The sequence below is a fragment of the Nycticebus coucang genome, chromosome 4 (assembly GCF_027406575.1).
Source record: "Nycticebus coucang isolate mNycCou1 chromosome 4, mNycCou1.pri, whole genome shotgun sequence".
NCBI classification, from domain to species: domain Eukaryota; kingdom Metazoa; phylum Chordata; class Mammalia; order Primates; family Lorisidae; genus Nycticebus; species Nycticebus coucang.
The window spans coordinates 145,259,484-145,402,800 of NC_069783.1; the positions used below are offsets into that span (position 1 = coordinate 145,259,484).

At 45.3% G+C, this 143,317-nt stretch overlaps 4 protein-coding genes across 9 annotated transcripts; 1 reads left to right on the plus strand and 3 right to left on the minus strand.

The window, feature by feature from the left end:
- Nucleotides 1-5,607: 5,607 nt before the first annotated feature.
- HPS4 (HPS4 biogenesis of lysosomal organelles complex 3 subunit 2) lies at nt 5,608-43,984 on the minus strand. Of its 2 annotated transcripts, XM_053589790.1 has the most exons (16): nt 43,886-43,984; nt 42,854-43,111; nt 41,529-42,029; nt 39,347-39,437; nt 37,122-37,265; nt 34,079-34,105; nt 31,635-31,742; nt 31,081-31,197; nt 30,269-30,363; nt 28,171-28,243; nt 26,183-26,219; nt 25,394-25,490; nt 23,883-24,801; nt 11,743-11,875; nt 11,168-11,276; nt 5,608-8,613 (listed from the first exon to the last, which is right to left on the minus strand). In XM_053589790.1, exons 3-16 carry the CDS (start codon nt 41,567-41,569, stop codon nt 8,442-8,444), a joined length of 2,163 nt encoding a protein of 720 aa, XP_053445765.1. In that variant the 5' UTR covers nt 41,570-42,029; nt 42,854-43,111; nt 43,886-43,984; the 3' UTR covers nt 5,608-8,441. The 2 variants fall into 2 exon arrangements, with proteins under 2 accessions (XP_053445765.1, XP_053445766.1); XM_053589791.1 differs by lacking the exons at nt 34,079-34,105; nt 42,854-43,111 and having other exon boundaries at nt 43,794-43,916.
- SRRD (SRR1 domain containing) lies at nt 43,915-58,800 on the plus strand. The gene is made up of 7 exons (XM_053589796.1): nt 43,915-44,173; nt 46,392-46,432; nt 48,057-48,313; nt 48,403-48,501; nt 57,134-57,288; nt 57,773-57,818; nt 58,467-58,800. Exons 1-7 carry the CDS (start codon nt 44,007-44,009, stop codon nt 58,680-58,682), a joined length of 981 nt encoding a protein of 326 aa, XP_053445771.1. The 5' UTR covers nt 43,915-44,006; the 3' UTR covers nt 58,683-58,800.
- A 157-nt stretch (nt 58,801-58,957) lies between these two features.
- Nucleotides 58,958-77,920, minus strand: TFIP11 (tuftelin interacting protein 11). The gene is made up of 13 exons (XM_053589789.1): nt 77,838-77,920; nt 75,040-75,257; nt 72,184-72,337; nt 71,423-71,579; nt 70,273-70,400; nt 68,178-68,330; nt 64,991-65,518; nt 64,760-64,866; nt 63,910-64,078; nt 62,500-62,743; nt 61,887-62,029; nt 61,264-61,429; nt 58,958-59,395 (listed from the first exon to the last, which is right to left on the minus strand). The coding sequence occupies exons 2-13, from the start codon at nt 75,246-75,248 to the stop codon at nt 59,040-59,042; spliced, it is 2,514 nt and encodes an 837-aa protein (XP_053445764.1). The 5' UTR covers nt 75,249-75,257; nt 77,838-77,920; the 3' UTR covers nt 58,958-59,039.
- An 11,284-nt stretch (nt 77,921-89,204) lies between these two features.
- TPST2 (tyrosylprotein sulfotransferase 2) lies at nt 89,205-142,349 on the minus strand. 5 transcript variants are annotated; one of them, XM_053588478.1, is made up of 7 exons: nt 141,569-142,028; nt 107,468-107,539; nt 101,352-102,281; nt 97,943-98,141; nt 95,561-95,611; nt 91,678-91,726; nt 89,589-89,712 (listed from the first exon to the last, which is right to left on the minus strand). In XM_053588478.1, exons 1-6 carry the CDS (start codon nt 141,751-141,753, stop codon nt 91,685-91,687), a joined length of 1,479 nt encoding a protein of 492 aa, XP_053444453.1. In that variant the 5' UTR covers nt 141,754-142,028; the 3' UTR covers nt 89,589-89,712; nt 91,678-91,684. The 5 variants fall into 5 exon arrangements, with proteins under 5 accessions (XP_053444455.1, XP_053444454.1, XP_053444452.1 ...); XM_053588480.1 differs by lacking the exons at nt 91,678-91,726; nt 141,569-142,028 and adding an exon at nt 142,331-142,349 and having other exon boundaries at nt 89,205-89,712; XM_053588479.1 differs by lacking the exons at nt 91,678-91,726; nt 141,569-142,028 and adding an exon at nt 142,057-142,168 and having other exon boundaries at nt 89,205-89,712.
- Between the last annotated feature and the right edge of the window lie 968 nt (nt 142,350-143,317).

Sequence of the window (143,317 nt, forward strand, 5' to 3'; positions counted from 1 at the left end):
GTCTCTAGAGGGCAGTTTTTAACCTCCTCTTGCCAACACTACCCTGAAGAGCATCTTGTAAGACCCTAACATCTGCTGTGCCTAGTCCTTCAGTGTCCTGGATCTGACCCAGCCCCCAGTGCTCAGGCTGGGCCCAAAATCCAGACTTGACCAATCAGAGCCTCCCAATCTCCTGGCCGCTCAGACTGGGTCAGAGCTGGACACATAATCCAAGTGCTTTTGCTGGGACCATTGGGAAAGAGAGACTAATTTCCATGGGGTGGGGGTCTAGTGGAAAGAAAACCTGTGTGTGAACTCACAGAGGCCCCCCAGCCCGTGGGGATCATGTGAGTCCTGAGTAGAGCTCTGCCTGAAGCCATCTCCACCTCTGGACTTTTCAGTTAAAGGAATCAATAAACATAAACACCCTGTTTATTCTTAAGCCAAGTTTGAGTTGTGGTTTCTATCCCTTGCCACCAAAAAGTCCTAATCTACTCTGTGAACTTCAAGTAAGCCTGAAGTTAAGACACTGTTATGTCAAGTTCTGAGTGCATGGGAGGTGCTCCATGCACGTTTTAAAAACGTAAATAGGGGTAGCAAAGGCTAAGTACAAACTGCTGCTTGTGAGGACCATCACACCAGCTGCCAGCTACCTTCCATAACGCTTACCTCCCCGGCTGAATCTTGTTAACCAGATGTAAACACAGGGAATAGGACAGAATAAGGCAACATATTTTAGAATTGCTGACAGATGGCAATGAATACTCAAGCAGATTGTAGCATTAGGAGGCAGGAGGCAGCACACACAGGGACTGGTTCACTTTCCGCCTCCTTCCCAGACACACACATTGGTTCTAACTTCTGGTTCCCTGCTCTTGTGTCTCCCCACCTCCCCGGCGCAAGCCACCCCTGAGTTCAAGGTGAGAGTGCTTACTGCCTAGAGACACTGTGTACTCTGCGAGATTCATTCCCATATATTAGTATACTACCTAGTCGGTACTTGCAGCCAAACTGTTTCAGGGATGGCTATACACCTTTAACACAAGAGAAAACTGAGGCTCAGAGCAGGCAGGTGACCTGAAAAAGTCATGTGGCCAGGGCGAGCTGGAACTGGAAGCCACATATCCAGGCTCGCAGCTCAGCACATCACCTGAGGTCTGGACACAAACTCAGGCCTCCCTCTCCCTGGAATGTAGAGGCTCCCTTTAGGAGGCTGGTTGCCTTCTCAGGACACACACATGGAACCCCATTTTCTGAGGCCCCACAATAGGCCAAGCCCTCACATACATTACCTTCTCTCCATTTTAAAGAAGATACTGAGGTTCAAAGAAATAAAGCTCCAATTTCCACAGCTGTAAGTTACAGAGGTGCGATTTGAGCCCAGCTCTGACACCAAAAGCCCGCATCTTCCTGACACTGTCACAGCAACCAGCTGGGCCTGGGTGGGGAGGAAGGACGTCCACGGTGCTATTTTAGCAGTAAGAAGATGGCCTCTCTCATCCTCCCCCTGGCCATCGGGCCTTTCTAGATCCAGCAGCCAGGGCATCAAGCTTTCTCTTCGGGGTGCCTGGCTCAGTGCACGAGCACCCGAGTGTGCAGGAGCAACCACAGACAGCCTCTTGGCTCCCAACAGTGTTCAAAATCACTCTGGCCTTTACTCTCAAGAGAAGTACAGCTGATGTCAGGTTTGGACATTTCCATCCTGAATAAGCAAAGGAGGTGTCCTTTTTTTTTTCACCTTCAAGTCCTTAGATCCTTCACCTTAACCTTCCCAAACTCAACAAATATGTTGAAAAAAGACCCAGAGCATTTACTTCCTAAGTTAGGATGCTGCTTGTGGGTCTTCCACTCTCCACTCTGCCTTCCCTAGTATTGAAACACAGGCCCAGGAGCAGTCAGAATCAAGAAACAAAGCAGGGGACAGGTGCTTTCCCCTGCCGTCTCCCCTTTTGCTAGGAGAAACAGCAGTTTCAGAGATGCGGACAGGTGTTTGCATGTGTGCTAGACAGGCAGTGAGTACATGCCATGATTGCACACAGCTCGGGTGGCATGGTTTCATGTCATTCCCTCTGTGAACCGTCTCCCTTGGCTGTCTTCTCCATCTGAAGGCGGTGCAGTGTCCAAAAGTAGGCACAGCCCCCTCCACCCACAAGCGCAGTCTCCTAAGGACGAATTCCTCAAATATGTCCACTGCCCAGCCATCTCCCTGCTTCAAGCCACGGCCCCCTCCCACCTGGACAGCCACATATTTCTATCCCCCACTCAGGAGCTACCCACCATTCCAATAAGAACCCTGCTTAGAGCTCCCCTTTGCTCCCTCTCTCCCCATGCCTTGGCAACCTCACAACCCCCTTTGTGGTCTGGCCTCATCCCTGCCCTCTCCCTACCAGCGCTCTGTGGCACTGCACTATTGAGAGGAAGCTTGGAATCACAAAGACAACGTCAAGTTTGCAGGTGGGTGTATTGGTTTCCCTGGGCTAATGTAACAAATTACTACAAAACTAGGGGCTTAAAACAACAGGAATTCATTGCCTCATAGTTTTGGAAGCCAGAAGTCCAAAATCAGTCTCCCCAGACTTAATTCCATGTGTTGACAGGCTCACACTCTCCTCTAGGGCAAAATCCATTCCTTTCCTTTTCACGTGGTCACATCACTCCCACCTGAGCCTTCATCTTCACACAGCCCTCTCCTCTGTGTGACAACCTCCCTCTGCCCCTCTCTCATAGGCATACTTGTGATAGCATTCAGGTCCTACCTAGACAATCCAGGATAATCGCTCCAGCTCTAGATTCTTAACTTGGTCACATCTGTAGAAACTTTCTTGTATAAGGTAACATTCACAGGTTCCAGAGATTGGGACCTGGCGTCTTTGTGGGCCACAAATCAGCCCACTGCACACAGCCTTGGCATCATAGCACTGTGTGCGGCTACTAACCTGCTCATGGCAGGATGGGGGTTAGGAGTGCAGCAACTGGAGAGGATGGGAAGAGCACCTTGGTTACACTAGGAAGGATGGCACGGGAGACATCAGAAAGGGCCGGATCTCCCCTTGCTACCACTGTCTGTAGCTGTCCCTATGGAGGTGACAAGAGCCAATATGCCTTGCCACTTCCCTCCAGGAGAGGAGGCAGTGTGATTAGGCCCTAGAGAACACAAGTCCTTTCCCAGTGGGAATCCGATTGCCACTGTCAATCACTCATGGGAACTTCATCCTTAGCAGTTTGCAGGTGGTAGATGGCTGGCAGGGACTGATCCAAATTAGAACCTTTCACTTCCTCTATCTGCTGTGTTTTCTGCTGTGACAAATCAGTAGGGATGGATCATGGATCATTGACAATGGCACTCTGAGCGTCAACTGTGAACCTAGGGCAGGCGGACTGTCCAGCAAACGCTGCCTTCCCTGCGGAAATATGGCCAAAGGAGGGCGTGTCCAGCAGGACAATACCACCATAGCCACCTTGACCTACGCTCTGGGGGTGACTCCTGTGCAGAGTCTAATTTTGAGGGTATGGGCCTAGAGTTATGGCATAAGTCATATCCTGAGAGTCTCCTGAACCTCTAAAATACCAGAGTCGTAAGACTGCTGAGCTCTTTTCTAGCAGCCTCTGGGCCACAGTCAACAAGCTTTGGAGGTGACAGCTGCAGTGGCTGGCTTCTTAAGAGCTGCAGCTGCAGCCACGGTACAGAATCTCTAATGAATTTTTTCTTAGAGCATTTAACAGAGGAGTAGGACAACATACATTCCCTCTAGCATGAGGGAGGATCCTCTTTCATTTTTGCCCAGCCAACCAGAGACAGGAGAGACCCCAGGGAGAGATGAAAAAGGGGGGGGGGGGTGACACAGGCTTGGTATGTTGGACCAGCCACACTGAAGCTGGCGCTAATTGAAGCAGCAAGATACAGCCTGTCACCCTCCCAGGCAAACCACCCTGAGCATGAGCCCTCACCCAGCTACACTGAAGCCAGAGAAGGAAAAGAGAGATTTGTCCAGGTTAAAAAAAGAAAGGGGGGTGGGGGAGCTATTTATTTTTAGTTCTTGGAAACTTGGTTCAAGAAAAAGATACCAACATCTCAAGCAACTGGAGAAAGAAGAACACTTCAACCCCAAATGCAGCAGAAGAAAAGAAATAACCAAAATCAGAGCAGAATTAAATGAAATTGAAAACAAAAGAATGATACAACAGATCAATAAATCCAAAAGCTGGTTTTTTGAAAAGATCAATAAAATAGATAAACCTTTGGCCAACCTAACCAGGAAAAAAAGAGTAAAATCTCTAATTTCATCAATCAGAAATGGTGAAGATGAAATAACAACAGACCCCTCAGAAATTCAAAAAATCCTTAACGAATACTACAAGAAACTCCACTCTCACAAATATGAAAATTTGAAAGAAATCGACCAATACCTGGAAGCACGCCACCTACCAAGACTTAGCCAGAACGAAGTGGAAATGTTGAACAGGCCTATATCAAGTTCTGAAATAGCATCAACTATACAAAATCTCCCTAAAAAGAAAAGCCCAGGACCAGATGGCTTTACGTCAGAATTCTACCAAACCTTTAAAGAAGAACTAGTACCGATATTACTAAACCTCTTCCAAAATATAGAAAAAGAAGGAATATTACCCAGCACATTCTACGAAGCAAACATCACCTTGTTCCCCAAACCAGGGAAAGACCCAAAAAGAAAAGAAAATTATAGACCAATATCACTAATGAATATAGATGCTAAAATACGCAATAAGATCCTAACAAACAGAATCCAGCAACACATCAAAAAAATTATACACCATGACCAAGTCGGATTTATCCCAGGGTCTCAAGGCTGGTTCAATATACGTAAATCTATAAATGTAATTCAACACATAAACAAACTTAAAAATAAAGACCATATGATTCTTTCAGTTGATGCAGAAAAAGCTTTTGATAATATCCAGCATTCCTTCATGATCAGAGCACTTAAGAAAATTGGTATAGAAGGGACATTTCTTAAACTAATAGAGGCCATCTACAGCAAACCCACAGCCAATATCGTATTGAATGGAGTTAAATTGAAATCATTTCCACTTACATCAGGAACCAGGCAAGGTTGCCCATTGTCTCCATTACTCTTTAACATTTTAATGGAAGTTTTAGCCATTGCAATTAGGGAAGAAAAGGCGATCAAGGGTATCCACATAGGGTCAGAAGAGATCAAACTTTCACTCTTCGCAGATGATATGATCGTATATCTGGAAAACACTAGGGATTCTACTACAAAAATTTCAGAAGTGATCAAGGAATACAGCAATGTCTCAGGCTACAAAATCAACACCCATAAATCTGTAGCCTTTATATATACCAACAATAACCAAGCCGAACAAACAGTCAAGGACTCTATTCCTTTCACAGTAGTGCCAAAGATGAAATATTTGGGAGTATACCTAACAAAGGACGTGAAAGATCTCTACAAAGAGAACTATGGGGCGGCGCCTGTGGCTCAGTGAGTAGGGCGCCGGTCCCATATGCCGGAGGTGGCGGGTTCAAACCCAGCCCCGGCCAAAAACCACAAAAAAAAAAAAAAAAAAAAAGAGAACTATGAAACTCTAAGGAAAGAAATAGCCAAAGATGTTAACAGATGGAAAAACATACCATGCTCATGGCTGGGAAGAATCAACATTGTTAAAATGTCCATACTGGGGAAGCAGAAAGAGAGATGGAGGGAGGTGGGTGGGGCCTTAGTGTGTGTCACACTTTATGGGGGCAAGACATGATTGCAAGAGGGACTTTACCTAACAATTGCAACCAGTGTAACTGGCTTATTGTACCCTCAATGAATCCCCAACAATAAAAAAAAAAAAAAAAATGTCCCTACTACCCAAAGCAATATATAATTTTAATGCAATTCCTATCAAAGCTCCATTGTCATACTTTAAAGATCTTGAAAAAAATAATACTTCGTTTTATGTGGAATCAGAAAAAAACCTCAAATAGTCAAAACATTACTGAGCAATCAAAACAAAGCAGGAGGAATTACGCTACCAGACCTGAGACTGTACTATAAATCCATAGTGATCAAAACAGCATGGTACTGGCACAAAAGCAGAGAAATATATGTCTGGAACAGAATAGAGAACCAAGAGATGGATCCAGCTACTTACCATTATTTGATCTTTGACAAGCCAATTAAAAACATTCAGTGGGGAAAAGATTCCCTATTTAAGAAATGGTGCTAGGTAAACTGGCTGGCAACCTGTAGAAGATTGAAACTGGACCCATACCTTTCACCATTAACTAAGATAGACTCTCACTGGATAAAAGATTTAAACTTAAGACATGAAACTATAAAAATACTTGAAGAAAGTGCAGGGAAAACTCTTGAAGGAATCGGCCTGGGTGAATATTTTATGAGGAGGACTCCCCAGGCAATTGAAGCAGTATCAAAAATACACTACTAGGACCTGATCAAACTAAAAAGCTTCTGCATGGCCAAGAACATAGTGAGTAAAGCAAGCAGACAGCCCTCAGAATGGGAGAAAATATTTGCAGGTTATACCTCCAATAAAGGTCTAATAACCAGAATCCACAGAGAACTCAAACGTATTTGTTAATAGAAATACACGTGATCCCATCTCAGGGTGGACAAGGGACTTGAAGAGAAACTTCTCCAAAGAAGACCGACGCACAATCTATAAACACATGAAAAAAGCTCATCATCCTTAATCATCAGAGAAATGCAAATCAAAACTACTCTGAGATATCACCTAACCCCAGTAAGAGTAGCCCACATAACAAAATCCCGAAACCAGAGATGTTGGCATGGATGTGGAGGAAAGGGCACACTTCTACACTGCTGGTGGGAATGCACACTAATACGTTCCTTCTGGAAGGATGTTTGGAGACCTTAGAGATCTAAAAATAGACCTGCCACTCAATCCTATAATTCCTTTACTAGGTTTATACCAGAAGACCAAAAGTCACAATATAACAAAGACATCTGTACCAGAATGTTTATTGCAGCCCAATTCATAATCGCTAAGTCATGGAAGAAGCCCAAGTGCCCATCGACCCACGAATGGACTAGCAAATTGTGGTACATGTATACCATGGAATACTATGCATCCTTAAAGAAAGATGGAGACTTTACCTCTTTCATGTTTACATGGATGGAGCTGGAACTTATTCTTCTTAGCAAAGTATCTCAGGAATGGAAGAAAAGGTATCCAATGTACTCAGCCCTACTATGAAGCTAAATTATAGCTTTCACATGAAGGCTATAACCCAACTATAGCACAAGACTATGAGGAAAGGGCCAAGGAAGGGGAAGGGAGGGGGGAGGTTTTGGTGGAGGGAGGGTAATGGGTGGGGCCACATCTATGGTGCATCTTAGAATGGGTACAGGCGATTGCACTAATGTACACAGCTATGATTTAACAATAAAAAAAAAAAGAAAAAAGAGAAAGATACCATGCCACAAGCATCAGACATCAGTTCACTGACACTATTAACATCTCAGTTCTCAAATGGAATCTCAGGTACTTCCAGTTCTATGATGTAATAGAACTGAGGTTTTGAGCAGCACATCAGTCCAAACACACACAAATGAGTGGCTTCAGTCCCCTCTGAGAAGCACAGTTCAGCTCTTACCCAAACACACCTGTAAGCTCCTGTTTGGGGACACATACTCAAGAGAAACCAGCTGCACAGCCCTCTTCTAAGCAAAGGCAACCCAGCTTGGTTCTGTTGCTCTGAATTCTCAAGTCGCAGGCTCCCCAGGGCTTTTATAAAGTAGTCTCTAAAGCCTGAACTCCCTCCTGCATTATCAAGACTTGCCCCACCTGCAGGTATTCCAAAGCTAGGCCCCTAGATTGAGTTTAGTTCCAGGAGTATCCAGACAAAGCAGATTCAGAGAGCCAATGCTTCCCTCTGTCAATCTCCAGGTCTCCCAGCAGAGCGCAGCAGAGAAAACCCACCTGAGAAGGGCGTCAGTTCCACCTGCTGACAGACCTGGGTCCTCAAATAGGCAGTCAAAGCTGCCTACCCATTCACTGAGTTGAGCAAACACTCGGGACAGTCAGGTTTTAGAAGAAAAACATCACCTGTAATTTTGTGGCACCAGTTCTAGCTGGGATGGAAATGCCAAAGACCTCAGGCTTAGTATGACAGGGAAGTTAACTGTCCCTGTACCTCTCTGTATAGGGAGCCAGCACGTCCTGGCCCCAACACAGCCAACGTGATGGCATTCTTTTCAAGTGTTCTGTGTCTGTGACCAGAAGAGCCACATCCCTACAAATGCATCCAGTCTGCAAAAGGAGCAACAAAAACTCGAGTATCATTAAGTTCCTAAGAAGGTGAATATTCCAAGCAAAATAAAATAGAAGAAACTTTTCTGTTAAAAAAAAAAAAAAAGGTTCAGTTTCCTTCACTGGTATTCTTTTTTAGTCACCTCCTGGGATAGTGAACATCGTACTGTGGGTGCAGTTCAAAGTAAGTTCACCCCATGCTTTAGCAGCTTCTGCTTGGCTTTGCTGGCAAGGCTGAAGGCGCTGTCCTGAGGACTTGGGAAGCCGGAGCTCCGTGCTGCAGGCCCGAGCTGCTGGAAATAGGTTTCCTGGGCGGGGTTGCAACAGGCGTACACAGCAGTGGAGGCATTCCTGCCAGAGGGAGAAGAAGGCAACAGTCCGACAGTGCTGCTACACATCTGAGACCACACAGAAAACGCTGTGAAGGCTCCAGCACAGTGGCCCCAGCCACCACGTGCCACAGTGCAGCTGTCACGGCCTGGCATTCAGGTTACTCACTGGAGTTTCAGGCTTCAGTGCTAATAACCATCTTTCCCTCCTTTCAACTCACTACATGCTGGGACAGTCCACAGCTGAACTGTCTATGGTAGCTGCAGCCACAGCAACTGAAGTTATAATTCTACCAAAGGAACTGCTGGGCACCTGCCTAGCTGATGTGGCAGGAGCTAAGGAACGTACTCTCCAGACAGTCTCTGCTTACCCTTCTCATGGCCTCTGTGGGCTGGCGTGGCCCCACTCGGCAGACCCTGAGGCTCAGAGAGGGAGGCTGAGGCTGCCACGGCTCTCTTTGAGCAAGGAGTCTAATCTGCTGTCCACATCAGACAGATGGATGCGGGTAGTAGGGTAATAAGAGTGGGTCTGAGATGAAACAACAGGAAGCCTGTGAACACAGAAATAGAGGGCAAGGGAGGACCCGCCTGGAGGAACTGACTCCAGAGCCAGGTGACTACCTGGTTTCTAGATCTGCCTATCTTGAACTAGTGGGCCTCAGTTTCCCCAAATCTAAGAAAAGAAGGTGGAATCAGGGTCTGCTAAAGCTCCCCTCCCTCAAATCTCTTTCCATGTCAGAAGAAGGTGATCCTCCTTCAGCTGCCCCTTCTAGGCCTCGAGGGCTTGGGGGGCCACCTAGCTTAAGTGTCATCTACCACCCACTAGAACAACAGGAACAGCTCCTCTCCCTGGGGCAGCACAGTAGCCAGGTAGGTGTGAGCACAGACCTGGGACACACATTCCAGGGTGCTAATCCCAGCCCTGCTACTTCCTAGCTGTGTGCCCTGAGCTTAATTACGGAGCCTGAGTCCCAGCTTTCTCACCTGTACAATAGATACAACAGTATTTGCCTTCATTGAGGTTTTTTTTTTCCTTAAAAGAGATTGAATAACAAAAAAGAGAGAAATATATATAGATATAAATTGCTTAGTACCTAGTGAGCGGTTAAGAAACGGTAGCTATTGTTCTATTACTATTATTAAAATAATGGCTTAACAAATGCCTTGAGCTATGCATCCCAAACTAAAACTCTCTCAGCTCCAAGGGAGGTGACATACTGCAGGGCCACAAGGTGGCTGGTAGAGCAGATGCTGACATTTTACTTGTTTCCACCTCCCACAAAACAGACACATGCACACACATACCCAACACATCCAGCTCCCAAACCAAAGATTCTAGATGCAAATCACATCTACGTTGCCAGCCTGGGGAAGCTCAGAATTAAACCCAGAGAAGACACATTTATGACAGAAAGATGTATTGAAATATTGGCTGGAGATGGCACTGAGCAGCAGATACCAGGCAGTTAAATGTGGCAGGTGACAGGGGATTAGAACCACCATAATCACCCACTGAGGTTCCTGTGCGCATCTGTGCCCCTCCCACTCAGCATGCTGCCCCCTCACATTGAAACATGTTGGGAAGGATTTTAAGAGTCAGAAAGATGTGGTCCAAATCCTGGCCCTGCATGTAATGAGAATGTAACCCCGGAACACATCTTATTTGTATTTCAATTTCCTCCTCTATAAAATGAAGACTAAAAAAATACACTTGACCAGGCTTCCAAGAACTAAATGGACTAATACATATAGGCAGTCCCTTTTTGACCCTCCAAAGGCCTTATTTTCTTTGGTTTCTGGTTTCATACGAGAAGCATGTAGAGAGCAAAAAAAACCAGAATTTGGTTGGTTAAATACTGTAAATTACAGTCTGAAGATGTTCAGGACATGCAATAATGTGAAAAAAGCAACTAGAAAATAGGACATCCGTATGATCCTATTTTTCTAGAATATTAAAGTAATTAGCATAAAAATACTATTAATATTTTATATGCAAAAAAATCAAAACCAAAACCAAAACCAACAAAACCTGGAATAACATACACCAAAATGTTAAACGTCATTATTTCTTGGGTGTGTGACAGCCAGGGGCAGCGGAAGGGGAGGAAAATATTTTACTTTATTGTTCTCTAAGCAGCTGAATGATTTTATAATCAGCATGTTTTTTTCTTTCTTTTTCTTTTTTTTAATTTTCCCCAGCCTTACAAGAATAATCAGCATGTTTTACTTGTTTTAATTAGAAAGTCAACAGTGTTTTCAACACCATTTCTGGCCAGGTGAGAGAGCCTCCTTTCTCGGTAATGAACATAGCCCACAACGGCAAGAACCCTGAAGTCCAACCCTTGCTCTGTTGGACCCTGAGCATCCAAAGCAGGAAGGGACCCAGGCAGTCCATGACCTATGAATGCGTGAGAGTGGATGAGGGCAGCATTAGGACAGACAGAGGAAGGCTTTAAATAGAGTAACTAGGATGTCTGTCATCCAGTGAGGAAGCCTGGACCCCCAGAAGGTGGCTCCTATGAGCAGAACTGCCTGTACGGAGAACAAGCTGTAAGAGCTACGCAGGGAAGGCTCACCTGACGGTCATTTCATACAGCGAGGGCAGCTGGGCAAACTCCGAATGCATCAGGCTGATGGCCTGGAGGAAGCGGCGATCCTGCGGGGTGGCCACCTTTGGCAGGTTCCCTTCCAGAAGAGGACACAGAAGTTGCGAGGAGCAGACCACTCCCCTCCAACCTCCCCAAGTCCAGGACTGAACATAGGGGCTGAGCATGGCTCTAGGCCAAAAGTGTGCAAACCCAGGGCCCAGAAACAAAGGCCACCATGCAAGAGAGCAGACCCCTGGTCCCCAAGGACAAGCAGCACTCAGTTTCTGAGCAGGGATCTCAACATTCTGAAGCAGACTTTATCACAGATATTTGGACATGTGTAAGTTACTCTTAAAACGTTGAGAAAACACCAAAGACAAATGAGCAAAGAAGCCTTTGCCAAGTGAATTCTACACTCAGTGGGAGCCTTGACTGCAGTTTAGACTGCTCTGCTCAGCCACATCACCATGGTGCTGGGGCCTCAGCACCCCTCCGCACTCATCTACAGGACCTGGCGCCTTGGCTGGACCCTTCCCACCTCTGCACCTGAGCCTGCTCCTTACCCGTCAGCACACTCTGGATGCGGTCATAGTGCGCGAAGTTGTAGGTGCTGCTGGTGGAGGCGACCTCATCTCTGGGAAGAGTCTCTTTCAGGTGGACTTCCAGCCCATTCAGGGACGCCAGGCTGCTGTGGTACTGCAAAAGGGCCAGGGGTAAGTCATGATGGGCTTGCAGGACTAAGCTCAGCAGGCCTCCTGAGGGCTTTCTGCTGGACCGAGGACTTAGTTAAGAAATAATCATCCAAAAATATCTTACTGCCTACTTGCTTTAGTAAAATAGACTCTGACCAGCACTTTTGTCTGTTTTTAGAGATGTGCTAACTTCCACCCTTATGTTTTATTGTTTTTTTACATTAAGGAGTATATTGTAGGAAAATTTAAAAATAGAAATGAGCAAAATCAATTTTTAAAAGAAGAAAAAAGCAAAGAAAAATCACCCACCTCACCATCCAATAACAGGCTCTGCCACCATACCCTAGATGCATGCCCTAACCCAAACTGTATGTTGAAACAATACAGATGGCTGGGACCACCCCTAGTGGTTCTCCCCCAGGCCTGGGTACAGGAGTCCCCCAGGGATGTCATAAGTTAACTTCTCTCCCATGCATCTAGAATGGTCTGGGCTATGCACCGTTCTTGGGAGGACTGGGAAATATCAAAAATTTCTGTACTTGGTGGTTCAGAGAAGGGGTCCAGGTGAGGAAGATGCCAAGGACATAAGGCTCCAGTACCTGCATTTTTAAAAATCTCCCAGGAAATGAGTAATACATAAATACAGCTGAAAACACTAGACTCTACCATTTTGTTGTAATCCCATTTTTATAAAATAAAAATGTAATCAAACCATAAAGAATGAATTACAGTTTTTAACCAAATGATTACAGCATGAACTACTTTTTGCATCCCTAAATCTTCTACATCATTCTTTAATGTGTGAGTACTAATCTTCAAGCTCCATTTAGGGCTAAGTACACCAGTCCCATCCTGACAGGTTCAGTCTACAACAGGATCACCTGGGCCTGCTTAAGCCACAAGAAGACCATTGTTCCCAAGCATCCGATGGCTCCCAGGTGGCCACGTCCCTGGCCCAGACTTCTCCCAGCCAAATGTCTAGGGGCAAGTTACTGAATTTTCTGTGCCTTTTCTTTCTTTTTTTTTTTTTTTTTTCTATCTGCGAATGGGACTACTACAGGATTGCTGAGTGGATTTAAATAACACATACAGAAGCTCTTTGTAAATGCTAAAGTGCCACCCTAAGGCAGGGCATTTTTTCAGAGTCAAGAAACTGAAAATAATCATAAATAATCATTAATAAAGAAGTAGATACATTCATAATGTGAGATTCATAAAATAAAAATCAAGAAAACTGCAAAGAGCAGTGGTGTCTAATGAGCACGGTAACTAGTCGGTGGACTACTTTTCAGCAGCTGTGTAAGAAAGTAGAGATGTGAATAGTGCTTCTGAGGTGAAGGTCACGAAGCCTAAGTGATATCTCTGCTAGTAAACTGGGGCTCTGTTAGTTTTCCTACTTGAAAATCTCAGCCATGAGCCTGAAGCCGAGAGGTCTGACTACTGCCTTTATTATACACGCTCGTCTTTGCATCCCCAAGCGCTGATAGAGCACCTGCCTCCTAGAAGGTGCTCAACAAACTTCTACCGAGTGAACGACTGAATGAGCACACCAGCCAAGCACTTTCCACCGAGAGGCGAGCTGGTTTAAACTGAGGGTACAGGGTTAAGTAAAGAGATGTGTGCTCAGGACAGACAATCACAGTAACTCCTGTTCAAATCTCTGAGACAGCCTAACCCAGACTGATGTCAATAGATGCTAAGTGTGTTTGAACAGATATGAGTGTATGCGCATGCACATGCCTGCACACACATGCACACATAAGCATTCACCAAGAAGTCAAACCATGGCCTGGCTGAACCTGGTCTCAAGCTGGTGCCCAGAGGAAGGGACAATGGGAACAGGGAGTGAACCATGCTAACATCTGCTCACCTATAGGCTCTGAGTTCCACTTTCAAAATCATCTGCCTAACTTGCAGTCAAGATAAAATCACTTCACTATAAACACACAGTTAATCATAAGATATTATGTCCCATGACACATGGGCAATTTTTTACTTGATAATCAAATGCTTTCTTATATACCAGGTGTCAGCAAACTATGGGCTGTAGGCTAAAGTCCAACTTGTTGCCTATTTTTGTATAGCCTGAGAGTTCAGAATTGTTTTTACATTTTTATATGATTAGGGGAAATAGTAAAAAGAACAATATTGTGATGTGTGAAAATTATATGAAGTTCCGAGGGTGGAGCAAGATGGCAGCCGAGTAACAGCTTCCTTGCATCTGGGCACCGTGAGTCTGGGGATATAGGACTCCAGGCATCTCTGGCTGGTGGGATCTGCCTATCATCACCCCTGAGAGGATACAGGAAGTCAGCGAGAGACTTCTGGACCCCAAGAGGAGGACTAAAACAGTGGAAAACCGGCAAGTGGTCGCATGTGTTCAATCCGCCTAAACCCGCCCGCAACTGTAAGTTCAATAGCAGCGAGACTGCAAACCAGAAAGGCCTTACCTGTGAACTGTTTTGGTGTCTTTGGACTTGGCACTCAGCTGAACTGCCTTGGGGAGAGCCTGAGCGGGAGTACGGAGAACTTTGGCTTTTGTCTAGGGCCCCAGTCTGAGCCGCTGAGCCAGACGGAGCTAATAGAGTTTGGCTCTGGGTCACAGGCAGACATTGTGAGCGATCTGCCCTGGCAAGCTCCGCCCTCAGGGTCGCAGAGCTGGAATTGGGTGGGAGCTGGTAACCCAGCGACCAAGTAGCCTAAGGGCGGGGTCTGAGCCGCCTTGCAGCCCTAACCCTCGGGGGCAGAGGGAGACCAGTTTTGACACACAGGGTAAGTGGATAGCCACTTCAGCAGTGATTCCAGCAACAAGCACCTCCCTGAGAAAGCTTCTGCTCAGTACGTGAACAAGTTCAAAGTGCCTTTTAAGTGGGCTGAAGAGAGATTTAGGGTGTCTACCTGCTGGGGTTCGAGAAACTAGCAGCCTCCAGTCGTATCAGAACTGTGATTAACATCTCATACCCCAGAAGACCACGTGTTGCCCAGACAATATTCAATTCCATATACATACTGCTTTATTTTTGGTTGCGTGTGTGTTTTTTTTTTTTTTTCTTTTTTTGTTTTGTTTTGTTTTTTTGTTTTTTTGTTTGTTTGGTTTTTTTTTTTTTGGTTTGGTTGTTTTTTTTGTTTATTTTGACGTTCTAGATTGTTGTTTTGTTTTTTAAGTTCAACCTTTTCCATACAGATCCTTTTTCTTTCTCAATTTTTCTAGTTTAATTATAATTTCCCATTGCTGCCTATTTCAATAATCAGAACTTATTTTTGTTAGTGTTTCTACCACTATTATTTGGTTTTTCCAGCCAATTTTATCCCGTAAAGTTTTCTGTTTGCTTGTTTTGGTTTGATTTATAGCATTTTTGTCTTTCCTCTCTACTTGGTGGAGGTGGGGTACTGTGTCTGATCAGGTTAGCAAAGAGCTGCTGACCTCAAGGGAACCACCCCACTTGGCACCCCCAGAAGGTGTTTCTTTTTTTTTTTTTTTAAGGTTGTATCAAAGTACCCTACTGTACACCTATATTGCTCTGTCTCCCTCTTTCTGTGCCTCTCTTCTTTTTGTCAATATTCCTTTCACCCAACCACTATCCTTTCTCTATTTTTCTTTTTTTTCATTTTTTTTTTTTTTTCTTATCACTCGGTCCTCATTTCTTTCATCGCTTTTTTGCTCTTAAACCTTCTCACCCTTCTGGTCCTGTAACCCTTAGTCCACAGGCACAAGAACTTAAAGAGCAAGAGGAATTGAAAGGAAAATTAGGGCAAGTAAACAGATAAAAGAAATCACCCATGAGGAAGAATCAGCAGAAAACTCCAGGCAACATGAAGAACCAGTCCAGAACTACCCCGCCAAGGGACCATGAGGTAGCTACTGCAGAGGATTCCACCTATACAGAAATGTTAGGAATGACAGAAAGGGAATTTAGAATACACATGTTGAAAACAATGAAGGAAATGATGGAAACAATGAAGGAAACTGTTAATAAAGTGGAAAATAACCAAAAGGAAATTCAAAAACAGAATCAAATAAGAGATGAACGATATGAAGAATATAAAAAGGATATAGCAGAGCTGAAGGAAATGAAACAGTCAATCAGGGAACTTAAAGATGCAATGGAAAGTATCAGCAACAGGTTAGACCATGCAGAAGAAAGAATTTCAGAGGTAGAAGACAAAGTTTTTGAGATAACTCAGATAGTAAAAGAGGCAGAAAAGAAGAGAGAGAAAGCAGAACGTTCACTGTCAGAATTATGGGACTTTATGAAGCGTTCCAACATACGAGTTATAGGAATTCCAGAAGGGGAAGAAGAATGCCCCAGAGGAATGGAAGCCATACTAGAGAATATTATAAAAGAAAATTTCCCAAATATCACCAAAGATTCTGACACACTGCTTTCAGAGGGATATCGGACCCCAGGTCGCCTCAACTCTAACCGAGCTTCTCCAAGACACATTGTGATGAACCTGTCCAAAGTCAAGACCAAAGAAAAGATTCTGCAAGCTGCCAGGAGTAAGCGCCAGTTGACCTACAGGGGCAAATCCATCAGATTGACCGCAGACTTCTCTAATGAAACTTTCCAAGCAAGAAGACAATGGTCATCTACCTTTAATCTACTTAAACAGAACAATTTTCAGCCCAGAATTCTGTACCCTGCTAAGCTAAGCTTCAAAATTGACGGAGAAATCAAATCATTTACGGATATACAAACATTGAGGAAATTCGCCACAACAAGACCAGCTCTACAGGAAATACTTCAACCTGTTCTGCACACTGACCACCACAATGGATCAGCAGCAAAGTAAGAACTCAGAAATTAAAGGACAGAACCTAACCTCCACACTGATGCAAAAGATAAAACTAAGCAATGGACTCTCACAAAATAAGACGAATAGAATACTACCACACTTGTCAATTATCTCAATAAATGTTAATGGCTTGAATTCTCCACTGAAGAGACATAGATTGGTTGACTGGATTAAAAAACACAAGCCATCCATTTGCTGTCTGCAAGAAACACACCTGACTTCAAAAGACAAATTAAAGCTCCGAGTCAAGGGTTGGAAGACAATTTTTCAGGCAAATGGAATTCAGAAGAAAAGAGGAGTTGCAATCTTATTTTCAGACACATGTGGATTTAAAGCAACTAAAGTCAAAAAAGACAAAGATGGTCACTTTATATTGGTCAAGGGAAAAATACAACAAGAAGACATTTCAATTCTAAATATTTATGCACCCAATTTAAATGCTCCCAGATTCTTGAAGCAGACCTTACTCAGTCTGAGCAATATGATATCTGATAATACCATCATAACAGGGGACTTTAACACTCCTCTTACAGAGCTGGACAGATCCTCTAAACAGAAATTAAACAAGGATATAAGAGACTTAAATGAGACTCTAGAACAACTGTGCTTGATAGACGCATATAGAACACTCCACCCCAAAGATAAAGAATATACATTCTTCTCATCACCCCATGGAACATTCTCCAAAATTGATCATATCCTGGGACACAAAACAAATATCAACAGAATCAAAAGAATTGAAATTTTACCTTGTATCTTCTCAGACCATAAGGCACTAAAGGTGGAACTCAACTCTAACAAAAATGCTCGACCCCACCCAAAGGCATGGAAACTAAACAATCTTCTGTTGAATAACAGATGGGTGCAGGAAGAAATAAAACAGGAAATCATTAACTTTCTTGAGCATAACAACAATGAAGACACAAGCTACCAAAACCTGTGGGATACTGCAAAAGCAGTTTTGAGAGGAAAATTCATCGCTTTAGATGCCTACATTCGAAAAACTGAAAGAGAGCACATCAACAATCTCACAAGAGATCTTATGGAATTGGAAAAAGAAGAACCATCTAAGCCTAAACTCAGTAGAAGAAAAGAAATATCCAAAATCAAATCAGAGATCAATGAAATTGAAAACAAAAGAATCATTCAGAAAATTAATGAAACAAGGAGTTGGTTTTTTGAAAAAATAAATAAAATAGATAAACCATTGGCCAGACTAACGAGGAATAGAAAAGTAAAATCTCTAGTAACCTCAATCAGAAATGATAAAGGGGAAATAACAACTGATCCCACAGAGATACAAGAGATCATCTCTGAATACTACCAGAAACTCTATGCCCAGAAATTTGACAATGTGAAAGAAATGGATCAATATTTGGAATCACACCCTCTCCCTAGACTCAGCCAGGAAGAAATAGAGCTCCTGAACAGACCAATTTCAAGCACTGAGATCAAAGAAACAATAAAAAAGCTTCCAACCAAAAAATGCCCTGGTCCAGATGGCTTCACTCCAGAATTCTATCAAACCTTCAAGGAAGAGCTTATTCCTGTACTGCAGAAATTATTCCAAAAAATTGAGGAAGAAGGAATCTTCCCCAACACATTCTATGAAGCAAACATCACCCTGATACCAAAACCAGGAAAAGACCCAAACAAAAAGGAGAATTTCAGACCAATCTCACTCATGAACATAGACGCAAAAATTCTCAACAAAATCCTAGCCAATAGATTACAGCTTATCATCAAAAAAGTCATTCATCATGATCAAGTAGGCTTCATCCCAGGGATGCAAGGCTGGTTTAACATACGCAAGTCTATAAACGTTATCCACCATATTAACAGAGGCAAAAATAAAGATCACATGATCCTCTCAATAGATGCAGAAAAAGCATTTGATAAAATCCAGCATCCTTTTCTAATTAGAACTCTGAAGAGTATAGGCATAGGTGGCACATTTCTAAAACTGATTGAAGCTATCTATGACAAACCCACAGCCAATATTTTACTGGATGGAGTAAAACTGAAAGCTTTTCCTCTTAGAACTGGAACCAGACAAGGTTGTCCTCTGTCACCTTTACTATTCAACATAGTGCTGGAAGTTCTAGCCAATACAATTAGGCAAGACAAGGAAATAAAGGGAATCCAAATGGGAGCAGAGGAGGTCAAACTCTCCCTCTTTGCTGACGACATGATCTTATACTTAGAGAACTCCAAAGACTCAACCACAAGACTCCTAGAAGTCATCAAAAAATACAGTCATGTTTCAGGATATAAAATCAATGTCCACAAGTCAGTAGCCTTTGTGTACACCAATAACAGTCAAGATGAGAAGCTAATTAAGGACACAACTCCCTTCACCATAGTCTCAAAGAAAATCAAATACCTAGGAATATACCTAACGAAGGAGGTGAAGGACCTGTATAAAGAAAACTATGAAATCCTCAGAAAGGAAATAGCAGAGGATATTAACAAATGGAAGAACATACCATGCTCATGGATGGGAAGAATCAACATTGTTAAAATGTCCATACTTCCCAAAGCAATCTACCTATTCAATGCCATTCCTATCAAAATACCAACATCATACTTTCAAGATTTGGAAAAAATGATTCTGCGTTTTGTATGGAACTGGAAAAAACCCCGTATAGCTAAGGCAGTTCTCTGTAATAAAAATAAAGCTGGGGGCACCAGCATACCAGATTTTAGTCTGTACTACAAAGCCATAGTGCTCAAGACAGCATGGTACTGGCACAAAAACAGAGACATAGACACTTGGAATCGAATGGAAAACCAAGAAATGAAACTAACATCTTACAACCACCTAATCTTTGATAAACCAAACAAGAACTTACCTTGGGGGAAAGACTCCCTATTCAATAAATGGTGTTGGGAGAACTGGATGTCTACATGTAAAAGACTGAAACTGGACCCACACCTTTCCCCACTCACAAAAATTGATTCAAGATGGATAAAGGACTTAAACTTAAGGCATGAAACAATAAAAACCCTCCAAGAAAGCATAGGAAAAACACTGGAAGATATTGGCCTGGGGAAAGACTTCATGAAGAAGACTGCCATGGCAATTACAACAACAACAAAAATAAACAAATGGGACTTCATTAAACTGAAAAGCTTCTGTACAGCTAAGGAGACAATAACCAAAGCAAAGAGACAACCTACACAATGGGAAAGGATATTTGCATATTTCCAATCAGACAAAAGCTTGATAACTAGGATCTATAGAGAACTCAAATTAATCCACATGAAAAAAGCCAACAATCCCTTATATCAATGGGCAAGAGACATGAATAGAACTTTCTCTAAAGACGACAGACAAATGGCTAACAAACACATGAAAAAATGTTCATCATCTCTATATATTAGAGAAATGCAAATCAAAACAACCCTGAGATATCATCTAACCCCAGTGAGAATGGCCCACATCACAAAATCTCAAAACTGCAGATGCTGGCGTGGATGTGGAGAGAAGGGAACACTTTTACACTGCTGGTGGGACTGCAAACTAGTACAACCTTTCTGGAAGGAAGTATGGAGAATCCTCAAAGCACTCAAGCTAGACCTCCCATTTGATCCTGCAATCCCATTACTGGGCATCTACCCAGAAGGAAAGAAATCCTTTTATCATAAAGACACTTGTACTAGACTGTTTATTGCAGCTCAATTTACAGTCGCCAAAATGTGGAAACAGCCTAAATGCCCACCAACCCAGGAATGGATTAACAAGCTGTGGTATATGTATACCATGGAATACTATTCAGCCATTAAAAAAAATGGAGACTTTACATCCTTCGTATTAACCTGGATGGACGTGGAAGATATTATTCTTAGTAAAGCATCACAAGAATGGAGAAGCATGAATCCTATGTACTCAATTTTGATATGAGGACAATTAATGACAATTATGGTTATGGGAGGGGAGACAGAAAGGGGGAAGGAGGGAGGTGGGTGGGGCCTTGGTGTGTGTCACACTTTATGGGGGTAAGACATGATTGCAAGAGGGACTTTACCTAACAATTGCAATCAGTATAACCTGGCTTATTGTACCCTCAATGAATCCCCAACAATAAAAAAAAAAAAAAAAAAAGAAAATTATATGAAGTTCCAACTTCTATGTCCATAAATAATATATTATCAGAATACAACCACCCCATTTATTTACATACTCTTTACAGCAGAGTTGAATAACTGAGCAAAGATAAAAATACACCTCTGTAGTTTGACCACCCACGGGACTGTAACAAACTTGTCTATAGGCTCAGTGCCCATAGCACCAAGCCAGTGGTTACAGCGCCAGCCACATACACTGAGGGTGGTGGGCTCAAACCCAGCCCAGGCCAGCTAAACAACTATGTCAACTGCAACAAAAAATAGCCAGGCATTGTGGCAGGCACCTGTAGTTCCAACTGCTTGGGAGGCTGAGGCAAGAGAATCACTTAAGCCCGAGTTTGAGGTTGCTGTGAGCTGTGACACCATAGCACTCTACCAAGAGCAACATAGTGTGACTCTGTCTCAAAAAAAAAAACAACAAAACCAAACTGGTCTATATACAGAGGTGGTCAATATAAGGAACTAGGCCAACGGTACTGATAGGTACTTCAGGTGCATAGCTGGTCTATGACAATCAGGTCAACTTAAGGAGGTTGTCAATGTAGGGAGGTGGTCAATATGGAGGTTCTACTGCATTTGCATAAAAGTTTGCCAGCCCCTGAGATACACTAGTACAGAATGTGATCCTTAAAACAGCTCTAGGAGACACAGACAACGGGCGAATTCCTGGATCTTCTGACTTCTAGACCACGCAAAGGCAAACAGCTTGAATGTCAGCATCTACTATTACATGCAGAAGCTGCAATGCATGGAGCATGCATTCACTCAGAGACCATTTCCTAATGGGGGGGGTGTCTTACTGTGAAGTGTTTTATAATAACACTCTCATGCTAACTTCATGTCTCATCTGCTCTACACAGACAGCTCAGTGTCCTATCGTAGCAATGAATAATTGATCTGATCACTTTATTTGAAGGTCAATGAGATTATCTTGGGTTTTGAGCAGGAAACCATCAGTGGCTCTATGCTGCCCCCTGGTGTGTACCTGGATTGGTTCAGGAGGCTGATCAAAGTTGGTTACCCCCTACTGTCTTTAGAAAAGACTAGGTTTTCTTCTCCCGTAAAACTGCATTCTGGCTGGGTACAGTGGCTTGTGACTGTAATCCCAGCATTTTGAGAGGTCAAGGTGGGAGGATCACTTGAGATCAGAAGTTTGAGACCAGCCTGACAATATAGTAAGATCTTGTCTCTACAAAAATAATAATAATAATAAATTAGCCAGTTGTGGTAGCACACACTTATCATCCTAGCTACCTAGAAGATAGGAGGATTCACTGAGCTCAGGAGTTCAAAGCTGTAGTGAAGTATGATCACTCCACTGCGCTCTGGCCTGGGTTAGAGTGAGACCCTGTCTCAAAAATAAATAAAAAGAAAGAAAGGAAGAAACTCTGCATTCTATTTCCTAACCAGCATCAAACACTACTGTACATGAAAGCCCGTGGAAGCTGTTGTCAAAACAACATGGATGGGCTGTGACAAACCAAGAGATATGTCCAACACATCGAGAGCCATTGAAGGCAGGACACTTACCTTCTTTCTTCACCTTCCCACCTATCATAGTGGGACAGAACAGTTGGGGGACAGAGAGCTGGGGCAGGGGAGAAGAAACAAGCAAGAATTCTGGACGCACCAGTTACATGGTCTTTTGATCTAAAGGAGGCTGTTTTCTTACTGGTAAAATGGGAGTTACAATGGCTACCTCCCAGAACTGTTGTAAGGCTTGGCTAAAATAACAGATATAAAGTATTTAGCAGAATACATCTCTTCAAAGAGAAGCCTGTGCTATTTTTTTCTTCCTGGGGGGAAGATAAAAAGAAAGGTATTATATCCATTTTACTGCATCCAAACACTGAGCCTTCAAAATAACCTTTCTAAGGCTTGGCACTGTATAGAACAGACCAAGAAAACCAAGGCATCGCCAGGAAGATGAGATGTGCAAAGCTGCAATCATAACTTCCTATGTTGCTATAAAGGGGGTGGGTAAAGTCATTCACAGCTATGGCAAAAGGGGACACAGGAAGCCAACAAGCCACAGGTCAGTGGTGTGGGGTCTGTGGAAAGGGGACAGCCAGCCGGACTGCTCTGGAGAGCAGCAGTGGCTTGCTAGGAGCTCGTGCAGAGAAAGGAGCTCGGCAGTCTTCCCTCCTCCTCTGTGTTCCAAGGTGACTTGCTCATTTATGGAGGGTCACAAGCCCTGCATGCTAATGAGATAAGCTTAGAATAATATAGATATAAGAATAAAACCAAGGTAAGCCCCAGGACACCATTTGCCCTGCAGCAATTTCAACCTGCTGTTCTTCCAGCTACCACTTTCCCTGCCTACTAAAGCAAGGCTGTTGCCGCAGCAACCAAATCTCCAGCATGGGCCATGGCCCCAGGAGGGTCAGTTACTGCTCTAAGCAGGGAAGGGGCTGGAATGGTTTAACAGCTAGTCAGGATTTCAGATGGCCCAGACTTTCTGGAAAGGAGCTTTGGCTCGGGAACAATGCTAGGGCTACAGAGGGAAACCTGGGGTTTCTGGGGAACTCCCAACCTAGGCTGTCACACACTACGGAGAACTGTACAGAACTAGAGCTGCCCGGGCTAGGGAATGAGGCCACAAGCAGGGGTGGCACACGATGGCCACACTTGAGGTCTTTTCCTTCATTATTTCACTGCATCTGAACTGGACAGCCTGTCACCACCCCCAGATTACTGATGAGGAATCAGAGGCTCAGAGGGACACGGGCTTACGGACAAGATCACACCGCTAGAGACCAACAGGCAGAACTCCAACTTAGGTCCTCCCTCCCTCCAACGCCTGCATGCTGAGAAACTACGAGCAGCAGCAGAAGCAGCCCAACACTTGCCAGGCTCCTGCATACCCACCACTGTGCTGTGCACCTGACTCACTCTCACTCCCCCCACAAAAGCCCAAGGAGGTGGGTACCACCATCACCCCTGCTGTATAAAAAAGGAAATTGTGCCCAGGGTCACACAGCTGAAGACAGAGTCCTCATCTGTGCCCCTGTGCATTGGTGCCGTGAGGGAGGCACAGGAGGTCAGGAGAGGCTGCACAAGGGCAGAGAGGCTCTGAGGACACTCACCACCTCCTCTATGGCTGCACCATCTCCCAGCAGCAGATCCTCAGCCAGCAGGGACAGCACCAGCCCTTTAACACTGTGAGTGTAGAGGTTCATCCGCACAAGTCCCACACGGGACCCTGAGGAGGTTCTCCTGGAGTCCAATCTGTCTGCGGAGGGGCCAGTACCCCGACAGTTTGCCAAGCCTGCACTGCTCTCCAGACCAGGAGCTGCATGCCCCCCACAAGCCCCATCCACACGCTGATCTATGTTTTGTTCTCCTGCAGGAAGCTTACTTCCTCTCTGCCCTGGGTCTAAGTGAGGCAGTGACAAGGATCTGCTAGTCCTTCTGCAGAAAAGGTCTTCTCTGGGACCAGAGGCTTGGCTGCTGTTTCCACGAAGATCTTTGCACAGTTCTGGGGCTCCATTCTGGGTTAGCATCTCAGGAACGGAGGGAGAGAGCAGGGTGCTTGCAGATGTATCCTCAGGCAGCACGGGTTCTGAGTTGCTTGAGCCACTGACAGATTCTTTGTGGCAAGAATGGCTGCCTTCTGGGACACACACAACTGGAAAAGCAAAACAATCTGAAGATAGTCCCACTTCCTGAGCTTCTGGGATGTGGATTTCAGACAGATCCAGCTCCTGATGAGGAAAGCCCAGTTCCTTCACCAGGGAGCAGCTAGGGCCAGGACCCTGGCCCCTGGCAGAGTTGTGCAATTCATTGGGCCCAAGGCTCTCCAGATCACGTACAAACAAGTGTTCATTCTCCCTCTGGCCACTCGGCCAAGCTTCATCAGGGGACATAGGCTGCAGGGTGGTCGCCAACATCCAGGCCACAGATTCTACATGCCCGGTGGCATTTTCTTCCAGGGCAAATGTGCTTCCAGCCTTCGGAGGGTGCTGGGCTGAGCTGTCCTGGAGCCTTGCTGGAGATGCAGGAGAGCTAGTGAACAAGACAGACATGAGAATGGGGCACAGCAATGGAGGGCGGGGCCTGCGCCCTTCCACACATCCATGTCAAGAGGTTCCCTGAGACCAGAGAGGCTAAGATGCCAGGAGTCAAATCACAGAGTAAAAATAAGGCACTTTCTGGCCCTTGGAGCTTCACATAGTGAGTAACACAAAGATCACCTACTGGAAATGGCAGAGCCTGCTATTTGAGAGTTGCCCACATTTGAAAGGTCTACCATGAGGCAGGCCCTATACCAAATGAAATACCATAGGTACATAGACTCATGAACTCATGGACGAGGTATTACTGAGTTCATTTTATAGATAAAAAAAATTGAGGCTCAGGCAGGGACTGCAATTGCCCAAGGTCACACAGCTGTTAACTAAGAGATCTAGGATATGAAACCCACTCTTGCCTCACTACACCACACTGTCTCTTATCAATGTACTCAAGTTCCAGATGTTCACTTATAAGACAGAGCGTGGAGAGATGCAATTAAGGAATGATGGTCTATTCCCATGAACCACGTGAGGGAGTCTCTCTGGTGTGTTCAAGATTGGCCCCTATGAATTTGTTCCCTTACCTAGTCCTCTGTTCCACTGGAAACTCACGGAGACTGATGGATTCCTCTTTTGTCACAAAAACAGGGATAATATGGACATTCGGGGGCAATGCTGCTCCTGGAATTGCAAAGCAACATGGAGAGGGGCCCCTGCTGAGCCAGAGCAGACAGAGTGGCACTAGCTGCTCTTGGGGTGATGCATCCACCCCCACCCCAGCTCGGGGAGCACCACTGTGAATGCATTCCTCAGCCAGTACACAAGCCACAGAACTGCAGCCCTAACTCCTGTGACCAGCAAGGACGTAGCCCCTGCAGGAAACATGTCTCCCAACTGTGAGAAAGGGGGATGTTTGGTGGAAGAAAGTTTAGTGGCACTTTAAAAAAAAAAAAAAAAAAGATGTAAGGTAGAAAAAAGCACTCAACTGACGAACAGACCTGCCCCAACTTAGGCTTCAGAACAAAACAAAATGACTCTCCTGAGGACCTCTCCACATCCTGCAAGAGGTCTTTCTGGCAGTTGCTACCCTCTCCCAATCATGATCCCCTGGCATTTATCTGAACAATCTTACAATGCTGAGTAAGGAGGACCTAAAAGCTGAGATTTGAAAGGCGTGTCTAAAACCACAAGCTTTACAATCAGGGTGCTGCTAGGTAACTCCATTCTTAAAGCTCTACCACAGCCATTTTCCTAGTCTTATGGGCAGAGAAAAAAAGCCAATGGAACTGGTTGGCCTTTCACATGACTTGTACAGGGACAGGTAGCATAAAAAAGCACCATTCTCAAGATGAAAAAGTGCCAACGCAACTTACCAGGCTCCTGTGGGGCATCCCCTCCTGTAGGCAGTCTCTGAAAACAAACACAGAGAAGCTGGCACCGGGCACCACATTCTCCTCTTGACCCAACCATCAGGAATGCACTGTGCCATCTGCTCATAAAACTTAGCCAGGTCCAGAACACTTGTCCCAACCACATGCTAAGAGCCACACAGATGGAAAAGAAGCTCCCCCAGGCTGCTCGCTCCTCCCAAGCTGGGAGGAGGCAAGGGCCCAGGCCCACACAGGCTGTAAGGCAGCAGCTCCACCCAAACTCATGTTGAGCTTTATGTTCTGATTGTCTCAGCCTCTCCCCTCCGGGAATACAAGCAATGATCCATTTTTTTACACCTTTGGGAAGCTCATATTCTAGAACAGAGACACAATTGCCATGGGCCCCAGATAGAGCTCACATGAATTCCATTCAAACAAAAATTGAAAATCCTAAAACTCTTACTATAAAGGATTGACTTCAACAGAGTGCTACACCAGGTATCCCTTATTTATTCTGGTTCATAATCAAGGACAGAAACCTGGGGATGTTCTCAAAAAATAAATAAACAAAATCTTTCATCCCAACCCAAAGGTTATAAAAGGATCCACCAAAACAAAGCAAAAACCAGACAAAAACTCTTCTGGCCAAAATGACTTTCACTCTTAAGAAACAATATGGGTTGCTTTCTTTTTTGGTAATTTTTTAAAATCATGTTTCATGTTACTAAGCCACACCTAGGCTTGAAATAAAAATTCTTTAAAGAAATATATATAATTCCTCATCCCTAGGCTAATAGTATCAGTATTGGGCATCTTTCTTTATGCATTCTTTTATACTCCTGAGACCACATCATGTCAAATTCTATGTTTATGCTTAAAATAAAAACAGACGATTCCTGTAAGAAAACACCTTTGGCCATTTTAAATGGTTGACTTAAATTTTATAATTTTATGAAGGTGAAAGTGGTCTGAGTAAATTTGTCATTCCCCTGCCTTATACCAGTGGCCAGTAGACGTCTGTAAAGGGGGAGATAACATCTTTTCTGCCTTCATATGATCTCTAGACCCAACTACTCAATTCTGAAAGCAGCCTAACTTGTAGGCAGATGGCCCACGGGCTAGTCTGCCAACCCCTAGCTTAGACATTTCAGTTTTATGTCATTTGTCACTTTCATAAAGCCTGTTGTGATAAAGTTTTGAGTATGAATCTTTATCAGCAATTAGATTATTTCCTTAGTATAGATTCTGATAAGCTGACTTATAAGGAAAAAATAAAGAGTATCCTTAATACTCCCATTATTAAACTGTTTACCAGAAAGGCTGTTCAGACTGACACCCCTACCAACAGTGAGTAGAGAGCCTGAATAGAGCCACCACCATTGTGAGTGTCTGCTGATTTCACAAGTGTAAAAAGAGAGCCTTATGACACTTTGGGAACCATAGCATCATATAAAAAAAATACACAAAAGAAAAAAAAGGACTGCAAGAGAACAGTCAGATGCTGGAGTGATTATCTCTGCCTCGTCCAACTCCAGATGTGGGTAATTTTATTCTTGAAGAGCACGTATGCCTTTTTTCTTCATTATAAAAATAATTAAATAAATACAAAATGAAAGTTTTTAAAAGTTTCTGTTTTCCTAAGTCTTACTAAAATAAAAACACTTTATAGTCTGTCTCTGAAAAATGTAGTATCTCTTTGACACAAAGGCTGTCCTTTCGAGAAGTTAAATTCTCAGATATCTATTTGGATTGAAGAAAAACCAACTCTCCACACGCAGCATGCAGAGGCAAACATTTTCTTTCAGCCTCACCAGTGGGCTTCATTCCCAAGGAAAGCCACGTGAAGGACTTGGGGTCTTAAAATAAGACTAAGTGACACAAGTGCCCCCTGGCCACCACTCCTCATCATTCCTGCCTGCGGATCGGTCTTGGTTACAGTGACCAGGGCTCTGGGTAAAGCATTCCAGCCAGGAGGATGGGCTTCCCAATACCTGGATCTGAGGTGCAGTTCGGTGAAGCAGGACCTTAGCAGTGAGAGAGGGCGGCAGCTGGGTGCTGACAATCCTAGGAGGTCACACATAGGAACAAAAACATCATGAGAAGAAATACACTGAAGGTGCCTAACAGCCCATGTGGACAAGAACCTGTGGAATGAGGCTGGTGGAAGTTTCAACTGGTAAAACCCTTATGAGGAAATCTCTGGAAGTTCCTACCAGCATTTACAATGTCCAGACCACCTGGTGAGGCCTTGGTGTGTGCCATACCTTTTGGAAACAAGACACTATTGCAAGAGGGACTTTGCCTAATAAAAGCAAACAGTGTAATCTGGTTTACTGTACCCTTAATGAATCCTCAACAATAAAAAAAGATAATAAAATAAAATGTCCAGACCCTTTAATTCAGCTTATAACAAGATGTATGCAAAATAATTTTCATTATAGGGAAAATGGTAAAAACATTAGGAAAAAAATGAGTAAACAACTGAAATGGCCATCAACAAGAAAGGAGATAAGTAAATCACGGCACAGCCAAAACACCAAAAAGTGTGGGGCCTTCCTTAGAATGAGTGGACCAATATGGACTGGTAAAGAAATCTCTACACACTAAGTCAAAGAACTACATGACAGGGGCGGCACCTGTGGCTCAGTGAGTAGGGTGCAAGCCCCATACACCGAGGGTGGCAGTTTCAAACCCGGCCATGGCCAAACTGCAACAAAAAAATAGCCAGGCGTTGTGGCAGGTGCCTGCAGTCCCAGCTGCTCGGGAGGCTGAGGCAAGAGAATCACCTAACCCCAGGAGTTGGAGATTGCTATGAGCTGTGATACCATGGCAGTCTTCCGAGGGTAATAAAGTGAGACTCTGTCTCAGAAAAAAAAAAAGAAAGAAAGAAAGAAAAAAAGAACTACTCGACAGTACGTAGACAGTAAAAATAAAATCAGTATATGCATATACATCAAGTGGGTGAAACACACAGACAGCACGATGGAAGGAAGGAGGCGCACCAAACTGCTCATGATTAGGACAGGCTGAGAGGGCAGAGAGCAGAGACTTTGAAATTGTGCTCCGTGTGTTTCTCTATTAGTTGGCTTTTTTTACATTGACAATGTGTTCATGGATTGGCTGTATAATTTAAATACATAAATAAATATACAGTAAGAAAAGGGAACAAAAAGCTATGTCACCAGAGAGCTTAGAAGCCCCACAGCTGACTCAGAACCATCATGATGAGAATAGCACGAAAGGAAGAGGGTGTCTGTCTGTCTCTCTGTCTCTCTCTCTCACACACACACACACAGGACTCTGTTCCCTCCTTCCACATCTGTCATCTCACTTCGTTTGCCACAAGGGATCGCTATTTCCCAGAAAAATAAATTGAGACTTAGCAACTTGTCCAAGGGCACACGGCTGGCAAGAAGAGAAGCCAGGACAGGAAGCTCCTCCAGTGGCACAGTCATCTGGTTGACAGGAAGCTCTATGCACAACACTATGTCCCTGTCTGCCCTGGGCTGTGAGAGCAAACCCTCCACGAGGAGAGAGGCCTTGGAAGATGAGTGGCTCTCAGGCACTCAGGCTCATGAAGAGGCCCTCCAACTGCGTGAAGAAGGCTGGCCCTCTCAGAGCCCAACCAAGACGTGGACCCAGACAAGAGCCTGCAGAAGCCTGAGTAAAAGCCCCTCACACTGCTTTGCTGAGCTGGGCCACAGCAAGCCCAGAGGCCTGAGCAGCAGGAGGAAGGCCACAGCAGGCCCCTTCTGTACCCCTGACTTACAACACTGGCTGCTGACGACACTGAAGGCTTTACATTAGCATTTTGTAGCATGAACTAGTACAGCATGCCCCATACAAAGAGTAAACACGGACCCCTTTTATATTCCTAACTCTTTCCTCAACAAAACAATTTCTACCTTCCCAGCTTTGCTCAAAGACAGGTGTATATCCTAAATCCAATCTATACTACCTGATACTTGCCAAACAAGACCACTTGGAACTTGCCAGAAACTGAGCTCCCCACCACGACCTGGAGGTAGCTGACGGTCAGCTCTGCGCCAGGGGGATGGGACTGGAGGAGAGGGGTCTGGCGTTACTCACAGTCCTTTGTAGAGGATGCAGCCAGCGAGAACGTGAGGTGAGCGCTGGCAGGTCTGCAGAATGAGGGCTGCCTTCAGCAACAACAGGGGCTCCACCTGTTCGAACAAGCGGCATGCCTCCCATCAGCATGCTTGCGATCAGAAAGGGACAGAAGGAAGGGAGGGCAGTACCACAGATGGACAAGCTATAGCTCAAAGCCTAGAAAAGGGAGAATGTGTCACACAGTAAAATCTGTGTCATGCACTGGGTCTATTCTACCTCACTATACCCAGAACTGCTGACACCAAAAAATGCTAAATTGTTGCTCCTTTTCCTGAATATTTATTTGGTGTCATGTTAGGTACTGCCTTAGTTTATCATCCAAACAGTTCTAGAAGGCAGGTATTATGACATCATTTTATGAATAAGGGAAGTGAGGCTCTAAGCCAGTGGTTCTCAACCTTCCTAATGCCGTGACCCTTTAATACAGTTCATGTTGTGGTGACCCCCAACCATAAAATTATTTTCGTTGCTACTTCATAACTGTAATTTTGCTACTGTTATGAATCGTAATGTAAATATCTGATATGCAGGATGTATTTTCATTGTTACAAAGGGGTTGCGACCCACAGGCTGAGAACCGCTGCTCTAAGTGATGAGCTGTCTTGTCCAAGTGCACCAAGTGCACACAGTTACTGACTGAATGCAGGGCTTAACCACGACCTTGCCTGAGATATGACAGTCTACTCATTTCTCCAGAAATAGTTCATTTAAGGAATAGTAAAAAGCTCTATTTTTATGCATGAAACAAATAAGAAGGATGAGAATGTTACTTTAGTTTGGTCCAAGTTCCAAAGGAAGTTGAATATCTTATGCAGATCACTGGTGTTTTTCAGAATTTGTTCAATGAAGGTATCCCACTCCGTGCTCAGTTCTTCCCGAGAATAGTTCTAAAATACAAACAGCCGGAGGTCAATGTCTGACATTTTGAGGGACAGATGTTTTGGCAAGAATCCCAACTACCATGAAAACCGTTCCTCAGGAGGCCAATTTTGACCTTCTTTCACACATGAACACCCGCCTTCCCACTCTGATAACCCACCCTGTCACAGATCCGGGGAATCTTCTGGGCAAGGATGGAAAGTTGGATTAATATTTGTGAATTATATGAATAGAAGTTAAGGGTCTTTCTAGCTATCCCCAGGTGAAGAGGAGAGGGGATCAACATTGGGAATGAATGGGACTTAAGGAACTGGGGACCAAGGCATATGAGAGGGGTTTCAAGGGCCCTTGACATTATTCCTGGACACGATGTGTTTATGTAAAGTCTGACAGACCCCAGAGAAAGTGTGTTCTGGGAATGAGATGCTCAACATGATACTCATACCTTGTAAGCCAGAGAAACAGGTCCATTGTAAAAATTAAAGAATCCAATCAGCTGATCCAGAAACTGCTTGCAGCTGATATCAGGGAGCTCTACAGCACAGCCCAGCACCTATACAAAGGGAAACCAGGAAGACAGGCATTTTCTTTTTCTTTGAGTCCACACCCAGAATCCTGGCATCCAGGGCTCTCTATTGCCAGATCTTACTGGTTTGATCTTCTATAGCCCAAGTCCACACCCTCCCCTCCAGCCAAGCTGGTCTCCACAGAGAACAAGTACTTTTTGTAACTCTGTTCTTGTTGTCCAACCTGAAATGCCCTCATTTACCCAGGTCTTCCCCATACACTTAATTGCCTCACAGATTCCAGCACCTCTGTGATACCTGTACTGGAAAGACTAGCCAAGGCTGGCCTCTATTCTCACCTGAGTATTGTTAGGATTAGTATTTAGACATCAGAAATTTAATTGAGTTTCATTACACACACTGGACAGGACTCAAACTGTTACACAAATGGCCATCTCGTCTCCCCAGATGGACGACGTGCTCTGAGAGCAGAAACTGACTGCGTCATCACAGTCCCAGATCTCCAAATGCGGAGTGTAATGCTGAGTTCTACAGAAGATAACATACTTGCTGAGTTAGAAAGTCATCAGTCACATGTTTAAGGAGCCTGAAAGTTTATATTCTTTGACTCAGTAATTTTACCTCTAGGAATATGTCCCAAAAGAATCACTAATAAACTCGACAGAAAACAAATAAACTAAAAAAAAAAAAAACTTCCCCTGAATGTAAGCTACAGTAGGGCAAGGATCTTTGTTTTGTTCACTAATGTATTCCCAGAGCTTGCAATAATCTGGCACATAAGAAGTGCTTTTTTCTTCCCCAAGTAATCTATACACGGCATGCAATTACAATCATAAACCCAGCAGCTTTTCTTTAGAAACCAACAAACTGGGCTCAGCGCCCATAGCACAGTGGTTACGGCGCTGTGCCGAGGCTGGCAGGTTTGAACCCGGCCCAGGCCAGTTAAACAACAATGACAACTGCAACAAAAAAAAATAGCCAGGTGTTGCAACGGGCGCCTGTAGTCCCAGCTACTTGGGAGGCTGAGGCAAGAGAATCTCTAAAGCCCAAGAGTTTGAGGTTGCTGTGAGCTGTGACATCACAGGACTCTACTGAGGGCAACATAGTGAGACTCTAACTCAAAAAAAAAAAGACAAACTGATTTGACAGTGGAAATGCAAACAACCTAAAATAGCCAAATCAGGCCAGGCAAGATGGCTCTTGCCTATAATCCTAGCACTCTATTAGGCAGAGGCAGGTGGACCGCCTAAGCTCAGAAGTTTGAGACCAGCCTGAGCTAGAGCAAAATCTTATCTCTACAAAAAATTGAGGCAAGAGGATCACGTAAGCCCAGGAGTTCAAAGCTGTGGTGAAGTACAGTCATGCCACTGCACTTCAATCCAACCTAAAGAGTGAGACTCTGTCTCTAAAAATAAAATAAAGAGGCTAGGAGCAGTGGCTCAGGCCTGTAATCCTAGCACTCTGGGAGGCCGAGGCGGGTGGATTGCCTGAGCTTAGGAGTTCAAAACCAGCCTGAGCAAGAGTGAGACCCTGTCTCTAAAAATACCTGAGTGTTGTGGAGGGCACCTGTAGTCCCAGCTACTTGGGAGGCTGAGGCAAGAAGATCACTTGAACCCAAGAATTGGAGGTTGCTGTGAGCTGTGACGCCATAACACTCTACCAAGGGTGACAAAGTGAAACTTTGTCTCCAAAATAAATAAATAAATAAATAAATAAATAAAATAGCCAAAGCTATTTTGAAAAAGAATAAGATTGGAGGTTTTATACTATCTGGTTTCAAGACATATTATAAAGCTGTAGAAATTGGGACAGTGTGGTACTCACATAGAATCTTCAAATAGACCAGTAGAAGAGCCCAGAAATAGACCCACACTTAAATGGTCATTTATTTGATCTTTGGCAAAGGAGCCAAAGGGATCAGTAGGGAAAGATTTTTTAACAATTAGGCTGGAACAACTGGATACCCATACTGAAAAATATGACCCTTAACTTCTATTCACGTCATTCACAAACATTACTCCAAGATGGATTATAAACCTAATTTTTTTTTTTTTTTTTTTTTGTAGAGACAGAATTTCACTTTATTGCCCTCCGTAGAGTGCCGTGGTATCACACAGCTCACAGCAAGCTCCAACTCCTGGGCTTAGGCGATCCTCCTGCCTCAGCCTCCCAAGCAGCTGGGACTACAGGTGCCCGCCACAACGCCCGGCTATTTTTTTGTTGCAGTTTGGCCGGGGCTGGGTTTGAACCCGCCACCCTCGGCATATGGGGCCAGCGCCCTGCTCACTGAGCCACAGGCGCCGCCCTATAAAAAAGGCAAAACTATAAAAATCTCACCAAGAAAAAAAAAAATGGAGACTACCTTCTCCAATGCAGTAGGCAGTAGTTTCTTAGACAGGATCCAGAAGGCAGTAACCATAAAAGATAAAATTGAAAAATTAGATGTCGTTAAAATTTAAAACTTCTGCTCATCAAAAGACATCATTAAGAAAATCAATGGACATGCCAAAAACTGGGAGAAAATATTTTAAAAATATGTATCTGACAAAAAACTGGTAACTGGGATAAATAAACAACTACAACTCAAGAAAAAAAAGAAACTCAATTTAAAAAGTAGGTAAAGCTTTGAATAGACCCTTGACAAAGGAAGATACACAAATGGCCATTAAACGCACGAAAAGGCCTCAATATAGTTAGTCATCTGAGAAATGCAAATGGAAATCACAAGTAACAAAAAAAAAATAAGAAAAGAAAATCACAATAACACACCCCTATACATCCTGCAGAATGGCTAAAATCAAACAGACTGACAATATCAATGGTCATGAGGGTGCAAAATAACTGGAATTCTCATCCACTGGTGGTGGGAATACGAAATGGTACGACCACTTGGGGAAAAGGTCTAGCTAGCAATGTCCTAAAAAAATCAAAAACACACCAACTGTATGACCCGGCAATTCCACGCCTGGGTATTTACCCAGGAGAACTGAAAACATAAATGTAGCAGACCATACAGCTCAAGGAAAGGAGAAGGGAGAGTTAAGCTCGGAACATTCTGTGATAAGAAGAAACACCGGTAACGGTAATATAACACCTTGGTGATAAGGGCGTGGGGAAGGGATTCAGCAGACCAGAACGTCAGTGATTGACAGTCTCTCTACCCCTGTGGTGTAAATAGCCATGGGATTAGGTCTGTAAGTAGCTGCAGGAAAGGTGAGTCGGGGAGCCTGCATGCTATTCTTTCACAGACCAGCTCGCTCTGACTCCTTCACTTCTCCTGCTCCCAGGGCATCTCTCTACGAAGACTGCTAAAATTTATTCTCCTATTAAGACTGCTCCTCTCCCTCTAAGACTATTTCTCTCTCTCTCCCTTCTGCTAAGGTGAATAGCCCTCAGGCACCTAAGGGTAATTGTTCCCGAGGGAGATAATGCAGCAGTCCCATCAGGACAGCAGATAAGCTGGGGCCCTGACACATAAATCCACAAATAGACTCATAGGAGAATATTCCTTGCAATCTCATTCTTAATGCCCCAAAACAGACACAGTTCAGGTGTCCATCAAAAGGAGAATGAATAAACTATGACATATTTAGACAATGGAATACTGTTTGATAATAAGATGGAATGAGTACCAATACATGCAACAACTTGAATGAATATTACAAATGTTAAGTGGTAAGACACAAAAGCCTGTAAAAAGGAGTGTCCAATCTTTTATTTGTCTGCCATGCATTGGGAGAATAAGGGTTGTCTTGGCCCACAGGTTAAGTATGTATGCACACCAACACTAATGCAAGCTGATTAGCAAAAAAAAGGTTTGTGTATGCTCTTTGTGATATTTGACACCACAAATAGGCAAAGAAAGTCCTCACAAAAGCAGCACTTGGCCCACAGGCGGCAGGTTAGACACCCCTTCAAGTATAAAGCATATAATCTAACATGTATTATTCTACTCATGGGATGTTCTAGAACATCTACAGCAAAAAATTAAGAGCAATAATTGCCTAGAAAGAGGGGAAGAAATGACTAGGCAAAAATGTGGGAGCTTACTGGAGTGATGATAACATTCTGTATCTTAACAGGGATTGACGTACAGGTGTACCATTTGTCCTAATGCATCAAATGGTACATCAAGGTTCGTGTATTTCACTAAATGTAAAATTTCCCTCAAAAGACAAAAAGAACCACAAGCCAAAACTGACCCTAATGACAGACATGATGAAGTATTTGGGGGTGGGGGAGGAGTACACTATGTACAATACAACATGTGTGACTTTAAAAAGCATAAAAAACATCTGGACTGATGAGAGGATAAAGGGATGGATAAATAGATACATGATAAAGCAAGTATAACTAATGGAATGCTAATAAGAATCATGGAGGTATGTAAGTATTCACTGTGAAATTCTTTCAACTGTTCAATATGTTATAAAATTTTTGTAATAAAATGTTGGGAATAATACCTACAAAGTTGAACATACCACCCCACATTTAAGCATCATTTCACCTTAGAAAGCCTTAAAATAAGTGTAGGCAAGGGAAAATAGAACTTTAGATAATATGATACCACTAAATGTAAAGGAAATGTTTTTTGGCCAGGCATGGTGGCTCATGCCTGTAATTCTAGCACTCTGGGAAGCCAAAGTGAGTGGATTGCTTGAGCTCAGGAGTTCAAGACCAGCCTGAGCCAGAGTGAAACCCCATCTCTTAAAAAAAAGAAACTGGCAGGCACCTGTAGTCCCAGCTGTTTGGGAGACTGAGGCAAGAGAATCACTTCAGCCCAAGAGTTTGAGGTTGCTGTGAGCTGTGACGCCATGGCACTCTACTGAGGGAGACAAAGTGAGACTCTGTCTCAAAAAATAAATAAATAAGAAAATAAAAAAGGAATAGTTTTTATTCTTATTTTTTAAAAAACAGGTTCTTAAACTTAATATATATCCATCAATGTCTTTGAGGGGTCACTTCGCAGTAAGTATAGGGAGTATAAAAAAGAAGAGATGAAGATAAAAAATTATGATATGGAGTACACAGAATTTTCACAGGTTGGCCTAAGTCTTTCAAAACAAAACAAAACAGGGTGGCGCCTGTGGCTAAAAGGTATAGGGCACAGGCCCCATATGCCAGAGGTGGCAGGTTCAAACCCAGCCCTAGCCAAAAACTGCAAAAAAAAAAAAAACCCAAAACACCAAAAAGGAGAAAGCAGCCCATGTGTGATACAGGCTACGTTAGAACTGTTTTGAACAGCACTCAATTATCACAGGCACTGGCAGAGTGTCACAGGAAATGTGGACAACTACTGAAAACAGTACAAGGATAGCAGAATCTAAATTCGAGATCCAAAGAGTATAACTTTCTAAAGTTTATCATCACAACACTTCAGCACTGATTTTGTCTGTTCAACTTACCCAAAGGTAATCTCCGTCGACCTCTACGGCAAACTTAAGTTTCCGCAGACGAATGAGAGTGGGAGGAGAGCCAGAAATGTCAGAAACACAGCGGACAACTCCAGCAATCTGTCCACAAAGCAACTCCTGTTGATCAAGCAGGGTCTGTGGGAAAGGAGCACATTCCAGACATCAGACTGAAATTCTTGAACTCTTGCATCATTTCTTAGAGCAAACTAAAGCCTACAGGCTAAATCCAGACATAGAGAATACCCACAGTGAACACATGAGCCAACTGCACAGAACTGTATTTTGTTCCTAAGATTATAGCCACTTGCTTGATCAGAAACATAAACCTTTCATTCCTATTCAAATCCATTGCTTGGAGTGGCCAGAGTGGCCCAGATTAATCCCAATTTTCCAACTCAGCATGTAATCACATGAGTATTAATATACAGAATCTCCTAATCGATCTTAGCCTTAACTAAACCAGGTGGGACAGCCAGACATTATGTAATGCAAGCAAAAACATACACACCACATATTGAAGAATGTTCAATGCCTCAAAGAACTGAACATGAACCTAATCAAGGCTCTAGATCTTATTATGAATTTAAAGGAAATACAATGGATGAGGACATGAAATGATACCACGTGCGGAAGTAGTCAGCCAAATCCAGAGGGTGGGACATTCTAAAATTCTCCTGCACAAATTACCTGGTTCCTTCAATAATTCACTGGCATGGGGGGAGATAAAAAGGATAAGCAGGTAAATAAAGATGTTACTAAAAAAGATGAAAAATATAAAATAATCAAATAACATATGTGAATGCTATTTGGATCCTGATTAGGATAAACAAAGAAAGAGATAGAAGGATAGAAGAATGAGCAGACAGATGAATGGAAGGAAGACAGGACATACTAAGTAACATCTAAGATACCAAGGAAAAATTTAGGGTTTTTTTCATTTGTATTTTGTCTTCAGAGACAGTGTATCCCCCTGTTGCCCAGGCTAGAATGCAGTGGCATAATCAAAGTTCACTGTAACCTCAAACTCCTGGACTTGAGCAATCCTCCTGAGTAGTTAGAACTACAGATCTGGCTGTTGCTCAGGCTGGTCTCAAATTCATGGCCTTAACAGAGAGAGGGAAGGAGAGAGAGAAGTGGGGCCTTGGTGTGTGCCACACCTTCTGGGGGCAAGACATAATTGCAAGAGGGACTTTACAAATGCAATCAGTGTAACCTGGCTTATTGTACCCTCAGTGAATCCTCAACAATAAAAAAAAAAATTCATGGCCTTAAGTAATCCTCCCACCTTGGCCTCCCAAAGTACTGGGGTAACAGGCATGAGCCTGTGGTGACACCAGGCTCAACATGGAAAAATTTAAATATTTTTAAGTCTGAATATCTCATGATATTAAGGAACTATTGTTACTCATTATTACAACTTTCTTTATGTTATTTATTTATTTATTTATTTATTTTTGAGACAGAGTCAAGACTGTGAGCTAGAGTATGGTGGCTTCATCACAGCTCACTGTAACCTTTAACTCTTGGACTCAAGTGATCCTCCTAGCTCAGCCTCCTGAGTAACTGGACCTACAGGTATGCACCATCATGCCCTGCTAATTTTTCTATTATTTTTATAGAGATAGGGGTCTTGCTATGTTACTCAGGCCAGTCTCAAACTTCTAGCTTCAAGTGATCCTCCCAGCCCAGTCTCCCAAAATGCTGGGATTATAAGAGTGATCTATCATGCCACATTGCTAGATGTGGTAATGTTTAAAATAATGTCCTTTTCAGTTAGAGATGTTACTTGACACTGGCAAGATGACACAACATCTAGAATTTGCCCCAGTGGGGGAAAAAAGGAAAGAGGAAGTTAGGATAGGTCATATAATAATGGTGAAATGTATACAGCTTTTGAAGCTAGATACTCTCCTCTCTACTTTTGCATGTTTGAATAAAAGCTTTTAAAAATGAGCTGATCAAAAAAATTGGGGGCAGAGAGAGACAAAAAACCACAATGGAAACAGAAAGCTAGGGATGATGGAAGTATTGAGCTACCTAGGAACTTTAAGACCAGAACAATACAAAATAATACAACTAGGAATAAGACAGTAGAAATGTCAAATGCCTGGACTGGCAGAGAACTGTCCTAATCTAAAACCTATACTTCTGAAATGTTACCAGTTAGAAGCAACAGGATGGATCCCCATTGAACAACAAAATGCTGTGTGGCTTACCTGGGAAGGATAAAAATAACAAATGCCAGCTCTTGTTGGATCACCTTCTTCCTTTACCTTGGAACCATCATAAAGAAAAAAATAATTCCACCTGGCAAGAGAACAGAATGGAGCCATGTTTCCTTATATCCAGTGATCATGGCATTTTAAACACAGGTTCCAATTTCCCAGCCTGAACAGGGCTCATTACTGTGTATAAAAGCCGTCTGGTGGCCCCAGAGGAGAAAGAACCCCAATAGCTACAAATAGATACCACCATTCCACAAGTGCAGGAGAGTCAAACTAAAAATATGCTTCTATCCAGCTGTCAGACCATCTGCTAGAAAAGACATGAGTAGCAAGAGGAAAAACGAGCGCCCACAATGACTGCTCTTACTTTAAACACTGAACTTTAACTATACAACCACATGGCCTGATAATGTTCTTTTAAGGCTCTGATAACAAAATAAGTTAGGAGTGTCTTCAATTCACTCTGCACAACTGCTGACCCCAAAGACCTCCAGAAATAACCTTTCTACCAGTAATTCATATATTCACTCAACAAACATTTTCTGAGGGCCTACAGCGTGCTCTAAGTTTGCTATGTGAATAAGTGATTTCACACAGGGCAATGAGTCTATAAATGGGGGAAAACAGGAGCCTATGAGGGTTTATAGAGAAACACTGAACTCTCTACCAGTCTAAACCTCATCAGGTATCACTCAAGCATGCTTGTTCATCAACCTTCTCCTGATTCCATAAGCCCAAAGAAATCTTTCTTCCGAATTTCCGTAACCTTCTGATTATCCCTGAAGATTCTTACAGACTGCTCTGCAGTATAATTATAATTTCTTTTCTTTTTTTTAATTTTTTTTTTGTTCCAGTTGTCATTTCTGTTTAGCTGACCCAGGCCAGGTTCGAACCCTCCATCCTGGGTGTATGTGGCCAGCACCCACCCAGCTATGGGTGCTGCCCTAATTATAATTTTTTTTTTTTTTTTTTTGAGACATAGTCTCAGTTTGTGGCCCTCGGTAGAGTGCTGTAGCATCACAGTTCACAGCAACTTCCAGCTCTTGGGCTTAGGCAATTCTCTTGCCTCAGCCTCCTGAGTACCTGGGACTACAGGCACCCACCACAATGCCCGGCTATTTTTTGGTTGCAGTTTGGCAGGGGCTGGGTTTGAACCTACCACCCTCGGTATATGGGGCCGGTACCCTACCCAGTGAGCCACAGGAACCACCCCTAATTATAATTTCTTAATGTTATGATGATCTCCTAAGATCACAAAGCAAACTCCTCAAAGGCTGGGCCTTGGTTTTACTTCTGAATCTCCAAAATTCCATTAATGAAGCTGTAGCACAAGGAAAAATGTGACCATTTTGTCACCTGTGCACTTTTCCTCTGGATCTATGCCTTCTCCAGCCTCTCTCCCTGGCTTCCACTTCATCTTCCTGACAACAAGCATCAGCTCTATCCAGACACAGTCCACTTTCCCAGAGATCTAGAGGCAGAGGTACAAATGGCTGCCAGACAAGTCCAGATCGAAAAGCCTCGAAAGTTTCATAGCTAACTCAGAAACTTGACACTGGCTCTGTCTCTCCCTTTCCCTACCCTCTCTGAGTTCAAGCACCCCTGCTCATACAGGAACACAAAAGGAAACTTGGGTGTTTTTTTGAACTGCTCCATCTTTTTTACTTCCACATATATAACTGATCACTAAAAGCTGCAAATTCTAGTTAAACCATGCCTTTCACTTTCAACTCCCTAATTAATGTTTCCTGAACCGAATTATGAGAAAGGATTAATCCCTTTCAAGTTGAGAAAGGAACTGAGTTTCAGGCAAACACTGAGTAATACCCTTCAATAGCCATCTAGCCAAACCTCTTCTCCTGGTATAACTCTCAAAAGTAACCATTCCTTGTCTCTCCAACATGAACACTATACTGCCCACATTATTATCAGAGCTGGCTGCTTGTACCGGATGTGGCTATCTTTTCTACAATCTACCAGCAATGCCAGACTTATTCAAACACTATAAGAGGCTTTCAAGGTTAAAATAGATTGGTTTTGGAAAAAAACAGCTCACATGTTTAACTTGGCTGCTTAATAAAAGCAAAATAATCTGGGTGGAAATCTGCAATTAACCCAAAAGATCCATCCAGTAGCCTAGTGAGAGCTAAACCACAGCAGGCCTGGAACTCACCAAGAGGCTAACTTTGTCTCTACGGAGGTGGAGGTGGCCATTTACTTGGCAGCCGTCCTCATTCTCTTCTTTTGGTTTTACTTTTTCAGTATCACTTCTTTGTCCCCAGCTGTGGCTGTTACTCTTTCTTCACAATCCAGTGAATCCAGACATGGTAGGTTCATGTGTTATCACAATTGCCACTTGCTTTGTTTTCATTTAGCATGAAAGTGTCACTTCCCTTCCTTGTAGGCTCTTCAGTTTCATGAATATCTCTACATCTCTTACAACTCTGAGAGAGAATATAATAAAGTGGGAGAATCCTAGCAGAAAGGTCAAATCTACTAGTCTGGAGCCATGAGAGTCAGCTTGACAGAAAGATGTCTCCGAGAAGGCCCAATGGGGTAGACAAATGTGGAGGCGGTATTTTGAAGAAATTTTTAGCTTGTCCAGTTCAAAGCCATTCTGAGGGTTCTTTTTAAAAGTTTTGGAGCTTCCAATTCAAACATCAGTGCCTTGAATCTGAAACAAACACAAGAAATAGCTATTTCAAAAACCCGTGAAAGAGCATGTGACCCAGCAGGGTTAAACAAATGGTACATTTAAAAGGAACTTTCTATAAGGGTGACAACGATGTTTCAAAACAAAGAAGGGAACAACAAAATTTTTTTTTAAATAAAAAAGTAAAGGGCTTGGCACCCATAGCTCAGTGGTTAAGGCACCAGCCACATGCACCAGGGTTAGTGGGTTCGAACCCAGCCCGGGTCTGCTAAACAACAATGACAACTACAAGGAAAAAAATAGCCAGGCCTTGTGGTGGTCACCTGTAGTCCCAGCTACTTGGGAGGCTAAGGCAAGAGAATCACTTAAGCCCAAGTGTTTGAGGTTGCTGTGACAGCACAGCATTCTACCAAGGGTGACAAAGTTAGACTCTTATCTCAGAAAAAAAAAAAAAGAAGAAGGAAAGGAGAATAACAGAGACTTCAGAGTAAGGGACTTAAGTTTCTTTAACAGTTATAAGCAAGCACACCACAAGCCTCACAGAAGAAAGAAATTAAATAATTATTGTGAAAATGTCCTGGGTGTTAAAAACAGCCATACGAATTAATGCTGCTGCCATAGTAATAATGGAACCCAAATTAGGAAATTATCACCTTAACACCCCAAAAGTAATCTGAGCACGCAGAATTCCAGAGCTGGGCAAGTTTCAAAACAACAAAGAGAACTTTATCAAGGGCTTTCAAACTCCCATAAGAGAAAGATAACTCAGATCATGGAATTTCACAATCAAAAGGGACCCTGGCATCATTTAATCTTTGTCTCTTGTACTCTCCTCCAAAAATTACCTTGATTGTCTCTGCTTTGCACCCTCCAGAGACAGAGATTGGCAATTCATAAATTTATTCTTCTACCAAACTAAAATCTGCTTCCCAGTAACCTCCACTCACTGGTCTGGATAGTATTCTCCAGGAACACATAAAACCAGGTCTAATCCTTCCATGTGACAACCCCTTGGTCACTTCAAAACTTTATTCCTATTGTCACTTTCTCCAAACTTAATGTCCCCAGCAACATGATCTCATGCTTGCTCACCATTCTGCCATCTGTGGGAACACAATACAGTTCGTTAAATCCCTCTGAAAGACAGAAGTCCCTAGAGAGGACCCCACTCAATCTTCGATGGCCTCTAAAATCTCTATTATTTCTCAGCTGTAGATATCTTGACTGGACCTCTACAGGACCATACTCATTGTACTCTGTGGAGAGTATGCGGGTGCCTGTGGCAGGGGCATTTCTGTTCCTAGAACCAAGGATAGCAGCCTGAAGCCCCTCTAAACCTCGTCCCCAGAGAACTGGGCCTTACACTGCCAAGGTCCAGTCTCTTATCTCTGAAAAGTCTAGAAGAGGCCAGTAATGACTCTGGGGCAGGGGGACGTCAGGATGGGACTAGAAAAAGCTTTGAAGCCTGGGAAGTTTCAGTAATAACCCAGGGGTCAAGAAGTGGCCTGGACGCTGTGGTAGCTCCACAAAGGAAGTGGCCTCAGTGGGGCTGAATGGCTGGGAAAGGGGCGCTAATGGCAGCGAAGGGCCAGAAGCTGCCAGACAGACCCCAAGATGAGAAAGCGATCAGTAACCGCATGAGGGTTCCGGAAAGTATCTGGCCTCAGCTCGTGGGGACTGAAAAAAAGGTGAGCAAAAGCCCGGGGGTCAAACGGCGCCTGGTCACGACCTAGGCTGGGGTCGCGCCCCTAAGGGTCCCCGCACCTCCGAGCGCCGACCACCCACCGGAGTAGCTAGGAAGCCGGGTGCTCGGGGTCTGGGGACTCTGGTCCCGGAATGTGGGAGGCGGCGGGGTCCCAGTGATTTCGATCCGGTACCTACGCGAGCAGCAGAGAGGATCTATGTCTGGAACCTCCCCACCTACCGCCCACCGAAACTCCCCGCGCGTGGCAATGACGTAGGGCCAAGTGCGTCGCGCGCCGATGAAGTCAGAGGCTAATGGCGGGTACCTCGACTACAGCGCCGGAATCATGGCAGACTGCGGCTCCGCGGAGGAGGCGCTTGGCTGCGCGGCAGTCGCGACGAAGGGAGGTGGCGGCCCGGGACCCGGAGACAGAGCTCGAGGCGGACAGCAGAGTCGTTCTTCGTCGCGTCCGGGAGGCTGAGTGAGTGAAGAGGGGTCGGTGCTGGCTCGAATCCTCGCGTCCGTGGTCAACTCTCTGAGCCTCAGTTTCCCCATCTGTAAAATCAGGATATACTGCAAACCCTCGAAGGGTTTTGTGAGGACTTAACGGAGGTAATAAGTCACTACAGGTCTGGATCATATTAAGCGTTCAATAAAGGTTGTCTTGCTTTTTAATTGTAGTTGCAGCTGTGTGACCTTTGGTTCTTTGTAATCTCTGTGCCTCAGTTTTTTGTCTGTGAGATGGTAATAAAAATAGTACTTACATAGGCTTGTTTTGAGAATTCAGTGAATTAGTAAACGGAAACCATTTCCTGGCACGCGGCGAGCGCTGTGTTTACTATTATTATGCAAATATTATTACTGGTGATAAGAGCTAATAACAAACACGTGATTGTTATCACCATAAATTTATCGAACAGTTGTCCTAGGACTGCCACTAGATTAAGCCTTCTACATTTTTAATTGTTGTTGAATGTGGCGGCCAGGCTAAGATCCTGGTAGGTAACAGTCTCAAAGACTCATAGGTAATGTATGGAACCAGATTTAAAAGCCAGGTCCTTATGCACTCCAAAACCTGTTTCCAGCTCTCAGTTATTCTGGACTCTCCCACCCAAAATTTCCCTATGCTTTGTACCTTAGAAAGTACACATGCCTAACACAAAGCACTCAATAAATGTTCATTACTGTTGTTACTTATAGTACTTTTACCTTTATTTATTTACCCGTTAAAGCTGAATAACAGCCTTAGTTAACACTTCAGGTCAGCATCTAAGGGCCATCACAAGAAAAATATCTGAGACTCATTTTTTGTGCTCTTCTCCCCTATAAAGTCAAGAGGAGTGTGGACTCAGAGGTTACCTTTGAATAGAAAAAGTTGTTGACCAGCTAGCTGAGCCTGAAACAAAAGCAGCAGCAATTCTTTCTAAGCTCTCAGAAGGTGCCAGTCAAAGTGAATATGTGTGTGTTGGGGCACACACATATTCACTGTGGGGGGAGGGCAGATGGAGAACGTTTTAGGCACTTATTTATGTATTTATTTATTTATTTATTTATTTATTTTGAGACAGAGCCTCAAGCTGCTGCCCTGGGTAGAGTGCTGTGGCATCACAGCTCACAGCAACCTCCAACTCCTGGGCTCAAGCGATTCTCCTGCCTCAGCCTCCCAAATAGCTGGGACTACAGGTGCTTGCCACAATGCCCAGCTATTTTTTGGTTGCAGCCGTCACTGTTGTTTGGCCGGCCCAGGCTGGATTTGAACCCAGCAGCGCAGGTGTATGTGGCTGGCACCTTAGCTGCTTGAGCCACAGGCACCGAGCCTAGGCACTTTTTTAAATCCCTTGACATTGTTAGTATTTCCTCAACTTCTTCAATATACCCCAGAAGCTTCCTACTTCTCCCAGCACCCTGAGCAGAGAGGGACACAACACTTTACATGTTGATCCATGCTTACACTCACCAGTTTACAAAGAACTATGTACCTTAGCCCTCTCCTTTACTCTCTGTGAGGAGCACGGCCAGCCTCTGGGCAGATGTTTTTCAATTATCTTTACTCCTCTCTGAAGTCTCTGTACACTGTCTTACACTGTCTTTGGCTTATGGCTTGTCAGTTCAAATCTGGTTCATTGTAATTCACTATTGACTTTTTTTTTTTTTTTGATCCAGGCTTGCGGAAACCACTTGACTTGAATAAAGAAAGCCCAGACACATGATTTTGTCTCTTTTACTTTCCCCTGAGAGTTACTTATAGCAGAGGCCACTCATTGAGTACCTACTATGTGCTGGGTACTGTGCTAAGAAATGTTAACCCATTTAATGCCTCCTATAATACTCTGTGATAGGGATGGTTCTTACGCCTATTTTAGAGTTGACGAAACCAAAGCACAGAAAGGCTAACTCCAAGTATGTAACAACCATTTATTGAGCTGAAATTCTACACCAGCCTCTTATGTGGACCAGAGATACAGAATAGACCCAGGCTCATCTACAGGGATTGGGGGCCTCCCCAGAGCCCTCTCTCCTGCCCTTTTTATGCTCTGGCTCTAGACATGATCCATGTGTAACCCCCCGCACCCCATTGGTAAGGGCGGGCTCTGTATCACAGAGCACTTCGTCTTTTATGCATTCAGATCAAGAGAGTCACTGTTAGGGCGGCCCTGAAATGGATAGGATGTGATTGTGTCTTTTTTTTTTCTCACTAGGGAGGACCTGCTTATCTCTGATTTCTGGAGTTCAGCACTAGGTGGGTACCACGTGACCAAGCGTAGGGGTGGTAAGTAGGAGGAGGGCCTGAGTGTGGATAAAGATGGGAGTCATTCCTCCTTTGAGGACATTTTGCTTCAGAGTGGTGTACATGCTGAGTTCTAATTCTGACTTCTCTTACAGTTCTGTTTGTTTTTTTTTGTAGAGACAGAGTCTCACTTTATGGCCCTCGGTAGAGTGCCGTGGCATCACACAGCTCACAGCAACCTCCAACTCCTGGGCTTAAACGATTCTCTTGCCTCAGAGCTACTCCCAAGTAGCTGGGACTACAGGCGCCCGCCACAACACCCAGCTATTTTTCGGTTGCAGTTCAGCCCAGGCCGGGTTTGAACCCGCCACCCTCGGTATATGGGGCCGGCGCCTTACCGACTGAGCCACAGGCGCTGCCCGATACAGTTCTATTTTTTTGGCACTTAACTACTCTAACCTTCAGTTTCTTTTCCCTCGAAAAATGATTAATAATGTACATATCCTGTAGTTTTGGGAATTAAATGAGGCTAGTTAAGTGCTTAGAACAGTAGTTACCTGTTGCACAGAAGACAATAATAAATGTTCACTATCATTATTGCTGAAATTTGTATTTATCTTAGCTTTTCTTTGATATTATAATATAGACATTGTCCCTCCATATGATTGTAGTCTCTTCCTAAACTTAATGTGTGGCAACATAATGTTATGTATGAAGCGAACATTACCATAGGTATTTTTATTGCGGGGCATTTACATTTTTTCTTTTTTTTTTTTTTTTAGTTATTATTATATATAACTTTGCAATGAACAATTTTTTGCATAGTGCTTTTACCAAACTTAAGATGACCTTAGAATAATAGTCCCAGGAGTGGAATAGTTAAGTGAAAGATGGTGACCAACTTGCTAACCATTGTCATGTTGCTCTCCAGTGACCTTTTACCAGTTATTTTATCAGCGGGACTTAAGCCAGTTTTTCATGCAACCTTTTCTAGCTTGGGGGTCTTATTTAAAGATATCTTTGTTAGTTTGATAAGTGAAAAATTGATATCCTTTTGTTGGACTTTATGGCTTTTTGCTTTGCCTACAGATTTGTCCAACTAAATTCAATACCAGAATAGTAAAAGGAGAGGCAAGAGAACCCACTATATGAGATTTAAACAGAGTATTTTTCAAAGTGCCCAGACTACCTTTTTTCCTTGAATGTTTTATACATTAAATATTCCTACTCCTAGCCATTTATAGTATGATTTTGAGTGTTACGCTCCTCTGTTCTTTGTTATAATCAAAAAAATTGGCATTTCAGAGCATAGTCTACATTGGCTAGGAGCCTCCTGTCAAATTGGGGTTAGTCTACATTACAGTTTTAGATGCACAGTGGGCCCATGAATGAAGCCTGTTTTTTGCTTGAAACATCATCTTGGATTTGGGGCCATGGGAGTCCAGGGTTTCAGACAGCCAGACGTTGCTGCACATCCCAGGCATGTTTGAGGGTGAGGCCAGTGGCCTTTCTCTCTGAGGAGTTAAAGCCTCCCTCTCTCCCTCTCTCCCTGGGTCTGTGGACTTGTATTGCGAGTGATTTGGTTTATGAGGTCAGAGCATGCCCTCTAACTGCATTTGGGGACCTGCTCTTTCAGATACCATCAACGGGTATCTTACAAAACACCTGGAACAGTTGAAGTCCCCTATGGAGACTCTTTCAGATGTCCTTGGAAACCTGCACCTTGACTCATCAAATGAATCAAATATGGCCCCTGGCTTCATCCCAGGAGAGAACCTGGTCATAAGACCCTGCCATTTGAAATGTGTGTGTTACGGTATTGGGAACTTTGCTACCTGCGTCATAGCTAGAAACCAGCTGTCATTTTTGCTTCTGTTCTTGGAAAAGTGCCAGGTAAATTTTTAGATTCATCTTTACTTCCCTTTCCCCTAGTCTTGCACATAGAGTTTGGAGTTGAAATAAATCTCATTCTTTGATTCCAGATTCCCAGAAGTCACTGCTGGGTATTTGACCCTCTGTTTAGCCAAGTTGAAATTGCAGTTCTTAACACCCTGGGTGTGATTGTTCTCAGCAAGAATGAAGTGAGTGATTTCCTAAACAGGGATGGGGAGGGATAGACAAATCCTGATCCGACTGGCCCTGCCCATGGCCACCAGTTTACTTTTTTTTTTTTTTTTTATTGTTGGGGATTCATTGAGGGTACAATAAGCCAGGTTACACTGATTGCAATTGTTAGGTAAAGTCCCTCTTGCAATCATGTCTTACCCCCATAAAGTGTGACACACACCAAGGCCCCACCCCCCTCCCTCCATCCCTCTTTCTGCTTCCCCCCCCAATAACCTTAATTGTCCTCATATCAAAATTGAGTACATAGGATTCATGCTTCTCCATTCTTGTGATGCTTTACTAAGAATAATGTCTACCACTTCCATCAGGTTAATACGAAGGATGTAAAGTCTCCATTTTTTTTAATAGCTGAATAGTATTCCATGGTATACATATACCACAGCTTGTTAATCCATTCCTGGGTTGGTGGGCATTTAGGCTGTTTCCACATTTTGGCGATTGTAAATTGAGCTGCAATAAACAGTCTAGTACAAGTGTCCTTATGATAAAAGGATTTTTTTCCTTCTGGGTAGATGCCCAGTAATGGGATTGCAGGATCAAATGGGAGGTCTAGCTTGAGTGCTTTGAGGTTTCTCCCTACTTCCTTCCAGAAAGGTTGTACTAGTTTGCAGTCCCACCAGCAGTGTAAAAGTGTTCCCTTCTCTCCACATCCACGCCAGCATCTGCAAATTTTGAGATTTTGAGATGTGGGCCATTCTCACTGGGGTTAGATGATATCTCAGGGTTGTTTTGATTTGCATTTCTCTAATATATAGAGATGATGAACATTTTTTCATGTGTTTGTTAGCCATTCGTCTGTCATCTTTAGAGAAAGTTCTATTCATGTCTCTTGCCCATTGATATATGGGATTGTTGGCTTTTTTCATGTGGATTAATTTGAGTTCTCTATAGATCCTAGTTATCAAGCTTTTCTCTGATTGAAAATATGCAAATATACTTTCCCATTGTGTAGGTTGTCTCTTTGCTTTGGTTATTGTCTCCTTAGCTGTACAGAAGCTTCAATTTAATGAAGTCCCATTTGTTTATTTTTGTTGTTGTTGCAATTACCATGGCCGTCTTCTTCATGAAGTCTTTCCCCAGGCCAGTATCTTCCAGTGTTTTTCCTATGCTTTCTTGGAGGGTTTTTATTGTTTCATGCCTTAAATTTAAGTCCTTTATCCATCTTGAATCAATTTTTGTGACTGGGGAAAGGTGTGGGTCCAGTTTCAGTCTTTTACATGTAGACATCCAGTACTCCCAACACCATTTATTGAATAGGGAGTCTTTCCCCCAAGGTATGTTCTTGTTTGGTTTATCGAAGATTAGGTGGTTGTAAGATGTTAGTTTCATTTCTTGGTTTTCAATTCGATTCCAAGTGTCTATGTCTCTGTTTTTGTGCCAGTACCATGCTGTCTTGAGCACTATGGCTTTGTAGTACAGACTAAAATCTGGTATGCTGATGCCCCCAGCTTTATTTTTGTTACTAAGAACTGCCTTAGCTATACGGGGTTTTTTCTGGTTCCATACAAAATGCAGAATCATTTTTTCCAAATCTTGAAAGTACAATGTTGGTCTTTTGATAGGAATGGCATTGAATATGTAGATTGCTTTGGGAAGTATAGACATTTTAACAATGTTGATTCTTCCAAGCCATGAGCATGGTATGTTCTTCCATTTGTTAATATCCTCTGCTATTTCCTTTCTGAGGATTTCATAGTTTTCTTTATAGAGGTCCTTCACCTCCTTCGTTAGGTATATTCCTAGGTATTTCATTTTCTTTGAGACTATGGTGAAGGGAGTTGTGTCCTTAATTAGCTTCTCATCTTGACTGTTATTGGTGTATACAAAGGCTACTGACTTGTGGACATTGATTTTATATCCTGAAACATTACTGTATTTTTTGATGACTTCTAGGAGTCTTGTGGTTGAGTCTTTGGAGTTCTCTAAGTATAAGATCATGTCGTCAGCAAAGAGGGAGAGTTTGACCTCCTCTGCTCCCATTTGGATTCCCTTTATTTCCTTGTCTTGCCTAATTGTATTGGCTAGAACTTCCAGCACTACGTTGAATAGTAAAGGTGACAGAGGACAACCTTGTCTGGTTCCAGTTCTAAGAGGAAAACCTTTGAGTTTTACTCCATTCAGTAAAATATTGGCTGTGGGTTTGTCATAGATAGCTTCAATCAGTTTTAGAAATGTGCCACCTATGCCTATACTCTTCAGTGTTCTAATTAGAAAAGGATGCTGGATTTTATCAAATGCTTTTTCTGCATCTATTGAGAGGATCATGTGATCCTTATTTATGACTCTGTTAATATGGTGGATAACGTTTATGGACTTGCATATGTTAAACCAGCCTTGCATCCCTGGGATGAAGCCTACTTGATCATGATGAATGACTTTTTTGATGATAAGCTGTAATCTATTGGCTAGGATTTTGTTGAGGATTTTTGCATCTATATTCATGAGTGAGATTGGTCTGAAATTCTCCTTTTTGTTTGGGTCTTTTCCTGGTTTTGGTATCAGGGTGATATTTGCTTCATAGAATGTGTTGGGGAAGATTCCTTCTTCCTCAATTTTTTGGAATAATTTCTGCAGTACAGGAATAAGCTCTTCCTTGAAGGTTTGATAGAATTCTGGTGTGAAGCCATCTGGACCAGGGCATTTTTTGGTTGGAAGATTTTTTCTTGTTTCTTTGATCTCAGTGCTTGAAATTGGTCTGTTCAGGAGCTCTATTTCTTCCTGGCTGAGTCTAGGGAGAGGGTGTGATTCCAAATATTGATCCATTTCCTTCACATTGTCAAATTTCTGGGCATAGAGTTTCTGGTAGTATTCAGAGATGATCTCTTGTATCTCTGTGGGATCAGTTGTTATTTCCCCTTTATCATTTCTGATTGAGGTTACTAGAGATTTTACTTTTCTATTCCTCGTTAGTCTGGCCAATGGTTTATCTATTTTATTTATTTTTTCAAAAAACCAACTCCTTGTTTCATTAATTTTCTGAATGATTCTTTTGTTTTCAATTTCATTGATCTCTGATTTGATTTTGGATATTTCTTTTCTTCTACTGAGTTTAGGCTTAGATTGTTCTTCTTTTTCCAATTCCATAAGATCTCTTGTGAGATTGTTGATGCGCTCTCTTTCTGTTTTTCGAATGTAGGCATCTAAAGCGATGAATTTTCCTCTCAAAACTGCTTTTGCAGTGTCCCACAGATTTTGGTAGCTTGTGTCTTCATTGTTGTTATGCTCAAGGAAGTTAATGATTTCCTGTTTTATTTCTTCCTGCACCCATCTGTTATTCAACAGAAGATTGTTTAATTTCCATGCCTTTGGGTGGGGTCAAGCATTTTTGTTAGAGTTGAGTTCCACCTTTAGTGCCTTATGGTCTGAGAAGATACAAGGTAAAATTTCAATTCTTTTGATTCTGTTGATATTTGTTTTGTGTCCCAGGATATGATCAATTTTGGAGAATGTTCCATGGGGTGATGAGAAGAATGTATATTCTTTATCTTTGGGGTGGAGTGTTCTATATGCATCTGTCAAGCACAGTTGTTCTAGGGTCTCATTTAAATCTCTTATATCTTTGTTTAATTTCTGTTTAGCGGATCTGTCCAGCTCTGTAAGAGGAGTGTTAAAGTCCCCTGTTATTATGGTATTACCAGATATCATATTGCTCAGACTGAGTAAGGTCTGTTTCAAGAATCTGGGAGCATTCAAATTGGGTGCATAGATACTTAGAATTGAAATGTCTTCTTGTTGTATTTTTCCCTTGACCAATATAAAGTGACCATCTTTGTCTTTTTTGACTTTAGTTGCTTTAAATCCACATGAATCTGAAAATAAGATTGCAACTCCTCTTTTCTTATGAATTCCATTTGCCTGAAAAATTGTCTTCCAACCCTTGACTCGGAGCTTTAATTTGTCTTTTGAAGCCAGGTGTGTTTCTTGAAGACAGCAAATAGATGGCTTGTGTTTTTTAATCCAGTCAGCCAATCTATGTCTCTTCAGTGGGGAATTCAAGCCATTAACATTTATTGAGATAATTGATAAGTGTGGTAGTATTCTATTCGTCTTATTTGGTGAGAGTCCATTGCTTAGTTTTATCTTTTGCAGCAGTGTGGAGGTTAGGTTCTGTCCTTTGATTTCTGAGTTCTTACTTTGCTGCTGATCCATTGTGGTGGTCAGTGTGCAGAACAGGTTGAAGTATTTCCTGTAGAGCTGGTCTTGTTGTGGCGAATTTCCTCAATGTTTGTATATCCGTAAATGATTTGATTTCTCCGTCAATTTTGAAGCTTAGCTTAGCAGGGTACAGAATTCTGGGCTGGAAATTGTTCTGTTTAAGTAGATTAAAGGTAGATGACCATTGTCTTCTTGCTTGGAAAGTTTCATTAGAGAAGTCTGCGGTCACTCTGATGGATTTGCCCCCGTAGGTAAACTGGCGCTTACTCCTGGCAGCTTGCAGAATCTTTTCTTTTGTCTTGACTTTGGACAGGTTCATCACAATGTGTCTTGGAGAAGCTCGGTTAGAGTTGAGGTGACCTGGGGTCCGATATCCCTCTGAAAGCAGTGTGTCAGAATCTTTGGTGATATTTGGGAAATTTTCTTTTATAATATTCTCTAGTATGGCTTCCATTCCTCTGGGGCATTCTTCTTCCCCTTCTGGAATTCCTATAACTCGTATGTTGGAATGCTTCATGAAGTCCCATAATTCTGACAGTGAACGTTCTGCTTTCTCTCTCTTCTTTTCTGCCTCTTTTACTATCTGAGTTATCTCAAGAACTTTGTCTTCTACCTCTGAAATTCTTTCTTCTGCATGGTCTAACCTGTTGCTGATACTTTCCATTGCATCTTTAAGTTCCCTGATTGACTGTTTCAGTTCCTTCAGCTCTGCTATATCCTTTTTATATTCTTCATATCGTTCATCTCTGATTTGATTCTGTTTTTGGATTTCCTTTTGGTTATTTTCCACTTTATTAGCAGTTTCCTTCATTGTTTCCATCATTTCTTTCATTGTTTTCAACATGTGTATTCTAAATTCCCTTTCTGTCATTCCTAGCATTTCTTCATATGTGGAATCATCTGCAGTAGCTACCTCATGGTCCCTTGGCAGGGTTGTTCTGGACTGGTTCTTCATGTTGCCTGGAGTTTTCTGCTGATTCTTCCTCATGAGTGGTTTCTTTTATCTGTTTCCTTGCCCTAATTTTCCTTTCACTTCCTCTTGGTCTTTAAGTTCTCGTGCCTGTGGACTAAGGGTTACAGGACCAGAGGGGTGAGAAGGTTGAAGAGCAAAAAAGGGATGAAAGAAAGGAGGACCGAGTGATAAGAAAAAAAAGAAAAATAGAGAAAGGGAGAGGGGGTGGGTAAAAGGAATATTGACAAAAAGAAGAGAGGCACAGAAAGAGGGAGACAGAACAATATAGGTGTACAGTAGGGTACTTTGACACAACCTTAAAAAAAACCCCACCTTCTGGGGGTGCCCAGTTGGGTTCCCTGAGGTCAGCAGCTCTTTGCTAACCTGATCAGACACAGTACCCCACCTCCACCAAGTAGAGAGGAAAGACAAAAATGCTATAAATCAAACCAAAACAAGCAAACAGAAAACTTTACGGGATAAAATTGGGTGAAAAACCAAATAATAGCAGTAGAAACACTAGCAAAAATGAAGTTCTAATTATTGAAAAAGATAGCAATGGGAAATTATAATTAAACTAGAAAAATTGAGAAAGAAAAAGGATCTGTATGGAAAAGGTTGAACTTACAAAACAAAATAACATCAACAACATCAAAATAAACAAAAAAAAACAACCTATCCAAAAAAAGAAAAAAAAAAAAGAAAGAAAGAAAAAAACACAACCAAAAACAAAGCAGTATGTATATGTTATTGAATATTGTCTGGGCAACACGTGGTCTTCTGGGGTATGAGATGTTAATCACAGTTCTGATACGACTGGAGGGTGCTGATTTCTCAAACCCCAGCAGGTAGACACCCTAAATCTCTCTTCAGCCCACTTCAAAGGCACTTTGAACTTGTTCACTTGCTGATCAGAAGCTTTCCCAGGAAAGTGCTTGTCGCTGGAATCACTGCTGAAGTGGCTGTCCACTTACCCAGTGTGCCAAAACTGGTCTCACTCTGCCCCTGAGGGTTAGGGCTGCAAGGCGGCTCAGACCCCCCCATTAGGCTACTTGGTCGCTGGGTTACCAGCTCCCACCCAATTCTAGCTCTGCGACCCTGAGGGCGGAGCTTGCTGGGGCAGATCACTCACAGTGGCCCCCTGTGACCCAACGCCAAACACCATTAGCTCCGTCTGGCTCAGCGGCTCAGACTGGGGCCCTAGACAACGGCCAAAGTTCTCCGCACTCCTGCTCAGGCTCTCCCCAAGGCAGTTCAACTGAGTGCCAAGTCCAAAGACACCAAAACAGTTCACAGGTAAGGCCTTTCTGGTTTGCAGTCTCGCTGCTACTGAACTTACAGTTGCGGGCGGGTTTAGACCGATTGAACACACGCGACCACTTGCCAGTTTTCCACTGTTTTAGTCCTCCTCTTGGGGTCCAGAAGTCTCTCGCTGACTCCCTGTATCCACGCAGGGGTGATGATAGGCAGATCCCACAAGCCAGAGATGCCTGGAGTTCTATCTCCCCAGACTCACGGTGCCCAGATGCAAGAAAGCTGTTACTCGGCTGCCATGTTCGGCCACCAGTTTTCTTTGTACTGGTGGTTATTCTCTCCTCTGCTTACTTTCTCAATACTTGTGATATGTGACCAGCCGATACATTACCCACATTTTGGTTTGTGTTGTGCCCATCAAAAAACTTAAATTACACCTTAAGTTACACAAATAGCATGAACCAGAACATACTAGGTTTGCAAAAATCATGTGAGAATTATTTGTCCAGTAATTATGCTAAGTTGGTATTTGCTGTTGCTACTAAAAGACAAAGAAGGCTGGGTGCAGTTGCTCATGCCCGTATTCCCAGCCCTTTGGGAGGCTGAAGTGGGAGGATTGCTTGAGGCCAGGAATTCAAGAGCAGCCTGGCAACATAGCAAGACCCTCTCTCTTAAAAAAAAAAAAAAAACATTATCCAAGCTTGTTGCTGTGAATGGGCTATAGTTCTACCTACTCGAAAGACTGAGCCAAGAGAACTGCCTGAGCCCAGAAGTTTGAGAATGCAGTGAGCTATTGGGTTGTGCTGCTGTCCAATGAGTGCTTAGTAAGGGCGGTACTGCCAACACCCACACAACACGCTGTTCTCAAGCATGACTTGCCTTTACGTTGGTGCAATTTTGGGGGAAAAAAATGAGGAAGGCACACTTTGGGCACCTCAAGTAAGGTCTTTCTGGTTGGAATTTACCCTGTCTCAGTGGAAAATCTCCCCTCTTTGATGTAGCAGCCCAGTTGTACCCGCAGCAACTCGCAGAGATGTGGATCAATATTCTGCCTATCCCTACACCCCTCCCCTCAATTTGCTGGGATTTGACATTTCTCAGACACCTCTGAAAAAATATTTCACAAGCACAGAGCTGAAGCTAGTATGATCAAATACCTCTGAATTCAGTTTTGCCTCATCTTGGGGATTACAGAATAATCACTTGATTCTTCTGTGTCCTGGAACTGCCACCTCATTACTTATTATGTAACACTGAAAATTAGGCCCCGTTGAGAATTCATTCCCCAGTATCAGCAAGGTCCTAAAACACTGTTGTTCAATTCAGATAATCCTCCTGAGTGCGTGCTGTGTGCCAGGCAGGGAACTTTGGGGGAGACCAAGATAAATTGGGGGCCTGTCCTGTGACCATAGAGTCCATGGTCACATTAGCATGTGACCTGTAAAGAGGGAAATGATGAATGACACAGTGAGGTAGAACCTTGTAGTAGGAGCTAGAAGAGATGTTTGAAGGGATGGAGGAAGTTTCCTGGAACTGACCTGGGATTTGAAAGTTTACCAGGAGTTTGCTAGCCAGACAGAACCAGGATTGCAGCAGCTGCACAGAGCCAGCTTTTGAGGAAACCACTGCCAGTTTGTCCTTCACACAAGAGCAGCTACAAGGAGAAGAGTAGTAAGTGGAGAGGCCACAGAGCTAGGTGAGGGCGAGGAAGCAAAGGTCGAGAGGCCACAGAGCTAGGCCGGGGCGAGGAAGCAAAGGTCGAGAGGCCACAGAGCTAGGCAGGGACGAGGAAGCCAAGGGGCTTACTTTATTTGCCAAGGAGTTCGGCCATAGAGCAGTGGTTCTTGAAATGGGGAGACTCTGCCCTCCAGGGGCCATTTAAATAGGACTCAGTTATGGTGGGGATCTACACACAGTGACACAGGAATTATTGAGGATCATAAACAGTACATTGAGATACAGTGACTATCGCTGTCCCTCCTATCTTTGCTATCATGGGACACAAATTTATCAAGTTCTTTTTGGACAGTATGATTTTCTGACTTTTTAAAGTCCTGTGTGTAACTGTATGATTTTCATACATGCTAATGTAACTATTTCATAATTGAATTTAGTTTGCTTTTTTACCATTTGATACTTGTCTCTCAGCTCATTATTAATCTGTCCTCAACTTGCTGTAAGAATAGAATGTGGGAGTGTTTACATCTGTCATACTGTGTCGCCAGGAAGGGAAACGCAGTATTTGTGGGGAGCCCACCATCTTTTACATGCTCCACTGTGGGACCGCCTTGTACAACAACCTTTTATGGAGTAACTGGTCAATAGATGCCCTTTCGAAGATGGTCATCATTGGGAACAGTTTCAAAGGACTTGAACAAAGGTAAGCCCAAGAACGCTGAGATTCTGCAAGAATCTGGCAATATGAAATTCTGAGGCAAAGCCCAAACTCTGGTTGACCCACGAACAGAAAACGTTTCCATGATGAACCTTTACTTGGAAATCAACTGGATGAAGGGTTAAAGACAGGAGATGCTAGAACCCTGAGTCAAGCTGAGAAGCAAGTTAAGGAGTCTTTTTGCCAATAATTCCTCCTCTCCCTTAATGATAGAAATGTTTTTGAAAAACAAGGGAAAGCATGTGATTTCTCTGCTCCACACCCTCAGTGTTTCAGTGTTTAGTATCTGCTGTGTCATTTCTCTGCCCATGAAATGACAGTTAACTAGTTTCTACTAGTTAACCTGTTGCATAGCCCAGGTGTTATTTCTGAATTCCTGCTCTCCTTAAATAATCTTGCCCTTCTTTGTGTTTTAAGTTGCATGAAATCATTCTCATACCTCCTAATCACAGTTCCTTCTTATTTCTAGGTTGTTGGCAAGAGTTCTGCAGAAAAATTATCCCTACATTGCAAAGGTATCCATCTGAATAAAGGGGCCGGGATGGGAAAGGGTATGAAATACTATTCTCCATTGGGAAGAATTCTATCTTTACAAAAAACTCATAGGAGGAAACCCATAGGGGCTAACTAAAGGAAGTGACATTACTGTATTATCAGCCAGCTCCGTCTATGGGTCTGTGTTCCAAAAAGCTTTTGCATTTTAGTGCATCTCTCAGTTTTCTCCTAATTTCTTTATTCTGGCTATCATAGCCCATCATATCCACTGCTCTTGGGGCTTCCAATTCATTGCACAAAAGCATATAAATCAGGCTCGGTGCCTGCGGCTCAAGAGGCTAGGGCGCCAGCCACATACACCAGAGCTGGTGGGTTCGAACCCAGCCCAGGCCTGCCAAACGACTACAACCAAAAAATAGCCAGGCATTGTGGCAGGCGCCTGTAGTCCCAGCTACTTGGGAGGCTGAGGCAAGAGAATTGCTTAAGCCCAAGAGTTTGAGGTTGCTGTGAGCTGTGACACCATGGCACTCTATTGAGGGCGACATAGTGAGACTCTGTCTCAAAAAAAAGGATAAAGGGGTGACAAGTAAAATGGAGGTTTACCCCAGAAGAGTGGGGACTTACTGTACTTATCAAGTATTTATTTACATTTGAATTTTTCTGCTCAGATTTTAAAAGGACTAGAGGAATTTGAGTTTCCTCAGACTTCACAGTTCACAGACATATTTAATGACACCTCAATTCACTGGTTCCCTGTACAAAAGCTAGACCAATTACCCAAGGATATTTGGGCATTTCAAGAAGAACCAGATTATCAGGACTGTGAGGACCTTGAAATCATCAGGAGTGAGAAGATGACAGCTACTGACCAGAACTTCCTGTAATGTTTGGTGTTGGCAGAGGCAGAAGCTACCACCAGAAACTAAAGGGAAATTTGCCATGAAGGGACTGCAGAGAACTCCTTTGCAGTGGCCCAAATTTCAGAAATGAGAAGGGAAATATATCAACTTGACTGTCCTATTTCAAGGACAACACTCCCTGTAAGGACTTGATATAAAGATTTATGCACTTCTAAAGTAATGTCATCATGTTTTACATCCTTCCCTGGTGACCTGGCCTGAATGTGATGCATCTCCCAAATAGAGAAGTTAGCCTTCCCAAGATGATTTAAAATACTCTGATTTATTCATAGCGTGTCCCTCTCAGGTGCAAGTCTCTGGCCCACTTCGATCTCCCACAGTCTACTTGGCCATGTCGATCAGGCTCTGCAGGGAGGTGGGCACCCAGGTCTTCTCACCCTGGACAAATACCACTCCTCGGTCAATGTAGATCACAATGCGGCCAAAGGTGTACAGCTGCTTCCCTTCATGCCGCTTCCCGATGACAGGCATGAAGACGATGTTGTGCTCCTCAGCCTTGGTCTCAATGAGGTCCTTAAAGTTCATGGGCACAGAGCTGGCGGCCACACCAATGCCCCTCTGGGCCATGTTCTCAGCCTCCCGTCGCTCCTGCATGGCCTCATACTGAAAGTCCTTTCTGCGCTCCGTGTGGGTGAGATAGGCAATGTTCTCCCGAGCTCCTGGCTGCATGTAGGCACCTGAGAGAAAAGGGGGCAAGGCAGTGAGGACAGATGTGCCCAGAGGTATGGAAGATGACGGCGTGCCTTGGCCCAGGTCTGGGCATGCCTGAATGGCCCATGACTCACACTGAAGGACAGCTCTGCCTCACGGACACAACTTTGGAGGACGTTTAGATAAACGGCCAATATTTCATGACAAATTGGTCTGATGACTTGTGGCTAATATCTGGTACCAGAGAGATTATTAAATATTCAACATAAAATGAAATACCTGCAAGGGATTCGTCCTTTCAGAGCTAGAAACCTTGACCATCGTTAGCCACTCACTGTTCTGTTCTCTTCTTGCTCTGGTTGCCACTCCGCACTGCCGGAGAGGCAGCCCTAGGAACTTGGAAGACACATGGCCCTCACTGGTCATTTTTCCCTTTTTATTGCCTCCAAATCACCCCTCACTGAGGAATAGTGGTTATATTTTAACTTACCCGTACAGGCCCCCTATTAGGGGAGCTAAAACGTAGATGTCTATAGGATAATACAGGACCAAAAATGCAAACTGCTAACTGAGGGGCATACACAGGGGACAGTTCTGGGAACACGAGGCCAGGTGCCTAAGGAAGAGTTTCTAGAAAATACGAAAGTGGAGATGGCCCTTGAAGGACCTGGATAAGTAGATAAGCAGTCCCCAAGTTACAAACAGGACAGGTTGTTTAGGTTTTTTCTTGAGTTTAATCTGCATGTCAGTGGAACAGATAGGTACCTATATTACTTGTAGCTTCCCCTCGTAAGTGCGAGTTCTACGTCAGGTGCAACTTGGACTTATTGTGATAGCCTCCGTTTATAAATCTATAAATTTTCTGTTTTTCGTGTAATAGGCTAACTAGAAAGAATTAAAGACCAGGAAATACAAAATTCCAGTCCCACTGCCACTCCTCAGCTGTGTGACCCTGAGCAAGCTCTTGGCCTCACTGAGCTCATCTGTAAACAACATGGTTAGACCAGGTGGTGAGCAACACTGGCCATGACCCTGTGTGACACAGGACTTGGTGATATACTCATTTACTCATGATCTAAGCAGAATGACTTACCTAGAACTTGGGAGTAGATATTAACAGTGAACTTTTGACATAACAAAGACATCCCCTACTGAGTGCTGTACACAAACGTTAACTCATTTAATCCCTCTTGTAACCTATGAATTAGTTATTACTATTTTATAAATAAAATGTAGCTAAGAGAGGTTCAACAATTACTTGATATTACCTGTCCACCGGACTCCACACTTTTAGATGTGTACTTGAATAGGAAGTACACCCAAGGCTCCTTAAAAAGCCATAGAGCATAGTGGTTAGGAAGGTGGAGCCTGGGGTCAGACCAATGTTGTTTGAATCTAGCTGCAGACAGCTCTATTCAAGGGATGATGCTCCTCTCACTCGTGGCATGCCTGGACAATGGGTGCCAATTGACCATTTAAATGAGTCAGGAGGGTTAGATTCGGCCTCTGTAGGTGCTAAGAGTGGACTACGGCTTAGGCACTCTCTGGGTCCCTGAAAACTGTCATATGTGTAAAAACTTGAAAATCGACTCAGCGCCTGTGGCTGAAGCGGTTATGGCGCTAGCCCCATACATCTGAGCTGGTGGTTTCGAATCTAGCCCAGGCCCGCCAAACAACAATGGCTGCGACCAAAAAATAGCTGGGCGTTGTGGCAGGCACCTGTAGTCCCAGCTACTTGGGAGGCGGAGGCAGGAGAATCACTTGAGCCCAGGAGTTGGAGGTTGCTGTGAGCTGTGATGTCACAGCACTCTACCCAGGGCAGCAGCTTGAGGCTCTGTCTCAAAAAAACCTGGAAATCAGGGTCAGAACATCAAAAATGGGAATCTTCACTCACCAACATTGGAGGATACCGCCCTGTTCATGATATCAAGTGCTTCATTAAATTTGTCCTTGATGGATGGATGTGCCAACACTTGGTCTGAGAACATGGATTTCCAACCCAGGTACCACTTCGTGATCTCCTCATAATTTGGGCTGTTACTAAGCCAGGAACATAGCACCTGCCAAAAAAAGAAAAAAAATTGTATCCACAGTGGCAACATATGGGAGCACAAGTTCCAAAGGGATGATTTGTTTTGTTCAGTCCTTTTACAGGGATTCAGAGGGGCTAAATAATCTGACACTTTTAAGAGATTTTGGAATCAGCTTGGTAGCTAAGTGTCCTGGCATGTAAACACTCTGAGCCTCAGCCGCCATGTCTGTTTAATAGGGATACCAAAGTACCTACATGTAGGGTAGCTTTGAGGAGCCAGGGTAATGCAAGTGAAGTGCTTAGGCAGCATCAAGTATGTGACGAACTGTCACTGTATGGTGGCCACCATTACGATTACTTAATTCATTCCTGCCCTACCATGTAATTTATTTTGCATTATGTAACTGGACTTGTGATCAGGGCTTAGCAGAAAGTAAAGAGAATCCCCTGGTCCCAATTCATCCCCCACAAAAAACAAAGTGTACCTGAAGCCACTTGGGGAAGAAGTGCTTTTCAAGAAGTCCCACCAGGCTAGACACAGAGATCATCCCTTCCCAGTCGATCACCCAATAAAACGCATCCATGTGCTGTTGATGGGGGTTAATGACTAGCTCGCCAAGACACATCCCTAAAAGAGAAGCCTAGTCTGAGGTTCAGCTTTAGCAAAGATGCAGAAGTACAAAGAGCAAACTGTCACCAGGCAATGTCAGTCTTTGATCTGCTTTTAAAGATCAAGTTTAAGCTCCTGATACACCATCCTATGACCCAGAAATAAGTTCCTAATAAAATACCACAAAAATTACAGACTTCCAATAGCTGTCCAGAAGCCAAAACTGCACCAATCAGAAAAACCATTAAAGCACAATGAGTCCAAATCTGTCACTGTGTACTGTTAGTCACTATTATAAACAACAGAAAGGACCCAAGTTATGTTCACATTCAGCCTCCGCACAAAATGGCACCTTTGTTATAGGAAGCAATACTGTTTACCTAATATTTTCATGAACTTGGTGGCCATGTTTTAAATCATTACTGCTAGCCACAGAAACGGAGGAACAAAAGTGCTGGACTTGGAATGCATTTTCCCCATTTCCTTACCCAGCTTGGGCACTATGTTCTTGACCATGAATGCTTCCCAGGAGCCAGGGGTGAAAACATCTTTCCACGGCTGGAGGATGAGCTTGGCAGAAGAATCACTGGGGTGCCACTTCTGCAAGGCACTGGAGAGCTTGCTGCGGATGGGGGAATAAAGTGGCTCCAGCCGTGCCTGCATGAGGGGCAGCCATGGGTGGATCCAAGAGTGGATGGGTACAGTGTCTGTCAGCGGGTTCCAGTTTTCCACCTGCAGAGTGGGGAGAAAAGAACTCATGCAATGGGTGAGGTGGTCACATAACAACCCTGCATGGTTAAAGGCTGTTGTCCTCAACCCTCCCAGGCCAAGGACAGGTACTGGTCCCTGGCCTATTAGGAACCAGGCATCACAGCAGGAGGTGAGCTGCCAGCCAGCAAGCAAAACATTCCTTCACTTGTATTTACAGTTGCTCCCCGTCGTATGCTTCACAGCCTGAGCTCTGCTCTTGTCAGATAAGTGGCAACATTAGGTTCTCATAGGAGTGTGACTCCTGCTATAAACTGTGCATGTGATAGATCTAGGTTGTATGCACCGCATGCCTCATGAACTGAGGTGGGGCTGAGTCACTGGGAAGAGGCTGCAGATTATCATTAGCAGAGACTATAATAAATCAACTGCTTGCAGACTCATCAAAATCCCATCAATGAGTGGCAAGTGACAGTTGAGCTTTATCTAGTGACAGGCTTTATAGCAGCATGCTATGGGTGTCACTGTCTCTCATCACCCCCACTCCCCACCCCCCGCTAGTTGCAGGAAAACAAGCCCAGGGCTCCCACTGATTCTGCATTATGGTGAGTTGTATAATGATTTTATTATACATAACGTAATAATAATAAAAAGAAAGTGCACAATAAATGTAATGCATTTGAATCATCCCAAACTGTGCCCCCCGCCACCGCAATCCGTGGAAAAATTCTTTAATGAAACCATTCCCTGGTGCCTAAAAGGTTGAGGAAACACTGTTTAAGGCAAGAACTGTGCTCACAGAAGGCCTTGTGCACCCTTGACCATGGTCCACAGTCCTTTGCACATACATTTCATGGAGGACAGTCTCCGTGTTATGGAAGGAAGGGCTGGGAACTAAGGGGCAGCCAAGGTGCCTTGTAGGCATTTTACATTCCATTTTCCCCAAACAACACCTGATCCAAACAAACATACCCCTTGAATTCTATATTACCTCTCAGGAACAGTACCATTCTAATTTTATTAAAGAAAATCAAGAAAATGACATCTCGCAGGAGATATGAGGGGAAAACTGCTGAGAAAAAGGCTGAATTAACACTATAGAACAATAGTTGTGCTGAGAAACCCAGTTGCAGGCATTTTTAACAGCACGACATAGTAATGACAGCTGTTTCCCATGACTCTCACCCTACCTCCTTCTGCAGCTTGGGGAAGATGAGTTGGTCCAGTATGTTATCTAAAATCCACACAGGAATAATGTGAACCCAGCTATCCAGAAAGTCCACCATTGGGTCACAGTTTCTTGGCTGCCACTGGGTGATAATATTTCGAACAAAAGGCATCCAGACTTCCCATATCAACCTATGGAAAAAGGTGAGGCTAGGTTGGTTAATTGCACTGATGAGTTTCAAAATATACCACCAACATCTCTCTAGAATAAGAAAAATCCAACAGCATGGAAATCCAACCATGGAAACCCATCAGGCCAGTCTCCCTGCAGGCCAGAGCTGAGCCTGCCTCTTCCTTGCTCTCGCGGCTATCCTCTTGTCCTCCTCAGCGGTGCCTGCCTTGCAGAGATACTTCAGGACCACAGGGGCCTCTTTCCAATTATCATGCGTTTTCCCACCTCTACACAGGTAATGCTTCTTACCCTGTGGGTCACAGCTTAAATGTCACCTCCTTTGACAGGCCTCTGTCCAACACCCCCACCATGTAGATACACACGCTTGTTCTCTCTCACTGTACCCAGTGTGCACCCTATTTTATTTGTTCACTTCCTTATTTACTATCTGCCCTTTCCACTGTACTGATAGGCTGTCTGCTCTACACCCAGGGTGAGCCCCGCTCTAGCACATGCATGACACTCAACAGACACTTGACAAGTTTCAGATGGACTAATGAATCAATCGCTCTGAATCCCTAGAGCAGTGACAACGTGGACCAGGTTAATGAAGGGCAGTACTGCCACTTTTCCCAGCCTTTAGAAATCCTTCCCAGTCACTAGGAGACAGCAGCAGGAATGCAGACCCCAATCAGCAATACCTGTGAAAGGCGTCTGCTGAGAGGTCCTGCCCGCCATGGGACAAGAGCTGGTCGTTCTCCAGGAGGCTTTTCCACTTGGAGATGATCTGGGTGCCATAGGTGCAGTCCTGAGCAGAAACACAGAGCAGCTGAGGGCAGGAAGCCACCCCGCCCTCCTGCCCTCTGCACATCTCATCAAATAAAGGCATGCCCAACTGATAGGCATGGAGGTTGATTTTCCCAACAACTCACTTTGAGGGGATCCCACTCCTTGAAGTACTCCTTCATGAGGGGATAGACAATGGCCACAGCAAGGTCCACGCGGTCTGACATCCGGTACTCCTCATAATACTTGTCCTGGAGGGTTTCAAAGATGCGGGCGCACTCGTCCAAGGAGAGGGGGTTGCTGCAATTGGGCTGCATCCGCCGCTCGCACTCCTCCACCATCTCCAGGACCTTGCTGAGATTGGAGATGACCCGCTCCTCATGCTCCAGGACCTCAGACATCTTTTCCAGCTCATGGGAGAGGTTGACCACCATGTCCCGCTCATACTGCAGCTGCCGGTCGTTCTGGATGATCTCCTGTTCTGTAAGGTCAATGAGCAGCTGCAGATTGTGCTCCAGCTCAGGCAGTGCGAAGCCGGGGGCCTTGGCCTCTTTGCCAGGCTGTGGTGGCTGCTGGGACTGCAACGGCAGCCCATCATCAGGAACGTTGTGCTTGTGGCTGATCTGACTGTAGCTGTAGTAGACCTTCTGCTCCCGGCCTGTCATGTCTATGACCTTGGAGAGCCCAGAAGAGGGGTATGGAAGTTAACACTTACATTGCTTAACACTAAACATTCGGCTAAGCCTGGGGAAGGCACAATGCTAGTGGAAGTGTATAAAAACCACATTGTTCCACAGAGCTGGAGAAGAGCAGTGTTTCCCAAGGTGGAAGACTAGTGAGCTAGTCTCCTCTGTACTAGCTCAGAAGAGATGCCAGGGACAAAGCAATCAGATGCAGCAAGTTTTCTAGACAGGATCCCTTTGAGCAACCCAGATGAAGAAGACTTACACGAAAGAAATTTCACTAACTGAATATTAGTGGAGATGGAAGTTTACTTTAATTGAAAAGTAGAGGCTGAGGCTGCGTCCACATACTCATCTGGAGGCCAAGGTGGGAGGATCTGTTGAGCTCAGGAGAGAGACCTCGTCTCTACTGAAAACAGAAAAATCAGCCAGGCCTTGGGGTAGGTGCCTACAGTCCCAGCTACTCAGGAGGACACTTGAACCCAGAAATTGGAGGTTACTGTGAGCTAGGTTGATACCACAGCACTCTAGCCTGGGTAACTTAGTTAAATTCTGTCTCCAAAAAAAAAGTAGAAGCTATACAGATCAAATCAGGTAATAAAACAACATCTACTATCAAAATATCTCACAATTTGCTAAAAAAATGCATATAAACAGAGAAGGATTTAGGATGTACATAAGAGTGTTAAAATTAGGATGGAAAATACTATTTTTTATACTCTTGCCTTTCTATATTTACTAATTTTCTAAAATGTACCACATACCACTATTGCAATAATAAAAAGTTTGGCTTTTTTTCCCACTTAAAAACAAAAGACATACAAAAAAGTTATTGGAGGCCGGGCGAAGTGGCTCATGCCTATTATCCTAGCACTCCGGAAGGCTGAGGCAGGTGGACTGCCTGAGCTCACAGGTTCAAGACCAGTCTGAGCCACATAGAGACCCTGTATCTCTAAAAATAGCCGGCATTGTGGCAGGCGCCTTTAGTTCCAGATACTTGGGAGGCTGAGGCAAGAGAATCACTTGAGCCCAAGAGTTCGAGGTTGCTGTGAGCTATGACGCCATAGCACTCTACCAAGGGTGACAAAATGAGACTCTGTCTCAACAAAAAAAAAAGTTATAGGACAAAAGCAACCCAGGAATGAGCTAATTCCAATGTTTTTGGAAAACTGAGGAAATCTGAATATGGACTGTTCTTAAACAGAAATTATTTGTCATCACTTTAAATAAGAGTGTGATTAATCCATAGAACCACGGAGGGAAAAAACACTGAGAGAAGTGTCAGTCAACATGTACTGACTCACATTTCTTTCAGGTCCCCCATGATATACAAAACAATGACACTTGGGCACCCGTGTAAGCCTTTGAATTCTATGATACACTACATATCCTATACCAATCTACACAAGGCAACCATTGATCATATTCTTTGGCTATTTGGGAAAGTAATAGAAAACCTAATACTCTACATGCACATAACAGTGGTGGAAAATTTAATCTATCTTAAAAGAAAAAGAAAATACTCAATGCTGGCAAAGGTACCCTGGGAAATCTCTCCTGCCCTTCTGGTCATAGTTAGTACAACCTCCCGGAATGTAAATGCTAGATTGTATTCTGTAATCTAGTGATTATTCTTCTAGGAATCTATCTAAAAAATATCTGAAACAAAGGCAAAGTTTTATATACAAACTAACTTGTCAAAACCCCAAATCGTAATCCCAGCACCCTGGGAGGCCAAGGCAGGTGGATTGCTTGAGCTCAGGAGTTCAAGAGCAGCTAGAGCAAAAGTGAGATCCTGTCTCTACTAAAAGTAGAAAAAGACAGCTGGGCGTTGTGGGGGGTGCCTATAGTCCCAGCTACTCAGGCAGCTGAGGCAATAGGTTGCCTAAGCCCAGGAGTTAGAGGTTGCTGTGAACTATGATGACACCATAGCACTCTACCCAGGGTGGCTGAGGCAGACTCCTCAAAAAAAAAAAAAAACCAAAGGCTGGGAGGTAGCTCATGCCTGTAATCCTAGCACTCTGAGAGGTGGATTGCCTGAGCTCACAGGTTCGAGGGCACAGCCCAAGCAAGAACAAGACCCCTTCTCTAAAAAAAATAGCAGGACATTGTGGTAGTCGCCTGTAGTCCCAGCTACTCGGAAGGCTGAGGCAAGAGAATTACTTGAGCCCAGGAGGCTGAGGTTGCTGTGAGCTGTACTGCTACAGCACTCTACTAAGGGTGACAAGTATGACTCTGTCTCAATAAAAAAAAAAAATAAATAAACCCTAATCAAACCAGGAAAAAGTTAAAGATGTAATAATAGAGGTAGGAATTATGCACTCATTAAAAACAGTATTCACATTGAGTTTTTAATAACAGAAATGTTAATTCACTGACTGCAAATTTGAGAAAGATGGGAACATTTGGTTTAGGCCATGAAGAGTGCCTAGCACAAAGTAGGAACTTAATAACTGTTACTAAATACATAGTGTAATGAGTGGGAACATGCTACCATCCAGTGAGAAAAGCAGGATATCAAGAAAAATAAAGGCTAGATAGAGGACCCAAAGAACCTTAGAAAAAGTTCAGTGACTAACCCTGAGGTACGGGATTATTTCTGTGTGCTTTCTAACATGTCCTGGGACCAGACATCCAAGGGCCCTCATACCTTGACCTGAGAAATCTCCTTCTGGGGAGTGGTGAGCTTCTTGCTGATCCTGCCCTTGGCTTTCAACTCTTCCACCGTTTTGTAAGAGTATTTGGGCTTCTTCTTGCTTCCACTTGGGTCTTTCCTCCACTGGCTCAGCTCCTTCTGAAACTCCTAAACCAGGGGGATAAAATCAGTTACAAGGAAGAACCCCTTTTTGCAGTAGGTGGGGCCCTTGAGACCACTAACATTCACCAGCCTGTGTCTTAGATTTTGTAGAAGTTATAAGTGAAGGACCGCACCTATGTGACACTGAAACCATTTAATGATGGTCTATCTAATGATAGACCTTGACACACACTCACACTCTTACAAATAATGAGGTTCATAAGGCAGGTGCACCAGACTAGAGGGAGAAATAAAAATAAAGACAAAGGCGACATTTTCTGAACATCTGCTATGGGCAGGTACCATACTAGTTTGAAATTTACCTCACATAAAACTTAGAAATATAATGTAAAGGATTTTTTTTTTTTTAAGTACAGCAAAGCTTGGGCTAAATACAAATAAAGACGAATAAACAGGGCCTAAGTCAGAAGGTAATGATATCTTTGACAATAACAGTCTACAAAACTCTTTTGCAGAAGGATCTAGCAGAGGTGCCCAACCTGCAACCAGCATGTTTTGCTTATCTGTGATGTTAGATATTGTGAAAATTATACACAGGCCATTTTTTCTTTTTTTGCTCAACAGCTTTCATTAGCATTTTTACATTTAACATGTGGCCCAAGACAACTCTTCCTCCGATGTGCTGCAGAAAAAAAAATGTTAGACATACCTTTACATTCTAAAGCAGCGGTTCTCTACCTGTGGGTCGCGACCCTTTTGTAATAATGAAAATACATCCTGTGTATCAGATATTTACATTAGAATTCATAACTGTAGCAAAATTAAAGTTATGAAGTAGCAACAAAAATAATTTTATGGTTGGGGGTTGCTACAACATGAGAAACTGTATTAAAGGATTGCAGCCTTAGGAAGGTTGAGAACCACTGTTCTAAAGTGAAGGAAGAAAACTGTCAGTCTCCGGATAGTAGACAGGGTCCAGCCCACAGAAGCTGGTTTGGTGGTGGTGGTTTTGTTTTTCTCACACTGGCTAAAACTTGAAACTTTTCTCTCAAATAGCATCTAGACTTCTGGCTACTCTGCGAAAATCATAAGATTGGGCAATACGGAGTCCACATTCTCTTAGGCAACAATTGCCTAGAGCTGAATAAACAGAGATTCCTCTCAAGAGGGGCCTCATCCTCACCCCTGCACCTCTGTCCCCATCACTCCCATTGTCTTACACCTGGCTCATACTCAATTTCTGTTCTGTGCCTGGAACCTGCTGGCTTTTAAATCTAAGAATCCGACTCAGAGTGATCAATCCCATGTTTTCAAATATTTCCTTCTTTGTTAAAAGGAGGTCAATGACAAGAAGAGCAACACGTTTCTTTATAGCAGCCTGCTTCTCTCTCATAAATGCAAAGGAAAAACAAGTATTATTTCAAGAGAGCTGGCCCCTTCCATCACTGGTGTAAAGAGACACATGGTGCCAGCAGATGGCCCCCTGGCACACGTGGGATGAAAACCAAGTACCTAAACAAGGACATGAAGGCCTAAAGGTGTGGCCTGGCCTCCTCGCTGCAAGCACTTCCTTCTGCTCTCTGCTCTCTGTGCTACTCTCTGCTTCCTTTATGGTCCCTTAACCATCAAGCTCTGAGCTCCTCAGTGTATTCTGGCTTCTCAGCTCACCCTACACTTAAACACCTTCTCTTCTGCCAACTCTCAATATAAGTGTTTCCCTGATCACCGTATTTATTAAAAGTAGGTCAACACCCCTTTCCCCAACCTCATTTTCTATCTAAGCTCCTCTTAGCGCCTACTGCCGTGTCTTCTATCCACACTGGAGTTGCTGTTTAGTGTCTGTCTCTGTCCACCAGGCTCCAACCCCTTTCATCACAGCACACCCAACCTCCTGCACAGTACGGAGCATAACCATCTGAAAACTGAAGGAATGGATGAACAGACAGCTATCCAAAATGGCACCGGACACCACCCACCCACTGGTTACCTCTTCGGCTTCTTCTTCTGAGTCAACCACAGGAAAGTCTTGCAGGGACTGAGAAGTACGCTCCGAACCATAAGCCCCTACAGCACCTTTGCCTTTTCTCTGTTTGGCTTCAATTGGGTTAATGATACCTGACAAATTTCAGCAAAGATAAAAAGAACTTCAGATGACACCAATTCATGTATGTGAATGAACCACTCAGTGAAATCATACTTCCCTGCTCCTTACACAAAATAACATGCCACTCAGGAAGATGAATGCCTCTCTGCCCTTGGAACACTGTTCAAGTCCTATGTGATTTGAAACTTCTGAGCATGTATGCTACTACAGAATAGTCTGCTGATCTTAAGTAAGTTATGTCCTAAATACAGATTTCCATTTCCAGTTGGATTGTTTTAGTGGATGGGAATAATTCATTTATAACTGAGAACTCTGGCGTACTATATTCTAAAATTTACTCACCTGAAAGCCTTTGTCATGCAGTAATTATATATTAATTCTGAATGAAGTGAAACTGCAAACTGCATGAGTCTCCTCATCTGTTTTAGTTAGTAGCTCAGATGGCCTATATTTAACTTTTTTATAACAAGTTTAAGACCGGGCATGGTGGCTCACACCTGTAACCCCAGCACTTTGGGAAGCCTAGGCAGGACTGCATAAGCCCAGGAGTTGGCAACCAGGGGCTAGGTAACATAGTTAAACCCTGTCTCTACAAAAATAGTAACAGGAAGTTTAAGTTGTAGAAATAAATGCCGCACTTTTCTCATACGAGTGTTTATAAACAGGACCACAATATTTCAATGCAGATTTCCCACCTCTTTAAATTTTCCATAACCACCCCCCTTCCATTTAGTACTGTTGAAATCTCACATAAAAACTGTCCCTTGTTCTCCTTCCAGGCCACATGTCCATCTTCACTCAGCCTGTTTCAGACCCTAACACTTCCTCCCTCTGAAACAAATATTTCATTTACTTCAGTTTTGATAAAGCAAGGCAGCTTAGGAGCACAGATGCCTGGTGCTGGCAAATCGAGCTGCAGAGTTCAAGTACTTTTAAAAGGGAAGAAGCAGAGAAAACCACCTCTCCCACTGCACCCCTCCTTCCCTCCGCCTCACTGCCACTGCGCAAGACAACAACAGTGTGTGTGCAATACCTTGTGCATTCTTCCCGAGGCCCCGTCCAGGGACGTAACCCATCTTCTGAAGTAGCTTCTGTCCGATTCCTTTCGTGTGTCTTTCCCAGCTGCCAAAGTCCATGAAAGACTTGGTTCCTCCTGCAAAACCCTTCTGACTGGGCTTAAAATTCCCACCCTGCAAAGATAAAAACTCAAAGTTTAGTTAATGGAAAAAGAAAATCAAAAACCGAAGAAAGCATGGCCAATGGAAAGATGCCCTCACAGTTATAGGACAGCACTATGAAAAGTGTCATATGGGGCGGCGCCTGTGGTTCACTGAGTAGGGCACCAGCCCCATATGCCGAGGGTGGCGGGTTCAAACCCAGCCCCAGCCAAAATGCAACAAAAAAACAGCCAGGCGTTGTGGTGGGTGCCTGTAGTCCCAGCTACTCAGGAGGCTGAGGCAAGAGAATCGCTTAAGCCCAGGAGTTGGAGGTTGCTGTGAGCTGTGTGAGGCCACAGCACTCTACCGGGGGCCATAAAGTGAGACTCTGTCTCTACAAAAAAAAAAAAAAAAAAGAAAGAAAGAAAAGTGTCATATGAACCAAAAATATAATCTGTGATGCATGTCAGGAAAGAAAAGAGCCTGCACTACATATACCTCACAGAAACCTGTTGCCACCAGAAGACACCCACATAACTGGGTTCCAACTGGGCTTCTCCCTGGCTAGGAAATGCTTAGGCCACAATGACCTTTGAAGGATATTACTAAAGTCACAATTCTGTAATAACGACTCTACCGTTTTTAACTTCTTTGGTCCAAAATCCTTAGGGAAGTCATCCTGCTTAACAGGTTTCTCTTCGTCATCAGAATCTTCCAACTCTGCCTCCTCTGCTGCCCCTTTCTTCAGTCCTGCGCTGATGAAGTTGACTGGTGCAGAGTAGTCGCGGGCCCTGCAGGCAGACACAGAGCCCCGCAGGGCTTGTAAAGAACTCTCTCCTGCAGTCATGCCTTTGTAGAAACTGCTATCTAGAGAAGTCCTTAGAGCAGGGGTCCTCAAACTTTTTAAACAGGGGGCCAGTTCACTGTCCCCAAACTATAGTTGGAGGGCCGGACTAGTTTTTTAAAAAAAAAAAAAACTGAACAAATTCCTATGCACACAGCACATATCTTATTTTGAAGTAAAAAAACAAAACGAGAACAAATACAATCACACCGCCTCATGTGGCCTGCAGGCCATAGTTTGAGGACCCCTGCCTTACAGTATGGACTTCATGGGATCTATTTTAAAGGAGTAACATATTTATTTATATGAAAAAATATCAAAATTGCCCCAGATTTGGCTTCTAATAATCAAGCTTAACATTGTTACTTGATATGTTCAATTCAAGTCTCTGGCTGGAGAGTTACATCAATGTAAAATTAATTATAAATTCAAACTACAATGTAGTAATCCAATGTTTTAAGATAAAATTAATCTTAAAGGGCATTTGTTTGGGAAACTCAAGTATATAAATAAAATAGGAGCAGAAATTTTGATAAAAATCATAAATAAACAAAACCATTATATTATATATGAATATAAAGTATGTAATAATTACCATGTATATTAATCAAACTTAGAAAAAGCTCATATCCATTAAGTTTATTTGAATATGAAAACTAAACTAAAAATGGAATATATTGATACCCTGACTGCCTGAAGAATGGCACTTATATTAATTCATTAACCTCAGTTCCTTTTGTATAAAATAAAGCTGACATATTTGTAATGTGTAGTTAAAGGAATATAGAGAAAAAATTCCAATGAAGAACCCAGAAATATTGCAAACAAAGTGATGATTTATAAAATGACCAATGGAGTAATTAAACATCCCTATGGCAGTAACAGAATTCAGAGAACTTTTTCGTAAAGATTCACCCTAACTTAGTAGTTAATAACCCAAACTCTAGAGTCAGGTCTCAATTCCAATTCTAACTCAGCCTCTGCCCACATGTGTGACCACTAGCTTCAGTTTTCTAATCTGTAAAATGCGGGAAATAATAATGGCACTCTTTTCATAGGGAAAATAAAACCAGGCCTGTGAAGTTCCTAGAACATGTAAGCAGCCAACAGATATTTATTACCTGTTACTACTGTTTTATGTTTATGCAGTTATTAATCCCTGATCTACTTGTCAACTGCTTTTAGACTTGCTTGTACTTAAGAAAGCTGAACAGATTCCTGCACTTTCTTCCAGCCTCCTTTGAAAAACAACAGTGTCAATGGGCTAGAGCAGCACTTCTCAACCTGTGGGTCGCAACCCCTATAGGGGTCAAGCGACCTTTTCACAGGGGTCGCCTAATACCATCCTGCATATCAGATATTTACAATTCATAACAGTAGCAAAATTACAGTTAGGAAGTAGTAACAAAAATAATTTTATGATTGGGGGTCCCCACAACATTAGGAACTGTATTAAAGGGTCACAGCATTAGGAAAGTTGAGAACCACTGGGCTAGGGAGCCTGGAGGCCATAGGTGTGGACATTTGAGAGAAAAACCCAAAGCTGCCACACCCTGGTCAAATGAGTTGCAACCAGTGCACACGAATCTCCACTAAAAGGAGACTCTTTCAGCCTGAGACCTCATCTCCTGCACAACCCAGCCCAGGCCTCCACCACCTCGGCATAGATCACTGCCTCAGCTTCCTCACAGAGCTGCTTTCCACTGCACACCTACTCTGCCCCCTTCTCTTTGAGGTCTTCTCAAAACATAACCACCTCACATCATACCCTCTCCACACACCTTCTTCAAACTATACTCCCTCTCCCTCTCCCTGCTCCAGCCCGGAGAACCTTTCACATCCCTGTTGTCTCCCATCAAAGATCTCTGCATACTCATGCCTACCCTACTACCCTAGTTATCTTCCACTTTTATATTGAGTTGAAGGGCCACTTCTTTTTTTTTTTGTAGAGACAGAGTCTCACTTTATGGCCCTCGGTAGAGTGCCGTGGCCTCACACAGCTCACAGCAACCTCCAACTCCTGGGCTTAAGTGATTCTCTTGCCTCAGCCTCCCGAGTAGCTGGGACCACAGGCGCCCGCCACAACGCCCGGCTATTTTCTGGTTGCAGTTCAGCCGGGGCCGGGTTTGAACCCGCCACCCTCAGTATATGGGGCCGGTGCCTTACCGACTGAGCCACAGGTGCCGCCCAAATAACTTCCGTGACCGGGTATCAAACTCGGACTGCGGCGGTGAAAGCGCCGAATCCTAGCCACTAGACCACCAGACAGCTGGTGGACCTGAAGGGCCACTTCTCTAGAGAAATTGTCCCTGACCTCTAAGAAGAGGTAAACAGTCTAAATGTGCTCTCCTTCATGGCCTAAGTCACAATTACAAAGTTTGGTTTAGTCATTGAGTAATGCCTGTCTCTATCCACTAGGGTCTGGGCTCTAGACAGGCAAGAAGACCTAACACAGTAACTGCTCAATAAACAGTCTAGCCCAAAGAGAAAACAGGACCTCCCTAGCTTATTCCATAGCTAAGAGACTCAAAAGGTTAAGAGAAAAGTACATTTGTCAGGGTATCCCCCCAACTGCCTCTTCATCTTCCCCCCAGACACACACACACATTTCTCTTAACCATGGGGAAGCAGCCCCGTGCCAGAGATTACCGTTTGCCTCCAAAGCTAGGCCTCTCCTCATCTGAGTCGCGCTCAGCCCACACCCCATAGGTGGCTTCTTCCTTCGTCTGCCAGTGGCGCTGCCGGTTGGGGTTGAACTCATTCTGGAGATCCCAGTCAGTGATCTCAAAGTTTTCCCGCTCGTCATCGTCATCATCTATGCGGCCTTCCCCGTCCCGGTACAAGTGGGACAGTGACATGGCCAGTCACTAAAAGAAGGAACAAAAAGGGCACAGTCTGTAATAAGTACTGAGGGCAGCAGCAGGAAGTGTCCATGTGACTCTCTATTCTTTGCTAACTTGAGAGCTTCCTCCAAATTCATAGTCTGTTAAAATCATTGTAACTATTCGATAAAGCAGCTATTTAAAAACGTATTTTTAAAAAAACGATCAGCACTAAAACAGGGGAACAAAGAACTACTCCCAAAAGTTTATATGATTCTTAAAAGTATGTATTTCCTTGACCTAATAACATAAACTTACACACAAACCTCACAAAAATAACTAAGTAGATTACTCTATAAATTAATGCCTCAAATTGGGTGGTCATCTTCTTGGATTCTAGATTTTTCAATTTTTCTCTATTATTGAAGAAAGAGTTCTATCTGGACCCTTGATCATCCCAGGAAAATGACTTTTTAGAATGTTTTTGAAAATACATTACTTGATGAGACTCAAAGATTCTTGTTATAACTTGTTTCCCTCCCAAAACATGAATCTCTTCTGATGAGCTAGAAAGCTATAGTATTTCTTAACATGTTCTTTTTTTTTGAGACAGAGTCTCACTTTGTCTTCCTCAGTAGAGGGCCGTAGCGTCATAGCTCACAGCAACCTCAAACTCTTGGGCTCAAGTGATTCTCTTGTCTCAGCCTCCCAAGCAGCTGGGACTAAAGGCACATGCCACAACTCTGGCTATTTTTAGAGAAGAGAGCTCAGGCAATCCACTAGCCTTGGTCTCCCACATGCTAGGATTATAGGCATGAGCCACTGTGCCTGGCATGAACATGATCTTAACAGTTAGATCTCCATACAATGAAATACAGAATGCACCTCTAGGTAAGCTGTTTGATGAGATCCAGTTGTCTTGTTCTTAAATTGGGGTTAACTACTGTACCAACCTGCTTGTAAGGTGGATTCAATTAGTTCATGATAAGCTTACCAAGAAACAACAGCTTCGGCTCGGTGCCTGTGGCTCAAGTGGCTAAGGCGCCAGCCACATACACCTGAGCTGGCGGGTTCGAATCCAGCCCAGGCCCACCAAACAACAATGACGGTTGCAACCAAAAAATTAGCCGGGCATTGTAGCAGGCACCTGTAATCCCAGCTACTTGGGAGGCAGAGGCAGAGGCAGGAGAATTGCTTGAGCCCAGGAGTTGGAGGTTGTTGTAAGCTTTGATGCCATGGCACTCTACCCAGGGTGACAGCTTGAGGCTCCGTCTCAAAAAAAAATAAAAAAGAAAGAAAGAAAGAAACAACAGCTTCTACTGTAGTCCCATGATTAGGTTCATTATCATTACTATTGTTGAACTACAGGGTGACTCTAGCAAGGTGATTGTGAAATCAGGCATGCTAAAATCACAGCCCAAATTCAATTTCAAACTTTACCAGATACTCTAGGTATGAGTATATGGATGCTGTTGACATGGATGCTGCTGACTTTCTTAAAAGTCAAATAACGGACCATAACACAGTCTCTCTCAAAACGTCCATAGTGGCCTACATATTAAATGCATATGAAGTGCCAAGCATGGTGCACTCACCACACAGTAATATTTTCAATATGTGACAGCTATTGTGATTCTTGTCTACCATTGCTGCAAGTGACCTTCGGGAACGCAGAATTCACTACTTACACAGGTAGTGTCCAACTCTGGTCAGCTCTGCCTGAAAAGTTCTCCCTATTTTTTCTACTCACTGGTGCACTGGTTTGGTACAGCTGGTTCCAAACTCTTCTAGGAGTGCACAGAAAGTGGGGAGTCCCCAGTACATGGTATTATATAATACCACTACCTTCTTGGACACAGGGCATGGTAGTAACTCTGAATTACTCATGTATTATCAAGTTTTCAGTAGGTACTAGGTACACAATGGGTGCTTGAGGCCAATTAGCTAATGTCAGCATTAAGACACTTTTGCGAGAGGTACTATTAACGTCTCCATGCTTCAGATACGAAAAAGGGGCCAGGTGCGTGGCTCACGCCTTGAGTACTAGCACTCTAGGCCAAGGCGGGAAGATTATTTGACTCAGGAATTCAAGACCAGCCTAAGCAAGAACGAGACCCTGTTTCTACAAAAAGAAAAAAAGAAAAAGAAAGAAAAAATCAGCGACGTAAGTGGTGGTGCACGCCTGTAGTCCTAGCTACTTGGGAAGATGGGGCAAGAAGATCGCTTGAGCCCCGTAGTTTTAAGTTGCAGGAGACAGGGCGGAAACCCTTGCAAAAAAAAAAAAAAAAAAAGAACGCAGAGAAGTTAAGAAACTTGTCCTGGGTTTCACAGCCGGCAACCCAGAAGTCTTAAAGCCAGGGCTCTACGCTGCTGTCTAAACATCTCCAAGCCAGGGCTCTACGCTGCTGTCTAAACATCTCCAAGGAGGCTCACGTTCCTAACTCAGCCCAAGCACCGACCCCCAGTGCCCCGAAGCAATGCCGCCCCTGTCCGCACCTCGGTAGGGCCGTCTGCAAAACAGAATCCCACACCAGCTTGGCCGCGACCCGCCCTCTCCCAGCCCTCACCCCTATGCCCAGTGATGCTGACTCTCCAGTCTCCTTCCCACTCCCCAGCCCCGCTCACCTCGCCGAGGTGTCCAGGTTATTCGAACCTCACACTCCGCGCAGCAGATATCACCCGGCGGCCGGAACTCTGACGCGCCGGAGCCGGCGCTCCGGAAATGACGTTTCGCTACAGCCAGTTCCTCATTAGTTGCCATGGCAGCGGCGGAACGCTGGGTTTGGCTCTAAGCAGCCTGCTGAGATCCCAGAAAGGAGAGGCTGCCTGGAAGGGCCCAGATGGCCGGGGCGTGATCTTACCGCCGTGCCCGCCTCCCTGCCGCTCCGGCTTGGTGCTGCGACTCCCAGCCCGAGATGACGGGTGTGGAAGTCGCTGAGCCACTTGAGCTTAAGGAGACTTTTGCCTGTCTTGAGATTCTTATTCTGTAAAAGGGCGATATAGGACTAGTTCTCAGGATAACTATGAGAAATACTGTGAGACAGTAGGGGTCCAGGGACACAGTATTCGAATAGGAATAATGAAGTTCCGCGCCCTGTCTGCCGTATCTTTGGCTATCTCAGTTTAATCACCATCGTGAGCAAAGGACAGTTGCCTTATGCAGGAGTTTGAGAGTGAATAAAGGAATGAATAGGAAACCTCTAGCAGTGGTTCTCAACCTTCCTAATGCCGCGACCCTTTAATACAGTTAAAAGGGGTCGCGAGCCACAGGTTGAGAGCCGCTGCCTGAGTCTCCCAGGTACTCTCCTCCAGGAAATATTTCCTTTCTCTTTGAGTTGGTAAATAAATTCATTCATACACTGATTTTTTTTTTCTTTTTTTGAGACAGAGTCTCACTTTATCACCCTTGGTAGAGCGCCATGGCGTGATAGCTCACAGCAACCTCAAACTCTTGGGCTCAAGCGATTCTCTTGCCTCAACCTCCAGAGTAGCTGGGACTACAGGCGCCCACCACAACGCCAGGCTAATTTTTAGAGACAGGGTCTCGCTCTTGCTCAGATGTAATTAAAATGTGCTGGGTGCCTCCACTGTGGTTGGCCCAGGGGAAACAACAAACGAAACAGCTGGCCCTGCCGGGGAAGCCCTCACCTGTCGGACTCTTCCTAGAGTCTAGGGAGGGTCCAAGGGTCACATGCAGATTATGTGAGGACTTTTCTCTCTCTCTCTCTCTTTTTTTTTTTTTTTTTTTTTGTGGTTTTTGGCCGGGGCTGGGTTTGAACACGCTACCTCCGGTATATGGGACCAGTGCCCTACTCCTTGAGCCACAGGCGCCGCCTTCTTTTTTTTTTTTTTTTTTTTTTTTTCTGTGACAGAGTCTCAAGCTGTCGCCCTGGATAGAGTGCCTGGCGTCACAGCTCACAGCAACCTCAAACTCTTGAGCTTAAGCGATTCTCCTGCCTCAGCCTCCCAAGTAGCTGGGACTACAGGCGCCTGCCACAATGCCCGGCTATTTGTTGTTGTTGTTGTTGCAGTTGTCATTGTTGTTTAGCTGGCCAGGCCCGGGTTCCCGCCAGCCTCAGTGTATGTGGCCGGAGCCCTGCAGGCTGAACTATGAGCACCGCCTATGTGAGGACTTTTTTGCTTTTCTGTGATGGTAGATATGGTAGAAATTATGCACAGACCTGTTTTTGTTTTTGTTTTTATCATCAGCTTTCATTAGTGTTTTTGTATTTAATGTGTGGCTCAAAACAACTCTTCTTCCAATGAACAGCAGAGAAGAAAAAAGTTTGGGCACCCTTTATTAAGATTCTGCAATTTACCAGCTGGGTACCTTGAGCAAGTTACTACATCTAGGCCTAAGTTTTCTCTTCTGCAAAGTGGTTGAGGATTCGTTAAGATAAAACTTGTAGACAGCAAAAACTGTATATGACACACAGTAGGTACTTAGAAAGTGTTAGCTGTTAATTTCTACTTGTGTCTCCTCTCTCCTCCATGTGATAAAAAGATCCAAGAGGCATGAGCTGAAATGTAGAGAGCACTGGACTTGGAATCAAAAGACCTAAGACTATTCTTACATGGCTGTTATTAGCCCAGTTAAATGTGGGATTCTTAGGAAAGGGGGCTGTGACTTAATGGCCTTTGTGTTCCCAGTGACATGTACTGTCAATATGCCTGACACACACTATGTATTCAGGAAAGAAACAAAAGAATGAGGTTTCAGTATAGAAGAAGGCTGGGAGAGAGTAACAACAGAATACTAAGTCCATCAGGGAGCAGAGTGAGGGGAAAAAGGAGAAAAAAAGGTGTTTTGAGTCTGTGCCTGAAAACAAATATACAGAGTGTCCCAAAAGTCATAAGGTCACCATACATAGGGAAATGGGAAATTGCAGCTAAACGTACTTTTGTTTACAAAATATTCACTATAAAATTTTACAAAGAGGTGGCCAACATTGTAGAGAATATTTTGTAAATAATTTGTAAAATTTTAGGGGCAATTTGGGGACTTCCTGTGTGTGTGTTTATAACCTAAAACCCAAAAATACAAGTGTGGCTATTCTCTAGCGGTGTCTGTGGTTTTACAGCAGACTGTATGGAGTGGCAGTTACTTTCATCATGAGGGACTAATGATAGTGTATTTCTTTCACCAAATAGTCCTCACTCTTTGACTTCTGGAGAAAAAGTCTCCTTTGTGGACTGTTGTGGAGTGAGAGTCCAGGCTCTGACGGAGTGATCACAATGCACATTGTCAGGAATGACACAAACCGAAGTCATGGGAGTCATAGCCCTGAAAAGGTCACATCACTCCTCTGATATTCCTGCCAAAGATGCACGGCCTGAATAGCATCATAAGGACACACCAGACAAACCCAAATAAAGGGACATTCTACAAAACTACAATTTTTTTTTGTTTGTTTGTTTTTTTGAGACAGAGTCTCACTATGTCACCTTTGGTAAAGTGTCATGGAGTCACAGCTCACAGCAACCTCAAACTCCTGGGCTTAAGCGATTCTCTTGCCTCAGCCTCCCAGTAGCTAGGACTACAGGTGCCCGCCACAACACCAGGCTATTTTTATTGTTGTAGTTGTCATTGTTGTTTAGCTAGCCCAGGCCAGGTTCGAACCCGCCAGCCTCCGTGTACGTGACTGGCACCGTAACTACTGCTATAGACGCTGAGCCCAAAACTACAATCCTAAAAAGTACAAGCTCATGAAAGTTAAAGAAAGACCCTGGAACTGTTCTAGCCTTGAAGAGTCAAAGAAACGTGACAATTAAATGTTATGCATGATTCTCTGAACTGAATCTTTTTGCTATGAAGGAAGTTAGTGGGACAACTGAAAAAAATTTAAAGGGGGCCTAGGATTCCATGGTAGTGATGCGTCCATGTTAATTTCCAGATTTTAACAATTGTCTGTCAGTTACATCAGAGGATGTCCTTATTTGTTGGAAATACTAAAGTATTTGGGGGTGATATGGCATCAAGTGGCAACATAATCTCAAATGATTAAGGATAAAATGTTTCTCTGTATACTTATAACATTTTTGTATATTTTTAAATGAGGGCTTTAGAGTAAAAACTCAAAGATCCAAATATCCATTTTAGGCTAGGCACAGTGGCTTATTCCTATAATCCTAGCATTCTTGGAGGGTGAGGTGGCAGGATCACTTGAGCTCAGGAATTCAAGATCAATCTGAGAAAGAGAGAGACCCCATCTCCACTGAAAATAGAAAAATTAGCTGAGTATTGTGGCAGGTGCCTTGGTCCCAGCTACTCAGGAGGCTAAGGCAGGAGGATTGTGTGAACCCAGGAGTTTGAGGTTGGTATGAGCTAGGATGATGCCACAGCATTGTAGCCTGGGGCAACAGGGTGAAACCCTGTCTCAAAAAAAAAAAAAAAAATATATATATATATATATGTATATATATAAAGACACATATATATCCACTTGACTGCCTCTTAGATGTAAGATCTAGGACAGGTTGCTTTACCTGTCTGCACCTCAGCTTTTCCATCTATAAATTGGGGGTAATGGCAATATTGATTTAAGAGAGTTGTTTTCAGAACAACAATAAAAAGAGCTAATTGGTGGCATAGTAATAGGTTAGTAAAAAGTCTGGCTATTTTCATTTTAAAAACTCAACATCATAACCGTGTATAGGTGGTCTCTCAGCCTCAAAGATCAGTGAGTAAGGTGTGGCTGTGTAGTCCCAGCTACTCAAGAGGCTGAGGCAGGAGGGTTCCCTGAGCTCAGGATTTTGAGAACAGCCCAGGCAACACAGTAAGACCCCGGCATCAAAAATAAATAAATAAATAAAAATCCATTCAGCATGGCTGACAAAGAACAGTGAGTGTTTTTTCAGGATTTCTGGGCTCAAATGCCCAGCCTTTAGGAAAAGCAAGGAGGGGTTTCCAAGGCAGCCAGAGATTTTAGGTTTAGGGTCTCATACCCATCCTAATCCCCTGTTGCTTCCAGAAAAACCCTTGCTTTGGGACTTAGGGACATCTAGGCTCATGTTTAGATTCCCAATGAGGTGCTTAGACATGTGGCTTTCCCAGAAGGGGTTGCCACGCAACATGGCTCTGACACTCACAGGTGCACACCTCTCCTTTCACAGATGAGGCAAAGGGAAAGACCCGGGCAGAGAGGAGGTGCCTGCACCACTCAGCAAGTTTAAGAGCCAGACTTGGAAGCCAGAAAATCAGACTTCCATACCTCCTTGCAACACCAGGAATAGGGTTCTACATTACTTTTGTTTGCTTATTTGAGCTACTACTTACAGAGTGATTGCCGTGTGCCCAGGGTCACATGGCCAAAACCTCTGCATACATCATCTCTTTGATTCCTCAACCTTCCAGATAGCTTCTGCTGCAATCCTAGATTCTACATTCCTAACCATCCCTAACACGGACTATACCACACAGCACAGTTTCCATATTGTCTCCAAAAGATTTGGGGGGGAAAAAAAATCCTCGCTCAGTTACAACTTTAAATAGGTTGGTACCATAGAAACTACCCATAAGTGGCATTTCAAAGCTGATATATTTAAAAACCTGCACATGTACTTTTTCTAGGACAGTGACATTATACAGTTGCACATGGCTTATTCTTATTTTGAATTTTGTCACAAAAATATATATGGTGTCCTGAACTTGGCAGAATAGAAAAAGCAGATCAGCTGAGATTAGCAAATTTGATTTCCCTCTAAATGTTTCTGACAGATGGTTTCCATCCTACTTATCTTTCAAAAATTCGTGAAGACTCTGTCCTTATATAAAAAGCTGGAACTTGAGGTTCCATAGGCCTGGGGAGGAACCACAGCCTTCATCATTCACTCATTACTTATTAACAAATATGTAATGAGGACCTACTTATAATCTAGCGGACTTTGAGGACAACATCTTTGGGTAGGAATTTGAAGGTGGCTTAGCTAGGTGATTGTGACGGAATCTCTCTTGGTGTTGCATGAAGCAGATAGCTGAGACTGCAGTCATTTTGAAGGTTTGACTGGGGCTGGAAAACCAACTTCCATGGTCTTTCTCCCACATGGCTGGCAAACCATGCTGGTTGTTAGCAGCTCTCAGTTCCTTGCCACATAAACCTCTACTCAGGGCTGCTGAGTGTCCTCATGACATAGTGGCCAGCGTCTTGTTGAACAACAGAGAGCAAGGCAGAAGCCACAAGTTCTTTGCTGACCTTGTCTTAGAAGTCACATGCTGGGCGGTGCCTGTGGCTCAAAGGCGTAGGGCGCCAGCCCCATATATTGGAGGTGGCGGGTTCAAACCCAGCCCCAGCTAAAAACTGCAAAAAAAAAAAAAAAAAGTCGCATGCTGTCATTTCTGTGATACTTTATTGGTTATGTAGTCAGCCCTTTTTAGGGTTGCCAGATGTAGCGAATAAAAATATAGGATGCCCAATTAAATTTGAATTTCAGATAAAACAATGATGCTTTAGTATAATATCATGCAATATTGCAAAATTCTAAAAAAATATATGTTTTGTCTAAAATTCAAATTTAGGCCAGGCATGGTGGCTCATGCCTATAATTCTTGCACTCAGGGAGGCCGAGGCAGGTGGATTGCTTGAGCTCATGAGTTCAAGACCAGCCTAAACAAGAGTGAGACACCTCTTTACTAAAAATACAAAAACTAGCCAGGGGTTGTGGTGGGCACCTATAGTCCCAGCTACTCGGGAGACTGAGGCAAGAGGATTTCTTGAACCCAAGAGTTTCAGGTTGCTGTGAGCTATGATGATGCCACAGCACTCTACCCAGGGCGACACAGTAAGTCTCCATCAATAAAATAAAATAAAATATTCAAACTTAACTATCATCCTATATTAAGTCTGGCACCCTAGCCCTATTTATCGTGGAAAGGAGCAATGTACCAAAGCAAGCATGCATACCAGGGGGCAAGGCTCACTGGAGGTGACCTTGGAAGCTGGCTTCCACCCCTACATGATATGCTTAGAGACAGAGAGTGAGCCACTAAAAATAATGGTTCCTACACTCAGGGAGTCTATAGCCCAATGAGTAAGATCAACTTGAAGGCAAATAAAGACAAAAACCTTAACTATGGGTGCCTGTGGCTCAAAGGAGTAGGGCACCAGCCCCATATACCAGAGGTGGCGGGTTCAAACCCAGCCCTGGCCAAAACTGCAAAAAAAAACCTTAACTATGACAAAGTACTTAAGAGATCAATACCTGGTACTTGGGGCATGAATGGAGTCCTCATCAGAACAGCCACTTTTGTTGTATAGACTGAGATTTTACATGTGACTTGATTTGTATGTATATTTCCACAGGGTATATGGAAGACTACTTTGCTACAAGGAAACAAAACCCTGAAATGCTTGATCTGGAATCTTATAAAAATCCATAAACCCAGAAATGAATGCACGTAGAAATGGTGAGAACTGAACAAGGTACTTATGACTGTCATTTTCCTGATTTTGCTGTTGCACCACAGCTGTATAAGATGACAGCATGGGATGAAGCCAGGTGAAGGGTACTTTTTTTTTTTTTTTTGAGACAGAGCCTCAAGCTGTTGCCCTGGGTAGAGTGCCGTGGTATTACAGCTCATAGCAACCTCCAACTCCTGGGCTCAGGCGATTCTCCTGCCTCAGCCTCCCAAGTAGCTGGGACTACAGGCGCCTGCCACAGTGCCCGGCTATATTTTGGTTGCAGCTGTCATTGTTGTTTGGTGGGTCCAGGCTGGATTTGAACCCACCAGCTCAGGTGAATGTGGTTGGTGCCTTAGCCGCTTGAGCCACAGGCGCTGAGCCAAGGGTATCTTTTTTGCAACATCATATGTGTCTATAATTATTTCAAAAAATATTTAATGAGTCTTACTTTGAAAACCCTAAAACAATAGCTGTTTCAATGGAAGCAAGATTCAATAAGAATAATCCAAGGATATAAGCTGGAGAAAGGCCTGATGGGTGGAGCTTGGACCTCGATCTGAAGAAACAGAATTCTCATTGTTAATTATCCTGAGGAGTGTTCACTCGGAACAGAGAATGAGGCAGACTTTGAGGACAGCAGTAAGAGGTGTTCTCCCAGTTCTGGGCCCAGATATGGGGGTTGGAGAGGCCTGGAAGACCTCCATTGGGTACAGTAGTTGTCCCTGATTTGAAGGCCAAAGGCTGGGGAAATCTCAAAGAAACCAGGATTTTGATGACTTAAAGGAGCTCAGAATCACTGTGATGTAAATAGTAAAGGAAAGATGCGTCCTCATTTTGTAAGCTGAAGTTAAGAAAGGGGACATTTTGGTGACATCGGTATATCCAAGTCATTCGATAACCTACAGGTGAGGGCCATAAATTCTTTTTTATGACAACTTTGGCTGATCGTATTTTTGAAAGATGGTTGCAACACTATCTCCCATGCCACACGGTCTTCTGCAATTGTGATCTTACCATTCCACCTTCCGTTTTTTTCTCCACTCTCTTGATGGTGGGAGGGCCCAGTGACCACTTGGACCAACCAAAGTGGATGTGATACTACATCAGTTTCAGGCATATCACTTGACCAACTGGCAGTTCCTCTGCTTCCTGCCTCTTGTGACACGTGCTCATGGGGAAGGCCAATACGGTGTTTGAAGGTTAACTCCCTTGAGACTGCCATGTTATGAGGAAGCCCAAGCTAGCCATGCAAAGAGACTGCATGGATGGAAATGCCCAGTAAGCCTCTAGTTGCTCCAACCATCCCAGTCCTGGATGAAGAGGCCTTCAGTTACCATCTGACTAGAGACCCGCCCAGCTAACTCTAGTTAATTTGCAGAACTGACAGATTTCACAACAGATTGTTTCAAGTCATTCAGTTTTGGGCTAGTTGTTATGCAGCAAGAGATGAGTGGAACAATGAATGTCTGAGACCAGATGTCCTCTGACTGATGACCATGAACTCAAGAGAGTTCATAATTCTATCACCTGTTCATCCCTTACTGTGGAGGGGTAGGGCATTTACCCTTTGGAAAGATATAAGTAAGGGACTTTTTATAAATAGAAAGTTTTGAAGCCCTTTGGAGACACTGATGGCTCGGCCAGGTTGGCTGCTGTTAATGAGGACAGAGATCTGTATTCAACCCACTTAGTACATGCGCAAAAGACTGTCCTACAACCACAGGGCATGACTATGGCTGCCATCAGGTGAATAAACATACGTTCTGGTGAGAGGACATGGACTGTTTATCACAATGCATCCTTATTTCAGAATAGTAATAATCATCATCATGGCTACCTCTTACAAAGTCTTCATTGTGGGATATAAGCTTTTATTGCTTTGCTCCACTAAACTTAGACAATGTGTTTGCTTATCTCATTGATTTCTCTTCACCATCCCAAGAGGTTGGTCCAGTTTTTATCCATTTGTCCCCATCTTACAGAAGAGGAAAACTGAGGTTCAGAGAAGTGGAATCACTTGCTTATGCTTACACAGGTGTTAAGTGGTAAGCTAGGATGTGACTTTAGTTATCCCTGACTTCAAAGATGGTTTTGTATTATAATAGCACCCAAGTAACACAGTGATGACAATGTTTTCAAACATGCTATATTAAGGAATAAAGAGATGATGCATGTTGCCCACGCTGGACAGTGAATGCATCAGAGTACAAGTGATGGGTCATTGTTCCAATACACCCCCAAGAAAGGCTCTGCAACAAGGCTCTGGTTTCACACTGACGTCAAATTTCTGCTCAAATCAGGATTGAATCTACCAAAAAAGTTAGTAGGAATGCCTTTCACCTCAGCAATTCTACATCTCATTTGCAGAGATACGCTCCTACAGCTGTACGGAGAGATAGGCACAAGAACATCCACTGTAGCTTTGCTGGTAGTGATGAAAACTGGAAACGGCCTAAGGGCCTAGCTAAAGTAGAATGCTCAAAAAAAGATGGTTTGCTCTAAATACAGGCAGCTGGTAGAAGGGATAGTCAGATCTGCATGTGTTTACATGGAAAACCCTCTAGAGTATTTCAGAATAACCCCTTCAGAGTGTTTTGTTTTTCCTAGATAGGGTCTCCATCATCCAGGCTAGAGTGCAGTGGCATCATCATAGCTCACTGCAGCCTTAAACCCCTGGGCTCAAGAGATCCTCCTGCCCCAGCTTCAAGTAGCTGGGACTACAGGCATGCACCAACATGTCTGGCTAATTTTAGGAGGTGGTGGTGGTGGTGGTTTGTAATGGCAGGGTCTCACTATGTTGTTTAGGCTTTTCTCCACCTCCTGGCCTCAAGGAATCTTGGCTTCCCAAAATGCTGAGATGACAGGCATAAGCCATCATGCCTGGCCTAGAACGATATTATTTTATGCATCATTAACACTACGTATTTAAGCATATTTATATGTATGGAAATTTATAGGAAGTCTGGAATATTATGTTCCAAGCAGAAAATGGTAGCATTGCCTTTAGGGAACGAAGGAAGATGGTAACGAATGAGGCCTCTTGCATCTCACGATAAATTCTTCTGATTGTTTCACGTATAACACACACGTGTCGTATTCACAAATCTTTTCAGATCCAATCAGGAAAGATAAAATGGGAGTGAGATTCTGAGACTGTTTCCCTGTCCCCCACCCCCAGGGCCAATTCTGTTCCCTTCTCTCCTCACATTTATGTTCTTTCAATGTTTTCCTAAGCAGGCGAATGACTACCCAGGGTCTTCATGGGTGGACCTCTCGTAAAAGGTGAAACTCTTGGAACCGAGACGTAGTTTCATTGTGGAGACGAGATGCACAGCTGTGGCCAGATTCTCAAAGAAACAGCACCGCACTTGGAAGACTGAGCAGGAGACCGGTAAATGACAGCTAGGCAAAAGGAATCTCACACCCTCAAAACTTTACTTGCCATTCTACTGCAGTCGTTAAGAACAAACAAGAGCTGCCTCCTACTGAAGGCTCATTTGGTACCAAGCACCACTGATGATGTCACCCATCAGTGGTCCCTAATAAACTCGTGAAGTTTTAACTTTCCCATTTCACAGATAAAGAGATGAAACTGTTTGGGGCCCAGTCGGCCCCTCAGCGTTTGAAGACCATATGGTAAAGTGTTAACTATGCAGGCTTGAAGTGTCCAAACCCTATACAATTCAAAGAAAGGTCTGGTCTTATGGGCTCCTAGAAGATAAACTCTAAGCCCTTAGAACATGTCTCCTAAAAGTGGTGTCTTTATATACCTGGGGGCTCAGTCCATACCAGGCCAGATTAGTTCATGCTAATAATGGTGGAGGTCTTGGACCACACTGTACCATTCTGATTTCTGGAGGGACTGGTGATTGAATAACTAAAATTAGTCAAATGGTTGCCCCATGCTTATATTCCTGACCTCCAAAAACAACCTGGACAAGAAGGCCTGAATAGGGCGGCACCTGTGGATCAAGTGAGTAGGGCGCCAACCCCATATACTGAGGGTGGTGGGTTCAAACCTGGCCCCGGCCAAACTGCAACAAAAAATAGCTGGGCGGGCACCTGTAGTCCCAGCTACTGGGGTGGCCGAGGCAAGTGAATCGCCTAAGCCCGGGAGCTGGAGGTTGCTGTGAGCTGTGATGGCACAGCACTCTACCAAGGGCAATAAAGTGAGACTCTGTCTCTACAAAAAAAAAAAAAAGAAGGCCTGAATAAGCAATACTTTGTCCATGTTGTCACACATTGTTGCTGGGAGAACTAAGCACATCCTTAAGTCTCTACTGGGACAGGACAACTGGAAACTTGAGGTTGTTTTCTCCTGGACTCCACCCTATGCACCTTTTCTTTTACTGATTTTAACCTGTATCCTTTTGTTATAATAAACCATTAACTGTGGATATATCAGCACTTCTGAGTCCTTCTAGCAAATCACTGAACATGAGGGTGACCTCAGGGACCCTAGACACAGTTCAGCTATTCCTTGCACCTACCTATATTCTCCAGTTTTGCTTGTCACCAGTCTACTTGACAAAATTCAAAACGGAAAAAAAGGGGGGGGGAAACCTATTCACACCAGTAAAGTAAGGCAGACACATGAGCCTCTGTTCACTTTATTCAAATAACTTTTTTTTTTTTTTTTTTGCCTGTGAAACTGAGTAGAACTGAGGAGGAATCAAAGAAATTCTTATATATTAAATTCTTAAATAGATTCTTTGAATTCAAAGTAAGGATCAATAGGAGAGGCACAGGTTGTGGGCCTTGTCCCAGCAAACAAAGCCACCAAGGCAGTCCTGCACATTAAGAAGGATGGCAAATCCATTTCTTAAAAAAAAGTTCTTGAAGGGAAAAAATATAAAATATCTAAAAGTTTCAAAAGCCGGACTACTTTCCATACTCTTTGGTCTCTACCCCAGAGTGTCCAAAGACAGAGAGTCTCAAGGTATGTTTTCAATGATTCAACTTTTGCAAACATATGCAAATGCATTTCTCATTAGCAGTCCCGTTTTGGCAATTAATTGCAAGCAATATGCTTGGATTAGAGGTCCGATTTCCATTCGAAGGCAGTTTCTTCTCTTCTTGGCAACAAAGCCATTTGCAGCCATCTGAAAGAGGGAGAAGACTGCGTGAGGCCCCGAGTAACAATTCTGAAATAGATCTTTTATATTTATATGTGTGATTGCAGAACGTATGGTCTTCATCCATTCCCATGAGCATGTAAGGTTTTATACATGCATTCCAGATGGCGAGAAAGAACTTAAGTTTAAATGTGTTTCTTGAGTTCTTACCCACATCTCAATTTACATCCATTTGACCTCAATGGTAACATTTTTCTTATTTATGAAGAGCAAACGGCAGTGATTTTTTTTTTTTTTTTTTTTGGAGACAAAGTCTCACTTTGTCACCCTCAGTAAAGTGCTGTGGTGTCACAGCTCACAACAACCTCCAACTCTTGGGCTCAAGTGATCCTCTTGCCTCAGCCTCCCAAGTAGTTGGAATTGCCTGCCCACCACAACACCCAGCTATTTTTTAGACATGGGGTCTTGCTTGTACTCAGGCTGCTCTTAAACTCCTGAGCTCAAACAATCTCCCTGCCTTGGCCTCCCTTTGCTTCCCTAGAGAACTAGAATTGGAAATGGCAGTGATTATGATAAACACCAATGAATTTTTGCAGGCAAGGGAGGGATGAGCATTTGTTCAAGGCCAATTCTATACTGGGGATCAGTGAAAGTACCCTGTATGAATAAATCTGCTTTTATCAACCAGAAGGTTCAGGACTCCACAATGAATCTGCAGAAAGCTAGCCAGGAGAACAGAGTTAGGGTGCACCAGAAACTAAGAATGGCTTTTGAAGGTGAAGGTTCTTTTCGTTGGAATTAAATAGAACTTTTGGACTTTAGTGCAACTCAGGATGAGGGCCCTGACAACCAGAGAATTGTGTCACAAGCAGGCTAGTGTTCCCAGCCTTGCGGGCCGGGGCAAGGTGAATTCAAAGAAAACCTTAAAAACATGCTGATTATTTAAAAAGAGATAAAGAAGTTAAATATAAGAGTCCAGGATAGAAGCTCTGTTTCAATGGAAAATAATAGAGAATGTGCAAGCTGGTTCTGCCCTCTCTGTGAGGTTGTCCTCAGTTTCCTGAACCTGATCAGAGGCAGGGGGACATAATGAAGTGAGCTCACTCATGGAGCCCTCACTCCAGTGCCCGAGTCCACAGTGGAGCTACAGCACTTTACAGCTCCCAAACATTCCTGCCAAGGCCAGCTCACTTCATCTCATGACCACCCTCCTGGTTGAGCAGTGATGAATCTGCATCCTCCAGATGTGGGTAATAGAGGCTGAAAGATGTTAAAACGTGGAGAGTTCTTAAATGTCTGAAGTCCAAAGTCTCTTTCCCTACTCCATAGGGAAGTATGAATGGATAAACATGGACTTAAAATTGTTCACTAAAAACAAACTCTAGGCGGAGATGGCTTTTGGGGGGAATTCAGTCACTTGGTGACTTTTTAGCCTCAGGCAAGTCAAAACCCCTTTTTTGTACTTTGGTTTACTCTTCTGTAAAATGGGAGAATCATGTCGCCTGCCTCTCCTAAAGACACAGGGTTAAATGAGTAACACGGAAGGAGTACTTGGCCTCGTGCCATGGGGGTTATTCTTAGAACAGAACTCCTCACAACTATTTTGAGAACATTAATTGCTTTGGGCCAAAGCTAATGCTATTTGTAGAAGCCAGACTGGCAGACAGCATTCTGTGCAAAAATAGTTCCAGAATCACCGCCTATCATCACGGTGGTCCCTCCTGCCCACTCCCCAGTGGCAGATAAACCCTTCTCTGGTTGGTTCTCCATCCATCCCTGCCACCACTGTCCTTGATCCAGAGCTAGGAGACTAAGCCTTGATTCTATAAATAGCTCCCCTGGGCCTGTCACCATGGAAACCTGATGGGGCTCGGTCAGCCCAACCTGGTGGACACTTCTCCCCAGGGAGGCTCTGGAAGGACAAGCCACGTAGGGAAAGTGGCTTCTGGGCTCAGAAGCAGCAGGAGCCTCCCGTGAAGTCCACAGGCCTACCTGGAAATCATGAGCTTCCTAAGGGGGAGGAGGTGCTGTTCCGGTTCACCTGCAGGAAGACGACAGAGAAAGGAGTCACAGTCAGGTGGATGCCTCGCTGCCCTGAGGTTCGCCCTCACCATCCCTGCATCATGCACACAGTCACTCATCAATGTTTACTGCACACTTACTACATTGCCAAGTGCAGGGAAGTTGTGGCTATGCTCGTGGAAATGTAGCTGGGGACAGAGCCTGTTCACTATGGGCTGATATAAGTGACACAAGTGTTGGCACTCATTCAGAAACAGTGGACAGGCCTCCACAAGATGACACGTAAACTGCGGTGTGGCACAAAACAGACATTTGGTCTTTGTCCCCATTTCCCACAGCACACAGCTCCTTAAAATCCTTGGGATGTATGCTAATGAGATGACTAACAGTGGGGGGCCGGCTACCCATAAGACCAAGATGGGATTAGAGGGTTGGAGCTTTCCTCTACATTCTCAGCTTCCCAGGAGGAGAGTGGGGCTGAAGATCACGCTAACCACCAAGGGCCAATGATTTAATCAACCATGCCCGCATAATAAGGCCTTCCTTAAAACCTCTAAATGACAGGGTTTGGAGAGGAGGACTGGGAACACAGTGAGGGGGATGCTAACTCTGGGGGTTAATGTCAGAACTGAATTGTTGAACATCCAGTTGATGCTCAGATAATCAGAGAACAGGTTGTCAGGGTTGGAAGGCACCATAAGCCAATAGCTGAAAGATGACAATCAGGTCAGCAAAACACAGATCTGGGTAGAAGAAAATTCCTGATGGAGGGAACAGTAAAGACCTGGCGGCAGGGAGGCTGCCGGATCCTCTGAAGTGAGTATGCTTTTTTGCATCTATTGTAATTCTCAGGGATGAGCTGTTTTGTTTTCTTTTCCTTTCCTTTTTTTTTGAGACAGTCTCACTCTGTGCCCCAGCCTAGAGTGCCTAGGTTTCACGGCTCACAGCAACTTCAAACTCCTGAGCTCAAGTGACCCTCTTACCTCAGCCTCCCAAGCAGCTGGGACTATAGGTGCCTGCCCTAACACCTGGCTAGGTTTTCTAATGTAATCCCAGAGTGCTAGGATTACAGGTGTGAGCCACTACACATAGGCTGTTTTGTTTTCTTTCTTTTTTTCTTTTTTTTGGCCGGGGCTGGGTTTGAACCCGCCACCTCCGGCATATGGGACCGGCGCCCTACCCGCTGAGCCACAGGCGCCGCCCTATATTTTCTTGTCTTTTGAGTTTCACTGACACCATTTTGGACAGCTACATAGTGTTTCATGGAATGCATATGCTACACAATTCACTTAGTGGCTTCTCAAAGACAGTTTTCAGGCAATTTTTTTTTTTTTTTAAGAGACAGGGTTTTGCTCTGTCACCCCAGGCTACAGTGTGATCACAGGTCACTGTAACCTCCTGGACTCAAGTGATTCTCCCATCTCAGCTTCCTGAGTAGCTGGGACTACAGGCACCTGCTACCACACCTGGCTAATTTTTTTTGTATTTTATAGAGATGGGGTCTCACTCTTGCTCAGGCTAGTCTTAAACTCCTGGCCTCAAGCAATGCTCCCACCTTGTCCCCTGAAGTACTAGAATTACATGCATGAACCACCATGCCCTCCTCTGCATTATGTGGAATAACATCATAGACACAGTATAGGACAGTGGGGCAGATAAGAGTGTAAAGCCTGACACAATTTATTTACAGGGCAGCCCTCCTGAGGGTAGGGGTGGTTCATGATGACAGGCATGTGCCATATTATAGTCTTAATAGCAGCAAAAGCCAAGCCCAGTTCAGCTAGATGTCTTGTGTACACTGTGCACTGCAAGGGTGTGTGAACTGTCCAACCCTTTTATAAAACATTTGTGGTTTAGGAGTTTTTAAAAGATCTGGACCCTTCTACTCCTTAAAAATGTATTCAAAGGGCAGCTTGGCACCTGTACTTCAGTGGCTGTGGCGCCACCCACACACCTGAGCTGGCAGGTTCGAATCCAGCCCGGCCTGCCAAATAATAATGATAACTACAACAAAAAATAGCTGGGCATTGTGGTGGGTGCCTGCAGTCCCAGCTACTTGGGAGGCTGAGGCAAAAGAATTGCTTAAGCCCATGAGTTGGAGGTTGCTGTGAGCTGTGATGCTACGGCACTCTACTAAGGGTGACATAATGAAACTCCATCTCAAAAAAAGGAAAAACGTATTCAAAGGGAATGATTCAATAGAGTCCCCTTACTCTACAGAAGAAGGAAAAATCAGAATGCTGTGTGCATGACCTCTCGCCAGATAATGCAAAAAGTGGGAACACCCTTAGGGAGGCAGTGAAGTGAGTGTGGGCACAGGCTGCACTCGGTGTAGCCATCCAACATAGTACCAGGGAAACCCCAAAGACGGACAAATATTAAGAAAACAAAATAAAGTGGCTCATACGATGGAACTGTCATTCATTCCAAAGTGCATATTCAGGTGAACAAAAGAAAAAAAAAGACAACATGCAAAAATGAAAAGTTTTGGATTGAGGCTAATTCCCCTCACCCTTACTTCTGTTTGTTCTAGTAACATCATCTTTTTGGTTAAAACAATTCTGACCATAGTTTTAGATACACAGGAGCCAGAGATGGGTCTCTGATCACGTGCCTGCCCACCGCCCTCCCCCTACACCCCTTGTTTGACAATTCACTAGAACAACTCATAGGACTCAGGAGAAACACTTACTTTGTAGAGTGAGCCCCTTACCAAACTAGGAAGTGCTCAAAAGCTGTCTCCAGCTCTCAGACTTCACCAATTTGATCATTAATGAGGACTGTGGACTGCCACAGGGTGGCCCACCCTTTATTATTTTGCCAAATTAAACACATGCACAAACTCAAATTGCTAATTTTAGTGCCACAGCTTCATTTAAAAAGAGGCATTTTGGCTGGGCATGGTGGCTCACACTTGTAACCCCAGCACCTCTGGAAGGTCAAGGTGGGAGGATCACTTGAGCTCAGGAGTTGGAGACCAGCCTGAGCAAGAGCAAGACCCTGTCTCTACTACAAATAGGTGTGGTGGCAGGTGCCTGTAGTCCCAGTTACTCAGGAGGCTAAGTAGTGTTCAAGCAGAAAGATCACTTGAACAAAGGAGTCTGGGGTTACTGTGAGCTAGGCTGATGCCAAAGCCTCTAGCCTGGGCAACAGAAGGAAAGAGTGTCTTAAAAGGGGGGGTGTTTTTTTTTTTTTTTTGGCCGGGGCTAGGTTTGAACCCACCACCTCCAGTATATGGGGCCGGTGCCCTACTCCTTGAGCCACAGGCACCACCCAAAGGGGGGGGGTGTTTCAACACCAATAGTAGGCCAGCTATAATGTTGGTAAAGGGGAAGCCCATGCTGTGTGTCAAAGGCTTCCCCTCTACCAGCAATGACATGGAGCAGAGACCGCTGCGACAGACACAGGTGGGATTCTTGGGAGGCACAGGGGGTCGGGGGGATGCAGTTGGACATGCTAGTGTGTGTGTACGTCCACATGTACGAGCATCATGGGACCCTCATGTTGCTCATTTTCGGGGACACTGATGGAAATTTTACACTGGGCTTTTGTTTAGGAAGTGTGGCTTTAATAAACTGAATTGAAGGCTAGAGATAGACAGTGTAAGAGAAAGTCTCCATGAAGTCCCTCCAGCTGTATTCAAGCCAGAAGCTAAGGAGACAGACTTCTCTGGCAGAGGGGCTGCTGAGATCTGGCCCAGCCGGAGCAGACGCTTTGGCCCAGCCCCGTCTCCGCTTTTGACCATGGGGAAACTGTCAGCCAGAGTGGAGAAGCAAAGCATCCAAAAGCCTGCAGCAAGCTGGTGGTACCACTGGGAAAGACAGAATTCAGACTTCCCCTCAGAGTTTCTAACCTGAAAATATCCTTTCAGATTGGCTGGTGTTTTATAGTCCCCTTTTAAGACCTAAAAAAGAGAAAATAAATATCAGTACTATGGAAGTGATTGAAAAATAAACTAGTCCATCCAGCACAACTACCCACCCATACATATATCCCTCCTCTACCCTTCCAATAAACATGTCCTGAGCTCTCATTCCAGGCATGAGTCCAAGTCCTTAGGAGTACATTAATCAGAAAATTGAAATTATTGTTCTCCTGGAGCTTCTTTATCTAGAGAGGTCACCAGATATTACACAAGTTACAATAAACACAAATAAACAAGGACATTTCAAGCTTTGGGGAAGCATTATGAAGAAAGTACCACAAAAGGGCTCTTAAAGAACAGACTTATCTTTGAGGTAACAGCAAAGCTACTGTAAAGATTAAACCCAGTGTCTGGCAGCTGCCAAGACTTGTGGAATCCCCCAGAGAAGAAACCTTCTTAGAAGAAAACTGGAAACATCTCCCAGGCTAACCAAGCACATAAAAAAGCTTGACCTTAACCAAGCAAATAAAAAAGGGTCGACCTTAACCCTCACTGCTCCTTATAGTTACTTATAAAATATACAAAGTTGGGCCTCACTTTGAGGGGTTCTGACTCACAGTCTGGGACAAACTAGGGACTTCCACCTTTTATTTGTTTTTATTTATTTATTTATTTATTTATTTTTGAGACAGAGTCTCACTACGTTGCCCTGGGTAGAGTGCCGTGGCGTCACATCTCACAGCATCCTCAAACTCTTGGGCTTGAGCCATTCTCTTGCCTCAGCCTCCCAAGCAGCTGGGACTACAGGCGCCTGCCACAACGCCTGGCGATTTTTTTTTTATTGTCGTTGCAGTTGTCATTGTTTAGCAGGCCCAGGACGGGTTCGAACCTTCCAGCCCCGATGTTCCATGGCCGGCACCCTAACCACTGAGCCTGGGGCACTGAGCCGACTTCCACCATTTAAAGAGACCTCAGGGGAGCTAGTACTGGACCCTCCAAGCGAGAAAGTGGGGTTAGGAGTGGCACACCCAAAGTCACTCCAGCAGTTCCCAGCTGGCCCCAGCTGCTTCTTCTGGGAAGCACCTGGGTGCCGGATTTCAGGAGCATTGCCATCTTCTTTTCTTCAATCTACTTAATTAATGTTTTATTATGACAACATATGTACAGAAAAAATATATAAAACATGTAAATAGGGTGCAAAGAATAACAATGTATAAATCAAATAAGAATTAATACTTATAATAAAATAATACAAATAAACCACACCCATGTTGCAACCATCTGCACTGTCAGCATGGCCTGAGTATAAACATTGGCTATCTGGGGAGTTCTATAAATTTTAAGCGTCTGCAAAAATCAACTGGTGTCTGTAGAAAGAGGAACTCACAAGACCAGCAGACAAGCTTACAATTCAGTGACAAGGGCAGAGCCCTCAGAGTACAGTGTTAGTAAATTCTCCTCTTCTTCGTCTTCTTCTTTTTTTTGAGACAGAGTTTCACTATGTTGCCCTGGATAGAGTGCCGGTGGCTTCACAGTTTATAGCAACCTCAAACTCTTGGGCTTAAGCAATTCTCTTGCCTCAGCCTCCAAGTAGCTGGGACTAAAGGTGCCTGCCACAAAACCCCAGCTATTTTTTTTTGGTTGCAGTTGTCATTGTTGTTTAGCAGGCCTAGGCAGGGCTTGAACCCACCAACCTCAGTGTATGTGGCTGGCGCCCCACCCACTGAGCTACAGGTGCCGAGCCTAAATTCTCTTCTTGAAAAGAGAGATTAAGGAGCTGTTGGAGAGGCACTATGGACTTGTTAGCAGCAAAGGGAGACTTCCTCCTTGAGCTGACTAAAGACTTAAAGAAGAACCAAGAGAGGAATTAACTTTTTTCTGCTATGATTCAATATAAGAACTGTTTACTTTCTTAAAATTAGCATGTATTCAGAAATAGTGAGCTTGGCTTAAATTAAGACTTTGGGTCCCCATGATGTACGAGCCAGGAGGATTCTTCCTTAGTCCTAGAACCCATTTTCAAATATTTTAATTAACTTAGTGCCTAAAGGAAATTAGAATGAGAAGCAACACAGAAATAGAACCATGAACTTGTCAACTACTCTTTTACCTAGTATTAGCCTACTTTAATACTTCAAAAACATTTTCTTAAAAGGCATCTCTGGGTGACATAGTGAGAATCTGTCTCAGGGGAAAAAAAAAAAAAGAACAAAAATGAAAATACGTGCAGTCAAACAATTACACGGAGTCCATCAGGGAAAACAGTAGATGTGCAGGAATCAAGAGACTAGATCAGTTTTCTCAGGTAACTAGAGCTTCCACTCCCGGCCAAAGCGCCGAGGGCACATTTTCGTGATCGTGTACACTCACCCGGTGTGTGTTGTTAATGACGATGGGGTCAGGGTTGCCATAGTTGGGTGGGTTTGCATAGGGGTCATAGCCAAGCCGAGCCAGCATGGGGGCGATCTGGGCCATGTCCCGCACCACATCCCCAGGGATGTGACCAGTCCATTTGGAGAGTGCTTCCAGGTTCACAGGTTTGATGACCTGGTCCGTGGACCGCTCGATCCTGAGGAGAGAGGACAGGCTGGGCAGGCAGGGTAGGACCGACCCAGACAGCACCCAGGCAGCTTCCTTTCTCAGTCACTCTGGAGCAGCAGGAAAGGCTGGGGAGAGCTGGCCTCTGCCCGGCTCTGCAGATGAGTCCCTTCGCCTTACCATACCTGCCCCGTACCGTGGGATAAGAGCATGTGGTAGGAAGTCAGAAGAAATTACTAGCAGCACATACTAAATTCTGCTTCCTTGACTTCTGTGACTTAAAAACAAAACAAAAAACTTTTAATGTATATGGACTAACATAAATATTTTGTCGCTGGGGGTAATGCTAAAAGTTCCTGCGGTCACCAGTGCCAGTCCATCAGCTTTCGACAGATACCCAGTCTTACTTAGCATTTTGGGAATACACGCTCTCCTTTTCCTGCAAAGTGGTTAAGAGCAGACTCAGGAGCCAGACTGCCTGGGTTCAAGCGCCAGCTACACCAATATTGGCTGTGTGACCCTGGAAAAGTTAGTTACTTCACCTCTCTGAGCCTCATTTTCTTCAGTGATGAATGAAAATAATAATAGCACATACCTCTTTGGGCTGTTCTGAAGAGGAAATGAGTGACTCAACAAAGTGCTTAGAAGAGCACAGGGCACTTGGTAAGCTCTCAGTGAGGGTCAGCACATGCACCTGTGCTGCACACTCACACGTTCCACCCTATCTCTGTCTCCACCACCCCACACAGACTTTCATACAAGTATGTTACATGTGTTGCCTACAACTTTTTTCCCCACTCAACTAAACTCATTGTTTCTTTCAGTTGTGCAATCACCATCCTCTTCCACGTGCTTCCTTGTAACAGGCTTACTAAGCCACCTGAATGAAGAGCTTTTTTTTCTAATTTTTAACATAAAGCCTCAGTCTGTCACCTTGGGTAGAGTGCCATAGCACCATTGCTCACAACAACCTCACACTCTTGGGCTCAAGTGATCTTTTTGCCTCAGCCTCCCAAGTAGCTGGGACTATAGGCATCCACCTCAATGCCCAGCTAGTTTTTCCATTTTCAGTAGAGATGGTGTCCTGCTCTTGCTCAGGCTGGTCTTGAACTTGTGAGTTCAAGCAATCCACCTGTCTCAGCCTCCTAGAGTGCTCGGATTACAGATGTAAGCCACCACGCCCAGTCACCTGAAGGAGTATTTTACCAATTATAATTCAGGGGGCTTATAGGATGGGGGAGAATGGGGATTCCCCAGGATCAAGAGCATATTTCTAGAAACAGAAAGAAGCAGAAAGGAAGACAGGCCTGGGAGTGAAGTGGGGAGAACGGGAGAAGGGGAAAAGGTGTGGACTGGTGAGTAAAACATGGAGGACCCAGATTTAAATCTCACCTCTATCCTGTGCACGTGGCTTTGGCCAAAATCCTGGTGTCTCTAAGACTTTGTGGCACAGAAATGATGGACATTTCATATCTCAGTCATTACCCCCCCATTCACATCCCAGAATGGGATGATACATATCAATAAAACTAGAAATAACCGGAATGTCCAATAACAGAGGATGTTAAGTCAAATACGGTTAACCCATGCTGTGGCCTCTCATGCAGACATTCAAAATGATGTTGCAGCAGAGAGCTGGGTGCCACCACCTAAAGATGCATATATGGGCGGCATCTGAGGCTCAGTGAGTAGGGCACCAGCAAGGGTGGTGGGTTCAAACCCGGCCCCAGCCAAACTGCAACAAAAAATAGCCAGGCGTTGTGGCAAGCGCCTGTAGTAGTCCCAGCTACTCTGGAGGCAGAGGCAAAAGAATTGCCTAAGCCCAGGAGTTGGAGGTTGCTGTGAGCTGTGACGCCACAGCACTCTACTGAGGGCAATAAAGTGAGACTCTGTCTCTAAAAAAAAAAAAAAAAAAGAAAGAAAGAAAGAAATGCATATACAAAGTTAAAAAAGGCTGTAGGGAAACATGTTCAGCTGGACTCTGGTTTTATCAACGTCCTCAAAAAGGACCAGTAGGTTACACATCCAAATCTGAGCGGTGGGATTATGGGGGTTTTGTCCTTTCTTGTTTGGCATATTTTCCCAATTTTCTACAATCAAGATGTATTCCTTTGGTAATCTAACTTTTCTTATCACGGTAATTTACAAAATCCTAACTCGGGCTGGAATACCTGGCATGTGGGCACTTCATGTTCAGGAGAGAGCAGCTGTGAGCCACCAGCTCGGCTCAGGGCCTGGCGAGACGACAGCCCTTTGGCTGGGCTCTCAGGGATTCCCGAGCCTGATGAGTTATGCAGAGATTACACCCTCTGCCCCAGCACTGTTCAAGGGCTCTGGGATTCAGAAGCAGGGATGGCAACTTCTCCATGGAGGAAGGCAGAGAACAAGGGCCAGCGGGAGGAAGGGAAGGGAAGGTAGAGATGAAATGAGGCTGGAATGTGGGGTCCTTTCCTAGACATAGAAAGCTTAATAGCACATGTCTGAAATCCAACAGAACTGGGTTCAAATCCCAGCACCTGCATTGCTAGCTGTGTGACCTCGGCCAATAACTTCTCTGAGATCTAGTTTTCCATATGTAAAATGGGGATAAGAGTAGTTCTTTTTTGGCCAGGCCGGGTTTGAACCTGCCACTTCCAGTATATGGGGCAAACGCCCTACTCCTTTGAACCACACGCACCACCCTAAGAGTAGTTCTTATGTCCTCAGGTTGCTATGGGGCATAAAGGTGATAATACTGTTTGGGGCTTCACCCAGTATTTGCCACATAGTAGGTGGTTTATTCATCATTAAACGTTAATGATGAATAGGATAATGGGTATTCCAATAAAGTAGTAACAGCACTAAACATATATTAACTTGATGCTCACAGGTAGGGTAAATTGATTATATCCCCATGTTATAAATGAGGCAACAAAAGCACAGAGAGGTTGAGTCACCTGCCCAAGGTAACACAGCTAGGAAATGGCAGAGCAGGGGTTTGAACACACTTTGGGTCCAGAATCTGTGCCCTTCACCTTTACCCACTATTGCCATACTACAAAGCATATTCAAAGTTTGCCGATTATCTAGAAAAGAGAAGAATCAATGATTGTTCCTCCCCCCTTTTTTTGCATAATGAAACTGAGGCTCAGAGAGGTACAGTGACTTGCCCAAAGCCACACAGCTCAGAAGAAGCTGAGTGGATCTGGTACCTCCGACTCCAAGGCTAGACGTTTTAGTGGAAGGTGAGGGCTCAACTCACTTGGACAGGGAGACACCACCCGGCTTGCCAATGAGCTCCTCGTGGTGCAGAACGGCGTCGCTCCAGCCAATGCCAAGGAAGTCGAGGATGAGCTTGAGGGAGCGACGGGGGTGCAGCACCAGCTGCTCATAGTACACAGGCAGGCACTTGTCCTTGCCCACCTCCATGCACTGGGCATACATCACCTCGATGGCCTTGTTCCATTTGGTGAGGCAGTCGCGGTAGCTGCTAAGGTCAAAGCCGGCAATGGTGACTTTGCGTGTGATCATGGAGTGCACAGAGGCCCGGCCGTCCCGCACCATCAGCAAGAACTTGGAGTTGGGGAACAGGCGTGACAGGTAGACTGAGGACTTGAGCGTGAAGGGGTCCTTGTTGCAGAGCACGCGCGCCGGCTCGCCGTGCTTGGCGATCACCTCGAGGATGAAGGCCTGCATGGCTGCATCTAACACCTCGTCCGTCACGCCCGCCTCATCCAGCCGGAGCTTCTCACGGCCAGACTTGGACCAGGCCTGTCGCATGGCCAGCACGCGTGGGATGATGCGGGTCTCCTCGCCGCAGCGTACCTCAGGATGGGCGTCCAGCATGGCACGCATCAGCGTGGTGCCACTGCGGGGCACACCACCCACAAAGATGAGTGGCATCGCCTTGCTGTAGCGGTACTCCACGTGGTCCTCACCGACCATCACCAGCTCCTCCTGCTCCGGCCGCATGGCCCGCCGGGGGCTCCGAGGGCCAGCCAGCACTGCCCGGCACTCCAGCACCTGCTGCCCCAGCTGGACCGCCAGCACCAGGGCCAGGGCACAGCCAGCAGCCAGCAGCGCCCTCCGCACTGACAGCCGCATGCTGGGCTGGGGGTGGGGCAGGCCCGGCCTGGGGGCCTGATTCCTGGACTTCAGCGACAGGTCAGCGGGCAGCCCACTGGGCTCACATCTGGGGAGAAAGGGAGACACACAGAATCAGGGAGGTCTGCTTCGATTTTGGCTCAAATCTGGGACAAGGGGTGGGGGGCATACAGGGAGGTCTGCTTGCCTGTACTGTACGAACCTGTGAGACAAAGGAGCAAAGGTAAGCTGCCATAGCTGCTAATTTCCCTGGCCAGCAGAATTTCACAAAGTCCCTGGCCAGCAGAATTTCAAAGCCCCTGACTCAGTGACTGAGGGTAGCCCTCCAGAAGAATGCCCGCAAGATGATAAGCAGGACAGAGCACAGGCTCCCATGTTCCTTGGTTGAATTGCTACAAAAAGATTAAGTTCATGACCCCTAGAACTTGCTTCTTCCTTTAAGAAAAATAGTCTTGAGAGGATTACAGATTATGCCTATAAGCTATAACCAGACTTAGCCTCATACCCAAACTTTGAGGAGATTTTGTTCTAATGCCATTTCTGAGCACATGTAATGCTACTTCTGAATGTGTGCAGAACCTTCACCATCTTATACATAAGCCCAGGGTTCACATCTGGCTTTGGAGCAGTTGACAGCAGCTCTCTGAAAGACTCTTCCTGGGTTACAATCCTCAGTGATGCTCTGATTAACTAACTTTAATTCCTAAAGGCCAGATGTGGTGGCTCATGCCTGGAATCCTAGCACTCTGGGAGGCTGAGGAAGGCGGTTGCTTGAGTTCAAGACCAACCTGAGCAAGAGTGAGACCCTGCCTGTACTAAAAATGAAAAACTGAGGCAAGAGGATCATCTGAGCCCAAGACTTTGAGGTTGCTATGAGCTGTGATGTCACGGTACTTTACCAAGGGTGACAAAGTGAGACTCTGTCTCAAAAAAAAAAAAAAAATTATTTAAAAGGCTGATTTGCTTCTTTCGATGACAAACCCCAACAACAGCAAATGTGACCCTACTGACATGAATGGCAGAGAACAATTTATAAACACTTGTTATACGCCTGGCACTGCCCTAGGCACTTTATCTATCTTAACTCATGGGATTCTCCAATAGCCTTAGGAGGATCATCTGCAGTTTGTACTGTTATCACCCCAGGGGACTCTGGAGACAACAGGCTGGATGAAAACTCTTCATGCCCCTTCCTACCTGTGGAACCACGGCAGGGTCCTTAATTTCGCTATGCCTCAGCTGTCTCATCTGATAAATGGAGACAGTAATCATTATTATAAAATTTACTAGCAAAATGTGGAAAATAATAATCCTCTGGAATGTCAGTTCCAGTAGCACACTATTCCATGAGGACAGGGAGTTTTTCCTGTTTTGTTCTCTGCTGTATCAACTCCTAGAGCAGTGCCTGGCGCCTGGCAGTTGCTTAAGAAATATGTAAGGAATGCGTCTTGGTTGAACAAGCAGGGCCTTGACAGAGTAAGTGCTATGTAATCATCATTGTAGAGAGAAGAGGAAACTGAGGCACAGAGAGGTTGTTCACAGGTGCAGCTGGGAAGCAGTCACGTGGGGGGGGGCAAGATGGGAACTCAGGCCAGAGGGCTCTGGCATCTTCTCTAAATTGCCACACTTTGCCTACATAAGAAACGTTTTCTGGAGGAAGGCTCAGCATATCATGGTCCACATTTCTTCCAGAATCATCACTCACTCATTTGTTCTGCATTCAGCAAATTTAATGCACTCAGCCTTAAAAGGTGCCTGGCAATGTGCTAGGTGCTGGAAACAGGACCACAGACAAGGTGGCCAGGGCTGTGACCTCAAGAAGCTTAGGTCCTAGGGAGGGCAGTGAATAATATACAAGGCATGGACAGACTGCAGTAACTACTTTCCAAGAAATAAACCAGACACTGTGAGAGGGGTCAAAGAAAGGATGGGAGGGTGGCTAGGGAGGGCCTCTTGGAGGAGGTGACATCTAAGTCAAGACCTGGATAAGAAGTAAACAGCCATATGAAAACATGTGGGAAGGGTGTTCTAGACAGAAGTAACAGAAAATGTGAATGCTCTCAAGATGGGAGAGGGTGTAGCTTCCTTAAGAACCTGAGAGGAGGCTGCTACAGCTAGAAGGGAAGGAGAAAGACAGAGGGCAGGGACGTGCAGGTCCTCAGGGACACAGTAAGACCTAGACTTATTCTACCCAGAGTCCCCAAGGACCAGGCCTGCAAAGGTGAGAATGGAGGCTAGGAAACCAGCCAAGAGGCTCCGAGATGCTAGGCCTTTGGACATGATGAGGAACAAGGGGGCAGGATGACTTAAGACATGAATTATGACCTTGAGGATCAGGCTTCAATGGCAATTCATCAGGTAAGGACTTGTTTTGAAAAGCAAGGATGAGCCAGCCAGCCATTCCCTTCCTCGCACCCTCCAAATGACAGATTGGCCCTTCTTCCCAGTTCATCTCCAGGGCCCCCCAACTTTGCAAACTGAACTCAATGCAGAAGGTGCAGGCTCCAAAGCTGCATGGACATTCATCCAATTTCAGACCACCCAGCCATTCTCTGCCTCACCCCTGCTGTGTCTCTGAGCTTAGTTTCTCCATCTGTCCCTCCTGCCTACTTCCAGAATCAAAGTGAAGGCCTGAGTTTCTGGCACTCAGGGAGTCAGGTAAAGCCTGGATTCGAATCCCAGCTCTGCCACTTCCTGGCAACAGACCATGAGCTCAGGCAACAGACTTAACTTCTCTGAGCCTCATCTCTAAAATGGGCCTAAGAGTGTCAATCTCAAAGGGCTGTCATGAACAGGAATCAACTCCTTAAACCAGTGATTTTCCACTGGTGTGCCGTGAGAGAATCTAAGGTGTGCCATGAAAAAGTTTTAGAGATCATTAATTAAATTAGTTTTGAAAGAAGTTCAAAGCACAGTAAGTATATTCTTTTTTTTTTAACTAGTTTTTTATATACATAATTTAAATGTGTATGCCACAGAAGTTTAATTATAGGTTCAAGTGTGCTGTGAGATGAAAAAGATTGAAAAATACCTCCCTACACGGGAAGTATTTAAGAAGATACCCTAGCATGGAGGGAGCGTTTGAAAGAATACTAGTGATTTCTAACATCATCATTCGTTATTCAGTTATTCCAACATTTAATGAGCACCTAATACATGCTGGGAGTTGGGCTATGGTAGCCAAGAGTCACAGCCTCAGCCTCCCAAGTCTATTCATACTGTGGACCCACACCTGGGAGGGAGGGACAGGTTCTGCCTGCATAGGTGAAAGCAGGCCTCTTGCAGGAGGGAGTCCCCTGCAGGTGAAGCAGGCAGGTGGAGAAGAGGGGGAAGGGTGTTCTCAGCAAAGGGAACAGTCAGTAGAGAGGCACAGGCAGGAAAGAACCCAACATGACTGAGCAGCTGCAAGCAGCTTACTGAACAGAGGAGGGTCTGGTGGGAGGGTCTGGAAGTGATTGAATGGGGAGACGGGGAGACTGCATTTCTCTTGGATGTGAGATTCACCTGAAAACGCCAAAGGGCCCAGTTTGCAACTGGGCCTGTTCAGTCGTAACACTTTGGGGCTGCCTGGGCACTCTTGGGCCACAGCAAGGGGAAAATAGAGAGAATACGGCCTCAGGCCTGGGGTTCAAATTGCTAAGAGGCTCTAGGACTTCCCTCATCTTGGCCATAGATTCTTTGGCTACAAACTAGAGAAACAGCTTCAAACAGTCTTCAAAGGCTGCTGTGAAAGTTCTAGAAGCAGGTGACCAAGCAAAGATGAAGCTCATCCTGGGGTCACTGACCTCTTTGAGCACTGGGTAATAGCTTTCCTCAGAAAAATGTACCTATAATGTTCAGTTGACAATGCTAGGGGTTCAAGGATGCCTTAAATTCAAGGTCTGTGATGAGAAAAGCTAATTGCAGGGCTACTTTGGAGGGGGGTGGGGGAAGAGACAGGCTGGATAGGACATCATGCCAGTCAGGAATCCCTGCAATGACCCCTCAACTTCATCAAGTGCTCAGAGGAATTCTCCCTTTAGACTGAGACTAGAATTCTGCCAAGTACTGTAATTTCAGGGTCAAGGCCCCCAGGGGGCTGTCAATCATATACCTTAGGTTGAAATGGAATTTTCATCCATTTGGGTGAACAGATGGAGATGGGGATACAGAGAAAAGGGGATAATTTGGAAACTGAAAGCTGCTTCCAGTGAGGGTATATGCACTCTTGAGTCTGTCTGCGGTGGGTGATACAGATACTAAGCACCATGGGAAAAGGCCTGGAAGGAGGGCTAGACAGAATAAGGAGAATGTTATCAACTCCTCTGATCATTCATTTGGCTTCAGCACTGAACCAAGTCCTGCAAACATCCTGAGTTTTGTGCTTTTACATGCTCACTCTGCAAAAGCATTTTCCATGCATCGTCTGAGCTCAGAGAGACGACGCAACGTGCCCAAGGTTTCACAGCTAGTGGCAAACCTTGACTGCACTAGACCAAGGCCGAGTTACTTACCAGAAGAAAGCTGCACAAAGCAGACAGGTCAGATATGAGCAGAGGACAGCAAAGACCTGGAGATGGCTTCAGAAGAAAAAGCAGGGTGACTTAGCAGATGAACAGAAGGTAGTTTCCATGTTGCCCAGAGCCAGGGACCCCACTAGAGGGCCTAGCCAAGGGACCAGGGCCTGTCCAACATTCATGCCACCCTGCTTGATCTTAGCAAGGGACGTATCCTGGCAACATGGCAGTGAGAATGGAGGGTAAGGGTTTCCAACTCAGAGCCCCAGGTTCAAATCCTGCTTCTGCCCCTTGCCAGCTAGTCACTTGGAAAAAGGACTTCACTTCTCTGAGCTTCAGTCCTCCCTCCCTGAAAAGTAATAATAATAACCTTTTCTCATGGAAGCTATTAGGAGGGTCAAGGAACTCTCTTGTGTGAAGGGCCAGGCAAGCCCACCAAAAACACCAGCACTGGCAAGATGGGACATGAGAAGGCTGGGGCTCTGTCTGTGCCTTGAATGTGCCCCACGGTGCTGGGCAAGTCCCCTATCGGCTTTGGAATTCAGCCTTCTCCATGCTATCACCAGAAGGATCATGTTTCTAAGGAGACAGAGATGAGCAGAGGCCTGCTCTCTCTATGCTGCAGGGATCTGGCTTCTGTTTGAGGACCAGATTTCCCCTGCCGGCAGAAAGGGAAATTCAGCCCCATAATGGAGGCTGGGGCCACAGAGGTTCCCCTGCCAAGGGCTGTCTCCAGAGGAGCCAGGAGGAACTCCGGGGGGCCTTTGGATGCACTTACCTCCCCTGGACACTCTCATCTCTGGGCTCTGGCCCTTGTGCCTGCTCACCAAGGCTGTCTTCCGGCAGTGCCCTATAGAGGCAAAGGAGATACTGCATCAGGGATGGGTGCCCCAGAGAAGGGCTGGGCCCCTCAGAGAGGCAGAGAGGGTTCAGGCTCCCAAGAGTCCTTGACAGTGACATCTAGGGGAAGGAGTCTGGAGAACGAGCTCTGGAGAAGATGTTGTAGCTAAGGTCTCAACTTGCCTGTTCCTACAATAAATGAATCAGGTTATTTCTAAGGCAGATAGTTGTGAGCTGAGTGTTTGAGCTGAGGTACCACTGCCTTAGGGAGTACCTGGGTCTCTGCCAACCAGGCCTCTCCCTTCCTCTTGGTATAGGGACCTGGACTTTGGGAACAGCAAATATAACAATATGCAACAACAATTCCCAGTACACCACTATCACCATCTGGGACTGCTGGGTATGGTTGATGAGGCTGTGTACTGCACAACTCCAAAGGGTACCATGAACCCAACCTACAATGAATATGGCATTCCCCGGAGTTGGAGAATGTCCTGCCACCATCAGCTAACACTGACCAAAAGCCTACTATGCCAAGTTTCTGGTGTCATTTAAACCCTACTAAGAGGACAGAATGACAGTTTTACAGATGAGAAAACATGACACCAAGAAGAAGAGCAACCAGCAGAACCAGCTTTGCCCACTAGATATATGAAACTCCAGGGCCCAGCTCTTAACCACTACAGTACAAGAATGAGGTCACGTCCATTCCATGGCCTGGCATGCAGCAAGGACCAGCCTGAAGTGGAACCAAGGCGATTTTTGTAGCTTGGGGGCAGGATGGATATATCTGAATGCTGTATCCTTATCCTTCAGGAAGTGGAGGACTTTTAGTCCAATTCTCATGTTTTCCCATTTTACAGATGGGACAACTGAGGCCCACAAGGATAAATCACTTTATAGACTCACACACTGAGTGACTGAGTCTATAGAAGTCCCTCCTCTTGCTCTTGTTTCAGGAGGCAGAGGTGGTTTAGAATGCAGCTCTGCAGATGGCCAGCTCCCTGGCTATGAAGATCATCACTCCTCTGGGACTCAGTATTCCTCTTCTGTAAAAAGGGCTATTAGATAACTGTAAGCTATGTAAAAATCTCAGCTTTTATTATTCTTTGTGCTGTAATAGAAATAAACTGGCTGTGGGCTGTTGTCTGCCTTTCTTTGTCCTTCCTTCCTATTCGCTCACTCCTCGCCTCTATACGGTCTTTTCTATTCCTGAAATTATCACCCCAATTAGTACATCCAGATCCAGATGGAGAACGGGTCCCAGGTGCAGCCTTCATAACCAGCCCTCCCCCACCCCAAGCTACAGAATGCTTAGGCCTGGCACTCTTGGGGCACAGGAGGCCAAGCCCTCTTAGAACAAATAAAACCAATTAGGGACCAGACACTCGAAGCTCTTCTGGAGGCAGGATGGCGTGAGCCCAGATGCCCTCAGGCAGTCCTTGAAATGCCAGTGAGCCCAAGAAGCCTGCCAGCCAAGCAGCTCCCACGGCCCAAGAGCCCAGCCTTCCTGCTCTGGGGAACACAGGCCCTTTCAGAGCGATGGGACGGGGCTGCTAGGAATGCCAGTCTCTTAGAGCTGTGCGCTCAATATGCAGCCACCAGCTGCACGCAGCTATTTAAATTCAACTTAGGCAACATTAAATTAATTTAAAATTCAGCTTCTCCTTCATACTGGCCACAGTGTAAGTGCCCAGCAACCACATGTGGCCAGCGGCTACTGGACAGCACAGATCTAGAATGGGGTGGGCAAACTGTGACCCTCAAGCCACATCCAACCCACAGCCTGTTGGTGTATGACCCTTGAGCTAAGAATGGTTTGTACATTTGTTTCAATGGAAGAGAGGGCGCAGAGCAGGAAGAGGACAGAAGAGGTAGCAACAATGGTAAAAACCACTGGTGCACCACAAACCCTGAACCATTCACTCCTCTGGGTATTTATAGAAGTTTGCCAACCTCTGTTCTGGAACATTCTCATCATTGTGGAACATTCTACTGAACAGCACTGATTAGAAGAAAAATGAGAGGGAAGGACAGGGGTAAATGATCCCTGCTTTTCTTGGCAGAGGAACATCAGTAACAGAGGCTAGCATTTATTAAGCACCATTTAGCACCGAACCCAGGGCTTCCCATGCCCTGCCTCGTTTCATCCACATCTCAGCCTAGTGGCGATGGTGGTGAGGGTTGCCATGCTGTCCACTTATGTGGGTACAGGCTGAGCCTCACATTGTTAGCCTCCCATGCCCCAAGAGTACTAGGCTTTAGTATTCTATAGATTGGGGGTACAAAGCAGAATCACCACCTCAGCCAATCCAAATAGCAAACAGAAACCCCAGGGAAGAAAAAAAGACAAGAAGGAAAGGGGATTTTTTAATCTCTCTCTCTCTTTCTCTCTCTCTCTGTTGCTGGGACTAGAGTGCAGTGGTGCAATCATGGCACACCACATCCTCAAACTCCTGCGCTCAAGTAATCCTCCTGCCTTAGCTTCTTAAGTAGCTAGGATTACAAGGAATGAGCCATCACACCCATATTTTCCTTCTGTATGATAAAGGAGTAAATTGATTATTTTTTGACATGTATACTAGACATAGTATTGGCTCAGACTGCGTAGGTTCAAATCCCGGCTGTACCAGTTACTGGCTGTGCAACCTTGACAAGTCACTTATCCTCCACCAGCCTCAGTCTCCTCATCTGTAAAATGGGGATGATGATACAGATTGAGTAGCCCTAATGTGAAAATCTAAACTCTGAAATGCTCCAGATCCCAAACTTTTTGAGCGCCAACAAGACACTAGCAGGAAATGCTCATCAGAACATTTTAGATTAGGAATGCTCAACTGGTAAGTACAATGCGAAAATTCCCCAATCCCCCCCCCCATTTTAAATTTGCAGCACTTCTGATCTCAAGCATCTCAGATAAAGGAATACTCAACCCATAATACCTCCTAGGAGAACACCTGAACATGCCTAGTGCAGATAAGGAACTGGCCTCCTAGGTGTGCTGGGAGGAACAAGTAAATCAGGACGTGTTACAACAGCACCTGGCCACCCACAGCGAGTGCTATGGAGCACAGCCGTGTGAAGTGAGGATTTTTATTCCTACTTGATAAGGGAGGAAATTGAAGCTCCAAGAGCAGAAGCCACACAACTAGTAAGAGGAAAAGCCAATTTCCTAATGTGGTTCTGTCCCCAAGATGCCATGCTTGGAACGGCCCATGAGCCGGGGGCAGTAGGATGCCACGGGGGATGGACTTTGCTCCCTCTTCCCCTTCCCTCATTAGCTACCCTGAAGGAAGGGGACGGGAGAGGGCTGCTCCACCTATGAGATCCCCTTAGATCCAGCTTCATTCATTCCACCAATGTTTACTGAGCACCTAGTATGTGCTGGGTGCAGATCCAGACACTATGATACATCAGGGGCAACAGACACAGGCAGGTCCCTACCTTCATGGAGCTGACACTCTAGTGGGGAAGAGGCAAACTGGCATGTGAGACAGTGACGCACTGATAAATGCTTAGAAGGAAATACGGCCACGATGAGAGGTGCAGACGTTCCATAGGGACTGAAGGAGCGGGGTCGACATTTACACCAGGGAGACTAAATTGATTTTGGCTTAAATCTATACAACTTTTCTACGTTAGCATCATTTCCCCAAGCTCAGCAGATGAAGAGGTTCCCAAGAACAATGTGGTGGTGGGGGGGTGAGGAGGGGATCTGGTGGCACACAAAGCCAGCTAAGGAGGCAGGTCACTGCACTTACGGAGTGGCCTTGGAGGGTGGCTCAGTGCCCACGTGCCCATGCTTAGCCATTAGCCCTGCAATCCCTCCCCGTGGGAACCAGCTCTTAAACATTCCATTGCCACGGTTACTGCTCACCCTGTTGGGCCACCCTGACCACACCACCTCCTGCCTGCCACACCCCAACTCCCCACCGAGTTGGACAGAGAGGGTAGCTCGCTCTCTCCGGCAGGGCCCCTGGGAACCAGAGACCTCCGACCCACTGCAGAGGGAAGCCAGCCAAGAAAAACCTGCCAGATTCCAACAGGGTGAGAGGAAGGGAAATGTAATTCTGAGGCTTGGATGCTGCTTGAGCATTAAAAAGCATACAGAGTGGTTCAAGAGGGGAGGAAGGGTGGGCAAGCCGGCATGTGGTCTTAAAAACATTAGCTCATACTTATTAAGCATTTATTGTATACCAGGAACTCAGCTAAAGATTTTACATATGTCATTGCTTTTGTCCTCACAACACCCACCCCAGGGCCCCCTCTGACCCTCCTTTATTTTAACCAGCTATTGACTGGGGCTCAAAGAGGTGAGGTGACCTGCCCAAGGACACACAGTTGGTAGGCAGGGGACCCAGGAGAAAACACCAAATCTCTTTCTCTCCAGAGCCTCTCTGCTCCCTAGATCTGGGATCTCTTCCCTGACTTGCTTTGCATCTTTTACCTAAAACCATCAAAGCAGGGCTGTCTCAGCCTCCCCCCACAGGCCCAGTTCAGCACTCTGTGAGGTACAAGCCGGGGTGGGAACCGATGAGGCCAGGGTCACCTCGCAGCTCCCTACCTCAGAGGCTATATGTCCTAGGTCAGTCTGGGGCAGTTCTCTTGAGCCTCAGTGTTGTCATCTGAGAAATGGAAATAACTCTGGAACAGTGAGTGTCATGAAGAACTATGTAACTTTCATCGAGCCTGGCACAGATTCGACCTGCAAAACATGAGCAGTTAGTACTCACATTGTGATCACTGTCATCACAGCACACGGACAAAGATGGTTAGGAGTGTGAACAAACTAAGGAACTTGTGTTCTGGCGAGGTGAGCTCAGCAGTGCCTTCTTTCCCAGTGTCTGTTTCTTAACCTTTTGGTGACATCTTTTACCACCTCTATCAGGCATTCGCAAGTCCCTTCTGTGAAGGGCCATAAAGCCACTGTTTTGGGCTCTGTGGACCACAGGGTCTCTGTTACGACTCCTCAACTCTACTGTCGGGCAGAAACAACCACAGACGACACATACGTGAACGCCTGTAGCTGTGTTCCCGCAAGGCTAGGCACAGAACCAGCCAGTGAGTGACAGCGGTTCCATGGGCCACAGTCTGCCAACACCCTGGGTGTATGTCATGAATGAAAAACGTGTCTCCCGGGTAAGGAGGGGTAAACCCACAAAATACAAACACAGTGAGCCGAGCTAGAGGCTGGTGTGCATTTAGGCTCTGGGCCCCATCTCAGAAGGGGAGGACCAGGGTGGCCAGCCTTTGGTAAGAGAAAAACGTATCATTTCTGAAAAACAAATCGTTGATTAAAAACAGAAGAAAAAGAAGTCCATGAATACACAGGGCATCACCTGGCATCCTGTGTGTTACCAGGAAACTACTTAGGGAGTTGTGTACACAGTTGTCCTTCCGCATCCGTGGGGGCTTCTTCTAGTACCTTTGAGGATACCAAAATACACAGATGCTCACGACCCTCATATAAAACATCGCAGCATTTGCATATGCCCTGTGCACATCCTTTGATATACTTTTTTTTTTGGCAGGGGCTGGGTTTGAACCCACCACCTCCGGCATATGGGACCGGCGCCCTACTCCTTGAGCCACAGGCGCCGCCTCCTTTGATATACTTTAAATTGTCTCTACATCACATATACAACCTAATGCAACGTAAAGGCTACATAAATTGCTGTTATGCCACATTGTTTAGGGTATAACAAGAAAGAACATCTGCACATGATCAGTATAGGGGCGACCGTCCACTTTTTTCCCCTGAGTAGCCTCAATCTTGGTTGGTTGGAGTCACAGATGAGGAATGCACAGATACGGAGGGCCAATTGTATGTTCTGGCTCTATCTACTGCCCTAGAGGGTAGGCACTGTTATTGGTCCCATTTTATAGAAGGGGAAACTGAGGCTCAGAGAGGTGAAGTGCTTTGTTGGGGGGCCCAAAGACGGTAACTGGCAGAGCCCAAACTGGAACCAGGTCTGTGTGATGCTAAAACTCAAGCTCTTAAGTGCCCTCCCAAATGTCTACCCCACCTGGTGCACAGACAGGGAAGCTATTTGCCCCAGGTCAGGCAGCTGCTCAGGGCAGTGCCTGGCTCTGACTCCTGGCCCATCTCTCAGCCTTCCCCCTCGCACCTGGCACAGCCCCTGCTCTGGGCTTCCTGACACTGCCAGATAAACAAGGCAAACAGGATACATCCAGGGCGATTTGCAGGGGCCGTGGCTTCCTGCACCAGCCCCCACATGGGATCCCGCCCCCAGGCCTCCGCCCAGAAGCTGTCAGAGGTGGGGACTGAGCCCAGAGACGGAAATCCTGCACACCCGGCACCACATCTGATTACTAGCAATTCAGCCCTGAATTGGGGTGAAATAACTTCTCTGTGCCTCAGTTTCCTCATCTGTAAAAGGACATGCTATTAGTACTTGTGAGGATTAAGCAAATAAACTGCTCTAAAGCACTCAAAACACAATTTGGTTATAGTACCACTGTTATTCCTTCCCTTTTCAGTGGTTCTTAAACTTCGGTATGCAGCTGAACAGCCTGAAACGGCTTAAAAGGCAGGTTCCTGGGGCTGCCCCCCAAATATTCTGACATGGAAGATACAAGGTGGAGCTTAGCAATCTGCATTTTAACAAGTGCTGCCTACTCGCCTCTGCTCTATGAAACACCACTTAGGTCACTGAATTCAAGGACTATTTACTGCCCACCCACTGGGGCCAGGCATGGAGCAGGCACTAGTCACAGGGTGTGGGGGCTGAGAGTAAAGGTCCAAAGTTGAACAGGCCCAGGGTGCCATCTTGGCTCAGTCACTCACCAGCTTCTCCCCTTCTCTGAGCCTCGCTCACGTTTTCTCCAAAATAAGTTTGAAGACAGCCTCCACTTCATAGAGCTGTCGCAAGGCTGGCACAGAGCATGGGCTCGGTGACACTAGGTACAATCACGTACTACTCTTTTTTATTGTTGAGATAGAGTCTAACTCTGTGCCCTGGGTAGAGTGCCATGGCATCATCATGGCTCACAGCAACCTCAGACTCTTGTGCTCCAGGCATCCTCCTGCCTCAGCCTCCCAAGTAGCTGGGACTACAGGTGCGAGCCATGACGCTGGGTTAGATTTTTCTACTTTTTGTGGACAGGGTCTTGCTCTTGCACAGACAAGTCTCAAACTCCTGCACTCAAGCAATCCTCCTGCCTCAGCCTCTCAAGAGTGCCAGGATTACAGGTGTGAGCCATCATGCCCAGCTTATGTACTATTCTTTAGGAGAACATCGTCTCACCCGTAAGCAGTGTCCCAGCTATCAGGAGGGCAACAAGCAACATAGTGGGATGGATACAAAGACAAGGAATGTGCAGGCAGCTGTGGGTGTGCCCACCTGGTGCCACATCCCGTTCAAAATACCACATAAAACCCAGCAGACACAGGACGTACACACCGCTGTCCCACACAGCACTATCGCTGGGGAGAAAGCTCCTCTTTGGCCAAGTCACAGATAAGAAATCCAGAGAAGGGAGGCAGCTGCCCCACTCACACAGCTGGTGCACAGAAGCACTGGAAAGGGAATCTGGCTTCTTCCACCTTTTTTGTGCCATGATCCCTTTGGCCACCTGGTGAAAACTGTGGACCAGAATTTCCCAGAATTTTGTTTTGTTTGTTTTTATGTGTGTGTGCTTTTTTCCTTTTGAGACAGTCTCACTGTTGCCCAGGCATCATACATAGCTCACAGCAGCCTCAAACTCCTGAACTTAAGTGATCCTCTTGCCTCAGCCATCTAAATAGCTGGGACTACAGGTGTGCACCACCACACCCAGCTAGTTTATTTTTTTTCTATTTTTAGTAGAGACGGGGGTCTCACTCTGGCTTAGGCTGGTCTCAAACTCCCGAGCTTCAGCGATCTTCCCACCTTGGCTTCCCAGAGTGCTAGGATTACAGATGTGAGCCACTGTACCCAGCCCAGAAAAATGTTTTCAAATGGAATAAGATAAAATAAATAAGAGGAAGAAAAGGAATATACTAAAATCTGGCTAAGAAGATAATTATGAAAAATGCCATGATATATTAGCCTATATGCTCTGTTTATTAAAGGAAGATAGGGCCGGGTGCAGTGGCTCATGCCTGTAATCCTAGCACTTTGGGAGGTGGAGGCAGGTTTGCTTAAGGCCAGTTCTAGACTAGCCTGAGCAATGTAGCAATACCCCATCACTGTAAAAGATAGAATGGTGGCTGGGCATGGTGGCATGCATGCCTGTAGTCCCAGCCTTGGAGGATCACTTGAGCCTAGGAATTTAAGGTTGCATTGAGCTATGATGATGCCACTGCACTCTAAACAACAGGGTGAGATACTGTTAAAGAAAAGGTGGGGGGAAGGAGGGGAAAGGGGAGAGAAGAAGAGAGAAAACTATACTTGTATACTAATTTCACATTTCCAACACAGGGTTTTCTGCTGGGCGCAGTGGCTCATGCTTGTAATCCTAGCACTTTGGGAGGTCAAGGGGGAAGATCGCTTGAGGCCAGGGTTAACCATCCTAGGCAACATAGTGAGATGTCCTCTCTACAAAAACTTTTTTAAAAAATTAGTCAGGCTCGGCGCCTGTGGCTCAAGTGGCTAAAGCACCAGCCACATATACCTGAGCTGGCGGGTTCGAATCCAGCCCGAGCCCACCAAACAACAATGACGGCTGCAACCAAAAAACGAGACAGGCCTTGTGGCAGGCACCTGTAGTCCCAGCTACTTGGGAGGTGGAAGCAGGAGAATCACTTGAGCCCAGAAGTTGGAGGTTGCTGTGAGCTGTGATGCCACAGCACTCTACCCAGGGTGACAGTTTGAGGCTCTGTCTCACAAAAAAAAAAAAAAAAAATTAATTGGGTGGCGGCACCCATATCTCAGTGGGTAAGGGCACTGGCCACATACACCACAGCTGGTGGGTTTGAACCTTGCCCAGACCAGCTGAAACAACAATGACAACTGCAGCAACAACAATAACAATAGAAAATAGCCAGGCGTTGTGGCAGGTGCCTATAGTCCCAGCTACTTGGGAGGCTGAGGCAAGAGAATCACTTAAGCCCAAAAGTTTGAGGTTGCTGTGAGCTGTGATGTCACAGCACTCTATGGAGGGCAACACAGTGAGACTGTCTAAAAAAAAAAAAAAAGTTAGTCAGCTATTGTGGCGGGCATCTGTAATCCCAGCTACTCAGGCTCTCATTCTTGCTCAAGCTAGTCTGAATTTCCTAGGCTCCTGCCTTGGCCTCCAAAAATGCTAGGATCAAAGATGCAAACTACTACACCTGGCCCATCTATTAGTTTTGATTTTTAAGTATTTGCATTAAAATATTATTTATCTTTATTACTTGATCATCCTACTCCCAGCCCTGCTACCTAGGGAATCACCCCCTGGCCCAAGGCAAGAGGAAGTAGTTTTGGATCCTGGCTGAAGTGCAGTGTGCCCAGGACATGCCTCTTCCCACTCTGGGACTCAGTTCCCCACTCACTGACTTCCAGGGAGAAGATGAACTCAAGTCTCCCTCGCCTGGACCACACCCAATCTCAACGACTAGAACCTTTTTAAATTAGATGCCGAAATTGCCTTTTTAGAGAGAAGTATGGAGAAACCTCAAAGATCTAAATGTAGACCTTCCATTTGACCCTACAATCCCATTACTAAGTATCTACCCAGAAGAACAAAAATCATTTTACCACAAAGACATTTGCACTAGAATGTTTATTGCGGCTCAATTCATAATTGCCAAGTCTTAGAAACAACCTAAATGCCCATCAACCCATGAATGGATCAACAAACTGTGGTATATATATACCATGGAATACTATTCAGCCATTAGAGAAGATGGAGAATTTACAGCTTTTACATTTACCTGGATGGAGTTGAAATACATCCTTCTTAGTAAAGTATTGCAAGAATGGAAAAATAAATATCCAATGTACTCCATACTAATATGAAATCAATATATAATTACACGTTCATAAGAACAACAAAATACTAATGCAGTCCAGTTCAGGGTTAGAGGGAAGCAGGAGGGGGGAGGAGGAGGACGTCTGGCAGGAGGGAGGGCCTGAGGTGGGATCTCACCTAATGTGCACTGGGAGGGTGTATAACACGCCCCCTGGGTGAGGGGCTCTTCTACAAATGGAACTTTACCCTGGAAGTGAGAACAATATCACCTAAAAATTGTGCCATCATATTAATTTGAATAAAAAAAAAAATTAGATGCCAAAATTGCGATTCTATGTCAGATTTCCCCTTTAGGCATTCATAACTAACATTTTAAGTACAAAAGGCATCAGTTTCTGTGCTTTAAAATGAGGATAATCACAGCACCTACCTCCCCACCTTCTGCGAGGATGGAATGAGAGAATACTTCCAAAGTTTCTGGCAGCTCCTGACCCACACTACATTCCCAATAAGGGTGGCCAGGCTTCCCCATACTCCAGCTCTCTGTGCCCAGAGCTGTGCAGATGACCTTGGATGAGGCTCTTAAGCTCTCCGACACTCAGCATTCCCACCTGGAAATGGCACCCACTTCACTGGCTCAACGGCTTCTGGTGGCTCAGCACCTGGCACTCTGAAAACCCTTAAGGAACAGAAACCAGTATCCAGTGTTCCTCAGAATCACAGGGAAGAGTCTCAGCTATACATACTCTTGAGGCTCAGGAAAACTGTGCAGCTAAGTCAGTTTGGATTTCTCCAGTCTCCAGCAAATTCCCGCAGGTGCTTTTCCTGCCTGGAGTAAGAGGAAGAGGCTGTTCCAAGCAGATCACTCACCCTTTCCTTGGCCAAGGCTGCATATTCAGCCACTGTGCCTGCCTTCTGTCCCAGGCCAGCACCCAGTTCACTCACCCACCTCAAAGACACACAGCATTAGGAAAACACGGATGTGGCACAAAGCCACAAGGTGGCCCAGCGGTTAACAGAACAGGTAGAAAGAAAGCTGGGAGGGGATGGGGCATTGGGGCCAACATCTGGCTCTATCAAGGATAGGAAGTGAGATCCGGGGCAGGCTGACTTCAACAGCCTCAGTTTGCTCATCTGTAAAATGGGACTGAACTGCCTGCTTCAGAGGATTGCTGTGATACTAATGAGTCAAATGCTTAGGGAAGGAAGGACTTGGCAGGAGGAGGACGTCTAACTGTCAGCTATTAATTTCTCCTCATCTCTAATTAGGGATAAATATTCCACGGCACAATATAAAGGTACTAGATACGACTGTGCAAAAGAAGGATTCATTACCCTGTAAGGCATCCAGGATAAGATGTCAGATGATAAAACGGTTATCGCATCCCATCCTGGTAAATATTTATGTGGGAAAAAATAAATAAACCCATGGAGAGAAACACCCTAAAATATAAAGTGGGACTTCATATTTTCCCTTCATTTTCTGAATTTCCTAACTACTCAACAGTAGATGCTTATCAATGATGTGATGCAAAATAAAAGAATGGAAAAGTGAAATTGGGGTGACTTCTAGATTTGTTGCATAACCTTGGGACCTGGAGCTCTGGAATACAGAGCCAGCTGTGGCCTTGCAGAAAGCCCCAGGCAAGCCCAGAAAGGAGAGCATGGCCAAGGTCACACAGCAAGGAAGTGGCTTTCCTGATACCCAAACCTGGGCTCTTCATGTGCACCTAGGGACCGTCTCTGCCAGCATGATACGGGTTCACTTTCCTAACAAGATTAGGCAGGATCGGCTCTCAGTTAAAAGTGCCGCTCCAGAGTCAGGAGCAGATCCTGGCTGGGCCATGAGCTATGTGAGCTGGGCCAAGATACTGAACCTCTGTGGGCATTAGTTAACTCGTTTGTAAAATGAGCATCATAATAACAGCCATACCATATGGCTTTTATAAGGATTAAATAAGATATTTCAAGCATTTAGTATCATGCCTGGCAAACAGCAGGTGCTCTAGGTTCTATTACTTTATTACTATTATTAGCATTTGGAATCTAGTTGTCTTATGGAGAGTCCATTGTAAGGCATGCAATGATAACCCAGCAGGCACAGGATGGAAAAATTTAGACTTGAGTACTGGGGAGCCATAGCAAGTGTTTGAGCAGGAGGTGAGCAGCATGTCTTTGAAGCTGCTTAGGGCTGGCAGCCGATGCCCAGCTACAGGGACTATCTCCGCCAAGGTCCTTTCTATCAGGCTCCACATCCCTGGCAGTTCTCCCAGTGCTGCTGGGCAAAACCACAGCACAACTCCCACGAAATATATCTCCTACCACTTCCAGTCTTGCCTACTTTCTGGGTGCCAGCTGGGCTGATGAACACCAAACAGCCAACAGGTTGGGGGACTTGAAGCAGCCCACACAGCCTCGCCAGTAAATATTTAACACCTACTGTGTTACAGCCCCTATTCTAACGCAGTGACCAAACATCACAGATGTGATCACCAAGAGGCTCAGAAGCCCAGCAGGGGCTGCAGCACGGCAGAGGAAAAAAATGACCTCTAGTTCAGATCCTAAATACTGGTTTCCAGATAGCCTAGCTCCTACTTTGCAGTGTAACCTTGGAAAAGTCCTATCCCACGCTGAGATCCAGTCCGCTCTTATGTAAAGAGGATCTTACCTGCTTCTGCATGTTTGAGGCAGTATTTTTCAACCTTTATCTCATGGCATATTTGAACCTATAGTTAAACTTTCACAGCACACTTAAATTATGTTGATCAAAACAAAAAAGTAAAAATAATTATACTTACTGTGCTTTGAACTTCTTTCAAAAACAATTTAATGAATGATCTTTAAAAATTTTTGCAGTACACCTAAGATCCTCTCATGGCACGACAGTGTGCCACAGCATTACCAGTTGAAGATCATTGGTTTAGGGGCTGCTGGGAAGATACACCACAATAAAACAACAGTTTCCTCTGGCTGCACCCCCACAAGGAGCCAGGCACTGTGCTCCAGGTGCGTCCTTTCCTTAAATCCTCCCAGCTCTAGACGCCACCCCTTGTCCTATTATTTTTAAACTCAATTATTCAACTCGCAGGTACAATCTCCATACCAGAAAGAACTAGAGAAGGAAAGCTCATGTCTCTTTGGAGCAAAGTCTCCAATCCTCTTCTCCGTTTTCTAAGAGATGACACTGTTGGTTAGTTTGGACTGGAGCCACCCACATCTGCTTTTTCTATGAGGTTACAGCCAAATACATATCTGAATGGAAATTACACAGGCCTTCCCTCCCTCCTTTCCATCCATATACTATCATATCACACCAAGAATTCTCAGCCAGGGGTAAAATCCTGGCTGAGACTGAGACTGAATGAAGTGTCCAGACAACTAGCCCAGGGATAATTGGTAAAATCTACCTGGCACAGGTGGCTCACACCTGTCATCCTAGCACTCTGGGAAGCTGAGGCAGGTGGATTGTTTGAGCTCAGTTGTTCAAGACCAGCCTGAGCAAGAGTGAGACCCTGTCTCTACTAAAAATAGAAAAACTAGCTCAGGTGTTGTGGCCAGTACCTATAGGCCCAGGTATACAGGAGACTGAGGCAAGAGGCTTGAGCCCAAGAATTTGAGGTTGCTGTGAGCTATGATGCCATCGCACTCAAAAATCACACAGTTTGATTATCTTAACCAGGGACCATCTGATGGGTAGAGGATAAGGATGCTGCCCGGGTAGCCTCACCACCACAAAGAGCCAGCCAGCCTCAAATGTCAACAATGCTAGGGCTGAGACTCCTACAACGTAGCCTGTGGAAACTGGCTTGGCTCACTCAACAGTAGGTCTTTCCACAGCGGCAAATTTGCTCCACCACCTGTAAATGCTAAACACCTACTATGTGCCAGGCTCTGTTCTAAGGTGGTGACCAAACCAAACACCACAGGCCAAGCCCCCACCCTCGGAGGGCGCTAGAAGAGGAGACACAGAGTCAAATGCAATTTGCAAGGCCCCTGCCCGCTCCCTCCCTCTTCTTAACACTGCAAGGCCTTCCCCCAGGGGCAGTTAAGCAGTTTGCATCCCCGAGGCAGTGACATACTTATCACAAAGGAACAGGCCTCCTCAAGCTCAGAGTGAGAAATGACACCCTAGGCCCTTGCTAGGGTCTTACAAGCAGCAGGGTCATCTGGAGGCTGGCTAGTCCCATTCCCAAAGAGGTTATGAGTTCACATTTTTTCTTTTTTCTTTTGAGACAAGAGTCTCACTTTGTTGTCCCGGGTAGAGTGCTGTGGCATCGTTCCTCACAGCAACATCATACACTTAGGCTCAAGTGACCCTCTTGCCTCAGCCTCTCTAGTAGCTGGGGGTACAGGCGCCTGCCACAATGCTGGGCTAACTTTCAAAGATAGTGTCTTGCTCTTGCTCAGGCTGGTCTTGAACTCCTGAGCTCAGGCCATCGACCCACCTCAGCCTCCCAGTGCTGGGATTACAGGTGTAAGACACCCCCCACCAGGTGAGTCTTCATTTTAACTAGACCCCAGGCAGTCCCATGCACATTAAAACTTGAGTTTGAAGTTGCTGTGAGCTGAGGCCATGGGCTCTACCAAGGGCAACAAACTAAAACTGTCTCCAAAAAAAAAAAAAACAAAAACAAAACAACTTGAAAAGCACAGTGCTAGATAGCAGCAGGGGTTAGCTGGCCCTCTTTTTTTTATATTTTAGCAATACCAACAAAGTGCCTTCGAAAGACCCTCCACCCAGCAATCTGCAAGTTCCCCTTCTACACAAACTTTGTACTGTCAGATGTTGCTCCTTTTGCCAAACTGACGATTCCTCCCATTTTCCAGATGCAGAGACTGAGGCTGAATGAAGTGTCGAGACAACTAGCACCAGGGGCCAACAACCTCCAAGGTTTCTCCCAGATCTGACACTAGGATTTGGCCACAGCCTAGGTATCTTCCATGCTAGCTTCCTGCCCAGCCACTCTGGCTGTCAGGAGCCGCTTGGAGCAGGAAGGTGGGAAGCTTGTAGCTCACTTAGCAAAAGCAGGGGAGGTTCTGAGGGAGGGTGCAGGCTCAGCGGGCTGAACATCTGAGAGTGCCACTGGTGAGGCTGTCCTGTGCCCGTTCATGTCTAGTCATGCAGAACAGAGGACCAAGCCTCATGAGTTAGAGCAAGCCTTCCCCATGCATCATGCAAAACAGATAATGCAGGGGGCTGCGCAGAGGCAGTGCAGGGCTCCAGGGCCAAGGAGCAGGGTGGAACACCAGGCCTGTTCTCACCAGCTGCAAGTCTTTGTCTCAGTTTCTTCCCCCTTAAAATGGGTTCATACCATTCACTGCAGGAGGCAGCAGTGGGGACTGACTGCATGCACATCAGCAACAAATGGGAGCTGCCATCTGGAGCCCTGGCTTGGGAGGCCAGTGCTGTGTGGCTTCACTCAACTCACTACAACCTCATCCTCCCAGCAGGTGGTCAGCACTGTTGTCCTCCTCACTTCACAGATGGGGAGAGTGAGGCTGAGAGAGGTGCAGTGCCCCCCCTTGATGGAATGCAGAGATATAGCCATGGGAGGGGCAGTCTTGGACCTACAAAGTCAGCATTCCTCACTGGAATTCTACCTCTGCAGACCTGGGTGACCCTGAGCAAACTGCTTTACCTCTGTGAGCCTCTGCTTCCTCCTCAGCAGTGAAATAAGGACATAATAATAATAAACCAGAAAGGGGAAGCCACCTGCAAACAGAGAGCACCATATGCAAACTCCCCTCTGGGCCTCCATGCCATCCTCAAAATGCCCAGAGTTCAGGAACACTTGTTACCCCTGGGCATCTCTGATCTTTCCCAAGGTCTAGGTGCAACTTGGTAAGGCCATGCAAAGCTGTCAGCTTCCAGAGATGAAAAGCCACTTGCTCAAGGTCACCTAGCCAGTAAGCAGCAGAGAACAGGCCTGGGCAGTTAAAGAGGTGGGGTATCAAACCTGAGTGGGCTGCAGGTCGCAGGGGGCTTGGGCTGGCAGGTGCAGGGAGCAGTGACCACTAAGAGCCGCAAACCTGTGGTGGCCGAGGTCTGTCCTGCTGGCTTTTAGCTGGAAGGACTCTTTGAAGGATTGGTCAGCCCTGGGATGGGCCTACCTCTCCCAAAGGCTCCTCCTTCCTCCTTCTAGCCTGACTGCTCACCTGTGGATCACAGCAGGCACCATCTCTCTGGCATCAAGGCTTCTCTTGCAGCAGACTGCAGTTCAGGCCTTCTGGGCCATGCAGTTTCCCTGTGGCCAGACTTGCTTTGTTCTCTGGATTCGCCTCTCATTACTATGGCCAGAGGATGCAGCAACCCATCCCTCCCTGCCAAAACCTTCCATGGCATTCTACCTCCTTCTCAGTTTTCTAGGAGCCACATTAAAGGAAAAAATGTGACTCAATAGTTTTTATTGAATCTGATACCTATAAAATATTATCATTAATAAATGTAAAAATTACTGAGCTATTTCCCATTCTGGTCTTTTTTCCTTTTCATAAGTACAAGTTTTTGAAATCCAGGGTATATCTTCTACTTTCAGTATTTCTCTATCTGGATGCTAAATTTTCAGCAGAAATTTCTCATCTGTACTTAGATTTCATAAAATTTTACAGTTACAGAACTATACTCTCATACCCAAATTGGTCCATATATACAGAAAAGATTTCCAAGAACAGAATTGAGTATCTGCTTTGAAACTTAAATAAACCAAACCCTCAATCCCTTAGCTACAGTAGTTACATTTCAGTAACTACATGTGGCTCACGGTTCAAGTGGCAGACGCATGGGTCGACAAACTCCTTGACATCCCCCGGATAAGAGTCCCAGTCCCTCTGCTCATGTCCTGTCCCCCATCCAACCGTATTATTAATTGTCCTCCTCAGAGTTTTTCAACCACAGCGCCATGGACATTTGTGCCATTACAGCAGGCATTGGGGCGGGAAGGGCGGGAGATTCCTGTGCATCATAGGATGTTTAGCAGCACCCCAGTTTCTACCCGTAAGATGCCAGTAGCTTACCACCTCCCCCAGTCATGACAACAAAAAATATCTCCAAATACTGCCAAGTGTCCCCTGATAGGTAAACAACAACCCCTATCAAGAACCATGGGCCTGGCTTGGCACCCGTAGCACAGTGGTTATAGGGCCAGCAACATACATGGAGGCTGGCGGGTTCAAAACTGGCCCAGGCCAGCTAAACAACAATGGCAACAATAACAAAAAAATAGCTGGACCTTGTGGTAGGTGCCTGTAGGCTGAGGCAAAAGATTCACTTGAGCCCAAGATTTTGAGATTGCTGTGAGCTGTGATGCCTTGGCACTCTACCGGAGGTGACAAAATGACACTCTGTCTCAAAAAAAAAAAAGAACCACGGTCCTACAGGGAATGAGAAGGGCATGAGACTAAGCCGACTCTCTCCGTCTCCCAGGTCCTGGTCCAGCATCTGATGCATGGAGGTGCCCAAGCCTATGCCTGAACATAAGAGGCTTACTCTGCCCTAAGACTCACCACCTCCAGGACACCTTCCTTGAAGCCCCAGCCCAGTTAGTGTTTCCGCTGAGCTCCTACAGCCCCCCTACTCTCATTCCTGGCACAGTTCCCTCCAAGGGTAGGAATTGGGTCTTATTCACTGCTGAACTTTCAAAGCCTTGCCTAGACACTGGTATACAGTAGGTGCTTAATACATATTTGTAGAACTGACCTGAAAAACAGGAATGACTTAGGTTGAAAAGCCCCACAGGGCCACTTTAGTTCAAGGCTTTCTCATCCCAGCAAAGGTGCTAATAATCACAACTCCATTTACACACCAGGAAACGGGCCAATATCTAGCAGAGTTTAGAGAGGGAAACTGAAGTTCACAGTGATGAAGGGTTTGGCCTGTGTTCAAATCAGTGATGTTGAGACTCAAAATTCCTGGTTCCTCCTCTTATTGATCAAGTAAAAATCCACACATGAAAGGAGATGTTTGCAATATATATCAAACATGGTATTTGTATCCAGAACATAAAAAGAACTCTATTAAATCAACAGGGAAAGGACAGGTAACCCAATAAAAAATGCAGAGGTCTAAAGAGATACTTCATAAAAGAGGTTTTCTAAATGGTCACAAAACATACAGAAGAGCTCTCAATCTCCTTATTCATCAGGAAATAAATGTAAATTAAAAGTACACTGTGGAATCACTATACACCTGAATAGCTTAAAAAAAAAAAATACAATACCAAGCATGGGCAGGGATGTGATGCAACCACACTTTGCTGGTGGGAGGGTAACCTGAGACAGTCCCTTTCACATAACTGAGACAAAACGACGTCTTCTGTACAACTCAGCCATTCCACCAAGCATGTACCAATTGAAAGTACATTGGACTGTTCACCAAAGGGCACATACCGAAATGTTCCCATCTCAGCAGCACTGTTCACAATTGTCCCGAGCTGTAAACTACCCAAACGTCCATTAAAAACAGAATAACTTAATAAGTAAATACAAATCAAGATACACTCAACAGCCAGGAGAAAGAATAAACCAGAACTTCACACAACAACAGACACCTCAATGAGCAAAAAAAGTCGACACAAGAGAGACCATATAGCACGGTTCTGGGGATATAAAGGAAGCAAAGCTGATCTCTACTAAGAGAAGAAAGGGCAGTGGTTACCTTTGGTGGGGGGCAGGGGAGAGTGCTGGGCGCAGGAGACATCTTGGGTGGGGAAGGGAGCTGGGCACACACATACACTCATCTCTGGAAAATTCATTGAGCTGTACGTTTATCAAACATCTGTTTTTCTGTATGCATGTTAACCTTCAATAAATACAGTCTTAATCATACTTTGTCAAACACTGAGGAATGGTGTTGCTGGCCCGGGCACTCTCCCGTCTCACACACGTCTGCCGGCTGCTACAGAGACTCCTTTCATTCATTCAATCAACACTCCTTGGTGGGCACCCTCCCAGGGCCGGGCTTGGTGCTCAGCGCCAGGAACATGAAAGTGAATTGGGCCTCAGTTTCCAATAGTGCCACCCACACCCAGCTCCTGGCACAAACACCCTGCCCCCCCCCCCCCATGAAGCCACACTCAATAAACCTGCAGCCGGGCCATGGTGCCCTCAGATCAGATGCCAAGGAGGTGACGTCTGCTTGTCTTCCTCTCTCTCTCCCTCTCAGCCACCCCATGGTGCAAGCAAGTTTACAGGGTTTTTCCTCATGCTGGGCCAAATCCAGCCAATCTGGCACAGGTATCAGGAGTTTCACACTCTGCCACTTGTCTCTGCTGCTATCTCCCCACTGCTCTATCCAGGAGATGCTAGTGCCGCCGGAGGTGCCCCTGGAGGCCCCCTGATGACTTGCAGCTTGTTATTTCCAGGCCAAACCTGTCTCTCAGGTGTCCACTGTCTGCCCCTCACCTCTGTTTACGTATCAAGCCTGGTCTTTCTCCCAACATACTATACCCGCAGCTAGTCCCAGCTCCCTCCTTTCATGCTCATGCCAAAAATCCGGAAGGCTTCGATTTTTCTTTCTTCCCTCCCTCCCTCCCCCTTCCAATTCAGCAGCAAATCCTGTTGACTTCACCTTTAAAACAGAGCCAAAATCCACCACGTCTCAACCACCCGCACTGCTGGGTGTTTGTGTTTTCTGGGAGCCTCCTTTGGGGTGGCCTGGAGCCCACCCTGCTCCAACCCACCTCCTCACTGGCCTCCCTCATTCTCCCCCGTCTCCTCAGTTGATTTTCAACAGGCAGCTGGAGTGATCTTATGAACATGGAACCATGACCATGGCCCTCCTCTGCTCCGAATACTCCCATGGCTCCCACCTGAGGAAAAGCCAGTCCCTGTAAACCATACCTCTTACCTTTGTGCCCAAATTCCCCACTGGGCCCTGCCTTGCTTAGTCTCCTCCTGCCACACTGGCCCCCTGCCCTTCCTCAAACACACACAAGCAGACCCCCTCCCCAGGGCCTGTGGCCAGCTGTGCCCACTACCCTGATGCCATTTCCCCAAACATCCACTCTCAGTTTCCTCCCTCATAAGTCACCTCTTCAAGCCCTCTTTTGATCACCCATTTAATTGTGCAATCTGCCCTCACCAACATGGCAAAGAGGATAAGCCAGTAGGGTCCAGGGCTGGAACCATGGGGCCATTGTTAGTCACTATCTGCACAGCCTGCCTGAGAATGAAGCCAACCCAGGAAGGCGGAGCCAAGAGATGGAAACACAAATAAATCCCTGGTATGAGTTGGGACCCTGGATCCAGCCATGCCTGAAGCTCATCCCTTACATAAGCCAATACATGTACTTTTTTGCTCAATTCCATAGCAGCCAGGTTTCCATCTCTGTTAATCAAGAGTTCCAGCTAATAAGTATCAACACACCCTCTCTCCCACCTTTTACTGGCTGCCTGTTATCTTCTCAGGTTAAACATCACCTTCTTCAGGAAGCATTCCCTGAAAACCAAGACTAAATACTCACCATCAGCCCATGTCCCACGGTCCCCTATGCCTACGCCTCAGCACTCTATGGTTTAAGTGCTGGTTGCCTCCCATTGCCCATACTTGACTGTGGGTGCTTATGGGTTGAGGAGCCCTGCATTCTTTTTTTTTTTTTTGAGACAGAATCTCACTTTGCTCGGGTAGAGTGCTGTGGCGTCATAGCTCACAGCAACCTCAAACTCTTGGGCTCAATGACCCCCTTGCCTTAGCCTCTTGAGTAGCTGGGACTACAAGCACCTACCACAACGCCCAGCTATTTTTAGAGATGGGGTTTCGCTCTGGCTCAGGCTGGTCTTGAACTCATGAGCTCAGGCAATCTACCACCTCAGCCTCCCAGAGTGCTGGGATTATAGGTGGGAGTCACCTGCCTAGCCTCATTGTTTTTTTCTTTTTCTGTATTCCCATGCTGAACACAGAGCCTGTCCCACCCACAGGCATTATTCATATTTCACTTTTCTGTTCAATAAATTTGCTCAACTTTATCAGGGACTAGTGAAAAGAGAATGGATTTTGCAGGAAAATAGACCTGGGTTTCAATTCCCCACCCTTTGTGACGTTAGGTAAAGCATTTAACCTCTCCAGGCCTCACTTTTCTCATCTGTGAAATGGGAGAGTAGCTAAACACACATAAAGATCTTCATGCCACATTGGAGCAGGTTAAATGCTTTTAATTAATGGCAGTTCCTGCTTCCACTTTCTCCTCTAGGAAAGAAATCCTGCTTTTGCCTCTCATTTCTACTTCACCACTGGTGTGAGCATCTTAACTCAGTTCTTGTGACCAGAGTGAGACTGACCCCATGCTCAGGGGCAGTAACTGAAGCCCCGTCAGTGGGAGGGCACAGATATGCAGGGATGAGAACAAGACTCCAGGTGAGTGAATATGAATCAATCCTGGGGACTTGTAAAAATAAACAGAAAAATGTCTGTCTTCCAGCCAAGACTGCTAAGCTAGTGAAATGTATGGCTGTGGCTGCTGCACAGAATTAGGAAAACATGCCCCGAAATGAAGCTACCATGAAAGAAAGCCCATTAAAGACAGTGAGCAAAAAAGCTGGTGTCCTAATACACTGCAGCACCTGGATACAGCTATACCTGAAGGAAGTGTGCCTGAACTTTCCATTTATCTGAGCCAATAAACTGCTTTCTTTTCCTCCCTAAGTTATTTGGAATTATGCCACCACTCACAGTCCACATACAGTAGGGTCTTTTTGACCTCAACATACTTATATCACTTATGTGGACTTCTTCCAGCCCTTGGCATAATATTAAAAAACGTTTTGGGCTTGGCACCTGTAGCACAGTGGTTATGGCACCAGCCACATACACCAAAGGTGGCAGGTTCAAACCCAGCCCAGGCCAGCTAACCAACAATGACAACTGCAACAGAAAATAGCCAGGTGCTGTGGCAGGCGCCTGTAGTCCCAGCTACTTGAAAGGCTGAGGCAAAAGAATTGCTTGAGCCCAAGAGTTTGAGGTTGCTGTGAACTGTGACGCCACAGCATTCTACCGAGGGCGACGTAGTGAGCCTTTGTCTCAAAAAAAAAGTTTTGATAAAACTAAGAAAAATTTATTTCCATAGTCTTACCTGAAGACTCAGGGTGATGGCTGTAGCTAGCTAACCAGCCTTCCTTTTGCCCAAAAGAAGTGGATATGAATTTCTATGTAAGGACCCAACTCTAGGCTATCTTTATTAAAAGGTCACAAGGTTACCTGACGTTTTAGAAAGTCTTACGCTAACTTGCCCCTTCCTCTGCTGTCAAGTGTAGTCTATGGCTTTTTGATTGCATTACCTTCGACTTCTCTGCTGTGGAGGTTTCGCAATGGCTGACCGCCAAAACCTTCTGGAGAGGCTTGACCAAAGTAAGCAAGTAATAAATATTTGCTGAATGTAATGTTCCTAAACAGGATGGCCTTGATGTGGGATTTTTTGTTGTTTTTTTAATTTGTTTGTTTTTGTGGTTCACCCAAGAATCTTGAGGGCTTCATCCCAGTGATATTTTGGGTATATTACTAGGGAAAGGGGTGGACTTTGTTAACAGTTTGCCAGCCTCAGACTGAGGCAGCACAGACTAGGAATCCCTCTTGAACAAACCTTGAGACCCTCCTCCTTCTCACTTGTTCCTGGAAGCAGGAAGAATTTCAAACGCTTTAAGAGCTGCTCAAAACAAGAACACTTGAAAAAATCACAGGGAGGGCTTAGTACCCATAGCACAGTGGTGGGAGTGCCAGCCACATGCACCGAGGTTGGCGGGTTCAAGCCCGGCCCAGGCCAGCTAACCAACAATGACAACTACAACAACAAAAAATAGCCGGGCGTTGTGGCAGGCACCTGTAGTCCCAGCTACTTGGGAGGCTGAAGCAAGAGAATCGCTTAAGCCCAAGAGTTTGAGGTTGCTGTGAGCTGTGATGCCACAGCATTCTACTGAGGGTGGCATAGTAAGATTCTTATCTCAAAAGAAAAACAAAAAATCACAGAGAGAAACTGATAAGGGAGAAGAGGCAGGCCCTCATGGTTTACTGTATTCTGGAAGCAGATTTAGAAAGGACTTTTCGTAATGGATCAGAGTTGGGGGTGGGGAGGCTGAGATCTTGTTGCAATGTATTTCCATCTGCAGACTTGCCTGGTCATTGCCAGGAAGCAAAAATGCTGTGGGGAGAGCTCCTTAAGTGATGCTCCTTCCTCAGCCTCCCAAAGTACTGGGAATACAGCGTGAGCCACCATGTCCAATCAATAATATCCTTTTAAAATGAAGAGGTAAGGGGTGCAAAAATTTTTTTTAAATTATCAAAGGCTGCACCACACTAAATGGCAAAACACATATTTGAACCTGGGGCTATGGGGTGTCAAGCCCATACACTTAACAAATTAAGGAAACCTCACATCCCAAGCAAGGCTCTGCCCCTTTGCCTTGGAAGCCTTCTCTGATGTCCGCCTCCAGCAGGAATGGCCTCCCTGAAATACATCAAAGCTGGATACTGGAAGGGACGTTTTCCGGGAGATTTTCTTTATGCCAGTAAAGCCCTGAGAAGTCAGATCTGTAGGGGCTCACGGTTCAGCACAGGAGACTGACACCCAAACAACAGGGTAATCAGCTAAATGAAATGAGACCTTGTTTGGGGGAATCAAGTATTGGAAAGGGCCGTGGATTCTGGCTGGGGTAGGGTTGGGTGGTGACTTCAGGCAAGAACTTGAGCTGATTCTAAAAGAAGGAGCTGCATTTTAACAGGTTCAGAGATTGGGAAAAGCATCCCAAGTAGAGGGAACAACTTGAGCAGAAGCTTAAGGATTCAATACAAGCAGAACAGTCTGTGTGTGTGTGTGTGTGTGTGTGTTAAATAATAAAGATAGTAAGAATAACAATACTATGACTAGCAAACACAAAGATAGTGCTTGCACTGTGCCCACGTAAGCATTTACTCATTTAATCCTTACAACTCATCTATGAGGACAGCGCTGCTATCTCTCATCCCACTTTACAGATGGGGATACTGAGGCACAGAGAGGTTAAAGTCCTTGCCTGGGATCTCACAGCAGATTCATGGCACAGCAGGGTTTTGAACCTATGCTGTCTGGTTTTAGAGGCTGTGCACTCCCTCTGCTTAACATCTACTGCAGAGGATCACAGACCAACAGTGGCAGCATGTGGGAACTAATTTGAAATGCAAATTCTCAAGCCCCAGAGAGACATGCTGAATGGGGAGCTCTGGGTATGTGGTGCAGCAACCTGTGAACAGACCAGCTGCCTGCTGGACATTCAGTGACCTCTGACCCCACGGCTTGCTCTGCAATCCCCAGGACTGTGCCATGTCCCCGCCTGAAGTGTACCTACAGACAGACCCTCAAGGTAAAAAAATTTGCCCAGAGACCCCCCAGCAGGTATGTGAAAGAGAGCAAGGCCTTGAACTGGAATTGCCTATATCCCAGGAGGGGGCGTTCACGCGACACTCCCTGAATGCTCCCTGCTTCCAGGGCATGGGGAACCCAGACCTATTCTCTACCCCAAAACTATCTGCATGGTCCTGAACAAAGTACCTCAACTCTCTGGGCCTTAGTTTCCCTATCTCTGAAAGGAAGGCTGGACCCAATTCCTAACCTTGCTTTTCTCCCCCAAATCTTACCCAACAGATATACCCTGCTACCTACACACACCAAAGCAGAGCAGTGACCATGCTGAAGGGCAAAGGCACTAACTACTACATGGGGATGTCGCATTCAGGCACCAGCGGCACCCAGGCAGGGTACCGGACACCCTGAATGCCCCAAATCAAAATCAACATTCTGCCCCTCCTCCTGCCAACCCAGGCTTCCTCTTCCTCCCTGACAGCCCTGGACTGGGAGGGGAAGTAGGGCCTGGGGCGTGGAAAGGGCCTGGCTGCACAGAACCATAGCTGCCTAGGGTGGCCCTTGTGGGGTGCCTGACCTTGCAGGGCCTCCATCCCTAATATGGGAAGTGGTCACGTTTCTCTTCTCGCATATCACCAGAAGTCTGCAAGGGTCTTGGTGGTTTTGTGGCAGGATGTCACTGAGGAGTTTCTAATGATAGAGAGGAAAGCTGGGAGGGGCAGGCAGGAAGGGAGGGAGGGGCGAGTGGTGCAGGTGGGGGCGGGAGAAGACAGAGAGACACAGAGATGGGAAGAGAGACAGAGTCCAAGTGGGGACAGCGATGGGAAGGAGGGGTGGCGGAAGACGGGTGGGGAGGAGAGATAGAAAGTCAGACAGGGAGAGATAAAGACAGAGACCAAGACAGACACACAGACACACTGAGAAGGGCAGAGAGGAGGAAACTCAGCTCCCACAGAGCTAACTAGCAACCACATCTCTGCACCCGTATCTTAGCTGACAGAACCGTCCCCACCCCTCAGGCAACCCTCCTGGGGCTCCAAGGAAAAAGCAAGCAGAACGGAAAAAGCAAGGTCACTGCTGGCCCAGCCCCCTCCCACCCATCCCCGACCTGTCACCTGTCATGGGGCCCTCCAAATTCCTACCTGCTGAGGACCACCTTCCTGATGCTGGCTACATCCACAGCCTCCTTTACTATTACTTAGTTTGGTTAAATGCATTCATTATGTTTAAAACATATTCTCAAAGGCAACTACAATCCACCAGCTTCAGTGAAAAATATGCACTAATTAAAGTTACTGCAAACATAAATGCAAAGGAAGCAATCCTCTTTGTTAGAGGCTGCTGCAGGCCTGGGAAAGACTCTCAGAAGGAGCCTGGCTGGGCCTATGCCTTGTTAAACAAGCAGAGTCTGGGGAGGAGCATGGAAGACACAGTTAGCACCCGATGGAGACTTTCTCCTTTCTCCTGAAAGTCATCAGAGAATGGGGAAAAAAGCTTATTTTCATTCTGTGATTTAACACTTCATACTAGACAACAGCAGCCTTCAGGGCAAAATCCAAGTTCTCTGGCATTTCACTTGAGGCTCTTACCTCTGGCTGATCTCCAATTTTAACACCACCCACTGCCCCACACCCCAGCATGCACAGAAACACGACTATACTCTGGACCATGAACTCTACCAAACTTATCGGGCCACAGCCACAATGATTCACACCAATGATTCTCTCTCCTCAGAAAACCCTTCCCACCCTCCCCCTGCATAGCTAACTCCTAGGGGCACAATTTGCACCACCTCCTCCAGGAAGCCTTCCCTAACTGCCTCCTGTCACTCAGGATCTCCCAAGTTGCTTAGCAGACCGTGATGCCTCCCCCATTGGAATACGCAGGCCTGGGACCTCATCTTAGTCCTCACATCCTCCCAGAACTTAGCATAGCCTCCAAACTCTCAGTGCAGGCTACACAGATATTTATTGACTACATGGGAGAACAGCTGAATAAAGGCACCTGAACACCCTCAGAGAGATAGAAATCATAGCAAAACCTTCTCTGAGATCTGTGAAAAAACTCCAGGCAGAAGCTATGGTCCAACACAATTCAGACAACTTGGCTCAAATTAGCCTCATTTTCTCACTGGTACACAGACTATGGGCCAGTGACCTAGCCTCTATGAGCCTCAGTTTTCTCACCTATAAAATGGAGACAATAGTCACCTATAACAGAGCAGAGCTGAGAAAAGTATACATAAAGAGCTAAGTCCCCAGTAAGCACTCAAATATTAATCTGTCATTATTTTTATTACCAGCTAACCCTCACCAAAACACAACATTTTTACATATAACTTAGAGAGACCCAAGAGATGATTAGAACAGAAGTTGGCAGACTTTTTTTGCAAAAGGATAGGCAAATATTTTCAGCTTGCGGACCCTATGGTCTCTATTATAACTACTCAACTCTGCAGCCACAGACAAAACGTACACAAATAAGCATGGCTGTGTTCCAATAAAACTTTATTTACAAAAACAGATTTGGCCCATGGGCTGTAATCCACCAACTTCTAATTTAAGCCCTTACTATTCCAAATGTGGTTGTTCAGACAAGCAGCAGCATGGCCCTGGAAGCTGATCTGAAAGGCAGTCTTAGGCCCTGCCCCAAACCCACTGGTCAGAATCTGCATGCTAAGAAGCTGCCAAGGAGTTTGTATACAAATTAAGGTTTGAGAGGCTGTGGTCACCCAAATCCCCAGGTTGACATCTCGGATCCCAAAGGTAGTCTACTTATTTTCTTGCCTGATACCTCCACCAGAATGTAAACTCCAGAAAATCTGGACCTCCTTGCTTCTCAAATCTCACACCCCCCTGGCTGGGTGCGGTGGCTCACACCTATAATCCTGGCACTCTAGGAGGCTGAGGCGCGTGGAATTGTCTGAACTCACAGGTTCCAGACCAGCCTGAGCCAGAGTGAGACCTCGTCTCTAAAAATAGCCAGGTGTTGTGGTGGGTGCTTATAGTCCCAGCTACTTGGAAGGCTGAGGCAAGAGAATCACTTAAACCCAGGAGTTGGAGGTTGCTGTGAGTTATGACACCATAGCACTCTATCACGGGTGACAAAGTGAGACTGTTAAAAAAGAAGCCTGAACCCCAGCACCTAGCTAGGAACTGGCCACCAGTACTTACTCAAAAAGTGCCGGGGCACTAAGAGTACACACAGGGGAGGGCGTCACTCAGTGGCTATCCTCAGGGGGCTGGGAGCTGGGATCCACGCATGAACCCTTGCAAGTGGCCTCCAGGGTTGGTGCTGCTACCTCAGCCCTGAGTGACCTCAGAAAAGTGACTCAACTATTTCTATGCCACAGTTTCTGGAAAATGGAATTGTGGACCAAAAATGCATCCTTGTGAGGACAGAGAAGGGTATGGGATGGTGTCTTGGCCGCCATGCCGATGGTGCAGATGTGCCAGGATCACAGACCCACAGCAGAGGGACCTCAGCTGGTCCCAAATATCTCACTGTGGGTCAAGTGGGGACCGGAACCAGTTACCTGGGTTCTCACTGTGGGTTAAGTGGGACCAAGGTCCCAGTAAAAAGGACCCCTCACCCAGGGAGTGTGGCATGGGGAATAACTTCATATGTGTTAAAAACCTTGAGGGTTTGCAATGACAGACAGAGTAGACAGGGTACTGGGAGACCTCTGATGTCCTAAAAAGACAGAGCAGGAATAGCTCTTGGAGAACTATTGGTTTAAAAAAGAAAAATTGGGGCAGCGCCTGTGGCTCAGTGAGTAGGGCGCCGGCCCCATATGCCAAGGGTGGTGGGTTCAAACCCAGCCCTGGCCAAACCGCAACAAAAAAAAAAAAATAGCCGGGCGTTGTGGCGGGCGCCTGTAGTCCCAGCTGCTCAGGAGGTTGAGGCAAGAGAATCGCGTAAGCCCAAGAGTTAGAGGTTGCTGTGAGCTGTGTGACGCCACGGCACTCTACCCGAGGGCGGTACAGTGAGACTCTGTCTCTACAAAAAAAAAAAAAACAGAAAGAAAAATTGGCCAGGCACGGTGGCTCATGCCTGTAATCCTAGCACTCTGGGAGGCCAAGGTGGGTAAATCTCATGAGCTCAGGAGGTGGAGACCAGCCTGAGCCAGAGCAAGATCCCATCTCTAAAAACAATCAAGTGTTGTGTTGGGCATCTGTAGTGGCAAGAGAATTACTTGAGCCTAAGAGTTTGAGGTTGCTGTGAGCTATGACCCCACATGGCACTCTACTGATGGTGACAAAGTGAGACTCAGTCACAAAAAAAAAAAAAAAAACTGCTTTTCTTTTATTATTATTATTTTTTTAAATATAGGGGGGTTTTTTTGTTCGTTTTGCAGTTGTTTTTTTTTTTTTTTTTGGCCGGGGCTGGGTTTGAACCCGCCACCTCCAGCATATGGGGTCAGTGCTCTACTCCTTTGAGCCACAGGCGCCGCCAAAAAAACTGCTTTTAAAGCAATGGAATTGCTTGTTCAAGTGACACTACCAGGCAAGCCCCAGGTGTTCTAACAGCCCTAAAGATTCAAATGACAATGGTGATTGGTGGAGACTACAGTGACCATCTGAGAGGCAACTTTAGGCCATTCCAGTTTGGCCTGAGCTCCTAAGTTTCTAAGAGAAATAAGAAATCAAAATTCTTCTGTAGAAATGTTTGAATGTTGGCTCAATTAAAAACAACAACAAAAAAACCAAACTCGAACCACACAGCATGGGAGCTAAACAGAAGACATGCTGAAGACGGTACCCAACCATTTAACACAGAGACACTGAGGCTCAGGGGAGAAGCGGTTTGCCCAATGTCACACAGCGATTTAGAGAGAAAGTTGGGACTTGCTGTCTCCAAGCTTTCACCCACTGCTCACCAGCGTGCAGCAAGTGAGAAGGTGTATGGCTAGATGGACAGGGAACAGGTGAATATTTATTCGTAATATTTAACTAAAGTTAAAATGGTGGCCCACACCTACCTACACTTTGTGAGGCTGAGACAAGAAGATTAGTTGAGGCCAGGAGTTCAAGACTAGGCTGGACAAATTAATGAACCCTGCTTTTATAAAAAATAACTTTAAAAAATTACTTGAAAGATTAGCCAGGCATGTGGTGTGCACCTGTAGTTCCAGCTACTTGGGCAAAGGGAAGGGAAGAGGACTGCTTGAATTCAGGAGTTTGAGGTTGCAGAGAGCTATGATGCTCCAGCCTGGGTGACAGAGCAAGACTTTGTCACACACACACACACACAAAAAAGTGTAGATTCTGGATTTAAATCCTGACTCTCCCACTTCCTAGCTGGGTGACTTTGTGCAAATTACTTCACTCCTCTGCCTCAGCTTGTTCATCTCAAATGAGTTAAGTACAGAAAATACCTAGAATAGTGCCCAGAACTTAGCAAGCCCTCTGGATATTACCTATGTTTGTAACTGATGCCTTTTGAGAGATGGAGAAACTAAGGCTCACAAAGGACAGACCTGCTCAAGATTCCGAAGAGCCTGTCCGACCCTAGGGCTTCGGCTTTTTCCTGGTACCATGGTAAGTAATTTACCACCATCCCCTCCCATCTTACAACCCTAGGAGGTAGGTCCTATTTATACCTCTATTCTGCAGATGAGCACACAGGAGATGTTCCTGCCCGGGGTTTGCAGGCACTGCCCTCCAAGGTCCTCCCTGCAATTTCTGGGGCTTGGCCAAGCTCCCAGGCTGCCCTGAATGAATCATTCCCGCAAATCCTCCCCAGGTGGCAGGCCCTAAGGAGGGAAATGGGAGGGGACAGGCATCCCAGACCTCTGTCACGGCCCCAGGCAGGGCAGACGTGGGTCCACAGAGCAAGGGGACTTGCTGGCAGTAGAAAGAGGCAGCGAGTGGGGATGCCAGGAGCTGCTGCTATCCAGAGGAGTCTCCATGACACCAGATGGCAAATCAAACCTACCTGTGCTTTCGAAGAGGCACGATTCTGGTCACTATCCCCAGTCTGTGAAGGCATATCTGCCACTTTAATTACAAATTCATCCACAAAGTCTTATCTATGATATACTTCAACAGCCTTACTGACTCCAAGATGCTACCCTATCTGACCTGTGATTAGGCTCTGCCCATTCTTTCCCCAGTACGGCACGGAGACCTAGAGAGGGGCAGTCCCTTGCCTAGGAAGCCACCCTACCCAGTTTCCACTTTCCTAGGCTGCTTTCCTTCTTTTCTTTCCCTTTTTTTTTTTTTTTTTAGAGACAGGTTCTCCCTCTGTTGCCCTGGCAAAAGCACAGTCATTGTCCTAGCTCACAGCAACCTTAAATACTTGGGCTCAAGCAATCCTCCTGCCTCAGCCTTCCAAGCAGCTGGGACTACAGGCATGTGACACCACATCTGGCTAATTATTCTATTTTTTACAGAGATTGGGCCTTGCTCTTGCTCAGGCTGGTCTGGAACTCCTGAGCTCTAGCAATCCACCCACCGTAGCTTCCGAAAGTGCTAGGATTACAGGCATGAGATACCATGCCCAGCTTTAAAAAATTTTTTTATTTTGTTTTTATTTTATTTATTTATTTATTTTGAGATAAGGTCTTGCTGGGCTACAGTACAGTGGCATCATCACAGCTCACTGCAACCTCAAACTGCTGGGCTCCCTATGCTGCTTTCTAATGCACAGAAATTCAGGATTCTAAAAGGAAAACCAAGGGCACATATTTAAAAAATAATAAAAGCATGAGGACCAGGTATAGGGGCCAGGTATAGTGAATAAGAGGCATGGTCTTAACACCTGTCCCGGGCAGCAGTTATCCAGATGAGACAAGGCTGGTTGCTGGGAATCCGGAACATGCCCATGAATGCTATTTTAAGTTCCAGGACAAGCAGACTACAAACCTCAAGAGAACTGACTACTGGTCAGGTGTGGTGGCTCAAGCTTGTAATCCCAGCACTCCAGGAGGCCAAGGAAGGTGCTGGAGCTGGAGACTAGCCCAAGCAAGAATAAGAATACATCTCTATCGAAAACAAAAAAAACTAGCTGGCCATCATGGCCTGTAGTCCCAGCTACTGGGGAGGCTGAGTCTAAAGGATCACTTGAGCCCAAGAGTTTGAAGCTGCTATGAGTTATGACACCCAGCACTCTAGCTTGGGCAATAGAATGAGACTTTGTCTCAAAAAGGTGAAAAAAAAAAAAAAAAAAAAAAAAGAAGAAAAAGATGTATTTCTTCTTCCATGAAAACACTGCACTCTGACCTGGGTGCTCCCCATGCAGCCTCACCTTACGGAAGCAAGGAGCATGACGTAGAAGGTTTGGGGTTCCAGGTATGGAGGAGATGTCTGAAGGTGGGGACGTCTGTGTGCCTGGGATGGTCACAGATGTAGCATTTCTAACTCAAGCCTGGGGGTGGCACCTCTTAAAATAAGCAGCAGCAACTCAGGCCCTTCATGTGGCCACCTGAATAAGCATGAGGGTCCATGTGGGGCACAGACAGGACCAGACTTGATTTCAGGGCCAAGGGACAAGACTTCCTTTTGGGTTATGGACCAAGAAACCCACCAAGAATCTCTATGGCCTCCACAAAGCCTCAGCTATCAAGAGAGCTCTGTTAACCTGGGATGGGAAGATGTGAGCAGTTCCCACCTTTCCTTTACCCCTTCCTAACACTATGTGCCAAGTCCTGGGGTGGGCTCTGGGAGCAACTAGTCTTTCACCAGCCCCACACCTGCTTCCACAAGTTTTTGTCACCATTACCAGGAAGACCATAAGCATATACATACCTTGGATAACCACTGTACAGGTTTGATCTGTTTCCTAACTGATGGTCCCAGAGATGCTGTTGGTGACATGTAGGATACCCCTCATTCTTCTGAGGCACTTAATTTAATGTGTATTAGAAAATAACTTACAGGCCAGGCATGGTGGCTAACCCTATCATCCTAGTACTCTGGGAGGCCAAGCCAGGTGGATTGTTTGAGCTCAGGAATTCAAGACCAGCCTGAACAAGAGCGAGACCCCATTTCTACTACAAATATAGAAACCAGCTGGGCATTGCAGCAGGTGCCTGTAGTCCCAGCTACTAGGGAGGCTGAGGCAAGAGAATCACTTGAACCCAAGAATTTGAGGCTGCTGTCAGCTATGATGCCTCAGCACTCTACCCAGGGCACCAGAGTGAGACTGTCTCAAAACAAACAAACAAACAAACAAACAAAATAAATAAATAAATAAAAGAAAAGAATTTATAACTAACACGTCAAAGCCAGTGATGTCAAGGATTATCACTGCTTAAGAGGAGACTAAATTTAAGATTATTGGAATCCTCACACACAGGCTGGTGGGACTATAAATTGGTACCACTGTTTCTGAAAACAGCCTTGGCAGTTCCTCAAAAGGTTAGACTCAAAGTTACTATGTGACCCTGCAACTCCATGCCCAGGGAAGTTCCTGAGAGAAGTGAAAACATTTATCCACACAAAGACTTGCACGTGAATGTTCACAGCAGCATTATTCACAAAAGCCAAAAAATGGAAATAACCCACAAGACTGACCATCAAATGATAAACAGAATGAGGTAAATACATACATACAATAGAATAGTACTCAGCCTTAAAAAGGAAAGAAGTACTGGTTACAGGTGGCTGTATATAGAGTATGATTCCATTTATATGAAATGTCCAGCACAGGCAAACTCACAGATGCAGAGAAGATTAATGGTTGCTAGGGGATGGAGGGGGAGTATTAGAGATTGATTGTTAATGGATACAGGGTTTCTTTCTGGGATGATAAAAATGTTCTAAAATTAGAGAGTGGCGATAGGCACACAAATAAAAACCACTGAAGTGTATACTTTGAAAAGGTGAATCACATGGTATGTGAATTCTATCTCGACACGAGATGTTTAAAAATAAGGTGATACAAATATATTAAGTAAATAATAGAGCAATAGGGGTTCAATGAGGGTACAATTCTCAAATGACATAATAACTCCTTTAGCACAATCTAACAAACTCAGCTTTACAGTCATGGAAACTGAGTCTGATGGAAGAGCAGGGGGGTTGGGATGACTCACCCAGGCTACATCACTACTAAACCACTATGAGTCACACTCAGATCTGTTCAAACCTAGAAGCCTGGCCAACCATCAGACAACCCCACTAGAATGAAAGGAGAATGAGATGAGGGATGGGGAGAGGTATCCATAGTCCAGTCTGGAAGACATGGCAAGGGGACTGGAATGTGAGAAAAAGAATTGACCACCTCAGTAAGTAGGGTTTAAAACAGGAAGCACCCAACAATGCCTGGGAAATGCCAGGGAAGGTTTCCGGAGGGTGTGGTGCCTGAAGAGGCTTCTGAAGTATGAGTAGGAGTTGGCTATCCCCCCTCTCCAACATTCATAAAGGACATGAAGTCAAAAGGCCTGTGGGTGAGTTTCAGCTCTGCCACATGCTAACTCTGGGTCCTAAGGCCACAACACACAACCTCTCCAAGCCTCAGTTTCCCCATCTGTAAAAGGGAAGGGGGAAAGCAATAAGCATAATGCTTTCTAATGACTGTACTAAAAAGGATGTTTCCTCCCAAGGGAATGCGGCTTTGAGAGAGCAGGACCTTGACCTCTGTCCCAAGTAATAAGGATTTTGCCAGTTCAGGCGCGCCCAACCTCTGAGACCATGGCCCTCCCTGGCTGCCCCTTCCAGTCTGGCGGTAAATGGGTACATCCCATCCAGCTCACACTGGGAGAGGAAGGTTGCCTGGGCTGGATGAGAACTCTCTGGTCAAACTTCGCCCCTGTCTCCGCGGGTGACCTCCAAGTTCATCAGGGATTCCCCCCACCCCTTGCTCTCGGCACCCACCTCCCTAGCCAGCGATTTCCGCCCTCCACGCCTCCACTTCTGACACGCCTCACAACTCCACCGCGGCTGCAAGTTAACTTCCACGCACCCCAGCGGCCGCCTGGGGTCCCCGCGCGCCTGGGAGAGGTCGGGGCTCGGAAACGAAGACACGCCGCTCCTCTGGCCACCCTTCTCAACACAGACATATACAGAGGCTGGACGTGTCCTGGGAGCAGGGTCCGAAGTGAGAAGCGCGGAAACTGGGGCCCGGTCCATGCTGCACCCGGTGGAAAGCGCTCGGGGCGCCGGACGGGTGCGGATCCTCGAACCACCCGCCCGCGCCGCCTGCCTCCCAGATCCCAGCCCCCGAGCGCGAGCAGCCACGCCGGGCCCGGAGGAAGCCGTCAGGACGGAGGGCTCCCCGGTGCCCGAGGCCGACCCGCCCGCGCCCCAGGCCGGCACCCCCAGCTGCAGCCCGAGGCCTCCGGCGCCGCCCCAAGGCCACCTACCGTGCCCAGGCGCGGCGAGGCTGCCCCGCGCGCTCAGCGACTCGCGGCTCACCAGCCGCCCCGGCCGGGGGAGGGGGTGGTGCCCGCGGGGGGCGGGGGGCGGGGCCGCGGCGCCGTGACGTCGCGCGTGGGCGGACCCGGGACGCGGTCCCGCCCACGGCCTCTCCCCGCCCCCTCCAGCCCGCCTCTGCTGGGCGCGGTGAGCAGAGGCGGACCAGCCGCCCTGGATCCTCTGCACGTTTGCTGGCTTACCCCACTAGGACCGGCAGCTCACCACTTTTCTTTCCTCCGCGACGGTTCCGTTTAAGAGAAGTTCTTCTCTGCCTATAAGCAGTGAAGTGGAATAATCATCAAAAAGGTATAAGAGAAAAAACGAGACCCAGAGTGAGGTGTATTTGTGGTGTTTATGTAAAACAAAAAAGAAGGAAGGACTGTGTCTGGTGTATATTCACGTACGTCGGTGGTTTCAAGGGAGGGGTGGGATTTTGCCCTGACATCGTACCCCACCCTGTTATTTGGCGATGACCAAGACATTTTTGGTTGTCACACCGGAGAGGTGAAGGGTTCCTACTGGCATCCAGTGACCAGAGGCTTGGGATGCTGCTGAACGTCCTACAGTGCACAGGACAGTCCTGCAACACCAACAAAAGAACCATCAAGCCCTGAGTGCCAATAATGCAGAAGTCGAGAAACCTTGCTATACACGAATGAAACATAACTCCAGGCTGGTAAATCTCAGTTCAGTGTAGGATATATAACCTCTCTGTGCCTCTGTGTATTTATGCATTGAATTGCTGAGGGAAAAGGGGAGGAAGATGTGCAGACTTACTTTTCCCTGTGAACTTGGATTTGTTGTTCTCTTTTAATCATATGTATATATGTATATACAGGGTGGACATAAAGTTGGTGTGCAATTTACCATGTTAAACTATTTTAATTTGATTTGCACACGAACTTTATATTCATCCTGTATCAGGTGTTTAAAATAAATTTCTGTAATAGTTACAACTGTAACAGCAAACATTATACACACACATATACATATATGGAAATCAAGGCATACGGATAGGAAGTTTTGCCCATGACCAGCCATATGTTCATTCGTAACTCATTCATTCATTCATTCATTCATTCTTGTGTCCAATAAATAGTGCCTACCATGTGAAAGATGCTGGAACTAACAAAATGTGCAGCCTCCATGGAGCTGGCTGTTACATCTGAAAACAATAAAACGATCTTATATAGTGTTTGCTGCGTGTAT

Bases quoted from the DNA above. Each gene is read 5' to 3' on its own strand.
- TPST2 (XM_053588477.1), bottom strand. From the start codon at position 141,753: ATGTCTGTGTTGAGAAGGGTGGCCAGAGGAGCGGCGTGTCTTCGTTTC. The intron at 107,540-141,568 runs GTGGGTGCCGAG...TTGCCTCTATAG, and splicing joins GGAAATCGCTGGCTAGGGAG to GGCACTGCCGGAAGACAGCC. The intron at 89,713-95,560 runs GTTAGAAACTCT...TCCCTCTTTCAG, and splicing joins ATCTGAAAGGATATTTTCAG to ATGGCTGCAAATGGCTTTGT.
- TFIP11 (XM_053589789.1), bottom strand. From the start codon at position 75,248: ATGTCACTGTCCCACTTGTACCGGGACGGGGAAGGCCGCATAGATGAT. The intron at 71,580-72,183 runs GTAGAGTCGTTA...TTATCTTTGCAG, and splicing joins GACCAAAGAAGTTAAAAACG to GGTGGGAATTTTAAGCCCAG. The intron at 62,744-63,909 runs GTAGGGTGAGAG...CCCACTCTGCAG, and splicing joins TCCCCAAGCTGCAGAAGGAG to GTGGAAAACTGGAACCCGCT.
- HPS4 (XM_053589790.1), bottom strand. From the start codon at position 41,569: ATGGCCACCTCCACCTCCGTAGAGACAAAGTTAGCCTCTTG. The intron at 34,106-37,121 runs GTAAGTTGAACA...ATCCTGTCTAAG, and splicing joins TCGACGGAGATTACCTTTGG to AAACTACTGCCTACTGCATT. The intron at 25,491-26,182 runs GTAAGTTGCGTT...TTGCAATTCCAG, and splicing joins GGATGCCCCACAGGAGCCTG to GAGCAGCATTGCCCCCGAAT.
- SRRD (XM_053589796.1), top strand. From the start codon at position 44,007: ATGGCGGGTACCTCGACTACAGCGCCGGAATCATGGCAGACTGCGGCT. The intron at 48,314-48,402 runs GTAAATTTTTAG...CTTTGATTCCAG, and splicing joins TGTTCTTGGAAAAGTGCCAG to ATTCCCAGAAGTCACTGCTG. The intron at 57,289-57,772 runs GTAAGCCCAAGA...TCTTATTTCTAG, and splicing joins TTCAAAGGACTTGAACAAAG to GTTGTTGGCAAGAGTTCTGC.